At 29.8% G+C, this 144,179-nt stretch overlaps 1 protein-coding gene across 12 annotated transcripts; it reads right to left on the bottom strand.

Moving 5' to 3' along the window:
* Window positions 1-16,671: 16,671 nt before the first annotated feature.
* hyd (E3 ubiquitin-protein ligase hyd) lies at window positions 16,672-116,775 on the bottom strand. Of its 12 annotated transcripts, none has more exons than XM_071178261.2 (48): window positions 116,524-116,775; window positions 111,897-112,023; window positions 109,920-109,996; window positions 107,366-107,543; window positions 105,753-105,812; window positions 104,664-104,760; window positions 99,865-100,002; window positions 97,413-97,633; window positions 94,834-94,953; window positions 92,971-93,239; window positions 89,556-89,661; window positions 87,930-88,078; window positions 87,727-87,854; window positions 85,640-85,767; window positions 82,430-82,673; window positions 81,271-81,425; window positions 77,664-77,858; window positions 77,473-77,554; window positions 74,163-74,288; window positions 72,543-72,630; window positions 72,190-72,320; window positions 71,536-71,668; window positions 68,391-68,637; window positions 66,575-66,813; window positions 65,663-65,787; window positions 62,557-62,804; window positions 60,750-60,916; window positions 58,387-58,564; window positions 55,755-55,904; window positions 55,332-55,446; window positions 51,860-51,976; window positions 49,157-49,228; window positions 46,773-47,012; window positions 44,541-44,794; window positions 42,891-43,110; window positions 39,883-40,109; window positions 37,959-38,744; window positions 35,368-35,537; window positions 33,371-33,590; window positions 31,988-32,176; window positions 30,980-31,049; window positions 30,558-30,793; window positions 28,241-28,371; window positions 26,345-26,783; window positions 23,103-23,228; window positions 22,029-22,173; window positions 20,866-20,951; window positions 16,672-17,010 (listed from the first exon to the last, which is right to left on the bottom strand). In XM_071178261.2, exons 1-48 carry the CDS (start codon window positions 116,583-116,585, stop codon window positions 16,798-16,800), a joined length of 8,424 nt encoding a protein of 2,807 aa, XP_071034362.2. In that variant the 5' UTR covers window positions 116,586-116,775; the 3' UTR covers window positions 16,672-16,797. The 12 variants fall into 12 exon arrangements, with proteins under 12 accessions (XP_071034362.2, XP_071034360.2, XP_071034357.2 ...); XM_071178259.2 differs by having other exon boundaries at window positions 30,558-30,814; XM_071178256.2 differs by having other exon boundaries at window positions 30,558-30,814; window positions 30,959-31,049.
* Between the last annotated feature and the right edge of the window lie 27,404 nt (window positions 116,776-144,179).

The following is a 144,179-nucleotide window of genomic DNA, read 5'->3' on the forward strand; positions in this document are numbered from 1 at the left end:
ACTTGCATTTTAAAATGTAACACTCAATTTTATGATTATTATTATAAAACTGCGTATAATGAACATTTCAATTAAAATAATTAGTAGAAAATAGCTGCTAAAAATTCTCTTAAGCATTTATAAATGTTATAAATTTCAGCTTTTCGCATTATTGCTAAATAATCTCTACGTCGAAAAATATTTAAAGAATTTCATAATAACGGAAAATTAAATAAAATTTTAAACAAATTGTAAATGGTTATCGAGCAGAGTTTTTTTTTAGTTTAATTAATGAATATAGAATTGGAAACTAAGTCTCTGGTAAACAATAAAAAAAAATTTTATCTTTTAAGTAAACAAACTTTATTATAATAATCATTTCATTATTAAGGATTAAAGGCTATTGTGAAATTGTTAATTCTAATTAGTGGATAAGTATGAAAGGAATTTCACTACTCGAAATATATTTAATGAAAGTTATGAAATTATAGAATATGTAATAATGTGTAATTTTTCTATCTTAGTTCTATTACGATCTTTTAAAAAACGCTAATAAACACAATTTAGTCAACAGATACAAACGATTATGTCGGCTCTGTAACAAAAAAAATACACTTTATATTTTATTTGATGCAGAAGAATCAAATGAAGACCCGATTAATTGAAATGTCGCACCCATATTTAACTGGCTGAATGTTATGCGATACCGAAAACAAAACAACATAAGCACACAGCTGTTTAGCGATTTGCGAGAACGCTCCTTTAACGCCAATAGAAATTTTCGCCAACCCTTTGCAATCTACGGTATGTTTTGTCAGTTCGCCTCCCCCCGGAGAGCAAAACAAAAGACTTAAGGGGCCTTTGTAGTCCCCCTAATTGGATTATAAATATCTTTCTTGATAAGGTGGTTCGGCTCATAGAGGCCAACTTTTGGTCCGAATTTAAAAATTATAGCTTAAAAGGAGTTAGATAAACTTGCAATTTGAACCATTTTCCCGCCATATTATTTTATTTTTTATTCCATTATGCGTTCTTTCTCCAAGAAAGACACTTGATTTTGACACTTGAGACATAGAACACTTTTCACCTGCTAAACTAACGTGAAAATATTGGAAAAGGAGGAAAAAAAATAATATAAATAAACTAATTTTTCGAGTTTTTAAGCATGTTTTGAAATTTCCCGAATAAAAAAAATTATTCTTATGTATAGGATTCTTTAATATATCGAAAAACACATTAAATAAATAATATAATGCCAAAAAACAAAAGAAAAAAATTTTCCTCTACCGAGGATCGAACCCGCACCCCATCGCTTCAGGCGTAAGTCACTAGCACGAAGTCTTAGCCGCTGAACCACGTTTATACGGGCATCGGGCTACTGCATAGCTTCAAGGAGAGCTAAACAAAAGACTGGGATCCTATATATAAAAAAAAAAATTTTGTTCGGGAAAATTCAAAAAATGTTTAAAAACTGGAAAAAACCCGGAAAAATAGTTTGATTAAATTATATTATTTTTCTAAACTCGTTTTACGATATTTTCACAACAGTTTGGCATAGCAAAGGTGTTCCATGTATAAAATCAATTGTCTTTCTTTGCAGAAGAACGCATAATGGAAGAAAGAAAAAAAAAATGGCGGGAAAAAGGCTCAAATTTCAAGACAGCCTAACTCCCTTGAATATTAAGCTATAATTTTCAAACTCGGAATGAAAGTAGGCCTCTATGAACCGAACCACCCTACTTAAGTAAATTTTTATAGATAGATTAAGGAGGTCACAGTCACCCATCATGTCTTTTGTTTAACTAAAGGGGAGAGGGTACTTAAAGCTAAGTAGTAGCACGAACATCGTATAAGAGTGGTCCAACGGCTAAGACCAAGTGCTAGTGACTTACGATTGGAGCGAGGGGGGCCGGTTTCGAATCTCGGATGTGGTCAATTTTTAATTTTTTTTCTTTTGTTTATTTTGCATTATATTATTTATTTAACGTGTCTTTCGATGTATTAAGGGATCCTATATATAAAAAATATTTTTTTTTGTTCGGGAAAATTCAAATAATGCTTAAAAACTGGAAAAAACCCGGAAAAATAGTTTGTTTAAATTATATTATTTTTCTAAACTCGTTTTACGATATTTTCACGACAGTTTAGCGTAGCAAAGGTTTTCTATGTATAAAATCAATTGTCTTTCTTTGCAGAAGAACGCATAATGTAATAAAAATTAAAATTAAATAAAATGGCGGGAAAAAGGCTCTCATTTCAAGCCTGCCTAACTCCTTTGAATATTAAGCTATTTGAAAGTTTTACAGCGGCCTAGGCCCATACGCCAAATACAATGGAATACATTAAAAAAAGGTCAACATACCCTTATATATAAAATACAAAAAATATACCTAGAAGAATCGGGATGGCAACAGGCCATTTACATAAATTAACATAGTAATAAAATGTTTAAAAATATCAGGTCAACAGACCCTTATATGGCAGGTCAACAGACCCTTATAGCCTTAAAAATTGTCCTATTTTACATAGCATTTTGACTTTGGCAAGGATAGTGACAGTTAGAGGAAGGTATAAAATAATACATACCCTGAGCACCAGTATAACTGGGGTAAAAGTAACAAAGAGACTTTGCTCGACAGGGTTCTACAAATGCGACAACTATCAAGCAAAGGTGACACCAGAGTGATTAAACATTGAAAAAGTTGACGAGCTGGAGACAAAAGTACAACAAAAAAACTTACAGTAGTACAATGTAAAAAAAACCACCACCAATGTTTAAAATTTGGTATTAAAATCATTCAACTTATCATTTGCCAAAAGGGCAAGGGTAAAACCATTAGTCAGACCAGCTGACATAATATGTAAAACCAATTTTAAAAAATGGTAAAGCATTTAAAATTTGCAACAGGATAAAAGTAAACACGCTCCGATGGCAAAAACACCCAGGCGTGCCGAAGAACAGTATGAAATCTGAGGTACATGACTAAAAAGACATTACAATAAAACAGGAGTAAAAAAAAAAAAAAAAGTAAAAATACAGTTTAAAACTAACAAAACCTGTAAACATGACAAAGCAGACTAAAAACAAGACAGTTATAATAAGATGGTAAAGTAGTAAAATGGAAAAAGGGTAAAATGGTAAAGTTGGTAAAAATGGGCAAGTGGTCCAGATAAAAGGAAGTTTGGCAAGGCGACAATCAATAACAAGATTAAAAGACATTAAAAGTTGTTATTATTATTTTGGACCAACACCTCCTCGAGCGTAGTTTTAATAATTTGTTTAATGATATTAAGGCAAATGATACTGGCAAAAATTTGATGCTCGTTCTTCTCGAGGAAGTGTTGTTGTCGGAGTGCTCGGAACCGAGAACAGTGATATAGAAGATGTTCTACTGTTTGGGGTTGATCGCAATTGTTACATTTATCATCCTTATTGAAAAACTTCCTTTGGTAGGTCCCGAACACTCCGTGCCCCGTCAGGTATTGATTTAAGTAGAAATTTGATTGAATTCTTGTAGTTGACTGGGTCTTAATAAACTTAAAAGTCTGCCGGCCCTTATTAGAATTGTACCAATTGTACTGCCACCTTGCCATTGGAATCCGCTTGATTTCGGTCTTTGCTTGCCTAGGGGTCCTCAGAACTTGGAGATCTATAATCTCGGAGCCAATGGCCTCCTTAGCTGCTTCGTCGGCCTCTTCATTGCCCTGGATCCCCACGTGGGCTTTAACCCAATTCATTGTAATACCTCTGTGCCAATATGTTTTAATATTTTCAATCAGTTTTGAAATTGGTTCTGGGTCAGCCAGGGTCTGGAGGGAGGACAACGAGTCTGAAAAAATGGTAGCGCTATTGATATTATTATCATTGATCCAGATAAAGGCGGATCTCTCTGCGATAAAGATATTAGTATTGTCTGTGACTCTGGTGGAGGATTTAAAAATAGTAATACCATCCTGTTTAACAATCATTGCATGTGACGCATGGAAAATTCCAGGTGTGTCTACCTCCATCCGAGAGCCATCAGTATAGATCTCCACCCCCTGGTTACTAGGGGCACAAAATCCCCAGGGCAAGGAGCGATTAAGAGATGGGTGCTCCCGGGGCGGCGTATCAAAATTCAAGGTGTTGTCGAAATCGGGAGGTAGTACATGCATTAGATCTTGTAATCGCCATCCCCATCTCACCCTCTTGGTATAAACATCCTCTATAACTTTAAGTGTTAATGTTATTGGAACCACCCCCGCCAGTATCTGGATAGCCTCAGTACTGGTAGTAGCGTAGGTTTTAGTCAAGGTTAACAATGGAATCCTCTGAATGCTATTTAGTTTTTCATTAATTTTACTATTGTTTCTGTACCAGACACTGGCGGCATAAAGGATGATTCTCTCGCTTGCCTGGAGATATATTCGTTTCAAGATTTGTGGTCTGAGTCCCCAAGTGACTCTGGCGACTCTTCTGATACCCTGGTTAAAATTTGTGATTCTATCTCTAATATCGTTTAGATTTGGTATCCATGTCAGACCCGGGTCCAAGGTGACGCCAAGGTATTTCATTGTCTTAACATTTTTGACATTACACGAATCTGTAGAATTAAACTTGATACAAGGTAACCGGCCGATTTTTTTATTACTTTTGGGGAATGTTAACAGCTGTGTTTTCTCTTTAGCGAATTTTAATTTATTCCTTTCGACCCAGTCTGACACGCAGGTAAAAATATGAGTCGCCATTTGGTCAAAGCGGTATAAAACTGGACCACTTACCAATAATAAAATGTCGTCTGCAAAGGCGACTATATCGATATCATTATAGCTAAAATCACTAAATTGTATAAAGTCAATGTTTAAAACTATTTTAAAAATGTCGTTAATTAAAATAAGCCAAAGTATAGGACCCAGGGAGGAGCCCTGTGGCACACCAACGTTTAAGTTTCTACTAACGACAATGTTTCCATTGCCATCATAAAAGTTTGCAGATCTCTCGTTTAAGAAGCTAAAAACAATAGAGACTAAGTTGTCCGGTAAAACACAATTATTAAGCGCTGTTTTGATAACTGTCCAGTCGGCGCAATTAAAGGCGTTTTCTATGTCCAGAGCCACCCAAATCGTATGTTTGTTTTCCAGTTTTTTATTGTTGACGAAATCAACCACCCTTTTGAGTGCATCATCGGTCCCCCTCCCAGCCCTGAAGCCAAACTGGTTATCGCTTATTATTTCTCTTTTTTCCAAATGGTAACTCAGTCTTTTAGTAATTAACTTATCTAGGATTTTTCTCCAGACGGCCAGGAGGGAGATCGGGCGGTAAGAACTCGGAAGACTGAGGTCTTTATTTGTTTTAGGGATTAGGGTGACTCTGGCAATCTTCCAAGAGCTGGGAAAGTATCCCAACTCCAGGCATTTATTAAAAACAGTTAATAGCCAGTGTTTATTAATGTAAAAGATCTCTTTAAAAATTTCCCCTGGTATGCCATCAGGACCTGGAGATTTCGCTGATTTAAGGCCCATAATAATATACTCCAGCTCGTCAACAGTAAAATCGACTTCATTAATATGGCACCTATTAACATCAGTATAATTATTGGTCGCCTCCGGGAAGTGATGCTGCATGATTCCCTCTATAGTGTCGTGGTAGCTCTCCGTGGTACTGCCGTTAACCATGACCGGGTTGGTAATCAAGTTACTGCTCAAGCAACCCTTTGCAATTTTATATGGTGTAGAAAATGCCCTATCTATTGTTAAATTATTTATGTAATCCTTCAAGTTAATCGCTTTAGATTTCCTTATTAGTTTTTTATATTTGGCGTACATAGCCTTATACCTAATATTAAATTTGAGCCTTATGTTTGGGTTAGTCTCCCTTTGGTACCGCCTACGGAGAGCTCTAACTTGTTTCCTTAGCAGGCCCAGAGCCGGGGTCCACCAGGAGCAGTGCTTAGTGTATTGGGCTGTATTATGGGACTGTATTAAGGGGCGTATTCTGGACTCCTGACAAATTCTGTATATATCTTCAGTGACATTATCAATATGCTGATCTATACTAACTGTGTTATTTAAATTGTCAGTACTATAGGTTTTCGTGATTTCAAGAAGTTTTGATTTCAAGACAAGCCAGTCCAAGTTTTTATATTTAATACCCTGGGCTTTCTTGTAACATCTATCTCGTTGTCTATAATTTTCGATTGTCGCTGTGATAAACTCATTGAATATTAAGCTATAATTTTCAAAATCGGAATGAAAGTAGGCCTCTATGAACCGAACCACCCTACTTAAGTAAATTTTTATAGATAGATTAGGGAGGTCACAGTCACCCCTCATGTCTTTTGTTTAACTAACGGGGAGAGGGTAATTAAAGCTATATAGTAGCACGATCGTCGTGTAAGCGTGGTCCAACGGCTGAGACCATGTGCTAGTGACTTACGGTTGGAGCGAGGGGGGACGGGTTCGAACCTCGGATGTGGTCAATTTTTAATTTTTTTTCTTCTTTTGTTTATTTTACATTATATTATTTATTTAACGTGTTTTCGATGTATTAAGGGATCCTATGTATAAAAAATGTTTTTTTCTTGTTCGGGAAAATTCAAATATGCTTAAAAACTGGAAAAAACCCGGAAAAATAGTTTGTTTAAATTGTATTATTTTTCTAAACTCGTTTTACGATATTTTCACTATAGTTTAGCATAGCAAAGGTGTTCTATGTATAAAATCAATTGTCTTTCTTTGCAAAAGAACGCATAATGGAATAAAAAGTAAAATAAAATAAAATGGCGAGAAAAAGGCTCAAATTTCAAGACCGCCTAACTCCCTTGAATATTAAGCTATAATTTTCAAACTCGGAATGAAAGTTGGCCTCTATCAACCGAACCACCCTACTTAAGTAAATTTTAATGGATAGATTAGGGAGGTCGCAGTCACCCCTCATGTCTTTTGTTTAACTAACGGGGAGTAGCGCGATCCCCGTATAAGCGTGGTCCAACGGCTAAGACCATGTGCTAGTGACTTAAGCATGGAACGAGGAGTCGAGGGTTCAAACCCCAGTTGTGGTCATTTTTTAAATTTTTTTTGTTTATATTACATTATATTATATACTTAATGCTTTTTTTGATTTATTAAAGGATCCTATATGTAGGAAATAATTTTTTTATTCGGGAAATTTTAAACAATGCTTGAAAACTGGACAAATCCAAGAAAATTAGTTTATTTACGTAATATTATTTTTTTAAACTTGTTTTACAATACTTCCACGATAGTTTATCACACCAAAGGTGTTCTATGTATAAAATCAATTGCCTTTTTTGTGAAAGAACGCATAATGGAATAAAAAATAAAATAAAATAACATGGCGTGGAAAAGGTTGAAATTTCAAGACCGACTATCTTCCTTTACTATTTAGCTACAATTTTGAAACTTGGACCGAATTTAGGCCTCTGTAAACCGAACCACCCTACCAAACGAAATTTTATAGATAGATTAGGGTGGTCGCAGTGGCCCCTTATGTCTTTTGTTTAGCTAACCGGGAGAGTGTAATTAAAGCTATGTAGTAGCACGAACCCCGTATAAGCATGGTCCAACGGCTAAGACCATGTGCCAGTGAATTACGATTGGGGCAAGGGGGGACGGCTTCGAATTTCGGATGTGGTCAATTTTTAATTTTTTTTTCTTCTTTTGTTTATTTTACATTATATTATTCATTTAATGTGTTCTTCGATATATTAAAGAATCCTATATATAGAAAATAATTTTTTTTATTCGTGAAACTTCAAATCATGCTTAAAAACTGGAAAAAAAACCTGAAAATTAGTTTATTTAAATTATATTATTTTTTTTAACTCATTTTACGATGTTTTCACGACAGCTTATTATAGGAATTGTGTTCTATGTATAAAATCCATTGTCTTTCTTTGTGAAAGAACGCATAATGGAATAAAAAATAAAATAAAATAAAATGACGGGGAATAGGTTGAAATTTCAAGACCGACTAACTCCCTTGAATATTAAGCTATAATTTTCAAACTCGGAAAGAAAGTAGGCCTCCATGAGCCGAACCACCCTTCCGCAGGAAATTTTTAAAAATTAGGGGTCCGCAGTGGCCCTTTAAGTCTTTTGTTTAACTCACGGGGAAAGGGTACTTGAAGCTATGTAGTAGCACGATCCCCGTTTAAGCATGGTCCATTGGCTATGACCATGTGCTAGTGACTTAGGCCTAGAGCGAGGGGGCGCGGGTTCGAAACCCTGCAGCATCTAATTCCTAAATATATTTTTCTTTTGTTTATTTTACATTAAATTATTTATTTAATGTGTTTTTCGATATATTAAAGGATCCTATATTAAAAAAAAAAGTTTTATTCGTGAAATAACGAATTCCTACCTCTTTTGCTCAAATGCAATTCTTCGGAGTGGTGTGAAAAATTAATTTGTGTCTTTATGGAAAAAAGATGCAAAAAAATAGTATTTATCACATTACACGCTTTCAAATTTTCCAAAAGAATGTTTAAAAAGTGGTAGGCAAAAAGATGGCGCAAAGGCAAACTTGTCTCAGCAGCTACAACTTCAATTTAAAAAAAAAAATACGACGATTGTAATACTGATTACATGAATATTGAATCACTAAAAATTGAATTGTTTGTGGTACTCACGGAAACGAAGTAGTTTTACTATCGTTTTTCAAACTTTTGAATGGAATTCAGAAATTTTAAAGACTTATTTTTACGTGACCTGCTTTAAATGCGTTAATTATCTTTTTCAGATCCAAGGAATTTATTAGTATACATGGCAGGGCACTCACATTTTGGTAAAATTTGAAAGTGGTGACAAATTTTTCTCAAGAGTAGTAAAAATTTCAGAAAGTTAGCTTCCACTTATTTTTAGCAGATTTATGTACTTCAAAGTATGCATATTTTTTAAAAACTTAGCGACCACTTAAAAATGATTTCCAAGCCGTGCTTACCTTTCCAAAAAAATAAGGTTTTATTAAGGTTGACAGATGAAAAAATACACCTGAGGCAGAGAATGAGGTTATGTTTTGCATCAAATCTAACCTCATTAATAAACCTCAATTTCAACAGCATTTACACCTCACAAAATTAACCAGTTATAACTATAATAACTCAGAAATAACTTTAAGTTTAGATTGAGTGAAATTATTTTTACCTCAAATATAGTATTTGATTGAAGTGTGGAAAAATTAATTTTTTAAATCAACTACGAATAAACATCGAATCAACCTTGATACCTCAAAACAACCTCAAAAAAAACCTAAATTTTTACAAGCTAGGGTGTTTCATATTATATATAAAAAAAAATTTCACTGACAGTTTATAAAGTTAGACACCTATGTTAAAAATATTGCAATCGCATAATTTCAATTCAAGAAACAAACAAAAAAATAATTATTAACAAATTTTGGTTAATGTTCTAAAAACTAAATGAATTTCTTTAGTATAAAATTCAAAAAAGTGAAGAAAATCTCAATTATTTTAACATAAAAATATTCATTGAACTTTTCGTGCCAAATATGTTAAAGTATGCTAGAATTCATACGGTTTAAAAAAAAATAGAATAATAATCAAATGCGCTATGTAGTCAAAAATTCTCCCAGATCTAAATATTTCTATTAACTCTTTATATCTAAGGTTAAAAAGGAAAAATGATCAACCATAAAAAAAAAATTCAAAAAATGAGAGCAAATTGATTTTTTTTCAGTAGATTTTGCAAAATTTCATAATTGTTGCATAATGTATTAAATATTTTACGCATAGGGAATTTCATAGTCATCCATATAAAAAAAGTGCAATATTTTCGAGCAGTTATGATCGACATTAAATATACTTGAAATGCTATGTATATGTTTACTCATAATTTCGAATAGGCATTTAATACATCAAGAAAAAAATATTATTAAAATTAATCTTACATTAATTAGAAGGAAAAAAAAGTTTTGAACTGATTTCTATAAACGAGGCTCGATTTATTATGTATTAGTAATACGTACTTACTACAGGGTAACAAAAAAGTATAGGGATCACTTTTGTAGTCATCTACCACTAAAGTTTTAAAACCTTTTCACATGTATAGCATACTGATCTAAAGCTCTGTTATTAGACTTTCAATTGCAATACTATTTCATAAAATCATAAAAATGCCTTTGAAGAAATTTGACAAAAAGCTGATTGGTCTAGTACAAGCATTTTTAGAACTTCGATGGAGCCACAGGATTATACAAACCCATTTCAAAAGGAAAGGTATTGTGATTTCATTCAGCCATATCAGTCGCATCAAGAATTCAGAACTCGGATCGATGCAAAATAATGCAAAACCAAAAAGAAGTGGACAGCCAAACAAATTGAAGAAATCAGATTTGCAGAAGCTTGATAAGATGACATCAAAACCGGATCCACCAATACAGACAACCATGGCTAAGGCTCTTAACGTGAGTCAGCAAGTTGTAAGCTATCAACTAAAACAAAAGTCGAAGAAAAAATACCCTAAAAAACCTAAATGTCATCATTTAAGTGAGAGATCTGTGCAGATTAGGAGGCAACGTTCATGGCCCCTCTACAAGCCTCTCCATAAGGACAGATGGCGAAAGTTCATTACAACTGATGAATCTTGGATCTATCTATCTGATACCAATGCTAAATCTAAAGTTCAATATCTTGCCCGTGAGCAGAATAGGCGAGACTTGACACCCTCAACCACGGTGCCTCATTCCAAAGGCGTAATGGTTTGGATGGGCATATTCGCCCATGGTGTGACCAAAGCTCGGTTAGTGAAACCTGGGGCCAAAATAAATTCTGAGTATTACATACAGAAGACATTAAAGCCCTTTCTTAAGGATGATTACTGCAGATTGTACCCTAATGGTGATGCTGTGTCTTCCATTAGGACTCTGCCCCACCGTATGCATCTAAGGTCACCCAGAAATTCCCTACAGATCAGCAAGTGCAATTCCTGAGACCAGAACAATGGATTCCAAACAGTCCTGAATGCACCATGCGACTACTTCCTATGGAGACATCTGAAAAACAAACCGAATAAGCGAAGAATTTCTACATTGAGAGGCTTTCAAAGAGCTATTAGAGAAGAGATGAAGAAAACCCCCCAGGAAATCATTTTGCGGGCTCTAAATTCATGGTTGAAGCGTGGTAGACAAATCTATTATGCCGGAGGTCGACATATTGAGAAGCATCGCTAAATTTATGTAATAAATCTTGGAAATAAAAACATTCGAAAATGATCCCTATAATTTTTTGTTACCCTGTATTTAAATATTCAAGCAAGCGATAATCCGTACGAAAATTTTATTTTCAATAGGGATTTTTTTTAGAAAACTTAATTTTAGAGAATTTTCTAAAATGTACAAAAACCAGGAGAATTTCAATTAAACCAGAAGAAACTGGCAAAATCCTGTAGTCTATTGGAAATTTCAGTAGAGTTGGCAGCTATGTTCAATGTAGTTTTCAGTTCCACACAGTTTTCTAACTTCAAAGTTCTTAATCTATTTGAAAATCAAGGCAGAAACTACCGTATTTCCTTTTCCTATAACTCTCCACACGTTAATGGTGTAAACATGCGAAGTGTTGGCATTGGTTGAGAGTAGGACTGGGCGATATTAGAAATTATATATCGTGATGCATCGTCAGTTTTGTATCGCGATATAGTATTTTTGAATTTCATTTACTTGTAAGGCACAGAAAGTCAGATTTCTATTGATTTAAATTAATTTATAAGTTTGAAGATATATATGTTTTGCTTAAGAAAGATATTAAATAAATTGACTACTATGCACAAAACTTACTTAAAATATTTATTGAAAAAATGTGTAGATACAGAATGAAATATTTGCACCTCTTTATCGTTTATAAGGTATTAGCAGTCTAATTAAGTACCTAATTATCTAAATTATTAATTAATTAAGGTAATTATTAGATAACTTTACTAAGCTTTTAACTAGAAATAAAAGAAAGTTTAAAACGATAGGTTTATGAATTATTTGAAAATCAATTAGTTTAAGCGAATGAAATTTTGAAGAAAAAAAAGTTTAAAGCCATAAAAAATTATTTTACTAAATGAGTCATATAAAAATAACTTTGATAATTACATAATTATTAAGTTCGATTGTAATGTTCAAATTCTAAATGAAAAAGTAAACGCAAGTTTTGTTATATTTTCTAAAAATGATCACGCAAATAACGAAAGATTTCTTAATTTAAAAATAAATAATAAAAAAATTAATAAAACAGAAATTTATCAATATATTTACCTAACAATATAGAAAGAAAATTTAAAAAATAAGTTCGTTAAAAATTATTTGTATGTTCAAAACAAAGTGCTAAATAAATTTTAAAAAAAATAATAAAACGCTTTTAAATCATTATTTTTTTATTATTATTATTTCACATAAATAATAACATTAAATTGAATAATGACCGAAAAACAAAGTAAGGTTTAATTTCTTAAAAATAAAATCAAAAGAATTGTGATATTCGATAATATATTTAGCTAATTAACTAATAATATTAAAAGAAAATTTAAAAAAACTGATTGTTGAAAAACTGAAATTCGCGAACCTTTCAAATTTTTTTTGAATAAACGAAATTGATTGACTTATGTCCAAATCCAAATGACAAAAAATAAGTTTTGTTTTAACTTTATTTCTAAAAATAAAAGCAACTCAAGATTTATAAATTTAAAATTAGTAATAAAAACTCATTAAATTATTAGAAATTTTATCCAAAAAGTTTTTAATAAATTAAAAGAAAAGAAAAAAACCTAACAAATTTAATTACTTTGTAACTTAATTCTTTATGGGCGCCTTAAATTAGATTTCCGATAATTTTCACATTAAAAAAAAAAATTGTTGAAAAAAAATTACCTAATTAATGACGAAACTCTTTATAAATTCTTTTCAATAATAGATTGCGTTCAGAACAAGGCAACGGTAGCGATCACGAAGTTAGTCCCACTGAAAATAATCTACAAGAAATGATATCAAGTCGCGACAACGAAAAAAAAAAATCCTAAGAGGTGCGAAAACGAACATGCGAGATCACGATATAGTATTCTCAAAACTCTGGTTCTGATTCTACCGCTAATCAATCAAGGCCATTTCAACATAACGAAACGAACACCCCGAGTCGGCATCGGAACGTAAGGGAAGATCCTTGCGTGTTTTATATCGTCTTTCCTCTAAGACTTAAATCAGATTTCTGATGCATCACCTGGAACGAAAGTCGCTGTATCGACTTGCCGATATAGGCGTTAAATCAATATGTCGCGATACATCGATTTATAGCTCAGTCCTAGTTGAGAGTTCTGCTTTACGCCACCTGTAGCCCATTTCGATCAATTAGATACTTAAGTTTCTGTTTTGTTTAGTTTCGGTTTCCAGAACTTGGGTTAGTTGCAGCGAATCGGATTCCGGTCCGAGGTTTGATCCTAGACTCCGCTACGAACCACTGAGTACATGTGATAGACGTGTTCGTAAAATTTGTGGAATCGAAAATCCTGTGGTCAGTTGCTGAACAGTACCATGGGTACAGGGATCTGGAGAAAATTTGAATCCTCTTCAGATATATCTCTAAATTGAGGAAGTGGCTTCACAAAATGTGACAGCATGTCTTCAGGTCATCCTCATGGATGTTTCTCAGACTGTCGCCACAAGTCCGTTGTGTAGCTCAGGTGCGACATAAATAAAATAACTACCAACAACAAAAGAAAGATTACCACTCTAGATAAATGTCTTTAGATTTCTTCCTTACAGAGTTTAAGCCATGTTAAATTAATTTGCTATGTACAACAATTGCTTGAACAACAGAAATTTTTTTTTTTTCGAAATCTGACAAATTGTTTCTTTTTATCCACGAAAAACCATCTTTCCTGCATGAATTGCAATTATCAAATGCTCTTTCTTGTAGTTTTAAAATAGCAGAAAGACAGAATAACTCAGAAATATGTAGATATTTGAGCAATGTTGTTGTTTAAAGAAAATTATTATATTTTGTGTTATGCATAAAGGAAAACCACAAAAATGTTCTTAAGATTGTTTGACTTAACTGCACTGCTAACATGCTAGAACCTTTCTGTAGCCGGTGATTCAAACAAATACTGACTATAGTTCGTTCACCTGGAGTTGGCACTTGGCTCCGCCTTCATCACGTGGTATCGGATGATACTATTTCGCTATTTTGGGGAGAAGGATGAGAACAAGGCTGCTATTTGGCGATCTTCATGTACATATTTTGAACATGCGCATTTTATTTCATATACTTTTGATAATTCTCTCTTTTTATTGAATAGTTTCTTCTTTTTGAGATATTTTGCTGGGAAAAAGTTTTTAAATATGACGAAAGGTATAATAGCTGATGATAATGTAAGTAAGTGACTGAAAAAGAATTCACTGTTTGTGTTTGGCCATCACCTTCTACATCAGAAAGCTTCCACACGGTTTCTTATAAGTAGCCTGCGCAGACTATTTTAAAAGTGAACAGTTTGAGGGCATGAAACCAAATTCTATTTTAAAAGTGACTGAGAGGAATTTGTCACTGTTGAGAGGAATATTTGAGAATTGAATCTGTAGTGGTAGACAAGTAAATAAGACAAACTAATCATATTCAAAAATTTAAAAAAAATTCTAGACATATATTTGCTACCACTTTTTTATTTTTACTAGATTTTCTATTAAATGGTTCTTTCGTGAACTGGTTTGCCATCATAGTGGTCTGATTGAACTACCTATAAAAAACCGTGTGGAAGCTTTGCACGCATTAGAGGTTATCTCGATTTCATGCGGGGATTTGTTTTTCCTCTTACTCCCCCGCGATGAAATGAACTCTGCGTCGGAGGAGGTGGAGCCAAGTGCCAACTCCTGGTGAACGAACTATACATCATCCCAGTACTGTCATCTATCAAAAAACATTTCAATACTGCCCTCTGTTGAATAAAAATATAAATAAATGAAGCATAACTTCTGAATGATGAAAAAATATATATAGTGCTGTCATTATATTCATCAGGAACAAAAAAATTTTCCTCGCCGCATAGGTCTACTTATGCAGACTTCAATATCCACCGAATTAAGTAAACTCCTTTAACGGCCAGGATAGCCTGGTTGGCTGGGAACTGCTCAAGCCCAAGACTTCGTGGGTTCCCATAACAAATCCTCTGGAGGATCCATGTCTTCTGGATTGGTTCAAAATTACAAGGATACGAAGGATACAGAGTTGAGCATTAGTAGTCGTAAACCCGAAATTGGGTCGTCAGTTCAACAACGGATATAAAACTCCTTTAAAAACATTTTGAATAAAAATATTTTCTCTCATGATATAATCCAATTAAAATGTTATCTTATTATTTTTCTTTAATTTTAAAGTTATTATCTCAACACATTTCAATTTATACCTTAAAAATATTTTGATTAATTAAATTTCAAGGTTTAAATATATTTGTAATAATAAAACAGATTTTCTTGCAGCTATTAATTATTTCAGATTTATATTGGATAATAAAAATCTTCCTTTTAATTTTTATAACTATAATCTTTTAATTCAAAATGTTTGACATAATTTATCTTATATTAAATCCTCACACATAAATTTATTCATTTTCCTCCTACTGTGCTCAACCTGGTTGACAAAACAGAGGGTACCTTATATCAGTTAATTAAAACTAAATTCCTAAAATTAAAGCATATAAAATTTTCAACATTCTAATGAAACATTTGCCACTTTTTTCTAAAGATCGCAACCATATTGGTAAAAAGGGAAATTTTTTGTTCGTTTTATTTTACTTAACAACTTATTCATAAAAATACTTAAAAAAAAAAAAAAATATTGAATAATGCTTTGCCTAAAATGTTTTTCTAAATTGTACTAGGGCAATGTCAAAGAGATATTACATCAAAGCAAAGAACATTTTTAATATTTTCTTAAAGTTACAATTTATGCAATATTAATTAATAAAGGTTATTTTTATGATCACTTTATTCCATCTGACTATACATGTTAAATAAATCCTTTTATTAGGTAGAAAAATATACTTAAAAAAAAAAGATATTGAATAATGCTTTGCCTAAAATGTTTTTCTAAATTGTACTAGGGCAATGTCAAAGAGATATTACATCAAAGCAAAGAACATTTTTAATATTTTCTTAAAGTTACAATTTATGCAATATTAATTAATAAAGGTTATTTTTATGATCACTTTATTCCATCTGACTATACATGTTAAATAAATCCTTTTATTAGGTAGAAAAATATATAACCTTTATTTTTAGAGTTAATCTGTACACAAGCTGTACAGAAGCACAACTCGAAGGATTTTAATTTTCTTTGCCAATAGAAATAAAAATTTTTTTTGAATAATAAAGTGAGGTAGGTAGAGTACTTCATTTATGTCACACTAGAGCTGAACAATGGGCTATTGGCGATGGTCAGAGAAACAACCCTGAGGATGATCCATCGACCATTTTGATCCCCTCTGCCCTGCTTTGGCAAAACGACGATCTGCACTCGAAGTCGTGCACTTTACAGTAGAACAGTCTAACGAGGACTGATATCCTGCACCCTCGGTCTCAGCGCAAGCTGATCTAAGTGATCACCCACCCGCTTACTGGCCTCAGTCAGTGATGCTCGACTTTTGTGTTCGACGCGGAACTGTGTCTTTATGGAATAATAAAGTGACAATGAAAAATCAACAGCATCACATCATAAAACATTTTTATTTCACATTTGTCGAGTCTCACACACAAAACAACTATGCCAATTCAAAATATATTTTAAACATCACAGGGTGGTACAATAAATAAGATTCTACTAAATCCCATTATTAAACAAAACCAAAATTCTTAGTCTTAATCGCGAGTAAGAGTTTGGAACGCAGGATTGCTTTTGAAGAATAAAGAGGAATGTACAGTCTTGATATACAAGTGTTAGCAGTAGGCAGGTGTTGGTCATCAGCAGGTCGGATAGTTATACTTGGCATTGGCTGGAAACCTTCCTCGCTGGCAGGTAGGGCAGCACTGCCAGTCCAGAAATACACCTACAAATGAATGTTTCACTCAACATTATAACACTCTACAATAATAATCATAACCCTATAATAACACTCTTGATTAAGAAGGATAATAAAATAATTTCTTGTAAAGACCTGCACCAACAAAATTTTTTTTTTTGGACAATCATTTTGTCCTGTGACTTCTGACGCTGCTGGAAATAAAGCCCCGTGTGTGGATCTTACCGTTTCTTTGATTCTCAGTGTATTTCTGTGCCAACTATAGACTTATGAGTGGATATTAACCCCTTCAGGACTGGTGGAAGGAGCGCCTCCCCTGGGCCTTTATCATTGCTAAAGAGCATGTATAGGCAATGAGACGGAAAATGAAATACCGAATCAAGATCATTAAACCATGTAATGCCCATTTGTTTGATTTAATTTCAGTATCGTCTTTACATATAGGCACACTAGGGCAGGGCCCAAGAGTATCTTACTTTTTAACAAATTGTATTTAAAAAAGCTAAGAATAAACATTACCTTATATTTTTTTTAAATAAATATATTCTATTTTATAAAGTGTGAATTTTTTATAAACAATATACAACAAGTATTGATTTATTACCATGCAAACACCAATAATTTAAATAGTTTATCACCAAGAAAACTTAAAAAAGTCAACAGAAATCTATTTTTCTACGTTACGATGAAAATTTTACGTACTTCGGCATTGCAATATGTTTTAATTGTTTAGTTTAACAAAATAATTCATACCTTTTGAATTTTTTCTTGATTTGTTATACCTTTATGTTTATTTAATTTAATTATTTTAATTAACTTACAGGGTTTTAAAAATTATTATATCATCTCAATTTTTCTTTAAGTTACACATAGTTTAAAAATGCTTTTTTTGGGGGGGGGTAATCAAAATGTATTAAAAATATTGCATCATATCTTAGAAATGGTTTATTTTATGCAGATGAAGTTTTTTAGTTTGTTTTTAACCATTATGGCATGTTATAGGGATCTAAAACATTTTCGTGCCCGGGGGCCTTCATACTATTAAGATGGCCTCGTTTAATTTGACTAATTCACTTGAATATGGGATTCTAGAAGAGCCAGGATTACTATACATTTTGCATTACAAGACATAAATGTATTTTTAAGAAAAATTGAATAACTGATTGCCTAATGATTATGTCCTGTCTGTTAATCAATAAACTAACTAAAATAAATTTGAATTTCTAGAGCTATATTTTTTACAACATAGTTACCAATTTCTATACTTTCTAATCAGGATTTTTTGAGATGTGAATTAACAGTTATTTTGCTATTCTTTTTCTTGAGTAATTATCAGGATTTAAATTTAAGCTATTTATTTGTAGGTGTCAAAACAGTTTCAAATGCACATATTAAAAAATATTTATATGCACATATTTTGTTTCCACTCTAAATATAAAAAGCAACTCTCACAAAAAATTCAAGAGTGTTGGTAGTCATATTTAACTCTGTTAGTCTGAGAGCATCAGAAGGCTTTAGTGAATTAAAAAATGTAAGATCTTTGCAACACCATTACAGTAGTAAATATCAAGTTCAACCACTATTTATCTCAAACAATATAATCAAGAATAAGAATAAACGATCTGAAGTCCTATCTGTTATGAAGTCCAACAACTCTTTTCCAGTCGAAAGACGTAAGAGTGCAGAAAATTCTCAGAGCCTAATATTCCCAATGAACAAAATTTCCTCAAAAATTTTAGCTTTTTTTCTTAGTACAATAACATTTTGAAAAATAAAGTTTGCACAAAAAAAAAGATTCATTTGATTTTTACAAAATTTTTGGATAAGTGAGTATATGTGTTATAAATTAATAGAAATCAAAATATACTGAAAGAGTAATAATTTAATAAATTAAAATTGAATAAAAATACAAGTTGCCAATGACTAGTAAGAACACTTTAAATTACCACTGTATATATTTTACACTCTCATTTATACTTAAAACATACCAGGAACCATTAATTTGTTTTTTTTTTTTTTTGATGATGAAACTGTGGAGTTTAGTAAAATATACTGCATTGTAAGTTAGATGTATTTTTGATAGCAATGAACATTAGCTCTTTAATATTATAATTTTTTTTCTCAATTTGTTTTTCAAAATACAGTCAAACCCCACTATAGTGAACCTTCAAGGGGCCGAAATTTTGGTTCACTATAACCGGGAGTTCACTATATCCGTTATGCAGGCAATTTCACTAATGGTTCCCAAATTCCTCCCTTTTATTACACGTTATTCAAATAAATGACTGAAAAATATTATGTAGTAGCAAAAAATTTGTTATTTTTTATTACTCTTCGTCCTGCATACAAAAAAAAAAAAAATAATAATAATTAGTAATCTTTAGCTGTTGAGCAGTTCTCAACATCAGATATGGAAACAATTCCCGACTCTCAGATAATTTTTCCTGAATTTCTGTTAGTCCACTTTTTAAACTTGTCTAACCTGCCATTCGAGCACATAAAAGTAATCTCATAAAATCGCTTAGCAAATTCATCGACACTTGTCCAGATACTGGAAGATTGCGGCTTCTTTGAATAAATTTGTTAAATTTAAGATAGTTAAATTTGAGACAATTGTTTGCAGGCCTTTTTTAACTACACTGAGAGAAAAAAGGAGTTGAAACGAGGTCCTTATCATCACATATTAGTGTCCAACTCCTTGACCAATAATGAATAATTACTCATTCCCTCTGACAGAAAATGCATATTGCCTGGGTTGGAAACATCTACTTGATTTGTTTAGGGAAGGGAAAGTAAGATAAAAGAAGCAAACAAGAAAAAAATGCTTATCGCAACCTTCTCCACTATAGATGGTTTTAAAAATCGGCATATGTATTTATTTTGAAGTAGAAATTTCAAAATTATTACAAAAAAATGAAGAAAAAAATCAGTCGAAGACAGAAAAAAGTTCATTATATCCAACTTCATCACTTTTTTGGTTCACTATATCCACAAAAAATAACATTATACGGGTATAGCAAGGCACGGGACCGAACATTTCGTTCACTATATCCGGGAGTTCACTATAAACCGTGTTCACTATAGCGGGGTTTGACTGTACAATCAAAATACATTTATTTAAGAGCATTTATATTTCTAAAACAATATTTACATGCTTTTTAATGAAATCTACACGAATTTTAGAGATATTCTCACTTTACTCTATTCTAGGATACATATTTTGATGGTTTTTTTTTTTTTTTTTTTTTGTAAATCAAAACATGTTCTTTTGAACGCATTGCTGTAAGAAAACAAACGAAATAAAAAAAGTTATGTTTCATATTTAATCAATATGGATTCAATGTATATAAAACGCATCAAAATAATTTTTTGTAAAATAAATTTAATAGTTTGATTTTAGAGTCTTCAAAAAACACCCGATTTTGTATCCATCAGACTCTAAATTTTTCGCATCATCACCATAGTTGGCCAGACAGCCCAATGTGTTCTTCTGAAGATTATTCCAAAAAGACTTTTATGTATTTAATAATATTGGGCTGTTCATATATCTTGTACAGTTGAAAGTTAAATCTCCTTCTCTAGTTATTGTTTTCATTTACACCACCAAGTACACTCCACAAAATCTTTCACTCAAATATTGTGATACAATTTTCTTCCAGATTCGTCATTGTACAAGACAATGTCATTTTCTTTTCATCTAATAAACAGATAAATGTTCTTTTTCATTTAATGTTTAATAATTCACGTTGGAAAAAAAACGTTTCACTAATAATTCACATTGGAAAAAAAGCTGTAAATCGAAAATGCATCAAACCAAAAAACACAGTAGACCTTAGATTCTGAGAAGCAGGATTTTAAATAGTTGGAATAAAAAATGCTTACCAAGTCCTGTTTTTCAAAATTAGACATTCTTTCTACAATTGACCAAAACCATCTTTTGAATCTTAAGAGTCTATCTGCACCTTCAGCTGTAAAAATTAATAATTCAATTTAGCAATAATGCCAATGAGTTAAGAAGGAAAATAACACATCTATGTAATTATTACAATACATAAGAAAAAGATTCTTCTCTGCTATGGAACACACATTTATTTTGGTCAAGAAAATTTAAACAATTTGGGTAAAAACAAAGGGTTTAAGGTTATTTTGATAATTTTGCAAAAGCATTTTAAGTATGAGGTGTTTTTTAATGATGAGCCTGCATTTATTAGTTTTAAATTATCAGACATAATAATTATATCGGGAAAAGCTGCTGAAATTAATAGAAATGAAGGTAAAAGAATTTCATTTAGTTTGTTGCTGTTTACAAAAGTCTGAATTCAAGCATTTCATTTTGCAGAGTTGCCCATGAAATGGATATAATGCAATGAAAACATTATCTTTATAATAACAAAATTATTGCCTTCTCAATATTTTAAATTACAAAAGCGTTTCTACATATAAATTAAAATAAACTTTTGGAAATACAGTACGGAAATTTAGAAATCCTAAAACCATAAAAAAAAGTTTGCATTTATATGAATTACAGTAACTAATAATTAAAGAAAAGCAGAAAAGTTTTTTTTCTTTCAGTATCTTGAGAACAGAATCTTTACAGGAGAAATAAAATAACGGAGATTTTACAAGCGACATTTTTCGGGCTCTGAGTAAAGTTTTGATGCACCATGGCATGGGTCAAAAACAGAAATACAAAATTGGAAATAATATAAGATTCAGCAAAGTAAAAAATATGTATATAAATCTTAATCTAAAAAAGATTTTTTAAAACCATTATTTATAATTACTTAAATTATTAACACTCAATATACTCCAGTGCTGGCAACAGCACCATCTGTTGAGGAAGAAGGGAAATATTTTTTCCATCAGCAGGTTTTTTATCGTCGTTTTTTTTTTTTTTTTTTTTAAATTTCTTCAACGAATACAGAGAATATATGGGTAAACAGGCGATAGTTGTAAAATACAGTAGTCATAGTTAAAAAACAGGAGACTTAGCAGGTATTCATTAGTATAAAAAAGCTTCCCCTTGGAAGTAGAAAAAAACTTACCACTTTCATCATTAAAAGAGGTGTAGCTAATTAAGGTTTGCACATTGATTTCACCAACACCATTTAGTAGCAAGCGAAAATCTTCGGCCGTAAGTCCATCGAAAGCACTTGAAGGCAGAACATCATAGACCCCTGAACGCAAAGACTGCAAAAGAAGAAAACAAATATATTTATCAACAAAAGTAGCATAGTCTTTCAAAGCACAATAACCTTCTTAACACATGACATTAAAAGATCAATTTTTCAATGCAGGTGGTAGTTAGAATTTCTATTTAGGAAAGGAGGGGGCACCCTCTTTGGGTCTATTTGGTTATTCATATAACATTTATACTTACTTTTTTAATAATTATTATTTTACAAAGAATTACTCATAAAACATTAACAGAAGTGAAATAGAAGAATTAAAGAATAAGTTTGAAAAAAGATAAAATTTATCAACTGATAACATTGGGCCAAAAAGCATAAAACTGAATACCCCAGCGGCAGAGTTTTTTCGGGCTTTCTGCGACGTACCTCTTTAATACTAATAGCTTTCTGAAAGATACTTTTAAAAATAACAAATATACGTGTTACTAAATTAAAGTAATAGAAACGTCAGCTTAAAAAAAATAATAATTTTTTTCAGATTAAATAAAATAATTTTTGTAATTAAATTGAAATATCTTCAAGTGGTAGACGGATCACGGGTTAGAGTCCTCTTTCTGTCAGACTAACTGTGGGAGGTTTTCCTCTTCATGTCACGCAAATGCAGATTAGTTCAATCAAAAAGTCCTCCTAAAAACAAATTTCTCCCAACACTTGATCCAAGAGCTCTCTTGTCTTCTGGTATGGATTCAAAATTACAAGGATACTGAGTTGAATATTAGTAGTCATAAACCCAAAAAATTGGGTCAGTTGTACAATAAAATAAAATAAAGAATTTTAAAAATAAGCTCGCACTGAATTTATTCAAACTAATAGTTTCTCGTGCCTCAACAAATATACAAGGAGTTAGATTTACATATGATGGAAATCAATATTTTCTAAAAATCAAAACATTTATTACACAGAGAGTTGTCAGTAACCTATACTTACATCCAAAGCTTTCTCTTGTGAACGAATCATCCTGTATTCTGCATATCTTCTGATATAGTCATAAACATTTTGAGCAGTAACTTCAATTTGGCTTCCTCCAGGTATCAATTCTATGCTCCCTCCTCCCTACGAACAAAACATCACTACAATTAGCAAATTACAACAGGGGTTTGCCACACAAATCTCTAAACGAAATTCCCATGTGTTTTCCCCATACATATTATACACAATATATTAAGAGGAAAAACATTATCACTGTGCTTTTGTATGACCTATATTGGGATAACTACAGTAGTTATAACTGCTGAAAAAACTTAAAAGAAAAAAGGAACAGCTGAACATACTTATAACAAATAATGCTTTAGTAAATGAACTAGTTTAATATAGCTGAAATATCATCCTTAAATATCCCACAGACTGCACTTTGAATGGTTAACATTTTTTAAAAGATGAAAATAAGAAACAAAATTCCCTGTATTTTCCCAGTTTCCAAAGGAAAACTCAAAATTTCATGTTATTTCAGGTGTTTTTTAAATTCCATGTATTTTCCAGGTTTTCCCTGTGGCATGGTAATCCTGTACAACCATTTAAAAGATATCTAGCACCAATGAGAATACAAAAATTTTTTTTTAAAGAATTCTTTGGAAAATAATTAAGATAACTATCGCGGGCACAGCAAATTTACTACTGATATATTTCTTTCTTAAATGTTGCTACCTGGAGTAAAAAATTTAAATTTTATCAAAACTAATAATACAGTAGGGAACCGATTATCCGGAACAATCGGGACCATCGCCATTCCGGATAACTGATTTTTCCGGTTTACTGAATCGCTACAAAAAGCCGTTTTTTTAATTGTTAAACCCAACTAAAAAAAAAGAAATTATTTGGAAATAATCTTAAAAAGAAGAAAAAACGATGAAGTAATACTCTAATGATTATTTCCAAAATGATAGATGGTAAGGTAAACATCTTTCAAAAAAGAAAGAAAAATCCTAAAATCTTATGAGGAAAAAAACATTTTTTTAAAAAAAATGGCGGGAAAATTTATTGAATTTTTTTATTGAATATCCGGTTTTATGGTTTTCTGATTTCCGGATAACGGGTTCTGTACTGTAATATAATTTTAGTAAACATGTTTTAGTAGTATACTATGCATAAAATACTATGCATGTTTAGTTAAAATACTATGCATAAAAATAAAACAAATATTAAAAAATCTGAAAGACTAAACATATAAACTTTAGCTTAGTTAAAAAAAACTTATATATTAGAAAAAATTAGTGAATAACCCATTAATAAGCATCAATGAAATATTTAAAGACAGACATTTGTATCAATAAAGGAATTTTAAATTGATTAATTTTAATACATTTTGAAATGGGCTAAGTAACATTTTAGACGATGGGGTTATTTTTAAAAAAGAAAAGAAAAACAAAGAGAAAAGGAAAGCAATTGAGAGAAAGAAAAAGTAAATTAAGAAAATTGCAGTCTGAGAAAGAAAAGTATAATCAATCATCATTAAAATCAGTTGAAAGGCACAAATCAATAATTACGAAACTACAAAATCCCCCTCTACAAGATTTGTCATTTCATTTCCTGTAAATAAATCATGATCACTGAATTTATCAGCATAGGAATTTGATATAAGATAATAAAATGAGTTTCTATTTCATATGCTAAAAAATTACTGTATTCTCAAAGTTTGAACAATAAATCTTGAGGATAAATCATGTAAATGATTAGTGGACAGGCCCTAAATTTAAACTAGTATTAAATTTTACGATTTTAATTAGAGTATTATTGAAAAATAGAGGTTGGATCAAAAATTCAAAACTTTTGATTTTTCAACTCAATTATTTTAAAAATTGTATTTGTATTCATAGGAAGATGTATGCATTCTTATTTCTACTATTTTTATTATTTAATGTCAATTCTGTTAATTTTCTATCTATAAAATCTTTGATGATTAACAGCAAGTACTATTATAATTTATTTGTACAGTACCCAATTATCTGAATATTACATTTTTTATTTAATTAAATCTATATGAAAAGTACCACACAGGAAAACATAAATAGGATGTAATTATATTTCACTGACTTGTAGGGCATATAGTGAATATTCCACACAATAGTATAGTAACAACTTCAATTGAAAAACACAAATGCCCAGTGCCAGAATTTTTTCGGACTTTCTGCGACAAAACTCTCTAGCACTAATATCTTTTTGCAATGCACTTTCAATAATAGAGCACATGACCAAAGTTTTGGAGAGAGCCACCTCGAGACTTTCTCTAATGAAAAGAATAGTCCGGTCAAAATGGGGCTGCTGTAGAAATACCCTCGACATGACATGTAAATCTCATATGTTCTCCCTCATGACTTACTGCTGCGAGCCACTGGCGGTGACCAGCAAAAAAGTTCTTGACTCAATGGAAAGATTCCACAATCAGGCCCTTCGACTTATCACTAATCTTAAAACAACTCCGATTGATGCACTTTTATTATCTACCCACCATATGAACAAAACAAGTGTAGAAGAGTTCTCAGCTACAGATTTGTCTTTCATGTCTGCCATTGGGAAAAAAAAATTTAAAAAACTTTCAATAATAACAAAAATGTATGTTACTAAAACATCTTACAAAAACACTGTGTTTAGAAAAACATAAGAACAATAAATTTTTTTAATTGAATATGTAATATTTTTTTTATTCCAATATTATGGGCGATATTCTTGCATTTTGTTGGGGGAGGGGTGGGGGTTACTCAAATGCAGTTTTACATTTCAAGATTTGATTGTTGCAATAAATAATATTGTATAAAAAATATTGGGTTTTAAAAGTATGTGGGAATCAAAAGCAATAACTGCAACAAAAAAAAATCGATAAAATGATTGCCCTAAAAAGTAAATGATCAAATGTGCAATTCCAATTTCCCATATCTCCTGAAATACATCCGGATATCTAAAAGCCATGTGAAAATCAATGTCAATAACTGTCGAAAATACAATCAAAATAGACTTACGATATCGACATAAATTGAGCGCTTCAGAAAGTGATTATTTAAATGTGAAATTCAAATTTGGAGTGGAAATTTCTGCTGAAAAGCAAACCAAAATTTTTTACATCACGAAACAAAAATCTTTCTGCAAGAACTCAGTAAGGTAAGGTTCCATATGTGATATAGACACATATCATAAACTTAAACCAATGCAAATAAATTTTAAAAAAATATACTTACTTCTTCAATGCAAAGGTCAATGCAGAATGTAAGATCAAGGGAAGAAAAGATATTATTTTCCTTTCCTTCTGCATCCACTACAACTTGTCTCAAGGACTCGTAAAGCACTGGATCGAAAAAAGCCAAATCGTGCCAGCCGATGCGCCGACCTATAATGTACTTGATCACGTGGCGATTCAGGTAAATTGGACACAGTTCATTCTGAAGCAAACACAATCCAATGACGCGACCGACGTTCCGGAATGCATTCATTCTTTCTGCGGAACACTTTCCCTGACGTGGTGAGTAGAACCCTCTCTTTCCGGGCTGGTAGAATATGGGGCAGTTTTCGTCTATGTCCTCTTCTTCGTCGACGTCTTCAATCTTCCTGGTGATCGGAGTTCTTCGAGAACCCAAATTAAATACATCCAAATCTAGTAAGGCATCGTCGGATGAATCCCTACAATTGCAAAGATTTTAGGTTACTAAATCTATTTACTAAGGAATTTAAAAAAAAAAAAAAAATTTATATGTAAATAAATTTTTAAAAAAAAGATTACTAGCTATGCCATATTTAATAATATAGAATAAACTGGTCAGTTATTATAAAAACTTCATTAACAAACTTAATTTTCTTTTTTTAAGGGATCAGCGCCATTCAAATTAAAGAAGTATTTTTTAGTACATTAAAAGCACAACTAACCGGAATCTGAGGGATGTAGGTAAATTTCAGACATTTGAGGACAGAAAATCTCAATTAATCTCAGAAAATCTCAAAGTAACTTATTTTCTAGAAATAAATTCCACAAAAAAAATAGCACAATCCACACTCATGCAAAAATTAATAATGAAATAATGATAAGAGAGAAAAGGGCAAATATGATAGTTTTCCATAAAAATTATCACAGCTATCTAATATATATATATGTATGTATGCATATAATATCTGAAATCGCAATTATATGATATATAAATATAAACTGCTAAATGGGAACAACTGGTAAGAGAGGAACATAAAAAAATTATTCCACCTGTCTCGATTGTTTAGTGCCAAATTTCTTGTTTTCTTACAATGTTTTAAATTTATTCAAATTTCTGCTGTAAATAAAAGTTACCTCATATTTACAATTTTTCTTTTGTGTGAAATTTGATTGCACTTTTTAGCATTTGATTTAATGGCAGTCTTTTGCATTTTTTACATTTATAAACTTTCATCTCTTTCATTGTCTAATTTATTAATTGCTTTGCATATAACCCATATTTAAGATGAAGGAACAAACTTTAAAACTTTAATTAAAATACATGCAATTTCTCATTTTGTTTCCACAGCACACACACACACACATATATATATATACATATATACATATATATATATATATATATACATACATACATATATATATATATATATATATATACATACATACATATATATATATATATATATATATATATATATATATATATATATATATATATATATATATATATATATATATATATATATACACACACACAGTTAAAGATACAAATACAGGAAAAATGACAATTGAAGAAAAATATAAAATTCCCAAGTTGTGACAGCGTTAAGCTGCTAATAACACAACTGGAAGAATATTTTAATGAATGAATGCTCCTTGTATTTTCCAGGTTTTCCCAGTGGAGTGGCAACCCTGAGCAATTAATGATATTATTTTTTAACATCGTTTATATCAACCATTAACAAAAGTATGAAATATCACATTTTCTGCAAGATTTAATAGGATTAAAAAATCCCTGACAATTCAATAAAATTAATTCTTCCCCTGACTTTTATTTCTGATCACATTTTCCCAATATTCTCGGTGTGTATAAACCCTGTTTACAGGTGTAAACGCATATAGCTTAATTTTAATTAAAAAATTGAAATTATACCTTGTATGAGAGAGAATGATGTCTGTTGCTTCATCAATTTTCTGACGAAGTGCATCATCAGAAGCAAGTAACATCAATAATTGTGCTGCAGAAAGTTCCAAAAGCATGCCAGTAACTCTGCTGGCTAAGTTCTAAAAAGAAATAATATCTATAGGCATCTGAGTAGTTTAAAATAAAAATGTAAAAATAAACAAAAATCAGTACATTTTATGGTGCAATACATACTAACTTGGATGATTTTAAGAAGGGGAAGGAGAAGAAAAAACGCAATCTACTTTTAAATTTTGTTTTGTATGGCATATTTCATAAAAAAAAGGAGGAAAAAAAACATGGGCAATAATCAACATTTTTAAAGGAAAAGTTAAGATAAGAACTAGATTATTAGAAATGACTTTAGAAAACAGAGCAATTTCTCAAATTCTTTAAGCATGACCAAAAGTCTTGGAACTTGACTTTGATTTTCAGAAACAAATTCCTCAAATAAGATAGATTGAAATAAGTTTTTTTAAAAAAACCCTATTATTTACTCTGATTTTTATGCAACAATAAATTATTTCAAAACTAAATTATATATACTTTACATAATAAACAAATAAGAAGTAATGCCTTACATCATAATCGAGATACAAATATCATCAAAATAAAAGGGGGGGAAACTAAAAAATTAAACAATTACTTTAAAAGTATTTTCGACCTTGCAATAAATGAACTGAAATTTATATGAAATATATACAATGCTTTCACTGCAATTCAATGGACAAGAGAAAATAAATCACTACTCTTATCTGTTCATAAGTTTACCTTTGACACTATTTAATTAGCAACCAGTCATATTAAGAAAAAAAATTTGACCGCAAAATTTTTGTTTCTTTTTCTTAAGATGACCATAGACAAGACCAGACAACTAGTCTTTCTGTTGAAAATTAAATTGTAATCTACATTCAAAGAATTCTACAATAAACTTTTTTTATAATGTGTGTACACGTAAGGATACATTTAAAGTATGTAGTTGCCATTCAGTTTTGTCAGTTAGCATGAGATAAAAACAACTATAACTTTGATTCTAAAGACAGGAAAACAAAAATTTGAAAGATACCTAAAAAGTTCAAAAGTAGAGAACTAAAAAAGAAAACTTTGAAATATTTGACAAAATGGTCCATTTTTAACCAGTTAAATATCTTAAATGGTTACATAATGACGACAAAAGTAGATAATTTAGTGGTGAAAAAACTATATAAAGTAAAATAAAAAGGTCCACAGATTCTCTTTTATTTTCCACTGCTATAAATTAAACCAAATTCGACCATCAGAATATGTCTCAAGATCAATAATTATGTTTTTAGAAAAAATATTGGACATATAGGCACCTCAAAACAATTTCCTTTTCCTTATTTCTACAGTATCTTAATTTCTTTTTTTAATTTTTTCAGATTGACTAAATTTCGTGACTTCGCAATGATTTTCCTGTTCTGTGGCTAGCCTGATTTCTGCTTTTACTTTTCGTTACAATTATTTTGTTATTGTGCGTACCTTCATTCTTCACCTCAGCACACAGAGCACTTCTGCTAATAAACATCATATACTTTAAGAAGAACCTGCTCTTAATAATGCACAATTAGGAAAGCAGTCAAAGATTAAATTGCATGTAATTGTGAATAGTTCATGATTAATTCTTGTGCCAGGACTGAGGTGACAATTTTCATTGATATTAAAGCAATTCGGAGAAGCAAAACCAGGGTACGTAGCCAAATTTTATAATAAAATAATAATCACTTTTTAAGCCCTTTAAAAATATTTTAATCACTTTCCAAAAAAGAATATCATAAATGAAATCTATGCAGCAATAAAAAATAAAAAAATTCCTATTGCTTAAAGTTCTTAATTTATAAACATTAAGTCAATAAAATTTAGAGACTTTAAGTAATCAAGATAAAATAAGTAGTTTCTGACAAATACTGCAGAGGAAATTTGTGAAAATGATTATTTTTTTTTGTTATTTAGAATGACAATCGATACCGCAAAGAAAAAACTTCTTTTTAAAAGGTAGAAAATCAAACACTTTTTACAAACCTCTAATAAAAAAGCACCTTTAAGGGTTTTTAAAAAACGTCAATCAAAAATAAGCACCTTTAAGCACTTTTTAAAAATGCTACCCAGCCTGAATACTTATAAGGAAGGCGAGGTAAAAGTTAAAATTGAGACCAAAAGTTTAAAACTCTTAAAAAGTATTTAACATGATTTTTCAAGAACACATATTTCATTATTATTAATGAAAATATAATGACTGAATGCTACAAATTTTTCCGACCACACTTACTGGCGTGAGGGCGCGTACTCTAGGATACAGCCGCTGTCCTAGTTGTTGTCGATGAGGACTCAGGTGTTCATTTGTGCCACTACTACCAGCTTCTCCGGGCATGACAAAGGGAGGAGCATCATAACGCAGTGCAAGAGGTGGATCTCTTTCTTTTGTATCCCTCATTCTTGGTGAAGAGTTTTGAGAAGATTTCTTTTCTCGCTCCCTCTCTCTAGTACGCAAGCGTTGTATCAGATCTGTAACAAATGTGGGCGGCTCTAAAAAATTGCAAGAATAAAAAAAAAAAGAACTTGAGTTTTAATTTGATATTGACAAATTTAGGTGTAAAAAAATTTTAAAAGTTTGGCATGTGTTTTAACAGCAATATAATTTCAAAGCTTTTGATATTTATCAATACACACCAAATCCTAAATTTAACTCACTGTACTGTACAGATCTAGTACCGACTTGACAGCTCTCCAAATTCGGCAACCTTTCAGATGAAAGCACAGCCTAATTTGAAAAAAAAGGAAGAAAAAATAGATTAATTGAAACAATTTAAAAGATGGGAAAATTTGCACTAAAAATAACAGGGCCGTGGAATCGGAGAAATTGGCTCAACTCTGTCAAAAATTAGATTCTATATATTATAAGATGAAAAGATATATTTAATCTTTTGAAGATTTTGATAAAAATCTCAAAGATCTAATTTAAAAAACAAAAATTAAATTTAATTAAAAATTTCACTCAATCTGAAAAAAAAATTAAAAAAAACAATAGATTAATTGAAACCATTTAAAAGATGGGGAAATTTGTTTAAATATTAACAGGGCTGTGGAATCGGAGAAATTGGTTTAACTCTGTTAAAAATTAGATCCTGTATATTATACGATGAAAAGATGCATGTGATCTTTTCATCTTGTATAGTAATAGGAGAATTTTGATAAATATTTAAAAGATTGAACAAAAAAAAAAAAATATGAAAATATAATGATCAGGGATAACACATTGATAACTTTAAAGACACAAAAGAAAAACCCTCTAAAAATCTAAAAAAATTACTTTCATATAAAAAAAAATGATGCTCAATTTTTTAAAAACATAAGCTTTTCTTTTTTAAAAATATATAGATAAATTCCACATACATTTAACAAAAACTATGAACAGAATTTTATTATTTTTACTAAGTTCAGAAGTTTATTGATTTTTATTAAATTCAGAAGAAATCTCATACTTGAATTGTAGATAAAAAAAATTTATCACTTTCTCAGTAATGAACTTCAATTAAATACAAGTCAGACTCTTAGAAAAGTTAAGAGTTGGAGCTATCGACTCCACAACCATAAAAAAAAATAATGGAAAAACAAAAATGTTCAAAATTATTTCATTTTATAATCGGGTTGGGTAATTAAATGTTAACATTCCACATTAAATATGGTTTGAAAACAAACCTCAGCTACAGCAGTATAAAAACTCCTTGCAACCCCACTTCCTTCTCCTGGTTCATCTTTGAAGGTGACCTTCACTCTTGAAACAGTTAACGGGGGAGTGCCACCAGAGTTGCGACGTGCATAGTTATTGTACTGTGTATTCAGTTCTTTAAAAGTATGCTGCAAAAGTGATGTTCGATCTCTTTCCACCTAAAATAGTGATGTTATAAATCATTAAGAAAGCAAATTTTAAAATTTATCAAATTATTAGGCCAGATCATAACATATTTTTCATTAAAACAATTAGTCTGGGGATATGGTGCAACATTAATGATTTTAGATTTTGATACAGGGTGCATAACCAAATCTCTTAATAAAAAATAAGCACCTCTTAAGTACTTTTAAAGCACTCAAAAAATATTTCTAAGCACTATATACATTAACAAAATGCAAAATAATTTTTAAAGACTTTACATAATCATGATAAAATAACTAGTTTCTGGCAAAGAACTCTCTTCTTGATTATATTAGCCATTATAAAATGCTCGAGAGATTTTTCAGTTCGATATGAGAGGGTGGAAAATGCACATGTCTGATTACAAGTCTGAAATTGAGAATAACAGAGTTGCACATGTGAGTGCAATAATCTCACCAAACTCAGCTCAGTAGAAGCACATGCGGACTTGTAAGTATTTCATCAAACATCTCAAATGATTGACGCTTTCATATGCTATGCACCGATGGTAAGCCGAAATAGATAGTTGAATGAATTGTGAAAATGTTGAATACAAAAATGTGTAAACCACACTTTTGCATAATATGTGGCAAAAGTCAAAAGTTGCCATGGTAAAGAAAAAAATCTCATTTCTTAAAAGAGAAAATTAAGCAATTTTTAGAAACACTCAATGAAAAAAGCCCCTTTAAAGGCTTTTAAAAATCAAAATTCATTTATCTGGAAAAAAATTTCAGATAAACTTAAATAATTAAAAACAATGGGAAAAAATAATTTTTTTTTTTTTTTACCACATTACAAATACAAAAGTCTATTCAAGCATGCATTTTAATATTAAAAAATTTGATCATAGAATTAAATGTATAAAAAAAATATTCTTGCTATTAAAATAAATGCAAGTTAAATACTTAGATTAAAAGAAAATATACAGGGTTAAAAATAATTAAAATTAAAACAAAACTCTTTCAGCGCAAAATAAGATAAGATTCGAATTCTCAAGACTATGTAATTCCGTATCATCATTATGTATAATTATGCCACTTCATAAGTATTGTGAGCAAGTATAGTTTTGAGATAACATAAAATACAGACACTCCATAATATAGTGCATAGATCTAATATAGACATAGATAAAAGTTGCTGCTTAACAGTGGAATAAATAAAACACTAACCTTGGTTAAAGTAAGATCTCTTTGCTGAGAGCTTCTCAATTTTTCCATTTCTCTACGAAATCTCATTTCTTTTACAGGAAAGCCGCCTAAATCTGTAATGACAGAACCCGGTTCTGCACCAACATCATCAACAAATATGCGGCCAAAGAGCTCCAGGGAAAGGCGCCAACGACCCAAAAGCATATCGTGAGAAAACATCTGGCTGATAGAATTAGAGGACCTAGAAATCATAAGCAATTGTCAGAAATTTAACGAAAGTGAATATTAAAATGTAAAGTGAGCAAAAAAAAAAAAGAGTGAGCAGAATACGATAAAATATTATGCAACCTTAAAGCATCTTTAATAAGCTTTTTTAGACAAATTTAAGTTTCTCTTAAATATTTATAAAATTAAGAAAAATTATATATAATAATTAAATGACAGATAGAAAGGCCATGTTCTAATTTCCCACCATGTCTGGTTGGAAATTACTCCTTGTTCATGCAAATTTTTACTGCGAGAATACAAATACAGGAATATTTTTCTTTAAACCAATATTGAAAAGAAGAAAAAAATTATCCTCATTTTTTACACTATATTTCTGTTTTGCAACCACATCAAAATTTTCCCCAAATAAAATGCATCTTCCAAGACATCTATAATTTGTGTGTTCAAAAGAATTTATACCAAATACTGAAAATAAATTTTTCCCTGACAACTATTTATGAATTAAATAAATAATCCCAAGAAACTGAAGCGATAAGATATTACCTGATTGAAAACTTCATTTCAAGCACTTCAAAAATAAAGAAATAAAAAAACTTCAATTTGCCAATCAAATACGGAAAAATAAGGGTGAGAAACTGGAGGAAAAAATTGAGAGAGAGAGAGAGAAAAAAAGAGGAAAAACATAAAAAGAAAAATCAGAGTGGTCGTGAGGCAAATCAGGGTAAAATGCATTTCCACGTCTTATGAAAAGGAGGGAAAGAGCTAATGTCGTTAATAAAGGAAACAACATTCAAATGAATATTTTAAAGAAGAGAGTCCAGGGCAAAGGATGAGCTGATGAAATCAGGATGGAAATAACTTTAGCATTGTTCAAATTGAATTTATGCCCAAGATTCCAACAATATGAAGCAATTGAAGATTTCCCAAAGTCTTGATAATGGACATTCTTTAAGCCTAAATTTTAAAGTATGTTTAGTTTGCTGGATGTAGCCAAGGTCATATTGACAAGAAATGTGGTAAATGAGCTAGATACATAGACAAGAAATGTGGTAAATGCACTAGATACACAGACAAGAAATGTGGTAAATGCGCTAGTTCCACAGACACGTCTTTGATCAAGAAATCTTCAATTGCTTCACATTGTTGGTATCTGGGGCATAAATTCAGTTTTGAAAAGACTAAAATTATTTCCATCCCAGTTACCTCAGCTCATCTTAATGACCTTGAATCTTGCTTTATTCATTTGAATGTCGATTCCTCTGTGAACAACATTAAATTTTCTTAAACCTGAAAATTTAAATTTTCAGTTAGTGAAAAAAAATTTCAGTTAGTACAAATAACTTGAGCCACTTTTTCCTCAAATCTAATGAATTGGTGACCGATATCTATAATGTCAATTTTTACAATATTATTTTGCTTGGAGATAAATTATATTTTTATAAAAAATCCTATTAAAAATAGTTATGTACGAGCGGTCTACTGGAAAATCCAGTAGAGTTGGCAGCTATGCATTATTACAATTAAAGTATCCAGATAAGAAGATGGAAACAGTAAAAGTGCTCATGTAATATTTGCCTTGAAACTCACGTGTTCATGAATGCTTTTTCTGACATGCACATTAAAAAATACAAAAATCTTCAAGCTCTGCTGATAACACATTATTAATTAACTTTTGAAGTACTTCAAAAATTTTTAATATTTCAATGAAAATTTAAGCAAGGAAAAAAAAAAGTAAGAAAACAAAATAAGTTAAACTCAACCATGGGACAAGAGCATTTAAATGAAGATACCTATTTTGAGAATACTGTCCAACCGCTGGATCAGATGCTGCAGTATCACGTGCTAAGCTTGCAGTAGATGTTATTGTTGAGGTTGCAGTAGTAGAGGTGACCGTAACCTCAGCAGCAGGACTAAGGGTAGATGTATACCCAGTGGATACATTAGATTGTAAATCGGGGCTCTGAAAGAAGAAAGTTTATAAATGAAAATCAAGAATCAAAGAAATGTTGAAGTAGTAAATCACAAAGAAATTAATAACTAGCAAAAGTAAAATTGATTGAAAGTAGGTGATAAAGATTAGACTTTTCTTATCAGGGGTGTTTGCCGCAGAGAGTGAAAAACCCTGAAAATTTTATGAACAAAAAATCAATTTATATATCATACTTAGGGCCCTATAAATTATACGAAATTTTTTTAAAAATAATGAGGTTAGGATGCGGCGATTTTTAAAAATTATGCGGCAAGGACGCGGTGTCTTTTAAAAATTATGCATGCAGAAATTAGTCTAGAAGCTGCGTTTTCTGTCAAACTCTGTCTTTTTTCTGTAAAAATTTGGCCGCAGAAGGATACAGCTCAATCACAATCTACTGAATTAGGAAGCACTGAGAGCACTTGTCCTGCTTTCTTTATAAGTTCTGGAAATCTCTCTGAGACTACCTCTGAATTCCAGAATCTAATTAAGTCCTGGTTTGAACATTCTTTTACATATTCTTTGTAAGCATCATACTCGAGTTTTATATCTTGACCACTCATTCCTGGAATATTCTTGAATACATCGTCGTCTTCAATATTGATGTTGACTATTTGTTCTGGATCGAAAACTCGAGCAGCTTTCATGAAGTTTAATGCAGATTGACTAAACTTGGGCCCGCGTTTTTTGAATACGTCTAGTTCTGGAGAGTAGTAAGTATTCAACTTTGCAATTGTTTTGTGAAACACTTCTTGAAGAAATACGTTGCGTGAATCTTTTCGTGAGTATGATGCCCGAGAATTACATCGAAATTTAGATCGCAGATCAAAAAGCTTATTGTAAGCTTTGTGAATAGATACACCACATGTTTCGAAAAAGAGAAGAGTATCCATTAATATCTGAGCATGTTCTGCAATGAACTGAAAGTCTTTGCAAACGTACTTGCTTTCCACCAAAACTTTGCACTGATTGAGACATGCAGTGTCAGGAATAAGGTTTATTTCATTGCTAAAAAATTCTATCTAAACATTACAATATTCAGCATGATATTGCACTGATTTAAACCAGGAATTCCACCGTGTCTTTATTGGTGCTGGACAAAGTTTAGCTTTCTTATTGTCATCTGTTAAAAACTTTAAATAGCGACGCTTTCTTGCAGGACAATGCTTGAACAATTTCTTAAAGTTTCCTGAGAATTTGTCCACCTCTCTCAGATTCTTGGAAAGATCTGACCACCTGACCAAAAAGATTCTTGGAATTGAAAAAGAAGATATATTTCAATTGAAAAAAAACCCTTAAAGAGAAATTTATCTGGTACTTGAATACATTTTGCTGGAAAATAAAAATTATACAGATATGCTGCGATTACGCGGAAATTGTAAATTATGCGGCATGAGGAACTCATGGGTAATGTAATAATTGCGGTAATGCTTAAATTGTAAATTATGCGGATGATTGTGAATTATGCGGATAATTGTGAATTATGCGGGTTTCCGCATCTTCCGTATCTTCGCATAATTTATAGGGCCCTAATCATACATGTTTAATATTTAACATAACTTTACGAACTAACATTTATAATTAAATTACCTACTAATGCAGACGACACCTTTAGAGTAACTAATTCAAGAAAAAAACTTACTTCTAACAAGAATCGCAAAACCGGATTTCAAAATCGAGTGAATATCAATCGCAATATTGGATTTTAAAAAAGCGAAAATACAAATTGCCATATTGAATTTTTAAATCGCGCAAATATGAATCACCGCATAATTATTAGATCGCATGAATACGAATCGAAATGCATAGTTTCTTAAATCATGTGTAAATGCGAAAATTTATGTTTGATATCACAAATGCATGAATACGAATTTGTATTATGTACACTGTGTTTTAAACTGATTTCTATACGAATAAGGGCATTGGATTTTAAATTCTCATAAACACAAATTGTGATGTTTGGTTTAAAAACACGTAAATTGCAAATCATAATGGATTTTTAAATTGCGTAAATAGGAATTGCAATGTACGACATTTAAATAGCGTGAATAGGAATTGCAATGTACGACATTTAAATAGCGTGAATAGGAATTGCGATGCATATTTAAATCAAGTGAATGCGAATCGCGGAATTTTGCGATATTCCCGAGGTGCCCCTGGAGTTCAATCACCCATCATATTTTGATCATGGATAATTTTGATAAATATTAATTTCCCTCGAATAAACAGTACTAAAAATGAAAATATCCTGCAAAGTAAAAAAGAACATGTTTCATTCATGTTAAGCCAGCTAAGATTTGATAATAGTCTCTTAAGCAGAAAAGTTACATGTTCCCTGAAACAAATTAATAAAAAAAGTAATTTTAGATTTACATTAAAATGTTAGCTTAATTTATTAAAATCTTGAATTACCGTGGATGAAGGTTGGCGTATGCAGCCAGCATGAACAATGACACTTGATTTAACAGGACTTGGTCCATCTGCTTTTTTGCAGGGTCCAGCAACGATAATTGGAGCTCTAGATGGCTCTGATAAAGATCTACCTACAAAACCGTCAGACTCAAACTCTACAGCATCAGTAGAAATTCGATCATTTGCAGTCATTGAAATGGCAAATTCTTGCCCTTCAAAGCCAGATCGACTAGGAGCAGAACTATTGGACAGAGACTCATCTCTGCTGTCCGTATCGTCGATATTCGGCAGGGGAGCTTCACCAGGGCCCCTGGAAGCATCTTTTTCCTCAAATTCACTTGGTGGTAGTGGTGGGGGTGATCCTCTAGGAAGAGGAGGCAAAAGTGGTAGGCGAGATGGCACGGTGAGTTTCTGTGAATCTGCTGTTCTTATTGACAAGCCCAATTTGGTTGGTACGGATTCAAACTCCCCATACAAAGAACAATCGGGAGTTGTAGCAAGGGGGTCGGGAGGAACCGTGTATGACTTAGGAGCTCCGAAAAGATCCTCTTTACGGGAAGTCGGCTGAAGCAGATGAGGTTGGTCAGCCAATAAGAGAGTGTCCGACAGTGGAGAGTTGAAAGGATCTGGGGGTGGGCAACCGAGAAATAAAGTAGAGTCTGAACGCTGGAAGAAAGTATGTTTACGTCCTTTTGCAGAAATGTGTCCGTCATCTTCAGCTCCATCAACATCCATTGGCAACTGAGAACTGTTTTCCTCTTCTTGCTCTTCATTATCATTTTCATCCTGAAAACACATTTTAAGAACAGGCAATTGTTCATTTTGAAAGATGATTCAACAAATTATTTTACAGAAATCGAACGTAAAAAAATATAAATAAATAAATGATTAAATAAAATAAAAAAGACACACAAAAATCTAAAATATATGAAAAAAAATTAATCTTTTTAGATATATTTTACCAAAATTAATATAATTGATATCCTAATACATCAGTCTTAATTATATATATTGCATATTTTCAATAACAAGGGTCTGCCTAGGTTTTTCTCAGAGGTACCTATTTTGTAAATATTAAGATATAATTTGTGAAAAATCAAAAATTATATTTTAAAATCTACACAAAAATATGGTAAAAATATGGATTTATCGTTTCTTAAGGGATACAAAAATAAAATTTTAAGAAAAAGTATTTTGGGAAACTACCATTTTTCCTAAAATTGAATTCGTGAAACTACCATTTTTCCTAAAGTTGAATTTGTGAAGGTACCGCTAAACGGTAGTAAATTCGGCCTGGACAGACCCCTAAATAAGTAATTATTTTATTTAAATAAATTTGTTGATAAGTAAGCTAGTAATGAGAAGAAGAAAAAAATACTTTCTAACTTACTAATGAGGACACAAAGCAATAGATGCTTTAACTTATGAACTATAACTTAAACAGTCCAAATGCAATGATGTCAAGTCAGTTACTTTGATTGTTACAGAAGATTCAGAAAATGGCTGTATTATTTCTTTCTGTTTAGCTATCAGGTGTAGGAAAAAGTTAAACTTTTTCAAGCTTTGGCGAACAATACAACTAGCAAAGTTTATATACATAGAAATTTTTAATAATAAGAAAATTTTTTTTATTAGTGTGCATATTCTAATCATATTATTATTATGGTTGAATAAATTATAAAAACATTGATTAGAATAGTGTGAAAACAACGCTTTTTGCATAATTCGTGGCAAAAACTGAAATTATAAAAAAATGTCTCATTTTAGAAAAGGGAGCACATTAAGGACTTTTTAAAAACATCCGGTGAAAAAAAAGCACCTTTAAGGGCTTTTAAACAACTAAATCGAAAATAAGTACCTTTAAGTACTTTTTAAAAACGCTACACACTTTGTACTATATATATAATGAATATAAGCAACAAACCTGATCATTCCAAGAATCTAAATTTAAACCTTCTCTGACAACTTCTGAATCTGAACTGTCCATTCCAGAACGGATATAATACACCAATCCATCAAACACATAAGCAACATGCTTTAAGGCATTCACATCCAAGCAAGGCAATGAATCAAAATGCTCACTGTTGTGTGCTCGCATTAGGGATACTGCATATGAGAGAAAATCTCGACGAGCAAATGTCCCATCAGTAGCTATAGTAAGCAAGAGATTAAGGCAATACTATTTAATTTTAATTTAAAAGCCTCAGAAAAAAATTATAAATGTAAATAAATATAAATAAATAAATGTAATGTCATTGAAGGGTAAGGATAAAATAACTTACTCTTCAAGGACATTAATAACTTACAGTCATTATAAATGTAAACAACAACAATCTCGATCTTTTGACCTGCTCTACTTCCGGTTAGACAGTATGCAGCTGCTTAGAACAACTTATTTTGCGAGGCGATATTTTCAAACAGATAATTTTGTTTTTAATAAAAGAAATAAATTATATAATTTTTGAGCTCAAATCTCCAGTATTTTTTAAGATATTAATGATTTTAAGTAATTCTGGTGAGTTTCAAGTGAAAATTTGTTTTATTTATAGTTTATTATTATTTTATTTGTTTTATTATTACTATTTTAAAGAAACCTGCGGGTTTCAAACAAATTTTAACAAAATGAGGTTGCGATGAAAGGGTTTTTAATTGAAATTTTGTGTTTGCAGAAAGTTTTTCATTTTATCGAATTCTGCTCTTCAACAGTGAGAGGGTTGCCACTCAAATCTGGAGGGAAAAAATCCCCTGTACATATACACAATATATTAAGAGAAAACACAACAATTACTATGTTCTTATACGCACTATATTGTGCTAACTATATTTATTAGTTTTTTTAATTGCTGGAAAAAAAAGGAACAGCTTAGCATACTTAAATAATGCTATAGTAAATGAAATAGTTTAGTATGGCTGAAATATCATCCTTAAATATTCCATAAATACAGGGAAAATTACTTGTAATTTTCTTAAATTACAGGTAATGTTCGTGAAGAAAACAAAATCAAAATTACTTGCATTTTAACTGTTATATTAGATGATTTTTAAATTCCCTGTATTTTCCAGATTTTTCTTGTGGAGTGGCAATGCTGTTTACAGATTAAAGAATTAATAAAAACTTTCATGTGATTTTTGTCTCAGAAGAAATGTTTTTAAAGTTAATTTAAAACAGTCATAAAACATATATAGTAGCAGCATATATAACATATATAGTAGTAGATAAACATATATTGTAGGGTGACCTGGGGTAATTCCTGATCAAAAAACGCAAACATCTATTTTGTGAAAAAACTATTCAAAATAGAATTTTAATATTTACTGGAAGTTTGAGGCTATATGAGATGAGTCCAATGCCACCTTCTTTTGTTTGAAAATCTAATTAGAATTTAAAAGATTTTAAATTTTTAGTGATCAGGAATTACCCCTGGTCTTGATCATTTCTGGGGTAATTACTGATCACCAGTTTTTATTGTAAAGGGGCTGTTGAAAAATAATTATATAATGGTAATTAACAAATAAGACATCAAGATCAAACAAATAAACCAAAAAGATATGTTTAAGCAGCTAATAAAATGATTTATTTAAAAGCAAGAAGAACGATTAACACTTTAAATTTTCAAAAATCTTTGCATCATGCCATACATTTTAGGCAATCAGCCAACTCATTCTCATGTTCTTCTGAAATATAAGAGAGTTCCCACATGGGTTACTTTTGCTGGATTTTTTAACTTCTTTAAGGGAAAGTGTAAAGCTAAGTAAGGTATGTCAACAGCTCTGGCAGCAGCTCTCACACTGAAATTTTCATTTTCTATCATTAAAAGAAATTCACTAATTTTGTTTTCTAGAAGCTTAGTATCCTTTTTAGGCTTATAATTTCTCACCATATTTATAATAGGCTAATTTATAAACTTAAAAATTATTCTAACAATTATACTAGGCTAATTTATAAACTTAAAAATTATTCTAAGGATGTATACACATAAAATTAAGATAGAAGCAAGGTCAGACAAACCAGAAATGGTGCAAATCAGAATACAGTCTTGTATACGGTTAAAAACAAATTTGTGATGACAATTAAAATATACTTTATAGTTGTTCCACTTAATAAATATGAGCTGTTATTTAAGAAAAGACAATTAGGTATTTATAAGCTATTTTATATACTATTTATAAGAAGAAATGACAATGATCAGGAATTACCCCAATGGTCAATAATTACCCCATGTGTAGAGGGCAACATTTGAAATAGTTTCCTATAATCAATTATAATGTTTACATTAGATGTGAAACAATTAAACAAAAGCTTACACTACTTTTATATTAAAGAAAAAGAAAGTGACTCAAAATATTTATTATTAAGAGAAGAAGGGGGATCTCTGCAGAAATGTGTACATTTTGAAACCCATCTTTGAAATGGAAAATACAGAAAGTAGTTTAAAAGATACTTATTTTGTTAGATTAAACAAAAAATTATTATTAAGTAAATGTAGTTATACTTTAGTAAAGTGTACAAGCATTCTTGTCCATGTCTTAAATTTAAAAAAAAAATTTTTTTTTGAAATAAAACTTAGGTGATCATTATTTACCCCAGAAACAGAGTGATCGTGAATTACCCCGGGTCACCCTAGTAGATAAACATATATCGCAGTAGCTCATAGAAGAATTTCATTATCAATCCTTATAACACAGCTTTTACAGAACATGTGAAAGTACACATCTACAGAAATATTACACAGACAGAAAATTACGCTTTGAATGGTCACCATTTTTTAAAAGATGAAATTAAGAAGCAAAATTCCCAGCAGGTGATTTTTAAATTGCCTGTCTTTCCGAGGTTTTCCCTGTTCACCCTCTGAAGTGGCTATTAGATAGTAGTTATAAATATGTTAGCAGATTCCATATAGATTCAAGTGTAAAGGAAAAAAATGTAATTACCTCTACGACGACTGTCAGTAGTACCACCGGAAGACCTCCCCTCATTTTCATTTCTAGACTTACTGGACCTGGAATGCTGTGATGTGTGCATAGGATGTGATGGATGCGAGGGATGAGAACCAGATGTTAAAGCACAGCCGAAGCGAAGTTGAGCTTCAGTGGAATCCATTACGGTGATAAGCCATTCCCATGTTGGTCTCAAGTGATACTCCAAATAAATCTGCAAATTATTAAAGTTGCTATTCAGAATAAACTGATTAAAAAGAAACATATGCGTACATAACTTGAATCGAAATTTTTGAGCCGGTATTTTAATGACTTTAATTGGGTGTGAGATGAATGAATCAGCTATACAGTGGAAAATTCAAATGATATTTAAAGTATAAGAGTCTTTAAAGCAAAAAAATTTAAAAAAAAAAAACAATCATAAGCAATGATAAGAAACAGTACGAAAATATAGCTTTAAAAAAAAAATCAAATATATATATATATATATTTTTTTTTTTGGAGTTGACTGATTCAAGCAGAGCTTTTGTGAAGAAATATAGAAAACTTGTTACAGAAAATAGATATATTTTTGGTTGAAAAGTGTGCACTACCCATTGCAGATGAAAAAGTGAAGTTTGAATCAGCATTTGTCGATTAGATCACTTGCATTTTTTAAAAAAAAAAAAAAAACACTGACTAATTTAAATTTAAAAAAAGTTTTTTACTTATTATGTGCATAGTCGTCATTTTTGGATAAAATTCAATACACCTTAAACTTACTTACCATTTATATAAAATAAAATAAGTGTCTAGGAGTTAATATATTTTCTTTTAATCTTCTTTACATTTGTTAATATTATCAGAACCTTTCTTAACATAAATAAAAAAATTAAAAAAAATTTAAAAAAAAATAAATAAACTCTTTGTAATCTTTGTTTGTTTGATTGATCCACATTTTTAATATAAAAAATTAAATAAATATGAAAAGAAAGCTTTGACTGAGCAAAAAAGAAATATTTTAATAATTTCATTTGATTTTTTTTTCAAGTATTGTTATTTTTACATGCAATTTGATGTTCTGCATGGGGCAATATTGCAGTAAAAACTCAACCAGCTTTAAATTGTGATCGTGGCAATATAATTTTAAAAAATATTAGCTCAGATAAATTCTTCGAAAAAATCTATCATGGGTGCCACTCTAAAAAAATTTCGAGACTGAACTTATTTTTTTGACCTATTAACAAGGTCTATCATTGTTTATCAGAATTTTCACAAATTTATAACTCACTGCCTTCAAAATGTATCTTGCCAAACTAATGGTCACACATCAAATTAATAATTTACTTATTTTTGTAAAACATTTCTTTTTCTTTTTTGTTTACAGCATATAAAATGAAACAGCAAAGTTTGTACATCTTTTTGCAAGATGAACCAACTGTTGCAAGCCGGATGCGGAATTTGTACCAACCAACCATCGATGGGATTCGAACCCAGTTCACCTAATTGGAAGGTAAACGCTCTACCCCCTGAGGCTCTTATTTAAAAAAACAGCTCTCGTATCAGTTACGTTTCAATAATTGTACACGTTTCAAACAGCAAAACATGAGTATTGAAACATGAAGATGGGTGAAAAACATGGGTATTAAAAAAACGAGCACAAACCTGTAAATTTAATGAATCTTGGTAAGAAATGTCCAAGATTCTTGGCAAACTTGGCATGAGAGCATGGTAATCTTGCAGCATAGTCACAAGGTCAGCAATTTGTCTCATCAAAATAGCAAAAGCCCTGGCTAGGGATACGGATGTCGTGATGGCTGTAGCTGTACATTCTTGAGTCACTGTTGCAGACACAGAAGCAGTTGTTCCAGTGGCTCTTCTCAAGGACGAAGGGTCTATGTAAATGAGTCCACTTGATCCTTTCAAAAATAAAATTTAAAAAATTTAGTAAAAATGACTTTTCACCAATTTTCCAGACACAAGCAAAGCACTCAACAACAATAAAATACTGCAAACATTGACTCTTTAATTTTAAAATAAAGTCGTTAGTTAGCTACAGAATTCAAAAGAGATAATTTAAGTCCACATTGCCATAAAACAGACACTAGATTGCTGGAAGAAGAAATTATCTGAAAACTTTTTTCTCAATTTTTTTAATCCTTAATTTCAAAACTGTGAAATTCACAGCAATAATTGTAAAAAAGATTTATGATAATACCACGTCAGGGTTGCCACTAAGATCTGGAAAAAAGAATTCCATGTGTTTTCCCTGTACATATTATACACAATATATTAAGAGGAAACAATTACTGTGCTCATGTGAGAGCTATATTTTGCTAACTATATTTCTTAGTTATAATTGCTGGAAAAAAAGCTGAACATACTTGAATAATGCTATAGTAAATTAAATAGTTTAGTATAGCAGAAATATCATGGTTTGATATCCCATAGATTAAACTTTGAGTGGTCACCATTTTATAAAAGACAAAAATAAGAAACAAAAATTTCTGTAATTTCCTAGTTTGTAAAGAAAAAATCAAAATTCCATGCAACGATATTGCAAGAGAATGAGAGCTTCAGAAAGAAAAAAAAAAGGGGGCACTGGTAAGGGCAGGACAAATAAACAAGACTTTGCATATAAACAAGATTTTGCATAAGTAAACAAATTGTAAATTTTAGATCAGTGCAACTCCAAGAAAATTTTGTCACAATATAAATTACTGATTCGCAGATTCCGGAGAATCAACTGTCTTGAGGTTCACTGAATTCCACAAATTAGTGGAAGAATTAGATGCCTGATGACAACCACTAAACAAGGTTCATAGAGATAACAAGAAGAAGTTTTCTACGACAAACCTCTCTAGCACTAATATTTTTCTGCAAGATACTTTAAGTAATAACAAATATAGATTACTAATTTTTTTTAAAAAAAGCCTCGTGTTTGCAAAAAAAAATTATATGAGTGATATTCTTGCATTTTGTGGGGGTAAGCACAATAATTATTTCCTTCTTGCATTTTTCAAATCATCATATTAAAAAAAAAAAAACAAATTCTGTGAAATCCACAGCAGTAACTACTAAAAAAAAGATCAATTGCAAAATCATGCGAATCAGATTCTTCAAAAAGGGATTGATTGTTGTAATAAACATCATATTAAAAATACCGCATACTTATAACTAGGTGAAAATCAATAGCAATAACTTCCAAAAAAATAAAATAAATAAATAAATAAAAATAAATATTACTTGCCCTGAAATAATAGCCCGCTTTGTGCTTTTCCCCATTTGTTTTCTGCAAAATATCATTCTTACCAACGTGAGTGATAAACATATTACAAACACAATCAGAACAAAAAGCATATACGCTACCCTTTCTCAGTGTAATAATGGAAAGAAATTCATTTATATATACCATGTATGATTAATTACGAAAAGTTACAAGGGGAAACGTAATTCGCGTGGAAAGAAAAACTTCTACTTTAGCGGGAGAAAAAAAAAAATCGGGTAATTTTGAGTTCATCAGTCAATTGAGGTAAAATTCGTGAGATTTTTGTATCAATTCTAAAGGGAGGGAGAAGAACACAAAATTTGGGAGTCACTCGCAAAATGCGGGAAAGTTGGCACTTCTGGGAATAACTAACCATGTCAAAGCTAGAGTTAAAGACTTTTCCACAATTAATTTTTAATTTTTTCTTGTTCTCGCTCATTGAATTAAAACTTTTCAAAACAAATTAAAATCCATCAAAAGATTGATGCTTTCATCCCTGTACTATGATGTAAAAAAAAACATGAATAAAACTTACTGACATAAATAAAATAAAATTTATTCAAATCATTATAGATCAGGTATATAATACTAAGAAAATAAAATAAAGTGAAAAGACATACCCAACCTACCAGAGGTAGTAATTGGACCACGACCCGACTCTCTTTGGCGTAAAGCCCATTGCATGTGCTGTGGTGCAAGATTCGGCCTCGGACCAGAAGAACCACCGTTGCTACGACGTTCCAACTGCTCATCGAGAAATGCTTCCTCGGTATCGGGTTCTGTTTCACCAGCTTCACTTTCTTCTTCATCCTCAGCATTAGAAGATTCAGCAGATTCATCCTCAGAGAAATAAGGAAGGCTAGTAACACCTGTAAAAGAAGAACACTTAAAATGTTTTTTTTTTTTTTTTTTTTTAAAAACAAAAACATTTTTATGCAGTTGTGAAATAAAAATATCATTAAAATTATAATACTTGTTGCACATTTTTCTTGTCCTGAACATTATGTTTATCAAAGTAATTTTCTCATAATTCTAATTTTCTATTCTTTTTCAATTTCTTAAAAATCATTCCAATTTTTCAGTTAACTCAAATGAAGAAAAAAAATTAAAACTGTCAAAAACTTGATATTTATTGATTAACCTTTCTTGGCTCTAATTTTCCATTCTATTACACTAAAAATAAATTTGCATAGATACCTACCAGATGCAATCATCTACTAAAAAAAAGATAAATTTTGGAAAAAACCAATTGTACTGTTCAAATATTTGGACCAACTTTTTCCTATATTTCTGCTCCATCGCTTTTGCAAGAAACAAGAATTACAAAACCAGAAGGAACAATTGACTCGCACATCAAAAGAGTCATATTAAATCAATTAAAACTAATTTAATGACTAACATTTTTGCACACACATTTCTTCATTCTATTTTACAAGAATGGAATTTAGGTAGATAATAATCGAGTGCAAATGTAGACTTATGTGCTGGGTGAAGCCTTATTAAATTGATCAAAACAAATTTACTAATTTTCAGGTAGCTCTACTTCAATTTTACAAGAAACAAAAGAAAGCAGTTAAATGTTGTATGCAACAATCGGTACAATACATTTGATATAGTCGAAAAACACAATCAGACCGCTCCTAGCCGTAGAGGGCTTACGAACGGAGCTAACGAACCTATAAACGAAGACCTATCAAAAGATAATTTACTGGAAAGATATATTCAGAGCAAACGGGCAAAACAATAATGAATGCCTTATTCGAACATTTTCTCCAAAACACATATTCCAGTAAAGATGTAGATGAAATGGTCAATTATTTAACTGTGATCTTCAACACCGGTTTTAAGGAGATTGACAGCGACAGACGTCATGGGTAATCAAATTGGCAACACAACATTAGACACAAAAGGTCCGACTACAAGGCTATCTCGTCCAGCAAAGAGGCCAGATTTGTGGCCCAGATGGAAAAAGTGCATGGCAATGAAATGTACGAGTTCAAGGAAGATGTGCTGCTAGGTCCAGGCATTGGCGATATAACTTCATAAAATTATATATAGACAATATTAAGACTCTCACTTATACTCTGACAACAAAAAATATATTAAATTATAATTTTTTTTGTTGGGCAGTTGGATTGCCGTAAAACTATTCGATGGATATTGAGGTTGCTTTTGAGAATTTGTAGAAAGTTGATGTGGCCTTAGTTGAAAGCAACAAAAAGTGAACATTTTCCAAAATTACAACTTTTTTTTTTATGGATGGTTAATTGCAAAATATATATACATATATATTTTATCTTTTTATTCTTGACAATTTTAGGATAAAAAAAGAGATACTTTTTCAGATTTTTTTTATACTAACCATAGCTACATTTATACACAATCATTAATATTTGGTCTTTTCTGTTTCAGATTATACAATTTAAAAATCGAGCAAGCACACCATCAATGCTTGGTGTACACTGACAAATCCGTCACCATTTTTATATGTTAATTTATAATTATTTCGGGCTAGAAAAAATTGAAAATGTAGCTGAAAGGTGCCAAAATGAAACCTTCTTATAACTTATCCTTTCATTTCCCTGAAGGAAAAAAAAATTTAAAATGAGGCTTAAACTGAACCCCTAAATCAGAAAACCTCCTTCAGACACTGAGCTGAGATAGTAGAGGACTGAGTTCGATGGTTACCATCTTGTCTGGGAAGTAAAGGCAGTTATGCCGAATGCTAACCACATCACCACCATCATACCGTTGGTCACAAAATCATGAAGTCATAATCACTGTGACCCCCCAACGTTCTAACAAGTTGATAAGTCTGTAGCAAAAGCATTTATTAACCCTTCCATGGTTTCAAAGGTTAGGAGGTTCGCGAAAATATTCTTTATTTCTGCATCTATATTCCCCAATGACGAATCAAGTATAAAGTCACCAGAACTCATGTTATTAGTTAAAGAGGAGAAACATTCTTGCAGATTTATCCAAGACCACATCCAAAAGCAATTCATATACTTACTATCAAATGTTTGATCTTCTGCTCTAAACAATTTCCATTTTCTAGCTTTTTTTAAAACTCCGTCACTGGTTCCTAAACACAAGAGACAACTCAATTAGACTTTCAGTTGTCATCTTATGAATATTTAACTTCATCTTTTCAATAAATGTTTTATTACTCATATCAAACGGAAATACACTTGCACTACTCTATTTACAACTTCTTTTTTTAACAGAAACATTCCGCACATTTTTAAATAGAAAAGATTAGCTTAATATCTGTTTTCATGGAGTGCATAGATAGACAGTTATTGAAGGAAAAGAAAGATTCCATATGGAGAAAAAACAAAGTTTTTCACTAACAGCTGAGATGATTTGCAAATAAGATAAATAAAATAAAACAAAAAATAAAAAACTGTTAAAGACACCAGGAAAGTTTACTGGATGTGACTGAATAATTCAACAAAGCAAGAAGAATTGTGATTATATTAGTCACACAAATTGATACACACTTTTCTCAATTTGCAACAAAATAAATTAGAAACAACCAAATCAAAAATAAATATAACCTTATACTTTTAATGAACATTAATAAACCAGCTGTAGTCCATAATCTATCGCAAGATCTACTATTAATTCAAAAAGAAAAAAATAATAAGCACATTATTTTCTTTAAAACAGATAATTTAGAGTGAAACTAAATTTAAAAATAAATAACACCATTCTGTTTCCAGAGGATTTGACAAAATTACTGTAGTAAGATCTCAAAATAAATCAGAAAAGAAATAAATTTTAAGAGCAGCAATTTTTCAGATACTTGCCACAATGCCAACAGATCAAATAAGAAAACATAAATGTAACATTGGTAGACTCCAACCATTTAAACAATATAAGCAGCAAGTAAAAAATTTTAAATATGAGAAAACTGTCTAAATTTTTTAGTTTTGTTAATGTTAGTAACAAACTTTAAGACTCTTAACAAATATTTTTATTTTTCCTGAAATCTTTACGCCGACTGTAATCTCTCCATGGTTTTCGGGTCTATTTACGCGTCACAAACAAAGATCAGAACATGAAATAAATAAATAACAAAAAAAAAATTTATTGCGCAAAAATTTTAATATTTTGAATCTATAAACAATTTAAAATTTCCAGGGAAGTATTCTTCACTTAAAAATTAATATAACAGTTCTAAGGAGTAATATGGAAAAAGAAACATAATAAACACAATTCAAATAATAAAAAACAGGATTTTGTAAACAAATCAAATGAATATTGCAGTTTTATGTATATTTTGCATAGTTTTTTATCAATAATTACTTTGTTCAATACTCTATTTTAACTGTGTTTATAAAAATGATACTTTTCTTCAGAACTTTCGGAAATTAAACAGCTCATTTGTTAAATAAATGTAATGCCTTAGAAGATGTTTTAATTAAACAAAAACGATGGTTTGCTTATTTCACACTTCCCATCATTGCTTTAAATCAAACGCAACTCATAAAAAAATCATTAAAATTTAAAAGTATTCATGTCATCCATGTTGTTTTATATACTAAAATGATGTTTAAAAGATAATGTTTATCCATACTTATACAGAACATATACAGTGTATTTAACACAAAACATAAGATGTTCGGCCAACGTTTACATTAGATCCAGTAACTTAAGTATAAAAAAAATAAGAAATAACTCAACAACACCAGTAAAGGAATAATAATAATCAACAAGATGAAAATTATTTCGCAATTAAAAAAGTTTTTAATTTCGTACATAACATAAGTAATGAGATTTGATTTTAACTCTTTGTTTGATCCTTTAAAATGTCTTGTTTTCACTTAATAGTGTTTATGAATCAATGCTATCTTTTCAATCCCCACAATTAAAAAATTTTAAATTTGCTATGAAAGTTACGTGTCCATGTCTCTTCATGCTACATCTAATCATCCCACTAAACAAAAAATTGGCTGTCATTAAAAATTATATTTATCTTGCTCTTTTCCTACATTAAATTTGCAACGCTAAAAGGTTATGTTGCTCATGAATTGACATAGCTGTATCCAAATTTATCAAACATGCTACACCTTCAACATCTTTAGAAAAAGAAATTTAACAATCTTACTGTTGTGATGTCAGCCGACGTCACCTTCTGTCATCACTACGAGTCAATGACAACATATTGTAGTTTCTGAACAGCACCACTGCATTACCTTTCCAGAGAGTATATAAACACGTTACTAATAGATGTCCATTCGGTAATCTTTGTTACCTGCTGCTATGTTTTGTTGGTTTATTAAATATATATTTTAAGTTATTATGTTTCTTACTTAGAATACAACACCAAGGATACCCATAATTCAACACTTACGTTTCAAAATTCAATTTTACAAACCATTTCATTTTATTTTATAACCATCGTTGAACAGCCAATCCAATTTCGGGTTTACAACTACTAATGTTCAACTCTGTAGCCTTGTAGTTTTGAATCAATCCAGAAGACAAGGAAATCCTGGATCAGTACCCCCAGAGGTATGATTTGTTATGGGGAATGGAGGACTTAGTGACTCAACGGATTTAACGTGCACCAGTCACCTTTCACTCTTCAGCCGGTGGGATCGAACCCAAGACCTCTTGGATACTGGCCCAATGCCCTACCAACCTGGCTACATTGACATTTCATACTTAATACTTATTAACATAAATAGCGTAAAGAGAAATAAAATACCAGTATCAGATCCAGCTGTAGCTCCCCCAGTTGTGGTACTTCTTTGGGCACTAGCATTATCTTGATTGCTTTGATAAGATGCACTATCAGGATTGCTGTCACTATCACTATCACTTTCTGAAAGTAAACACTTTAATTAAAAACCTAATTATTTATAATCATGCTTTCAAAAAATTACTACTTATTAGAAAAAGTTAACAATCACAATATAAAGATTAGAAAACAAAATATTTCCGCCTCAGTGAAGTTCATTACAACGAAAAGAATTCATACAGTAGACTCCCGATTATGCGAAATTGGGGGGCCCACAAAGCGCGGATAAGCAAATTCGCAGATAATCTGCAAAACGCTTAAAAAAGATGCACATAAATTTTTTTTAATACAAAAGATAAATTTTAAGCAGTTTTCTTAACATTAAGAAAAGGCAGGAGGCTAAAATAAAACAGGCGCCAGCAGAGTTTTAATTCACTATTAAAAAAAGAACGCATAAAGCTATGTTTGATACACGTAAATTAATTTTCAGGAAGATTTTCTGCGCGATTTTTAGAAACTTTTATCATCCATCATTTGTAGTTCAACAACTGTAAACCATGACTCATATTGTCTTGCTCTTTATGAATGCCCATTTTCACATTTTCAATACTCGTTTTTACTCAGGTATTGCACTCGAAGCTGCAATGTTTAAATGTAGACCCATAATTTCATTAATTGTGAATACCTCGGCTACAAACATGACTGTTTACTAGAAGGGATTATTCTAGACTTTTTAGAAAGGTCTGCTTTTGTTGAATTGTGACAAATTTACTCATAATTTAATGAACATTTTAAAATAAGGTGCCGTTTTGGTGATAAAAACCAGGTACTTTTGAGTCGATGAGTTAAAAATAATAACAATTCCATTAAAAAAAGTATTTGAGAAGATCTATTTTTAAAGATACACTATTTTGAGAAAGATCTGTTTTTTATGATCAAATATTTTGTGAAGAGTCTGTTTCCACGATAAAATGTTTCGTGAAAGATCTGTTTTCAGGATAAAAAAATAATTTTGAAAGTCCTTCAACAGCCTCAAATTTACCCTAAAATAACCACCTCTGGCTAGTATGCTGCTCTCAAAATAGTTCCCTCTTGATGAATTTCTTAATTTTCAATTCTAAATGCTATGTTCTTTATTGCAAAAAAAAAAGTGAAGCGTGGATGATTCGCAAAGCGAATTATCTGCCTGCAGTTAATCGAGAGTTGACCAGTTACAAATCAGTTAGGTACTAGGTACTATGAACTACCAAAATTTGATACAATTAGTATAAGACACACATCAATTTAAATCAAGATCTTAATAGACAGGATGAAAAACTGTAAAATAAAAAGTAAATATTTAATTCACAAGTTTCTTAATAAGTTTCTAAATATTTTATGTTATTTTTGGATTACAATGCAGATTTTTTTTTCTTCTTTAAATGCAAAAAACAATCTTCCATAACTGAATAAGAGTTTGGCAAATGAAACAGTATATTCTCTTCGGAAAAAATGTTTCTCACATAAGGGGCTTTTTAACTAGGAAACTGCAGGATTGAAATAATCCAGAGACACAAACGTTTGTTACAGAGAAAGGAAAATAATTCTCAAGAATTAAAAACTAAATATTTTAAGTCTCTGAAATTTTATTTTTAAATTAAAAACATTCTTCCCTGTAACTAACTTAGAAGAAAAAAAATTTAAATGCACAATAACAAGGCTATTTGCACCCTGGAAAAAAGAAGAAAAAAAACTGGTACTAAAACCAGTTCATACCTACATTACTTTTGGGAAGAGAAAAATATTCCTGACTTCCAAGCCTATTCATTAGTTTTAATATATACATAGCTGCCAATATGAATATGAAAAAACAAAATAGATTTTACGAAATAACATAAATTTCATGTTAAATGTTGCATAATGTACATATAGGGAATTTTTGAGATTTTAATAGTCATCAAAATAGAAAAACTGCAATGTTTTCCAGTTATGATTGACATTAAACATACTTGACATGTTATGTATTATGTTTACTCATAATTTTGAATATTCATAGGCATTCATTAAAGATAGTTATGTGTCAGTACAGTTAATAAATTTAAAACGAGATTTCTGAATAAAAATAAACTGAACAGTTTAGAACGAAAAAAGTCTTCAACTGATTTTCATAAATGAGGTTAGCTTCATTATGCATTAATAATATTTATTTAAATATTTAAGTAATAATTTGTACAAAAATTCTATTTAAAATGGATTTTTTAGGAAACTTACTTTCTAAAATGCAGAAAAACCAGGAGAATTTAAATTAAACCAGTAGATCAAGAAAAACTGGCAAAATCCTGTAGTCTACTGGAAAATCCAGTAGAGTTGGCAGCTATGTATGTATACAATTTTCTCAGAGAAAAAAATTAAGTGGTGGATGGTGTTTATAATTCAAAATAGTAAAAATCTCAATTTCATAAGAAATTTGAAAAGAAATTGAAAAGATTTTGAAAGAAATTGAAATTTGATTCTTCACTAACAATCATTCTCATTTTTGGGCTACAAACAGGCCTGTAATAAATATTTTAAATTTGGTTATTTTTACATTTACACTTTAACTTACAGTCTTACTTAGGTGTTAGACTACCATATCATATTGTTTATAAATAAAGCAATACCAAACACAGCTTGTTATTTTTTGGAAACCTCATATATTTTATTTTGCCAAATAAAAATAACTTTTTATCCTAAGACACAAGCATAAAAGTCTAAATTTTTCACACAAAAAGAAAAAAAGAATTTTTTTTACTCTAGATTTAGAAACATGCATGGGATATACACTATTCACCTAAAAAGGTATTTAAAAATGAAGCGCTTTAAAACTCAAAAGAGTTTACCAGGGTGCATAACCAGATTTTTCGAGAAAAATAAGCACCTTTTAAGCACTCAAAAATATTTTTTATCACTTTCCAAAAAATATATATATCATAATTAGGACATGTGCAGCAATAAAAATAATTTTGTTCTATCGTTTAAAAGTTCTTAATTTACAAACATAAAATCAACAAAATGCAAAATCATTTTCAAAAATTTTAAATAATCAGGATAAAATAACTAGTTTTAGATAAATATTGTACAGAAAATTATCATGCATTTTTTTTCCTGTTATTCATGAAGACAATGAAATGGTGAAGAAAAAAATATCTTTTTAAAAGATAGAAAATTAAGCACTTTTTAGAAACCCTGAATTAAAAAAAAAAAGCACAATTAACGGTTTTCAAAAAAAGCAAAACAAAAGCAGCTTTAAGCACTTTTTATAAATGCTACCCTGGTTTATGTATTTTGCAACCTATTTCAATGAATCTAAAATAAAAGTAGATGTTGAAAAATAGTTTAAAGAAATATAAATATAGAAAAGAAAAATTATGGTTGATGTGCAATATGAATGAATTTGATGAGAAAAAGAGGTAAATTATACCATCATCATTTTGCTCTTGAGGTACAGCATCATTTTCAGACTGTTCTATGTGGTCATCACGCTCACTCTCTTCCGGATCTTGGTCCTCACTCACTTCTCGTTCCATAACATCAACCTGCAGGTTAAAATAAAAATAAAAGACCTGTAGTCAAACAAAAATAGCTTCTTAAAAAAATAAAAAATCATTAAGCATGATTCTCATAACTTCTAAAGTCAATCGTGTGTATTTGTAATAAAACACAAGTCATTTTAATGTTAAGAGTAAATCATGAAAAAAATTTTTTTTAAAAATGCTTAATTTGATAATTTTATTGGGATTCAAAACACCCAATTAAAAAAGCACCTTTAAGGCCTTTTTAAAAAAATGCTAAGCACCCTGTTAAATGCTTAAGACAAGTGTTTAAAATGCCCTATGAGAAATACCTCAGGATCCTCATCCTCTCTCTCACGTGAAGAACCATCTACACCCAGAGATGATTGCGATTCCACAACTAAACCACTGGCAGCACGCACAGAAAGCTCACTGCTACTTCTTGTCATCATTGGATCAACAGCAAACAGCTCTTCACTCCCCTATAATCAGTTACAGTCAGTAAATCACTAAAAAAGCTGCATTAAGAGTTATGACAAATTTGTTAAACCTTAGCTGCCAACATAGAAAGGAAAAGTAGATTTTACGAAATAATATATGATAATTATAGCATAATGTACTAAATATTTCACACATAGGGAATTTCAGCGATTTTTATGGTTAGCAAAATAGAAATACTGCAATATTTTCCAGTTACGATTTAAATTAAATGAGCTTGAAATGCTATGTATTATGTTTACTCTTTTGAAAAGTAATAGGCATTTAATTCATCAAAGATAGTTAAAAGACTTTTAAACTAATTTGAAAAAGTATTTCTGGGAGAAAAAAAGTTTTAAACTGATTTCGATAAATGAGGCTCCTTTATTATGTATCAGTAACACACATTTAAATATTCAAGCAAGTAATAATCTGTCCAAAAATTCTATTTCAATAGAGATTGTTTTTAGGAAACTTAAGGGAATTTTCTAAAAATGTACAAAAATTAGGAGATTTTTTATTAAACCAGTAGACCTGGCAAAAAAGTAGTAGAAACTGGCAAAATGAAGTAGTCCACTGGAAAATTCAGCAGACTTGGCAGCTATGGTATCCTATAAACTTGGCAGCTAAATCCACATAACGTTGCAGAACTTCTAAATAAGCTAAATTTTTTAGTCCTAGCAGCAAAGGTATATAAAAGTATACGTTTTTTTTAATAAAAAAAATATAAGACAAACTTTTAAATGACTGGTTACTAATCTAGTTACCTGAATTTAAGAAATATGAACATACAATTTTATGCAATTATCTCAATTAGCTCCATTTAAGTTATAAACAAAGAAAAGTATTTTTAACTTACTATATTTTGAAAAACTCCTAAATCGGAAGGAAAATGAATTTTATTTTGGCATTTATTAAGTTTAAAAAAGGCACGCGTTTACTGAAAAAAATCGTCATCTTCTTATCTTAAGTTTCAAATACAAACAAGACAAGCTATTGGAACAAGAAAAAAGAAGAAAAAAAAATCACATGTGAATAATTTATTTTGAATGGCATATTTTTTTAATATCCTGAATATTTGTTTAAGGAATATTGAAAATAAAATATGGTTTCATAAAAATAAGTAAGTAGGACGAACTTATAAATTCAGTTATTTTATCCTAGACTTTCACTGAAAAGAAGTAACCAATTCAAACTCTTAGGATTAGAACACAAAAAAAATACCAAAAAGAAAAAGAAAAAATTGTGTTAGAGAATTACATGGAACAAGTAATTCTCCAACACGAAAAATTCACTCAACAAAGCTAGTTTTTTGTGTTCTCTCCATTTCTTGCCTATTTGAAGTGTTTTAACACATAAGCAGAATCACTGGACAAGTTAATTGCATTATTTTAGTAATAACTTCTTGACCTGCTCTATTTGATGGGAGGGAAAACTCAGTTAACTAAACATATTAATCGACATTTAGGTGAAAAACCAAAATTGCTTGCGGTTATGGTGCAATTAAACTTTTGCACAAAATTGTCCCAAATATGCACTCTTTGCTCAATGAATATTGTTAAGAGTTTTGGAGCAACTTGGGGCAATATCGGGGGAAAGAACGACATTTTGAAGCAGGCTAAAACAAAAATTATATTTGAAAGCAGTTTGGAGTAATTTGAGCAACTGTTCCAACCCTGAAAGTGCACGAGTAGCAATGGGTCTAGCGTTGTACTTTCACACTCTGAATCCTTCAAGTTTGCCCCGTGGCAGAATTGAGGCGACGCAGCGACATTGTCACAGAAGATTAGTTTTTGCAGAAAGATTTTTCATTTGGGAAGGGAAAAATTTTGGTTTTCCTCTCTGCATAATTTTTCAAAAAATGTTTTTTTTTTCTCTCTGCAGAATTTCGTTTCGAATATTTATTTCTTGCGCATCAGAAAGGAGGAAAGAAATAATCACTGTTTCTCTATTCTCATTTCGGATTGAAAAAAAAGTCCATAATGACTGACTTCAGCTAGAATTTCAAATTAAAAATAGAAAATTCAGAAATCGCAAAAGTTTAAAAAATAGTTCAGTCTAGAAATGATGTTTTTTCTTTCTTTTTTTTCCTCTTTAAAGAGTTATTTTTTTTTTTATTTAAGTATCTCTTTATCTCTTTTTTAAAGAATCTTATTTGCGTGATTTGTTGTCGATCTTTATTTTAAAGTTACAGCACGGATTTTGCAATTTTTAATAAATATACTAATTTCAATTTATTATCACTTAATTTACTTATGAATTTTAATTTTTGTAATGATTTACAAAATTCGAAAGAGGAAATAATTAGTTCATTTTTCTGTAGACAAAATACGCGGAAGCGCCTATAATATTAGAATTAAAAAAATATTACTCTTACAATTCAAATTCTTTATACATTTTCTTCTTTACTTTCTTCTATAAACACTACGTTACTTTAAATTAGTAATCAATTAGTAATTAAAAATACTGCAGAAAAGATACACTTACATGAATTGCCTCATTACTAGAAGAAACTAAGGAGAATGGGGCAGTTGGTCTAGCAACACCATGTCTTACAGGAGCTATGAGGGCATCTGCTGTTTCACACAATTCTTCAACTGCTATGATGATGAGAGCTTGAAAAACCCTTTTGCATTTTGCTAGAGGCTGAGTAGCTGCACTCAAGCTGTATAACAAAACAAACAGTTATGAAATAATAAATAAAACAGAAATTTTTGTAAAAAAAAAATTTGGCTATTAATAACTGCAATTCTAGTATGCGTAAAAAAGAAAAAATTATATATTTAAAAGCCGTCAAAAATATTCCTTATGTGTCAAACTTTGTCGTCAATGCATGTAAGATGTAAATATATTCGACAGTTTTCTCATATTTTGGACACACTGAATAACTATAATACACTAAAATTATTTGATAAGAATCAAAGATTTTTTTTTTTCAAAGTAAGTGATTTAAATCACGCTCGAATGTTTAGGAAGTCATAAAAAAAATCACTGATAGATAGAGAAGAAAGGAATGAAATATATTTTCTAAATATCAAGAACATCAAGTATTTTTTCTGAGATAAAGCTGAGAAGAAGTATGTTGAAATTAATTCATGAAAACAATATATTTTTAACAAACATTAAATAAATGGTTATGGGCTTATATTGAAAATTTAATACATTTATCAGTGTCCAAAATGGTGAAAAATATTTGTCACTCTATTGTTTTGCAAAAAATTAGGTTTCAATTAATATTTAGGAGATACAGTAGCGTGCCGATTATCCGAACCCTTATTATCCAAACGTCCAATTATCCGAACTATGTCCGAATTCGCTTTTTTTCTCCTTCTCTTTTTTAAGTTTAGAATTTTTTTAACTTATCGACAATTTTTCTAAATTTAGAGGAATATATAATATCCACTACATCTGAAGACCATATTTAATTTACAACTTTCTTCAGCAGTTTTCTTCTAGTAACCATACATACATGCATTGTTATGCAGTTAAACCTACATACCCCTTTAGCCCACTTCAACTGAAAATTATCATCAAAGAATGCGAGCTTCATTTTGACAATCTACAATTGTTGTAAAGCGGAATGTGTTTATGAATAGATAAGTGCCGAAATTCTACAATTGGGGGATGGGTAGTTGTCACTCATGGTTAATGATTAGTGATTACAGTGCTTGGAATCTTAAATCTTGGAATAAAATTCTTATCAGAAAAACAAACAAAACTGCAGTTTGTGAATCGGTAGATCTTTCGGGTGAAAATATGCCATGTTATACAGCAGAAGAAATAGAAGACTGGTGTCGAGACACTGAAAACGACTCAGGATTTCAAATTTTAAATGATCATGAAATTGCTTCTGAAATTTTGAATGAAAATCGGAACTCCTCAGATTAAGAGGAAGAAGTATGTGATCAAATTCAAGATCGTGGACCTTCTCATAAGAAACATGAAATTCATTAGATATTGCAATGAATTGCCTAGAACATCAAAATGATGTTGATCCAATTCAGTTGATTTATTTAAAAAGGCTGCACAAAAAAGAGCATATTCTTTGAAACAAAAGTCTTTGCTGGATATCTTTTGCAATGGAAAATAAAGAAAACTGTGGTAAAATCAGTAATTGACAAAAAAAATTACAAAAAAGCCAAAATATGATAAAAATGATTCAAATTGAAAAGAAAAGTTTAAAAAAATATATTTAAAAATTGAAAAAAAAAAGTCTTAAACTCGCCAGAGCTATTTTAGATAGTACTGCCAGTCCTAAGCCTAGAAAAAGTGTGAAGGGAAGTTGGTGCATAAATAATAATCATTTAAACTAGGTTTTAAACAACTTTCCAATTATCCGAACCACGTTCGGTCCCGAGCAGTTCGGATAATCGGCGCTCTACTGTAGTTTACATCAGAACATTTGTCAAATGGCTAGTTACTGTAAAAGATTTTAATATAGGCTATAAATAATAAAGCACTAACACTTTAAAAAAAAAAATTGTTAGCAGCATTTGGCAGGTTTTTAAAGTTTTTACCATGTCCAGATAAAAGCTTGTTTTTTCCAACCCTACAGATAACATGAATTCAGAGAATGAACCAAAATGTAATGGGATCCATGCACACACCCAACCACCAGACATCACAAATTTGAATTCAGCCCATGGATCATGCTACATTGCTTTAAAAAAGAAACATTGCTACAGATTGCTAAAAGTCGTAGAAGAAATATATAAAAACCATTGGAGATGCTTTGTAAAGATCATTGCAAAGAACAGAGATCTGCAAATTCTGGTCACCATGTGGTTTGGTCTTTAAAGTTATAGCAAAGTTTTTGAAAAATTGAAAAATTTTTTGGAATTGATACTTACTTTTTTTTCTTTGAAGTATTAGGAGCCATCTCAACATTTAACACTACAAATATGCGTGCTACACTGCGCACAAACCGTCTTGAAACCATAGTAGCTTCTGCACTTCGGCCCTCTTTGCTTTCATTTTGAATTTCTCGTATAAGGGTAGTTAAGAGAGTATCAAGCATCTGTAGGAAGAGAGAAGCAGGATTCATCATTCTTATTTGTTTGATTTAAAATTTCAAACAGGATTTTTATAATTTCCAAACTTGAGTTTATGTATTTGTTACATTTTAAAAATCATATCATTAAAAATAAATCATAACAGTACATTTCAAACAATGTGACTCTATTAAAAATTGGTTTATAGTACATAATACATGTAAATGCATAATTGAAATTAATTGAAAATGAAATAGAAAAAGTTTCATAATTAACTATTGAAAAGAAGACAAAACAAGTAAAAAATTAATTTTACATTTATTTATTTATTAAAATTTTCAAATGACACAGCAAACAGTGTTGCTTCATATCTTTTACATTTAATGTAGGTTGACTTATTTATGGAATAATAAAACTAAAACAAACCACTTATTAAAAAAAAAATCATACTAAGAAATGTATGATTAAGATGGAACAAAAAAAGGTAATTAAAAAAATATTTAAGATACAGAAATGCATGTGCAATATTAAAAAAATTCCAGTTTTGAAAATTGTTTTAAAACTAGAGTTTGGTAAGTACTAATATAATGAACACTAATAAACAAATATTAATATGCATATATATTTCATTAATTGTAACCGATTACTACAACAATATATTTACAAAAACATTTAAAATACCTCATACAGTGTAACCTCTCGGGAGCGATCACTCTCCATTCGACAGTAAATGGCCGTTGATGGAGGTTGCTCGTTCTTAAAAGTTACCTCCATTAATTTCAAAATTGTCATCAAAGGTACAAAATTTTTCTCAAATGATTTTAATTTCAGTCAGTGTCATTTTCTTGGGGCAGTAATGCCACTTCTATTGGCATCATAAAAAGATGGATCGAAAATGAATAAAATTTAGCGTCTACAAAAATGTGTAAAAATAAATTTACCAATTACGTTTTTTTTGTTTAAGTTGACATTTAATTTTTAATCACAAAAATTAGGGTGCATAGCCAGATTATTCAACAAAAAATAAGCACCTTTTAAGTACTTTTTAAGCACTCTAAAAATATTTTTAATCACTTTCCAAAAAAAAAAATAATAATAAAAATCATACTTTATTACTTCGGATTTGTGCAGTAATAAAAATTTTTTCCCTACCGTTAAAAGTTTTTTATTTATAAACATAAAATTAATAAAATTTAGAAACATTTTAAAAAACTACATAATCATGATAAAACAACTTCTGATAAATATTGCTCAGAAAATTGTAAAAATCATGCACTTTTTGTAATTTACAACAACAATCGATATGGCAAAGAAGAAGAAAAATGCTTTAAAAATGCTACGCACCCTGTTTAAAATATTTTGAGATAATTTTTTATCCCTAAAATATTTTTTTTTCTAATTGAACTATTAACTCTAGAAGTAAATCATAGATAGTAAATCTAGAAGTAAATCTAGAAGTAATCATAGTAAATCATGGATTTCACTGCATTCCATCATCTTTAGAGCAATCTGACTGCAACATGAGGTTGTATTGTCAAAAAAAGCTCTCTAAGGAGTTCTGGACCTCCCAAAAGTGGTCTTAAATGGAGGTGGTCTTTCTTGGAGATTTCCCTGTTTTATAATATTAAAATCACTCTGTTTTAAAGGATTAAAAAGGGCTTCTTACTTCTGGACTACATTTTGTGAGAAGGCAATGAGTGAATTTATCGAGTAAGGCTGTTCCATTCTGAAGACCGAGATAAGCTTGTTCATCGTACATGTATCCGTAAGAGGGTTTCAATGATGAATTATCTTCCCCTTTCCATCCCGTAAGAATCATGGATTTCACTGCATTCCAATCATTCAACAGACGCTCTAAAGCACGCCGGGAAAACCTAGGGGGTTCCATGTCATGGTCTGGCATGTCAGTTTCAGCTAAACAAATAAGTATTTCAATTGATAAAATAAATTCTAGACCATTAAAGAGTGCATAAAAAGAAGAAAAAAGTGTTACAATATGAAAAAAAAGGAAAATTCCTGGTAGAACTTTGTGCTAAATAAAATTATGGCACATAAAGAATCCATTTGTAAAGCTAAGTTAAGGAAAATTTTGAAATTGCTATATTTTAATCTAATTTATTACAGTTTAGGGGTGATTGTGACACAAAGTAAAAAACCCTAAAAGCGTTATGTGCAAAAAATCAATATCAAGTTATCAATTTATGTACCAATCATGTTTCATATTTAACATAATTTCTTGAACTAGCATTTATAATTAAATAACCTACTAATGGTGAATATCAGACCTTTATAGTAAACATTTCAAGAAAAAACTTACTTCTTAAAAGAATCACCATATTGGATTTTAAACATCGCATGATTAAGAATCGTGATATTGGATATTAAAATCACACAAATATGAATCGCGATATAGTATTTCAAAAATACGGAAATACAAATTGCGACCATGAATTTTTAAATTGCATAAATACGAATCACAATGCATAATTCTCAGGTCACATAAATTCGAATTGCGACATTTGGGTTTTAAAAATGCTTAAAAATGAATTGCAATATGCGATTTTTAAACCCCGTGAATAAGACTAGTGATGTATGATTTTTGAATCCTGTAAATATGAATCGCAACGCGTAACTTTTAAAGCAGGTAAATACAAAAATCAATAATATTAAAATCACATAAATAAGAATCATGATGTTAGCCAGGGTTCGCCAAGTGAGCCCACTTTGAAAAAACCCGCCCGGGTTTTATTGGGTGGGCCCACCTTGAAAAAACCCACTTGGAGCGATAAGTGGGTTTTTTTAAAAAAAATTTCCATTGAAACTTATTTCTGCACATTTAATTTTATATAATTTATTGTACAGCATCAGTTTGTCAAATAGAGTTGCAGGATTTATATAATTAAGTTTCTAATATTTGTAAAGTAAAAGGAACTCAAATCTAATTTTATAATAGATACTATTGAAAACTTTAAATGGGTTTTTTCAAAAAGTAATATTTTAATGAAATTAAATCAAATAGAAATTTAATAATATAGTCTGAAAAGATCAATTTTTCAAATATAGTTGCATGCTTTATATATTAATAAACAGGTTATTATTAATTCATATGTTTAAAGAAATTGAAAAGAAACTTTTTTTTTTTACTAAGTGATACATTAACAAATTTAAACAGTTTTATTTTCCGACTTTAAAAAAATAAGCTAAAACTTTTTATACAAGAACATTTTAAAATTATTTATCTAAAAATGAAATCATTTTCCTAGGGTAAATTATTTGACAAAAAAAAAATGGAGTAAGTAACTGATACTCTTTATAATTATATGGAATTTTAATTTCACTTTCTATTAATAATACTATAAAAACAGGGAAGACCATTAAATATTTATTTCAGTTTTTACTTAAAGTCAAAAGTCAGATAAAATTTTAGTTTTAACTAATTATAATTTTATATTGGGTACTATATATATATATATATATATATATATATATATATATATATAATATGCGGTGCATCCACACCGATATTTTTTAGTATTTAAGTTAAAAAGCAGAATTAAAGAGTCCAGTTGTGCATTATCTGTTTATTTATAAGCTATGGTGAAAGCATACACATTTTTACCTCCTCCCGCTGGCGATGGGTGGAGACCCATGTCCCGTCTAAGCAGACGGATTTTAGTTAAAGCATGATAAACAACAAAAAAGCCACGCAAAAACTTGTGCTCTGCGTTATATAGGATGATTAAAAAGAGTAAAAAGTCCAGCCATATGCTTTTTCTGTATTCTTACGCCTCATCAAATTTATTTATTACTCAAAGCAAATCGTTTAATCTTTCCTTATATGGAAGTGAAAGATCTTAAAATAACTTCTCTTTTGAAGTATTAATCTAATTATTATTCATTGGCATGTTTTTAGCCTTGAAGTCCCAAAATAGAATTTCTACCCTTATCCTTTACTAAAGATATTTAATGAAAAGGAATGAAGTTTTAATGCTTTTATTAATACAAAAGTATTTAATTTTTGTATTACACACATATATATATATATATATTAATAAATGTAGTAAATAAACATGAGTGAAATCAAAAAGATTAATAAACTTGTTCCTTTTATATTACTGCATTTATATTTTATAATGCTTGGGTTAAAAATTGTGAAACGTTATGTATTTAACAATAAAGAAGATTCAAATATGTATTAGTGATAATGTGTTATTTAAACTTAATATAAAACACATATAACAAAATTGAAATAATTTTTTGGATTTATATTATTCCAATTTCCCCCGGGTTTTTTCAAATAAAACCCAATTTTCCCCAGATTTATTCAATAAAACCCAGGCGGGTAGGGTTTTTTCAAACCCTGATGTTAGCAGATTCCAACGTAACCAAAAAATCCACCAAACCAAAAGAATCAAATTGGCGAATCATCTTGAGATAAGCTGAATTTTACAAATATCTGCAGAAAAAACCACAGGGTCTGCCACCACAAAACCACAAACTAAATATTTTATACATAGGGAATTTTAGGGATTTTTATACTCATAAAAATAGAAAGACTGCAATATTTTCCTGTTATGACTGACAATAAATTAACTTGAAATGTTATGTATTATGTTTACTCATAATTTTGAATAGTTATAAGACATTTAATTCATCAAAGATTATTAAAAGATTTCATAATTAATTTTAAAAAATATGCTACCGATGAGAAAATAAGATTAAAAATATGAAAATAAATTTGAATGATAGTGAAGCAAAAATTTATTACTCACAGATATCTGATGACGAAGTTGTCTTGCGTTGTGCAGATGAACGAGGTCTCGAAGGTCTGTACTGTTTGTGCTCAATGGCTTGACGACCAACAGTTTGAACGAGGAAAAGAAGGATATTTTCACCCCTAGATAAAATTACAAATAAAATTAAATCGTCTTCACTTAAAGATACATCAATCTTCAAAAAAATATATATATATTGAGATTATGAAATTAATTCTGCAATCAATATAATATCAATAATATAAAATCATGATTACCCTTTCGTAAAATCAAATTTTTGTAGTGCTTTTGCTTAAAATAATTATACTTTTCTTTTTTTTTAACAAAAAAATTTTTTTAAAGGTTTTAATAACAGATTTTACTGTTACCCCAATGAATTAAGTTACAGGTGTGGATTACACTTCTTAAGAGAATTTAAAGGGAGAGAACTCAAAAATTATGAAACTATGAGAATAAAGAGATCCAAATATCGAAATTATAGAATGACTATCATCGTTCAATGTTAATGGTTATCTCTCATTACATAAAATAAATCTATCTTTATTTTAAATGAACTTAAGAGCTAAGAAAAGGAAAGATTGAAAGCTAGAAAAGCTTTTATAAACTTTCCAATCATGTTGAATCTTTAATTTTAAATTTTTGTTCAAACAAATATGCTTAGTATTGTAAAACTCTTCTGCATAATATTAAATATATGTAGCTCATTTTAAATTAAAATTTCAAATAGTATACGAAGATTCAGTAGAAATAAATTATAAATGTAGTAATAAATTAAGCTTTTAATGTATTTAGAAAGTTTAACTTTAGCAGACTTTTCCTTAAGTATAGATATTCTGATTTGTAAAATCATCCACTTTATAAAATCAAATGTTTTTTGATGGAACGTACTTAAATATAATTCTGGCTTACCTGCTGTTAGGATAAGTAACGAGATCTGTTTCTTGGATAAGTTTATTTAAGAGTTGATATCTTGATGGTTGATGGCCAGAGACCAAAGCTCTGCATTTACATTTCTCCCAACAATCACAGTAGGCCGTGGGTGATGTTCTCTTTAATTTACAATCATGACCTTTATGGCAGACACGAGCACATTCAGTGCAGCAACACAAAGAGCCAGTCAAGCCGCACGTTCGACATTCAAAGATGTCCTAAAAAATAAGCAATTAAAAAATTTATAAATTAAGAAAAACAAGCATGATACTGCAGTTTAGAAAAAAGATTGAACTTCGCATTGCAAAAAAATTTCAAAAATACTTTTATTAACATTTTGAGTTAATGCACTTTAAATTTTTAAGATTCTTCTGTTGCCTGGTGCAAAATGCCATTCTTTATTAATATCTTAATTAGAAGAATCTCTTACTAAGAGCCAATAAAAAAAAAATTTCAATATCTTGAGAGCTAATGGAAATAGAAATTCAATTGACTTGTTTAAAATTGGAATTTAGTTTAATATTTTTCACAAAAGGGTTTTAATAGCTTTGAATTTGAAATTCTCCAGTTAGGTTTGACATTAAATGAACTTGAAATGTTTTATGTTTGCTCATAATATTGAATAGAAATATACATTTAATTAATCAAGGATAGTTAACAGATTTTTGTAAGTAATTTAAAAAGGAAGTTCTGAAAAAAAAAATAAAAAACAGAACATTTTAGAGCAAAACAGTTTTAAACTGATTTCCATAAATGAGGATCTTTTCATTATGTATTAGTAATACTCATTTAAAGCAAACAATAATTTGTGCAAAAATTCTATTTCAATAATGGGGATATATATATATTTATTTAAGAAAACTACCTTACTTTTAGGAAACCAGGGTTGCCACTCAAATCTGGAGAAAAAGTTCCCTGTGTTTTCCCTGGACATATTATACACAATATGTTAAGAGGAAACAACAATTACTGCACTCTTGTGTGAGCTATATTGGGCTAACTATATTTATTAGTTTTAATTGCTGGAAAAACAGCTGAACATACTTAAATAATGCTATAGTAAATGAAATAGTTTATTATAGCTGAAATATCATGGTTAAATATCCCATAGATTAGGCTTTGAGAGGTCACCATTTTTTAAAAGACAAAAGTAAAAACAATATTCCCTGTATTTTCTCAGTTTGTAAAGAAAAAATCAAAATTCCCTGCATTTTTTTTTTTAAATATATATAACTTTATTGGGAACAAAAACACATAAATACAAGGAATATATATTCGTCGTCAAGAGGAAAATCCTGTCCAGGCGACAAAGAAAAGTAATTACAATAAATTTAAAATAGAAATTTAAAAAAAAAAAGGGGGGTATTACAATCATAAATTATTTTGCTCATCATAAGACGTCATATATTGTTGAACACTGTAATAATAGAAAACAAAAAAAAGATGCATGAAACTATATAAAAAAATAACAAAATAACATAACAAAGGCAACATAAGAAATTCATTTGGATTGGCACAAGACTGGTGTAAAAAATCAAATGCTTCCTTTAAAGTGAAAAATAGAGATCTAAATCGTCAATGTTCATCACGAAAAAGAAGATGTTTCTCATCACGATTTTCCCTGTTATTTTAGGTGATTTTTAAATTCCCTGTATTTTCCAGGTTTTCCCTGTTCTCCCCCTGAGGAGTGGCAACCCTGGAAACTTTTTAAAATGTATAAAAATAGGAGAAATTTTATTAAACCAGGAGAAATAGGCAAAATCGGGTAAAGTTGGCAGCTAAAGAAAGAAAATACCTGATTAATGTGCTCTGCTCCAGTCCATGTAAAACTACAGGTGTCGTTATAACACAAGACGTGAAGGGGAGAGTCATCAGGAGAAGCCCCGGAAGGAAATATCATGGGCTGCATAAATTTCTGCTTTGCTTCAGAATCTCTACAAGTCTCTTGGGAAAGACGCAAGAAAGTATCCATTAAAATAAGAGCAGCAGAATAAGCTCTGCCAGTCACAGCAGACATAAATGGAGTTAAACCTTGGGCATCCCTAGAAATAGAACCATCAAGATATTTTAACAATATAACAGAAACAAACAAATAACAGAACATTTTTTAAAGCTATGAAAAATGGCTCAGGGGATAGAGCTCTCGCCCTCAAATGAGGTGAACCGGGTTCGAATCCCAGCGATGGCTGGTCGATATGAGTTCCGCATTAGGCTTGCACCGACCACAATGCTGACGTGAAAAGATCTTCAGTGGTCACTGAACCATGGATTAGAGTCCCCTAGCTGATAAGCTAACTGTGACGGATTCTTGTGGTCTTCCTCTCCATGTAACGCAAATGTGGGTTAGTTCCATCAAAAAGTCCTCCATGAAGGCAAATTTCTCTCAATACTGACTTCCACCAGTGAATGTTGACAATCACATAATTGCTTTGAGAAATGTCCGAAATACAAAGTAGGTCTAGTTAAGTGTCACTGCACAGTATACATTTGCAGGGTTCCCACTCAATCTTTCAAAAAAAAAAATTCAAGGACTTTTCAATGACTTTCAAGGACCTAAAATCAAATTTTTCAAGGACCTATTCGATATTATTGTTATACGCTAGAGTACATGTCAACCAGATTTTACAATAACGCAGAAGCAGAAATTGTATATTTTTAAATCATAATGCTTATTTGACAACAACAAAAAATTATTTATTAAATTTATCAGCTAATAATATGAATGGTTGATAGTTACATTGCTGTTTCAAATTACTTTAAAAAAATCCTATTGACCAAAAAAAAAAACTCCAATTGACACAGGATACTAGTCAACATTTAAAACTAGCATCAGTGAAACTTTTCATGACAAATGAATTAGAATTAATGAAACTGAATGAATGAGTAATGCATATTACATTAAACAAGCATAGTAAATAATTGATAAAGTTTGTGTAATTGCACGGTTTTTAAAATATAAATACTTTTCTTAATATGTTAAATCAAATTTTAGGTTACAGGAAAAGTATATAATTAGATAAATCATCAAAAATTTAACATATTTATCAAAAATTTAACATAATTATCAAAAATTTAACATATCTGTTTCAATTTTTAATATCAAATTTTCTATGTTCTTACTTAAGAATATCAGTAATGTATTTTGAACATAATAAAATCTATTGTAGAACAATATTTTACAGATAATTAAGACTTACCAAGCTTTATTTTCTTTTAAAATACATCCATAAAATGTAAATTTTGTGAATATGCCTAATTTTCACAAATTGCAATTTGTGTTTCGAAAGGTGCTTAATATAGGACAGATATGTGTGATTCTAAAATCATTTTGATGAAAATTGTGGGTGGTAATTCTTAAATCTATCTTTTGTGAATCGTAATGCGTGATTTGTAAACTACTAGAATAAGAATCGTGAGCCATGATTGATAAATAACTTTAATGTGAATCATGATGTGACTTATAAAATACCTTAATACAAATCCTGATGAGTAATTTGCAAATCACTTTAAAGTAATATTCGATATGTGATTCATTGATCACTTTCAGTTAAACCACAATTCGTAGCACATTTTATGTGAATTTCTGATCCATAAATCAAGAATCAGTTTAATGTGAATCATGATGTTTATTCATAATCAATGAAACCTGTAGGAGTAAACTTTATTTATCAGCAGTAAAAACTGAATGTAAAAATTTGATTGTAAATGATACAAAATTAATTATCCTTCTTACATAAATTAAAAAAACAAATAGGACAACAATATTAACCTGTCGTAATAATGAAGTCAACACATTAAACATGTTTCTAAATCAATTAAACCCTATATATCATTCGCAAAACTATGACTAAAAAACCTAAAATTTGCTAGAAATTACAGCTTTCAAAATATCAGAGATATGAACAACAATCTGGTCTGAAAAATCTAGGAGAGAAAAGTTTTGCATCTTCTTTAACCCCTTTTCACTTCAAGCATTAAAAATTGCATAATTAGAATTTCTATAATTTTCCTTTGAATTTATATATTTTTTTTCATTACTTTTTTGCAAGAAAAATTAGTAGTATTTTAATTTCTAAAAAAATCAAGTACTTTTCTAGTACCCTATGCCAGAATTCAAGGACTTTCTGGGGCCCTGATTTTTTTCAACCAAATTCAAGGACTTTCAAGGTTTTTCAAGTACCGTGGGAACCCTGATTTGCCCGGTTTGCATTAACTCCAAATACAGTAGGGAACCAATTATCCGGAACGATCGGGACCATCGCTATTCCGGATAACTGATTTTTTCGGTTTTCGGAATAGCTACAGAAAGCCGTTTTTTTATTGTTAAACCCAACTAAAAAAAAAAATGGAAATAATCTTAAAAAGAAAAAACGATGAAGTAATACACTAATGATTATTTCCAAAATGATGGTAAGATGAACATCTTTCAAAAAAGAAAGAAAAATCCTAAAATCTTATGAGGAAAAAAAAAAAAAATTTTTTTTAAAAATGGTGGGAAAATTTATTGGATTTCGTTCCGGTTTTTTGGTTTTCCGGTTTTCTGATTTCCGGATAACGGGTTCTGTACTGTACTAATGCTTCTCCTAATCTATCCTCAACAGTTATTAAAATATCGAGTAAAGATAATATTATCAAAGAATAAACTAATATCAAATCGAATATAACAAATATTTTGAACATTCACCAAAGCGACTATTTGATTGTTGACATTTGGTGAAAGTCAGCATTCTCTTGATTTTGGTCATTCATGGTAACATTCATAAAATAAATATCATCATATTTTTCAGTAAAATAAATTTAATGGATTGATTTTAAAAGCCTTCTTTAAAAAAAAAGCTTGATTTAATACCCACCTAACACTAAATATAAACTACTCAAGTTGATCGCATAGAATAATTAGGTAAGTATCTTAACTTAAATCATTTATTTAGATTTCATACCTTGCAGTCAAAAGGTCTTTCATATAAGGTTTCAACACAGGAGATTCACAGAGACTCCATAAAATACTCAATGCTGCATTCTTCCTTTCAGTTGGTTCTACAGAACTAGCATTATTTAAAGGAGATATAGAACCTAAAAAAAATATTAAAATATCAAATTTATTATTATTTTTTAAAAAAAAAAAGATAAACTTAATTAATACATAATTGCATTTTTTGTCTATTAGCAAATAAGTGATAATTCAATTATAGTTATGAATCAATAATCTTAACATTTATTTAAGATTGTTAACATTTATGACAGTATACAATATGAATTATTATTACATTAATATTTATAATACGAAATTGCAAATTCCTTAAATAATTAAACTTAAATCAATGATATTTGTAAATAATATTTCTGTCAAAAATAAAGTCTAGAATCCCAACAAACAAATTTTCCATAGTTGTTACACTACTTTTTCATATTAATATTGAGTGTAAAATATGCTCACATTACTTACGATAGATCTATATTTAATTTACACTATTTCAAAAAACCATTATGACAGTTTTAACAGCCATAGGTTACCCCCGAGATTTATATGCATATCATCATATTATTCAACTTTCATTACACAGTGTCTCAATAAAATATTTGGTTACAATTACCACTAGTAGAATCCATTGGTTCAGGTGGCCAGTTAAGAGTAGGAATTCCTATGTCTTGATCCCTGTTTTCTAGACCAGCCAAGTTGCGTGCAGCTGAAGTTGCACGTCTCATTATTTCCCTCAAAGAAACACTAAAAAAAAAAAATTTTTTTTTAATTATTTAATAAGCATATAAGAGCAAAAAAAGAAACTAAGTATATTTATTCTTCTTCAAGATTAAAAACTCAAACAAAAGCACATTTTAATGGCTTATTTTTAACGATTTTTGTTATATTCAATTTTAAAATTTAAATATAATAAAATAATATTAGTTACACGAAAAAATACTTTTAAGTGAGTGAGTAATAACCAACCTTCGAGAGGAGTGACTATTGCCATTAGATGCAACTGTTCCACTTAGTAAATCCAATGATTCTAGGCTAGCACTTCCACTTGTATCACCTAAATAAATATAACAAAAAGATTAAGAGTTAATACATGCTTTAACCACTAATTAAGACCCTCCCCTCTTCCAACAAACATCATTCATAGCATTCAGATTAGTAATTCTCAAACTTTTTTCATCGCGGCACACTTTTAACGATTTCGAAATTTGACGGCAAACAAAGAAAACAATAAGTTTAAAAGTTGCTTACGTATATATAATACACTGAGCAAAATAATTTATGATAATAATTTTGAATGTAAAATAAAATAACATGAACTACAAAAACAACAGTACGTTTATTAAGGGATTAATTAGCTCTTCCGATTGATGCAGTTCTTATTTTGCCTTCTTTCCCTCACATCGCTTAATAGTTCTTTTGTTTTAATATTTATTAATTGTTATTTTTTTGTTAATTATTAATTGTTAGTTTTTTTTAACATTAATTGTTATATTTTGTGATTCATTGTTAACTTGCTTTTTGCTAAATATTAATCATTAGCTTTTTCAGGGTGCGTTAGCCAGTTTTTCAATAAAAAAATAAGCACCTTTTAAGTACTTTTCAAGCACTCAAAAATTTTTTTTAATTACCTTCCAAAAACAAAAAAAAATTGTAATTAGAGTCTGTGCAGTAATAAAAATTATTTTTTCGATCGTTTAAAGTACTTTGTTTATAAACATAAAATCAATAAATTCAATAACATTTTCAAAATTTTAATTTTAATCGTTAGCCTTTTTTCCTTTTGTAAGTTAATATTTAGTTTGCTTTCTTTTGTTAATTAATTACTTAAATAGTCATTTAATTTCCTACTTACTAAACTACTAAAACTTTGATTCTTTTATTTGTAAAGTGAAATATTAGATTTTCTGTGTAAAAAATATCATTAAATGAGGAAAGAAACATTTCAGTTTGACTAAATCCTGAAGAAATGTTTAAAACAAATAATTGTAATAGATGTTAGAATTATTTAACTTGAATCTTGATGACTGATTACTGTTACTGACAACTTTAAGACTGGTTATTTTCCAGGTATGATATAGGAATATTCCAGGTTTTTGTTAAAAACTGCAACTTTCCCTGATTTTTGGAGTTAAAATAAAATTCCCTAACAATTCCAGGTTTTCCCTGTTCTCCCTAACCACTTGGAACCCTGTTTATATAAGTAACTTTTTACTCCAAAAAGAAAAATAAATCTTTTTTTTTAAAAAAAAAAAACTGAGTGAGTAACTGATTTAACATTTAAAAAAAATTTTATTTAAAAAATTTTCTATTTTGCTTTTCCATTCAAAGATTGCTAAAATGGTCAGCTAAGAGTTTTTAATCATTTTAGCTATAAATGTTTAAATTCTTGTAGGTTCATATTTTTTTTTCCATTTATCATTTATATTAACATCTGTAACTTGCAGTTTTAATTACATGAGGAAGTGAGTAGAAAAATGAACTTCGTTGGAACTGGCTGTTTGGTCATATGGCCCATCCTTCTGCTACATTGGACCAGATAATCGGCTTGCTATATTAGCATATGCATTGATGAATTATTAACTCTACCTGAAAAGTCAGTGTCCTTGTTTGAAGTTGGAAAGCATGTTGTAACAGCAGCATGGAATATATTTCTGTTTCCATCACAGCGCTCATTCAAAACACATTGCAGAGTATTCTGTCCAAAAGGTGTCCCTACAAACATGATAAAACAATAAGCAAAGATTTCACGGCAACATTCATTATGTATAATAAATACAGGGTTTCCACTCAAATCTAGAAAAAACAATTCCCCACACACATTATACACAATATATTAAGAAGAAAAACATAATCCCTGTGCTCTTGTATGAGCTGCATTGGGCTAACTACATTGGAAAATTGCGTATCCGGATAGTAGATTTTTCCGTATAATAGATCCCAAGGTAAACAAAGCTTAAAACGATGTAATAAACGATCTGAATCTAAGAAGCAAAAAATAAATGAACCTCATTTTTCGGGCAATAATGTTTTAGTATTAGAATGATATCTGATCAATCAAAAACAAAATATTAGAAAATAAATAATTATTGCTTAAAACATAGAAAACGAAAAAAAATTGACAGTTATGAAAAGATTAATTGCTCTCTCCTCAATTTTGAACTCGAACGATTCAAGCAAGAAGGGGAAATTCCCGTCATTCATTAAGGTGGGTAGGTGAAGAAGAAAATTTATTTCCTCCTTATTGGTCATTCAAGTTGTGGGCGGGGAAGTGACAAATTCTTATTTTCTCTCCCATCATTGGCTATCAATCAAGCATAAAGGCACGGCATGCTGATTGGGTTCTCTTTATTTTTTCTTGTGTGACTGAAAGTGACTCCCCCTCTACGTTAACATTTGCTGCACTTACCCTTTTTCACCCCCTGACACACTAATAAAACGGTTCCAGGAAATCCCTCTTTTACTAGCCAGCTGCATAGGAAAGAAGGGAGGGAGAGGCTCATTTGTGGTCGTTTGAAAATGAATCTCCTTTCCTGCATTCTTGAGGAGGAGCGTCACTTAGATCACTCAACGGTCTTCTCTTCCCCTTTCTGTTGATTTATGGGTTCAATGCATGAATCACTAGAAGCTGGGAAAAGAAAAACTGTGTCCAAAGACTTCTTTTTTTTTTTAAGAGAGGGGAAGATGAAGAGATGTTTGTTCATTTTGATTGTTAAAAAGTGTCCGGGAAAGGGACGTCCGGATATGGGACGTTACACAGTATACTAGTTATAACTAATGAAAAAAATTTACAGAAAAAAGAAACAGCTGAACATACTTAAACAGGGTGCGTAGCCAAATCTTTCAACAAAATATAAGCACCTTTAAAGTACTTTTTAAGCAGTCAAAAAAAATTTTAAGCACTATATTAAACTACAAAAAATATTAGCAATAGGGTGACCTGGGGTAATTCCTGATCAAAAAATGCAAACATCTATTTTGTGAAAAAACTATTCAAGATAGAATTTTAATATTTACTGGAAATTTGAGGCTATATGGGATGAGTCCGTCCTATGCTACCTTCTTTTGTTTGAAAAACTAATTAGAATTTAAAAGATTTTAAATTTTTAGTGATCAGGAATTACCCCTTCTCTTGATCACTTCTAGGGTAATTCCTGATCATTTCTGATCACCAGTTTTTATAGTAAATGGGCTGTTTAAAAATAATTATACAATGGTAATTAACAAATAAGACATTAAGATCAAGCAAATAAACCAAAAAGATATTTTTAAGCAGCTATTAAAACATTTTATTTAAAAGCCGGAATAAAGATTAACACTTCAGCTCTGGCAGCAGCTCTCCCACTGAAATTTTCATTTTCAATCATTAAAAGAAATTTGCTATTTTTGCTTTCTAGAAGCTTAGTATTCTTTTTAGACTTATAATTTCTCACCATATTTATATTAGGTTAATTTATCAACTTAAAAACTATTCTAACAATGTACACACATAAAAATAAGATAGAAGAAAGGTAAGAAAAGCTAGAAATGGTGCAGATCAGAACACATTTGTCTTGTATACAGTTAAAAAGAAATTTTGTGATTATAGTTAAAATATATTTTATAGTTGTTCCACTTAATAAATATGAACTGTTACATAAGAAAAAACAATTAACTACTTATTAGCTATTTTTTATACTATAAGAAGAAATGAAAATGATCAGGAATTACCCCATCTGTAGGGGGCAACATTTGATATAGTTTCCTATAATCACTTATAATGTTTACAGTAGATGTGGAACAATTAAACAAAAGCTTACACTATTTTTATATCAAAAAAAAGAAAGTAACTCAAAATATTTATTATTAAGAGAAGGATTTGCAGAAATGTGGTGCACAATTTGAAACCCATCTTTGAAATGGAAAATGCAGAAAGCATTTTAAAAGATACTTATTTTGTTAAATTAAACAAAAAAAACTATTATTAAGTAAATGTAGTTATACTTTAGTAAAGTGTACAAGCTTTCTTTTCCATGTCTCAAACTTAAAAAAAATATTTTTTTAAAAAATAAAACTTAGGTGATCATTATTTACCCCAGAAAAAGAGTGATCGTGAATTAACCCGGGTCACCCTACTAAAAATATTTTGAAATTGAGAATGCCTTGCAAAATGCAGCAGAGTTGCACATGAGAGTGCAACAATCTCACCGAGCCCAGCTCACAATATTCACATTCAGACTCGCAAGTATTTCATCAAATCTGTAAAATGATTGGCGCTTTCATGCGCTCTGGACAGACGGTACGCTGAAATAGATTGTGGTTGAATGAATTGTGAAAATGTTGAATAAACATTGAAAAGCATGCTTTTGCATAATGCGTGGCAAAAATTGACATGGCTAAGAAAAAATATCTCTTTTTCAAAAAGGGAAAATTAAGCACTTTTTAAAAACACCATGAAAAAAAAACACCTTTTAGGGCTTTTAAAAAACGAAAATATGCAGCTTTCAGCACTTTTTAAAATGGCTACGCACCATGTTAAAACAGATAAAGCTATATTAAATGAAAGTTTATTATAGTTGAAATATGATCCTTAAATGTCCCACATATCACACTTTAAGAGGTCACCATTTCTTAAAAGAAGAAACGAAATTTCCTGTAATTTTCCCAGTTCGTAAAAGATAAAAATTCCCTGCATTTTCCTTGCTATTTTAGGCGATTTTTAAATTCCCTGTTTGACTTGCAGGGTGGCAACCCTGATAATAAACAGTTAGTAAATAATAAACAGCGTTCGTTCATAAATACATAATAAACAGCGTTTCATTAATTGAATGCAAATTTGAATAATAACTGATTTTGAATAATAACTGCAAATTTGAATAATAAGTGATTAAGCAAATTTGAATAATAAATCATTACTTACCAGAATCTCGTTCTAAAGATGAAAGAGTTTGTCGCACAGTTTCTTGTTCACATTTAAATATTGGTGGAAGCAAAGTTTGATGCTGCAGAGGAAATCAATAGGGTTAACAATAAGAACAATAATCAACAGTAAATAGCAACAAAACAAATTTCAATAACCAGTGTGACTTTTTTATAAAAGAGAAATCTTACTTCTAGTGCTAAAACCACAATGGCAACTTGGTTTTTTTGTCCGGCCGTAACATCTTTTAATGAGTGAACACCAAGTCCAATAGCTCTTGCTGGGGGTAGATCTAACCACACAGGATCTCTTATACTGTCTGTACAATCTTTTGACAAAGGATATATTGCACTATTGCCATCAAGTAACACAGCAACTGTCTCATTCTATAGAATAAAATGCACCAAAAATATTATTCAGGGTTCATACAGAGATCAGAAGAAGAAATCCAAGGAGTATCCAAGGAGTCCAAAATTTAAAAACTTTGCGTAAAAGATAACTAGACAGTTTTTTTCCTTTTCTTTAAATCAAAAAGCCGTTACTATAAAGAATTTGCAAAAATGAATATTTTGCAAATGATATTTTTTTCTAGCCATTTTGAAATAAATTTTGACTTAGTCAAACTTAATAAAGTTATCACTTTCCCACAAAAATACATTTTCCAGCTTCAAATATTTTAATAAATCTTGTTAAAGTACATAGTACAGATGTTAAAGATTAACATAAAAACCTATCAATCTTATATTTTTAAATTTGAATACATAAAATCTAAGGCATTTCATACAAAAAAAAAAAAAACAGTAAATCATTGTAACATGTAAAATTAAAATTATTTTTTTCTAACTCTTGCAATTCAATTTTTTTTCCTTTAAAGTTTTATTAGATTTTGAGAGCTAAGTAATATCATTTCGTTTCCCTGCTTAGACAGCAAATTCATCAGCGGACTTAGTAAGTTCATCTAAGCAACACAATAATATAAGGAGTTTCTAAGGACTAATTTGGAAATCTAAGTAGTTCCAAGAAATCCTTGGAGACCTTTTTACTTCCAAGAAGTTTCTAAGGAGTATAAGGAGCCTGTACAAACCCTGATTATAATACAAAATCATTTCAAACAAGTGTTTTAAAAACTAATTCAAAAATTTTTTATACTGTATTTTGGAGAGAAAAAATACACATACACTTGAAACATCTATTACGTCAATACCAAGACTACTATATGGATAGCCCAAGGCACTATATTTGGACAACATTCTCTTACTCAAAAGTGGAGGAGGGGGAGGGAAACTACAACTTGTTGACAGACCTATATCGCTTACATTGATTTAAATCCCAGGCATGATTTAAATCATGATTTTAATTGTGATTTAATTCAATTGATTTTTTAAAAAATATTCAGTGATTTAAATTAACTGATTATTTTTTTTTTTTAAATCCTTGACTTAAGAGGAAAATATATTTTACTTAATAAATATATTCTTAGAGTTAAGAAAATAATTAAAAGTCTTATTTCATTGACATTCAAGCTATTATCCAGAATAAAAATGAGGATCATGGATGTAACTTATTATTTTATGTTTAAAACAGATAAAAAAAAATTAAAAAAAAAGACTAAGTGAATTCAAGTGACATGAAACTACTAAATTATAGCTTTCCATTAGCTATATATATAATAATTTGCAATTTCCTTATATTAAAAAATCCTAATAGCAGACACTGCTCAACTTAACATAATCATTTGCTTTGAACTGCAAAAATTATAGGGCTTGAAACCCCAAATTACGATGTATTGTAGAAAAATGTACAGGGAATGAAATTTAAAAAATAATAATCTTTCATGAATTATTAACTGTTAAACTTGATGTAAGAAATACTATGCTGGCTGCTCTGCAGACCACAAGAAGGCAAATAGAGTTTTTGTTCAAAAGTTATGGCAATTTCAAGTGCTTTTGCGGAATTTGTTTCTCTTTTTTTTGCTGAAAACTATAATATTTTAAAATTTGAAATTACAATGGGCGGCAGAAAGAACTGCAGGAGTACAATGGAATAAAAAATTTAAGAATCCACAATTAGAGAATTATTTGCTGCTAATAGGGATGTAACTATTATTTGACCACTATTTGGGATTCGGCCCTTTTGCTGCATGCTCTTCCAAATATTCGGCAAAGTATTTTTTGGAAAAGAATTTTTTGACAATTTTTTTTTCTTGGAATTTGAATAGATTTAATAAGGAATAATCTGAAAACATATTTTTTACTATACATTATTAGAAATAGTTTTTACATATTATTTATTAAGTTCTAAAACATGCATAGGGCTTGCAAAATTATGTTCTAAAAGATGAATGGGAAAAGGAAATTTAAAAAATTGAAACTAGTCTACGTTATAACAATAAACAGAGTTTTGTACTGCAGATATTTTTTAATTAGATTCAGGCCAGTTAAGTTCGGAGTTTTTTCTACACTTTCTGTTTAAAGAATTGAGAAGAAGAAAAATTTCCATCTTTTTTTTTTCTGATGGTTTATAATAGTGCATCATATTTAAAGGAGTTAGTAATGATTTCTATCTAGCCCTTTCTTTAAAAAAAAAAAAAAATTATTACGTTTTTATTATGATTTATTTCTGTTATACTTTTCTTTTTCTTCACTTTTCCTTGAAAATATAGTTATTAGAAAACTGAAATGTTTAGCTTTAAAATTTTCATTCAAGAATTAAGAGGACGCAAAACCATGGGTGAAACTTTCTATCTCAATTTTTTTTTCACCTCCATAGTTTATTTAAAATAAGGTATATAAAAAGTGAGTTCAGAAAAATCTAGAGAATTCCTCGAAGTTTCAAATACTGAAAAGAAATTTTCAAAATATCAAAATTAAAACAAATTATGAGAGAATAATTAAGGATTATGCAATTGAAGTTCTCTACCAATATATTGCTAGCTTTTATGATATTTTGAAATTTTTTTCTTCAGCGATTGAAACTAAACTGCCTGAACTCATATCTTTTATATATTAAATTACGATAATCTTTTGCTTTTATGGGTGTTTTTATAATAGTGCAGCATTTTCAAAAGCGTTTCTGATAGACTATTTCTTTCAACGTTTTATGGATACTTTTTTTTTTTGGAAAATATTTTTAGAATTAAATTTCTGTTTTAAATTAAGAGGATTTTGCTATTTCCCAATCCTAATAAATAATTATTGTAGTTTTTTTCAACTTTAACGTTAGTCTTAACGATTAACTATTGTAATTTTTCCCCCTTTACTCAATACCAATAATATAGCTAAGTTTTGATTAGCAAAAATAAAATTTTGCTATCCAGCCAATTTGTTTGGTCGAATATTTGGTATTCGGCTAAATCATTATTCATTACATCACTAGTTGTTATGTTTGTAAGAAAAAATACTATGCTTGATCCATTTGTAGCCTGCAGAAATGTAACTACAGAAATAAAATAAAAAAGTTATTCATATTTGTGAACTTTACACAAATTTTGTCATGTAGATCCGAATATTTTGTAGTTCGTAGATGGTTTTAGTCTGAAACAAAGAACTCTGGTCTAATTTGTGGATTTTAAATACCTTCTTGATCGCATATGGAACAAAACACTTGTTACTCAAAAAGTGTCTAACTTTGTGCATTGATGCTGCCTTTACAATTGATTACATGGTCCCTCCCTTACCAATATGGTACTGCCGGTGAAATTTACCAAATCCAACACGTTAACTATATTAAGTAATGAAAAAAGAAGAAAAAAAAATAGAAAGAGGAAAAAAATAAATGTTAATAAAGAAATGTTCAAACCTCTCCACTAATTCCAAAAGAAATCAATCGGGTGTCTTGTCCTAAGAAGGATTGTGTATCGATTGGAAATGGACTGTCTTGTATGGCTTTCCCAGAAGATATATTATACAGAACATAACTCAGGCGGTCACCATTCTTAACAACTGCATGAATACCTACAATTAAAATATTTTTTAATTACAAACTAGAAAAAGAAAAGTCCATATTCAAAAACAATATAAAGGGTACAATTTAAAAATAAGTGAATGCACTTGCAGGGTTGCTACAGAAAAAAAAATGAACGAAATAGTTGCTTTTAGTAGCCTAAAGCATGAAAATAGTTGCTAAAAACTATGAAAATAGTTGCCTAAATAAGAATTAAAAATTTTCAATAATATGACTAAAATTTTATTAAATGACTTAACCGTGATGCATTTAGTAAAGTTGGTGGCCAATATGATAATTTTTATATAAACATTAGTGTTCCAGCACTAAATTGCTGAATCAAAAAAATTTGTATATTTTTAGAAAATTAAATATTTTTAATAACTAGAATTAATTCAGAAAAATAATTTTTTATTAAAAAACATAATTTTTTAAAAAGATTTTTCCTTTTAGCAATTATATATTATATATATGCATACATACATTGTGAAAAGTGATTAAGCAAATTCGAAATTCATGCATCGTTATATCGTATTAAAAATTAAATTTTTTAAAATCATGCAGAATTTAGTAGCAACAACCATTGAAAAGGCAATCGAGAAACTAAATAAACTTACAATGGGATCAACGCGAATTGAGTGCAATTAAAAGTGATGACTCAAATTTGCAATTCAAAATTTTTTATTTTTGTAAAAAAAAAAAAAAAAAATCATTGTGTTTAGTAGCTCTGGGGAGCCGCAGGTTGTCAACCCAATTTATGCTTTTAAAAAAACATAGCTAGAAGCACAGAAAAATCTCCCAATAGTTTTCGTTTCTTGAAAAAAAATTTTCAGGCAAAAAAAATTGCCATAGTCGCGCCTCAGACCGAAAATAGTTGCAAATGGTCGCATTTTAGTCGCTTGTGGCAATCCTGACTTAGAGCTAGTATTTGTATTTTTAAGCAATTTCCCTTTAACAAAGTAAGAGACATATCAGATATCGAGAAAGTTAAATAAGGCTAGGTATAAATGAATACCTTGTCCATCCACAGCCATACTCAGAATGGAACTTGTATCTGCAATATTAACTTTACGGGGTGTCCTCTGGAAACAATCTGGAACTCTTGGAGTATTCCCACTTTTCACGACCAACAGCTCATCCTTACGCATTAGCCTACAATCTTGGAGAAATATACTTAAATCTTCATTAGCAGAGCCGAATTGGGTTTGGAAACCAGCACTACTGTTCGAAAAGCTGACAGCCGCGTAAGATCCATCCACCTTTAATATAACAAAAATTAATATTAGGATTGTTCATGAGATATATTAATGAGAACTAATTTAAAATTTACTAGAACACAAACATTAGTCTCATTTTTCAAACAAACCCCTGGCACATACAAGTTTTGATTATTATTTTGAAAATATTTAATTTTTACACAAATGTCAACTTTTTAATCAAAATACTTCACTTTTGGCACAAAAGGCATCAAAATCATGAACTCAAAACTTATCAATTAACGTGACAATAGAAACTAAGTTAAACTGAGAGTTGATTTACATTACAGTGCAATGTCCCATATCTGGACGTCCCTTTCCCGGACACTTTTTAACAATCAAAATAAACAAACATCTCTCCATCTTCCCCTTCCTAAAAAAAAAATAAAAATCTTTTGACACATTTCCTCTTTTTCTAGCTTGCACTGAACCTCTGATTTATGCATCGAACCCATAAATCACCAGAAAGGGGAAGTGAAGATCTACCAAGACCATTGAGTGACCGTTAGTGACGCTCCTCCCTTGGAATGTAGGAAAAAGAGGGAGATTTGTTTTCAAAAGACCGCCCTCCCCCCCCCTCCTTTCCCATGCAGGTGGCTAGTAAAAGAGGCATTTCCTGGAACCTTTTTATTGAAAGAAGAAATACTGTGGAAAAGGGTAAACAGGGCAAGCGTTAAGGTGGGGGGGGGAGTAAGAATGGAAAATTTGAATAGGTCTAAAAAGGATACAGGTCCTTGAGAAACAAAACATTCGTTCTTCCCCATACCATGTAATATTTAGGAGGCGGGGGGAAAAAAGGGGTAACATTCTTTCTTCAGTCATAAAAGAAAAAATAAAGAGAATCCGATCAGCTGTGTCCCGCCTTTATGCTTGATTGATAGCCAATGATTGGAGAGAAAACAATAATTTGTTACCTCCCCACCCTCAACTTAAATGATCTCCTCTTTACACTTATTTTCCTTCACAAATAAGGAGGAAATGAATTTTTCTCCTCCATCTACCCACCTTAATGAATGACGGGAATTTTCTTTTCTTGCTTGAATCATTCCAGTTCAAAATGTCGGATTATTATTTTCATATGTCAATTTTTTTTAGTTTTCTATATTTTAAGCAATAATATTTTTTTTCTAATATTTCATATTTTATTGATTAGATATTCTAATACTAAACCATTATTCCCCTTAAAAATAATGTTTATTTATTTTTTGCTTCTTAGATTTAGATCATTTTAAGCTTTGTTCCAGAATTTCCCCTTCCTGCTTGAATCGTTCTAGTTCAAAATGGCGGATTAATATTTTCGTAACTGTTAAATTTTTTTCGTTTTCCATATTTTCAGCAATATTTTTTTTCTAATATTTTATATTTGATTGATTAGATATTTTAATGCTAAAACATTATTCCCCGTAAAAATAGTGTTTATTTATTTTTTGCTTCTTAGATTCAGATCGTTTATTAAGTCATTTTAAGCTTTGTTTACCTTGGAGGTGTATTATACGGACTTCTGGAAGTCCCACCGATTCCGGATACGCGACTTTACACTGTAGCTTTATTTGGGAAAAACTTAACACTCTTCAAATAGGGTAATTAAAAAAATGTGCAGGTTTAATAAAGTGAGTTCATTTAAAATTGCCATAGCCTGTTTGTCTTGCTAAATCAAAATTTACTAGATACTTTTATAATTTTTGACCACTGGAGATGGTTATTATCAATTATCAACAAAGATTTCCAATAAAAAACCCTAACAACTTTGTTTGCTTTTTCTTTTCAATCATCGACAATTTTTTCAAGATTGACAAAACTTATGACTTTGCAAAAATAATTCAGTGAATGGTCTCTGTAAAGATCCACAACAGTTTGTGCTAGTCGGCAAAAGGATTTGATTCTAGCTGGAAGTACAAGACTGGCTAAGAAACGAGATTGGAATTTTAGAGCAGCGGGTGGAAAGAGAGTCAGGTTGTGCTGAACAGATAAGGGTTGCTAAATGAATTTCGACTACGATCTCATCTAAATTGGATAAGTTTTCGTTGTCATGGTTCTTTTTTTTTTATGAATTTCATCAAGTTTTTTTTGTCTTCAATTATTTATTTACCAACACAATCAAACGTAATCAGACACTCAAAAATGATGTCCGTTACAATTCCCTAGTAAACCGCTTATAAAAATTAAAATTGCAAGAAATAAACCTCAATTTCAAACAGTTCATCAATTTAATTATTTTCTTTGACTAGATTTTATATATTTTTTAAAGTCATTTAGGTCACTTTAATGTGAGATGTTCACTGCCTAACAATTCTTCGCACAATTAAAAATATCATCCCTATCCTTAAGCTTAAATTCAGAGACTGATTTATACTGTCAATTAGAAGTAAATAAATTCTAACAATTAGAAGTAAAAGAAAAAAAATTGAGGGAAGGACAAGTCACACAACAAATCATATACATAAACATTCACAAAAAGAAAAGAAAAACAGTAAGAATCTTGACATCAAACAGATTTTAAAAAAGTTTGTAAGGAAGAAAGAAAAAAAAAACTTTTTTTTTTAATTTCTCAGTTTTGACCCCCCCCCCCTTCGAAAAAAAGAAATCCCTCATAGCAATAATATTTCAATCAAGTTTTCCCAATTTTTCTCAATTGCTAACCCACTGATGGTTTAGGAATTGGGCAAATTCGGGAAAACATTTCGCTCCAATACACTGTTTTTCCCATCTAATAACATGGAAAAAAGGAAGACTGCAGGTTAAAATACGACTTTTGACCTACAGAACCATCAGTGAGTTAAAGATTGGCTATAATGATGCCTTTAAAGATTGAGATTAAACCAAATCATTTTAAGCATACATTTATAACTAATACTGAAAATTAAAAATAACTATGAAGAAGAAAAAAACATTTTTTTATTTAAGATAGAAATCTAATATTTATATTACCTAGAAGAAAGAAAGAAAAAATTTTAATATTAAATGCATACTTTAACTACTTTCCCAACAGGAGCATTTTTAACATCTTCTACAAAAATGACATCTTTTAGTGTCCACTGTTCTTCTTCTTTACGATCTCCATCTTCCCTACTCTGCAAGCTTGATCTATGTTTGCGCTCTAAAAACACATTAATTTGAAAAAAAGTTAATACAAACTGTGATGCAAAAATAAGTTTAAGTAAAGCTTTATTTACATACTCAAGCAGGAAAAATAGCAAAAGGGATACTGTAAATGCAAAGGCATTATGTTTAAGAAATACAAAGCAAGGATAACTGCTGGTGAACGAAGATTAAGCTATAACAGGGTGAGTAGCTAAATCTTTCAACAGAAAATAAGCACCTTTTAAGTACTTTTTAAGCACTAAAAATTATTTTTAAGCATTATATACATTAACGAAATGTAAAATATTTTTCAAAGACATTACATGATCATGATAAAATAACTAGCTTCTGACAAAAAATAACTCTTTCTAAATTACATGAGACACCATAAAAAGTTAAGAGATTTTTCGGTTCAATTTTAGAGGGAGGAATATGAAGCCTGAAAATGAGAATCTCTTGCAAAATGCAGCAGAGTTGCACAAGAGTGCAAGAATAATTCCCACTTAATCCAGCTAAGAATTAAGAGGTTGATATGCACATGCAGTCCTGCAAGTATTTCATAAAGCATGTCAAATGATTGGCACTTTCATAATACGCTACGGCAGTAAGCCGAAATGCACTGTGCTTGAATGAATTGGGAAAACGTTGAAAAGAACAATGTGAAAAGCACGCTTTTGCATAATACGTGGCGAAAACCAGCATGGTATAGAAGAAAAAATCTCATTTTTGAAATTAGCACTTTTCAAAAATTATCACTCAAGGAAAATTAAGCACTATTAAAAACACCTAATGAAAGCACCTTTAAGGGCTTAAAAATGATAAGCACTTTTTAAACACGCTACGCATCCAGAATAAAATTTGGTTTTTTCTGTCGTTGAAGGAAGAGGTTAATTTATAAAACAGTTCATAAACAAAACCTTTTCAGTTAAATGTAGAAATGCAGATAAATGAAGAAATGTAGGTTAAAAAAAAAGTTAAGAAATAATCATGAAATTATGTAAATTAGATTGCTTTAAAACAGGGGTGTCAAACTTAAAGGCTAACTTGGGCCAAATAAACAATGCTTAGGTGGGCCACAAAAAAAAAAAAAAAAATAATAAATCAATGTTCATAGAAACAAATATTTTTATTTTGAATAGTACATTGTAATTAACATATATAAAGTTAAATTATTGTTTGATACTTGACATCTCTTCTCTGCTACTATCTTTCCTATTTCGGGAGAAATTTTATTGGCCGAGACTACTTTCAAAATTGACCCAATGTGAGCGTTATTAGTACGGTTTCGGACAGAAGATTTATTTCCATTCATAACAGAAAATAATTGCTTGCACTTATAAGTACTTCCAAACATGGAAATAATTTCATACGCGAATTTTTGAGTATTTTCAAACCTTGCCAGTAAATATTTGAAAAATTCAGGCATACCCACTTCAATGAATTTTGCCCTAAAATTTGAGGGCAAAATCCATTTGCATACTACTGGATACTAAGTCTATATTTATTGAGAAAAATCGACGAAAACAAACAAAATTTGTTTTACGAAGAATTAAAATCTTTAAACCTTGTTTCAAATTCTGTTCTAAGATTTTAAATTTTTTCTGCGTATTTTTGATACGATGCAATATACCTGGCAATATATGGCAGGTGCCGCAAGCCAATTAGAATTCTACATTTTCGCACGTACAATTTAAAATTATCCGTATAGTTTATAAATAAAGTATATTATAATTTCATATGCTAGTTTCCTTTCTAACTCACATTTCTATTTAATTTTTTACTTTGCGTTGGATATATTGACTGGGCTGTAAAAATGTTCGTCTCGGGCCGCGAGTTTGACACCCCTGCTTTAAAAGATAATGGACAATATATTTAATAAAAGATTGGGATCAGACTGTATTTCAAACAAGACATTTTACTTCATTCAATAATAAAAATTGTCTCACAAACAGTAAAGAAAAAATTAATTGTTTACTGGAAGGCAGTGGACTGGAGGCAGGTTCACTGCATGTTGAGGAGGCAGGAGATGGGGGAGGTGGCATTTCTTGGCGGTCCACTTTACTCTCAATTTTTGAAGTATCCTTGCTCTCACTTCTCCTTTCACTAAAATAACCATAAGTTTAATAAAAAATCCATTTAACACATCAATCAAATAAGTAAATTGTTTTCAAATGTTACCTGAGAGAGCCTGGAGGCAGTATTTTGAAACGGCAAGAATCTGTGAGATTCCATGCCGCAGACATGAGCTGACCAACTTTGGGAACATTTCCAGAATTAGTAAATGCAAGGGCTCCAGTGTGATACATTGGACTATTACGTAGAACCACCTACAGCATATGATACATTAAAAATCTCATTCTATTTGTTTTTATAAATAGTTCTAAAAACAAAACACAGTAGTAGTCCCCCCCCCTTTACTTTTGAGTCCTTTTCACAAAAAACATGTTAAATCTTTGGAAAAAAAATAAGCACTTTTTAAAAACTTTTCAAGCACTTTACAAAAATTTTCAAGCACTCAAAAAATTCATATTCAATCAATGATATTATTGAAAAACAAATACTCTTTATAAACAGTTTTAGCGTTAAAAAAGAAAAACCCAAAAAGAAACGGGCGTAAATCGAAACAATCAGTACTTTCCCACATCACTGAGTGAATTCAACTTGACCCTGAACTCAGAACAAAAGTACCCTTACCCCCTACGTCAAAAAAAGTGTTAGAAGTAAAATAAAATAAACAAGAACAAAATTAAAATAAATTAAAAAGAAAAACATTTCATAAGGATCTGATATTCTCTATCCGAATTGGAGCACTCGGGTTTCGGTTCCAAGTGTGCATGCGCAAGTCACAACGTGGGTACGACATGAAGTCCGTGTGAAGGATTACGTAGCAAACTCCCCTTTTTTCGTGAAATGCATGGGATCCACCAGATATCACTGAAGAGAAAAACAATTACTCGAAAAAAAAGCACTTTTTAAAAACGCCAGCTGAAAAAAGCACCTTTAAAAGCTTTTAAAAACGAAATCCCCAAAAAAGCAGCTTTAAGCACTTTTTACAAACGCTACGCACCCTGATATAATACAGTTCTACTTTCATTTCAAATTTTTTTGGTGTTTCTCACATTATTGTAGTAATATATTTTGCTTTGACTATATTGATACAATATTAGAAAGTAGTCTTTTCTTTTCAGATATATTCACGTGAGCTGATGATGAGATATTATTTCCTTATTCTGTTTTGTCTTAAGTTCTTTGGATATAACATTAAAAATATTCAATGAAATTAAACAATGTTTCATATGTAGAATTAATTACAAAATTATTGCTTTAAAATCTGAGAACAATTTGTTTAAAACTCTGCAAGATATAAGTCATTAAAGTAGGTCTTTTATATTGTGCATGGGCAGAAAAGATTAAAAGAGAATTGTAGTAAATCATATATGGCAATTAATAAAAAAAGTCCACGATCCAAAAGGTGCACCACAGACATGAGCACCAGTGTCAATGAAATCTTACATTAAGATTACTTAAAATTCACTGATAATCAGAAGTTCATTGCCTGAAGTTGCAAGACTACTTAATCCCACAAATAAGCAGAAGATCTGCTACATTTTGTGAAACTATCTTTTTAAAAATTTTCATTTATACTGTAACATTTTTTATGAACATGTAATACCCCTTGCTTGTGACAACATATTGCAGTCATAAATTTGAGCAAAATTTTCAAAATCTTTCTACAAAGAAATGCTAAGGTAACGAAAATTTCAAAAACTTGATTTGAAATTTACAAAAACTTGAAAGTATTACCTGAGCGCCAGTGACAATTTCAGAGGAAAATGAAGCTGATTGTCTTTTTGATTTTGCTCTTGCTTTCTCCCAAAGCCTCTTTCTTTGTGCATAGGGTGCCACACCCCTACAATAAAAAATAAAAAAAGCAATTCAATAAACTCACAAATAAAAACAAATTATAGTCCGTAAACTTCTCTAAAAATCTGATTACCCCATTTGTACTAACAGGCTGGATTACATTACATTACACTCTTATCCTACTCCGGTGCGTTCAGAAAGTATGATAAGTACATTAAATTTACACAGTCAGTCAGTGCTAATAAGTATAATACTATTTAAAACACGGTTAGACATTCGTACAAAAGAAATGCATTTTATCTAAATTGGGGTCACCACTCAAATCTTGAAAAAAAAAAATCCCTGTACATATTATACACGATATATTATGAGGAAAACACAATCACTGTGCTCTTGCATGTGTTGTATTTGGCTAACTATACTAGTTATAATTGCTGAAAAAACTTTAAGGAAAAAGGAACAGCTGAGCATACTTAAAACAAATAATGTTTAGTAAATGAACTAGTTCAGTATGAGCGAAATATCATCCTTAAATATTTCATACACTGCACTTTAAATGGTTACCATTTTTGTAAGGACGAAAATATGAAACAAAATTCCCTGTATTTCCCCAATTTCTCAAGAAAAACTCAAAAGTCTCTGTGATTTTTAAATTCCCTGTATTTTCAAGTAGTTACCTATTCTCCCTTTGGAGCAGCAACCTTGTAAAATGGTGGGGGGCAAAACCAAAGTTCTTAATTTCATCATTAAAAAACAAACCTTTTTTGTAATAAGATAGTTTGACTTAAAAAATAAGCAGTTAAATTAACACAGTTTATAAGCTAGTTTTAAAATGAGATTAATTCTTGTATTTTGACAAAGATTTAGAATAGAATCTTTGCAAACTAAGCTAGTCAAAAAGTAAAAAAAATCAGAATTTGTAATAATAATTGTAATAATAAATATCAGAATTTGTAATAATTATAAATAACAGCATCCAAAGACATGGAGTTATAAAGTACAGTAGGGAACCAATTATCCGGAACGATCTGGACCATCACTATTCCGCATAACTGATTTTTCCAGTTTTCTGAATCGCTACAAAAAGCCGTTTTTTATAGTCAAACTAAAAAAAAAAAAATATTTGGAAATAATCTTAAAAAGAAGAAAAAACAATGAAGTAATACACTAATGATTATTTCCAAAATGATGGTAAGGAAAACATCTTTCAAAAAAGAAAGAAAAATCCTGAAATCTTATGAGGAAGAAAAATTTTTTTTTTTTAAAATTGGCGGAGAAATTCATCGAATTTCGTTCCGGTTTTTTAGTTTCCGGATAACGGGTTCTATACTGTACTAAAAATATCTGAAATTGAAAAACCATGTGAAGGGGGCTGAAAAAAATGGTAAATAACTGCACAAAATCTATCATATAATGAACAATGTGAAATTATTATGGAATCATCAAGACTCGAATGAGTAAAAAAATTATCACTCGAATTCGAAATTTGCGCATCTTAATATCATTGTATAAAGAATATTGGAATTTGAAAAAACATATGAAAAAACTGAAAATGATAAATAATTTCCAAAAAAACTATCATCAAAAAAAAATGAAGGAATTACCTGAATTGATTTTAGTTTTTTTTAAAAAAAATATAGTGATCACCACATATTAAAACGCATATAAAACCACCGTATTCATTTTGAGAAAATTCGATTTTATAAAACGGCTGCTTTTATAAACCGAAATTTAAACACTTAGGCATAAATGTATCAAATTTGACCTTTACAAATAAACTAAGTTAAATTTATTGCAACATTCATACTTTTGCTGAATTTATGTTAAACATTTTAATTAAACTTGAAATATAATTTTAAATTTATAGGAAGGTATTAAAATATTAGCTTTATTGGCAAAATCTGCAGTGAAAGCTTTAAAAAAGTTAAAAGAGTAAAAGAAAATTTTTAAGTTTTGTATATTTTTATTTAATTAATAAGTTATTGTAGCTTTCAATATTTTTTATCTTAGATGTAAAATTCATATTTAAGTATAAAGCACTTTTCATACATTTATTGAAGACAGATTTACCTTATTAAATGTTTGAATGAGCGATAATCATGACATTGAAGGGTGATAGTTATTTTATAACTTTCCTCTATTCATAAAGATTTCATTTGTATTGCTTTTTACTCTATATTTTTAATTATTTTCCTCCAATTTAATTTCTCTTAGATGTGTAATGAATATCTATAACTTTAATTTTTATTTATTTATTTTTTTATAACTTACTTATTTATTTTTTTAAATATGATATTCATTCATATACAACGCATCTATCAAAACTTGAGAAAATGGAAAATCCCAATTTTCAAAACACAAGAAAAATATCAGAGTTTTCCTTCTGTAAACTTTATGTCTTAAGGAAACTTTTATTTTAGAAAAATAATGATGATAATAATTTTATTAACCCCTTAACGATTGGTTAATTTTCAAGAAAAAGGTCACAAAAGTGTCTATTTTGCCAATTACACGTATTTGATTAGTGCTAGTATCTAGTTTAAAATAAACTAACTATTTACAATTACCTTAAAAATATCCGGTACTGCTACATGGTGTGTAAAATGAGAAATAAAATGTTTTCCGGGCAAAAAAAAATGAATTAGTTTTATACTTATTGACGCATTACTAAAGAACACTCCAGCCCGTCAATATCACGGGAGAGAGAAATAGCGAGTGAAAACTAACCCCCGTCATTTTCACGGGAGCAAGAAGGGTTAACGGAAGATTTTTACATTGTTTCCATATTGTTATCTTTTACCTCCTACAGGGTGCATAGCCAGATTTATCAACAATAAATAAGCACATTTTAAGAACTTTTTAAGTACTCACAAAATATTTATAATCACTTTCCAAAAAAAATAATCAGAACTAAGATTTGTACAGTAATAAAAAATAATAGAAAATTCTATGGTTTAAAGTTCTCAATTGATAAACATGAAATCAATAAAATTTAAAATCATTCTCAAAAGCTTTACATAATCATGATTAAAAAAAAGAACTAGTTTCAGATAAATATTGCAGAGAGAAATGTGAAAATCATGCATTTTTTTTTTTTTTTTTTTTTTTTTTGTCATTTAGAACAAACATGGCAAAGGAAAAAAAATCTCTTTTTAAAAGATAGAAAATTAAGCACTTTTTACAAACCACAAATTTTTTTTTAAAAAAAGTACCTTTAAGGGCTTTTAAAAAAGTAAATCCAAAATAAACACCTTTAAGCACTTTTTAGATTTTTTTCAGGAAATAAAGGATAAGTGTAATCAAACATAAATGGTTGACATGATTTAGTGTAATCAAACATAAACATGGAACTTACCACCAATATATTGCACCAGATTCTAGACATACACAGGAATACAAAGAACATACATGCAATGAAACAATTTTCTCCAACTGAAATTCGGGAAACACCTGAGCTGAATGGTCTAACTTAGAAGAAATTAAGGACAGGCTGTCATCCAACCATGTTGCACACTTTCCACTTTCAGTCACCACTGTTGCTCGTACGGAACAGGTGGAAAGTAGCACTATTTGCTCCCCGCTTAAACTTAATCCCACAGTTCTTGGGTGATACACATTAGGAGTCTATAAAGAGAATATTAAAATTAGAACATAAGCAACATGAAAATATAAAAACAACTATGACCTTGTAGTGTATCTACCACTACAAAATTACAACTACAATTCACTAGTATATAAGACATGTTAACTCGACTCTATGTCGGGGTACCTTTTCATAGATGACGGTTGACATGGTCAAAAGCTACTCTCCTCAACCTCTACCCCACTTCCAATGTGCCTTTGTTCTTTTCTAAATAATGCTTTAAGTTTCGAAAATCCTCAAAAAAAAATTATATAATAAAGTAACTATGTAACCTACCCTAATGAACTATGCTCATGTCGATATTATATCATCAATCATTATGCATAACATTATTAACAATATAGTTTAATTATCATAATCAGGGATACCAAATTTCTGCAGTGGAGAAGTTCATTATGGAAGAAATAACTTTCTTCTACATGGAAGAAAAGGAAAGAGCAAAAGGAACTATCAAATATGAAAACAGTTTTTTTTTAACAGATTATAATTGCAAACTAGTTGAAATAATAGTAATCATTTCCAAGTTATTTAATATGTTATTTTTAAATACAAGGAAACTAAAATGCAACATATGGAAAGAGAAGTAAGTGTAATGACATTCTTAGAAATTAAAATAGCTTCTTGTAGTTCTTAAATATTTTACTTAAATAAGTATGGCAAAATCTAATTTTACAATTGTGTGAAAAACTGCTAAAATATAACCTAATTTTATTATAAATATTAAATTTTAAAAAAAAATCACATGCTAAACATGTAACAGATCTTAAAAACATGTTGAACCTTATTGAGTATCAGACTTTTTACATAAAACAGATCATATTTCTTTTGAGAGATATCAAAAATAAGAACCTGGAAGCCTAAGAATGGGGTAAAGTATTAAAATATACAACTTTTTAAAAGAACATCTTAAGGGTTTAAAACAGTTATAAGAAATTTGAACTTTTAAAAACTTGTACCAAACCCTCCTATTGCAATATTTTTATTTTATTTTATAAACATCGTTGAACAGCCGACCCAATTTTAGTTTCACGGTTACTAATGTTTAACTCAGTAGCCTTGTAATTTTGAGCCCAATCCAATAGGCAAAGGGGTGTTGTGATGTCAATCGACGTCACCTTCCGTCATCACTACGAGTCAACGACGACAGCCTGTAGTTTCTGAATAGCGGCGCTGCCTTACCTTTCCAGAGAGTATATAAACACATTCCTAATAGATGTTCATCGCTAACCTTGTTATGTGCTGCAAGCATGTTATTGTTATGTTATGTTTGCTGTTTTATTAAAATCATACTTAAGTTATTATGTGTCTTACTTGGATACCACCAAGGATACTTCACAATACAATACGAACCTTGTTCACCTTATTGAAAAGTGAATGCTCTATCCCATGAGCCACCACGACTTCCCTCTAACAATGTTTGAAATGTTCTCAAGAATAATAATTTGAATTAATAAAAACATTTCACTTTTATCATGAAAATGACAAAAGAAGGACACTTCTGCAAAGCTCAAAATTTCCTGTATAGAACTTATTCGGATAACCGAAACCTGAAAACTAAAAAAAAAAAAAACTTACCTCAACACGATAGGGTTCTGGTTCATTCCATTTCCATTGACAAAGCTGACCTGATGCAGTTACAGCCACAAGTTCAGAATAGAGAGCACCCATCTGAATAAATCTTTTACACTGCCCCATCTAAAAAAAATGAAGAATGGTTCTAATAAATATTGCAAGGAAGACAATTTTCTCTTCAATTCAATTTTAACTTAGACAGAAAAAAAGTTATTTGCACTCGTAAATATTTTCGAGGATATAAAATATTTGGAAATAAATGAATTTCATACAAGAAATTTTTTAGTATTAGTCAAGAAATTTTTCAATGTTAGAATTGTAATTCACAATGCAATGGCAAACACTCAACTAAAAGTCTACAGGTTAGAATTCAACTATATATTTAAAACTGGAACAATTTTTTTTTCAAATTCTATTTATTTATTTATTATAACTTTTAAGTCTAGCAACAGCATAACATACAAATTGTAACACTGAATTATTTTAATTACAGGATTCTTAAAAGAAAATAGTTAAAACAAAAATACATTGTAATAATTAGTAATAGTTGCTGAGCAATGAGGGCAATATTATTACAAATTGTAGATATAGCACAAAATTGTTACCATTTTTAAAGTTAGAATAGGTAAGTATTTTAAGAAATCTGACTGATTACACAACTCTAAGTTATGTTTAAATTTATAATGCCTTCTTTAAAGCAATTTAATCACTTTATGCGCATTAGTTACATATATTAGTTCAGTTACAATAAAAAATGTTTTTTTAAAGACAATTTCTTACATAAATACCTTTAAGTGTATGAGAAAATTAATGCAGTAAAGTGTAAGTTGAACTGTAGTGATATATTGCTTTAAAGGTCAACTTAGGCAGGAGGAGTAATTTTTTCCCCCTTCGTCATAGTGTTATTTTTATATATATAATTTTATTATCTTATTAATATTGTTATGTAATTATCTTTTCCATGTTATACGTATATTTATTACATGTTACCAATCAAAATGCAATAAAATTTTTTAAGCATAACTTTAAAATTATATCTATAAAATTACTCATACATCTTAAGAAATGAGATAAATTACTAAAATGAATTTAATAAACAAATTTTACAGTTAACTAATTAAATATTTTAAAAAATATATATTTAAATTTTTTTTGCATATTTTGCTAGTCATGCATGTCAGATATTTATTATAAAAAAATTTTTTAAATATCAGAGCAGTATAACATTTTATAAGTGCACTCAAACATTTAAGTAATTAGAAAAATTATCATTACACCCACTCAATTTCAGAAAAAAATTTCCTTGACTTTTCCAGGTAAATTTCAATGAAAATTGTGATCATAGATTTTTTTTCATTGTAATGTGAAATGTTAATTTTCTGTATAAAAAGATATTATTAAATGAGAAAGGTAACATTTCAGTTAGACTAAAATGTAAAATTTTTATAATAAATAATTGTAATAGATGTTAGAAATATTTAACAAGAATCTCAATAACTGATTACTGTTACTGACAATTTTAAGACTGGTTATATACAGGTATGATATTGGGGAATATTCAAGGTTTTTGTATAAAAAAAAAAAAATTTAAAAAAAAACTTACTTTCCCTGACTATACCCTGATTTTTGGAATTAAAATAAAATTCCTTGACAATTCCAAGTTTTCCCTGTTCTTCCTAACCTGTGGGAACTCTTACTATCATTCTGACATTTTTAAAAGTTATTTTGTTATTGTAAAAACCTATTTGTTCCAAAAGCACTTAATAGTTTTCTGATACGGTCACACCACAAAGGGATTTAGGTTTACTCTTAATATTATTTTATCAATTCAATGAAATTGTAAGAAATAAGAGTAGAGAAAATTTCCTAGACAGTTTATTTTCCCTTGGGATTTTGAAGTGTTAAATAACACTCCTTTCAATTTATTTAGTATTTAAATTTGAATAATACAATATGATATTTCAAAGAAGAAGAATAAACCACAAAACCCTCCCAAGATTAGCCTGACAACAAGGGGGCTCTAACCCGTGATCCGTCTACCACTGATGATATGTCATGTTAGCACTGTGGTTGGTGCAAGTCAGATGGAGAATTTATATCGACCAGTCGTTGCTGGAATTCGAACCGTGGTTTCACCTTATTGGAAGGCGAACGCTCTAACCCCTGTGCCATCGCAGCTCAACATAAACTATTAACACTTAACATACTGCAGTACTGGCAATAGCATCATCTGTTAAGGAATAAGGCAAATATTTTTGCCATCAATAGATATTTTATCATAAAAAAAAAAAGATTTTAATTTCTTCAACAAATATGTAAAAATATATAGGTAACAGAATATAGTCATAAAATACAGGAGTCTTCGTTAAAAAACAGAAGACTTGACAGGTATGAAACTACATCAAGATTAAAAACAAGACAATGGCCCTTTATCTGAAAAAAATATTTCTGTTTTGAAGACCAGGCAATATGAATAATGAGTAATTTTTTATTACAGTCATCATTTTACTGCATTTATTTTTATTGTCTGATCAACACACACCAAGAATGCAGGCATTCACCGTATTAAGAAAGTTACCTACCCTTTCTGGCCAGAACTCCAACTCATCTGAAAGCCAAAGGGGATTGCAGTCACCTATTTCTCTTTTCTTGCTGTCTGATGTACCTACGCTCTCACCAGGCTTGTCATTGGAGCTATTGTCTCGCAGTGTGGTTTCAATCCATCGGCGTGATCCTGAATATTGCCTCTCTCTCAATCGAAACATTGAATCTCGCTCTCTCTCACCTTCCCTCTCCCGGTCACCTAAAAAATTTTTAAAAGTACTGCTTAAAGGACTAACTAAATTAATAAACAGAAGGCCACATTCACATTGTTAAATGGCAAAAAGTGATACTACAGTATTATAAAAAAAAAATGCACTGGAGTGTTCTGTTTTGCAATTTTTTTTTTCATTTATATTTTGCACAATAGGATGCATATATAATAGTTTTCTATAATTAACAGGGTTGCCACTCAAATCTGGAAAAAAATTGCCGTATTGTCCCTGTACATATTATACACAATATATTAAGAGGAAACAACAATTACTGTGCTCTTGTGTGAGCTATATTGGGTTAATTATATTTATTAGTTTTAATTGCTAGAAAAACAGCTGAACATACTTAAATAATGCTATAGCAAATGAAATAGTGTAGTATAGCCGAAATATCATCCCTAAATATTACATAGATTACACTTTGAGTAGTTACCATTTTTTAAAAAATAAAAAGAAACAAAATTCCCTGTTTTTTCCCAGTTTGTGAAGAAAAAATCAAAATTCTTTGCATTTTCCTTGTTATTTTAGGCGATTTTTCAATTTCCTGTATTTTCCTGTGCTCCCTCTGGAGTGGCAATCCTGATTAAGGAAAATATCCCCCCTTTTTTTTTTATCCTCACAACCAAAGAAATTTCCTCACAGAAAATTATAAAACTCTAAAATTTTTCACTAAAACATAATGTGACAGCTTTGATGGAAAAACAAATTGAAAAAATCTATTTTCAATGAAAAAAAAAATCTTGACATTTAACTACTTTAGAAAAATCAAGATTCTTGTCAATCTGCACTTAAGTATTACAATTAATTACAATTCTTTAATACCCAGTGGCTAATACAAAATTAACTTATACCCATTTTTAAGAAAAATTTTAGAGCCATTTTATTTTTGTGAAAAAATGTAAGGCTTCATAATTTTCACTGAGAAAATTAGTTCAAAAGTAAAGATTTAAAAAAAAAAAAAAAAAAACATTAATTTAATTTTTTTTCCTTATTTATAGAAAATTATTAAAATACTTGTTTAAAACTTTTTATGACAAATACTTATTTAATATAACACTTACTAGTTAAAATTAATACACATTAATTCAAATTTGCATTACTTTACAATACTTATCTTGATTACACTTTCTTACACTTAAAAGGATATAAAATGGTTCATGTGATTATTTAATCTACAAGATCTGACAGCTTTTCAAGGCCACTAAATGAAAATCTAACGAATTTCTAAATTCATTCTGGAAAAGTTTTTCTACAGAAACTGTTGATGTCAGTAGTATTAAGCTTGGGTGTAATAACTTCACCAGTTTTGGAATTTCATCCTAGTGTTCCATGAGGGATTTTCCTTCATCACTTTTAAAATTGTGTGAATAAAGATAGATATCGGATTTTTAAGTCTTGTGAATACGATTTGCGATGTGTGATTTTAAAATCATGTGAATACAAATAGCGATGTGTAATTTTTAAATTGTGAGAAGAGTTGTGACATATGATTTTTAATACAAGTGAATACGAATCGCAAAGTTTGATTTTTGAATTGCAAGAGCAATCACAATGTATGATTTTCAAAACTGGTGAATATGAATTGAAATGCATAATTTTTAAGTCACCTGAATATGAATCGTGATATGTAAATTTTAAATAAATACGAGTAAGAATAGGGTGAGGTATGTGCCATTAAACAGATTCATAATTCTTACAAAATATGTACGTGTCTTGAATTATTTTCTGAAAAAGGGAAAAGCGCTCAATCATCATTCTTTCTGAGAAGGTGTCAATTTTGCTAGGATAGTAATCATTTTTGTCAAAATACCGATTTTACTGTGCTTATATTTGTGAAAAAGCTGTTTTTACAGGGTCCATTTTTGTGAAAGTACTGGTGAAAGGTACTTTACAGTACATAAAAATAAATAGAATGAATTGGATGGATCATGTGATTCGAATGAGTGATGGAACACAATAAAAAAGTTAGAGCTTTTTAGACACACTGGAACAAGAAAGCGGTTGAGAAGTGCTATTTCGGTGAAGTCTGATTTAATTGCAATTAATGAAAATACTTGGATATCAAAAATAAATCAGAAGTAGTTATGGAGAAATCTTCAGAGGAAAACATTGGGCTGTCTTGCCAACTATGATGATGACTGATGAACGGCAGTAAAATTCCCCTGTTTCCCATTATTTCAGAAAATATAGAACATGCATAATGATTTCAGTTTCATACCAGAGCGACCGCGGCTTCCGGATCTATTACGTAGTGTAGAGTAGCCAAACATATCTTCAGAAAACATAGCATCTGCATCAATAATAACACTTGGATGATCACTGTGAATACCTGCATCCAGCAGAGATATCAAATCATCTGGAAAATATACAATTTAAAAATAATAACTACATTACTGAATATTATATACAAATTAAGTAAACAATGCACAAAATTCAACAGAAAAGTGATTTGCTCATTCTAAGATTGCTTAAATACTTTTTTACTTAAAGAAACTTTTATCCACAGTCCATTAACAGGTCAAACTTTTGTATATGCATACCTGCCAACATTGGAGAAATTAAATAACAGAGATTTTACAGTGTTTTCACTACAGCGCGAGAACGCGAGAATCTCGCATATTTTTTTCTTTTCTCGCATTAAAAAATTATTAACGCGAGAAGTTCGCGCACTGAATTTATCAATTTTAAAATGCACGAATCTCTCGAATTTTGGAAAAAATTTAGTCTTCCGCCATTTTGAATAAGACATGAAAACAGCTATGACAAGTGTTGAGAAAAAAAGTGAGTTCTTTATAATAAGTTGTTTAAAGTTATCTCTAGTTTTCGCTGTTAATGAATTACCAAACTCCCTCATCGACAATTTAGAGCAATTTGTAAAAGCTTAAGTCTGTGAAAACTAATCTGGAAGACCTGACAAAGAGTATGAACATGGAAATAACTTCAACGAACTTCACTATTCCATAATAGAAATAAGTGAAGAACCTATGCTGGCAGATGTAGATGATAGGAAAGTGTGTGCACAATGCTACAAATTTAATGAGTGATTCCGAATAGTTCAGCATCTATTGCAAGGTTATTTAGCCCCCCTAAGCCGAATTAAAACAAAATATCGTAACAGATCGATTGGTAAGCATTTGAGCAAACCTAATGAGAATAGCTAATGAAAAAGTAGATACAGAACATTTTCCATATGATAATGCAGCAAAAATATTCAATGTTCAATGGTTTAGAAATCAGAAGATGTTAAAAATTTATTATAATTAAAGAAATATTTTTTTTAAAAGTCTATTCGGGTTTTTTTTAATTTTTAGAAATCTCACTTAACTTTTTGAAATCTCACCCTGTTTTCGAGAAAGGGTGAGAAATTCTCTCCCATTTTTTTTTCTGTAATGAAAACACTGTTTTACTATCCGATTCAATTTTGGGTTTACGACTACTGATGTTCAACTCTGTAGCCTTGTAATTTTAAACACAATCCAGAAGATAAGGGAACTCCTGGATCAAGTAATAGGAGAAATTTGCTTTGTAGAGGACTTTTTTTGATAGAACTAACCCATATTTGAGTTACATGGAGAGGAAAACCTCCCACGGTTGGCCTGACGACAAGGGGACTCTAAACCGTGATTCATCTACCACTGAAGATATTTCACATTAGCACTGTGGTCGGTCCAAACCAGATTCGGAATTCGTTTAGAGCAGTCACTGCTGGGATTCGAACCTGGTTCCAAATCATTGGGAAGCAAACGCTCTATCCCCTGAGCCATAACGGCTCGACCTAAACTATTAACACTCAACATACTGCAGTACTGACAATATTACCATCTGTTGAGGAATAAGAGAAGGATTTTTGTCATCAATGGATATTTTATCACCAATTTATTTATATATTTTTTTTAATTTCTTCAACAACTACAGAGAAAGTTGAGAATATACAGGTAAAGAGATAGCTGTAAAATACGGGTGTCTTCGTTAAAAAAACAGGAGACTTGGCAGGTATGCATATATAAATGTTACTTCAAACATTTCATTCAAAATCTTAAGACAAACATTCAGTGGAATAGTAGATCAGGGTGCATAGCCAGATTTCTCAACAAAAAATAGGCACCCTTTAAGCACTGTGGTAAAAACCATGGACAAACTGCTACAGAAGAAAAGATTTTTTCCTACTTAAATGGAAGAAATTAAAATAACTATACTGCCATGCACTAGAAAAATCCATGTAAGTGACAAAAAATGCAAAATTAAGGTTTTTATATATTTGGCATTTTTGTATGGTAAACTACTTATGTCCAGAAAGTTTATTTCAAAGACAAGATTTGTTTTATCAGTTTCTTGAAATTCTATTTTAGCATTAGAAATTCTATTTTAGTATTCTATTTAGCGCTAGCAATAGAAGGAAAACTGTTGTTGTTGAGAACAATTTTCTCGAAATTTATCATGAAGCACTTATGTTGTGCTTTTTAATAGCACGGCAGCAGAGTTTTTTAATATTTTATGTAATGATGTATAGTATTTGGACTAATATAATACTTTATACTTTATATAATTATAAAAATAAATAAAGAACTTTGAAATATGTAGCCAAATTTTACTAACACTCTAAATTAACAAATCACATCCTATTTGTAAGTGTAAATTCATTACATGTAATGAATTTACAATTACAAATAGAATACTATATTTGTTTTCTTAAAATATCAAAAAGACTTAACTTTCTAGTACTACACTAAATTGTTTTTAAATATAAGCTATTCTTATAAAACTTATTGCCAAACAATAATTTTGGTCATTTTTAGTTATGTCAATCTCGTCTAGTTTCTATTAGCATACAGGTTACCGGCTATATAACTTGGTTCCCACTTAATGTCAGATGAAGAAAAAAAAATTCTGACAATTCCAGGTAAAGTTCAATGAAAATCCAGTCCATATTTTATCTATACCATGCAATTTTTCATCAGAAATCTTATTTATTTTTAATGCCAAATATTAGATATTGTGAGCAAAAAAAAAAAATCCTTGAATGGGAGATGGGAACATATCAGTTTGACTAAACTATGAAATTTTTATAACAAATAATTGTAGTTAAAATGTAACTCTAATCTCAATAACTGATTACTATTATTGACAATTCAAAGACTGGCTATTTTCCAGGCATGATATAGAAATTTTTCAGGTTTTTCTAAAAAAATTAAAATTTTTCCTGACAATTCCAGGTTTTCCCTGTCCAACTCAGGGAGTCATGTACAGGATTCCCACTCAATTTTTTAAAAAAATTCAAAGACTTTTCAATGACTTTCAAGGACCTAAAGTCATATTTTCCAAGGACCTATTCAGTATTACAGTTATATGCTTAAGTACATGCCAACCAAATTTTGCAATTACGTAGAAGCAGTATTTTTAAAGCTAAATGTGTATTTGACAACATAAAAAAATTATTTATTAAATTTATCAGCTAATAATACAAATGGTTGATAGTTATATTGCTGTTTCAAATCACTTTAAAAAATTCCAATTGGCAAAAAAAAAAAAAAAAAAAAAAACTCTAATTGACATAGGGTACTAACAAACATTTAAAAACTAGCATCAGTGAAACTATTTTCAAGAAAAATTTAATGAAGCGAATTAGAATTAATGAAACTAAATGAATGAATAATGCATATTACATAAAACAAGCATAGTAAATAATTGATAAAATTTTTTAATTGCATGGTTATTAAAATATAAATACTTTTTTTTTAATATCTTAGATCAAATTTTAGGTTACAGGAAATGTATATAATTACATAAAATATCAAAATATATCCATTTAACACATTTGTTTCAATTTTAATAACAAATTATCTATTTTGTTGCTTCAGAATGTCAGTAATGTATTTTGAACATAATAAAATCTATTGTAGAACAATATTATACAGATAACTAACTAAAACTTGACTAACTAAATGTAAACGTTTTGATTATAAATGATAAAAAATTAATTATCCTTCATGCATAAATTAAAAGAACAAATAGGATAACAATATTAACCTGTCGTAATAATGAAGCTAACACATTGAAAATATTTCTAAATCGATTAAACACTATATATATTATTCGAAAACTATGACTACAAAACCTAAAATTTGCTAGAAATTTCAGTTTTCAAAACATCAGAGAGATGGACAATAATCTGGTGTGAAAAATCTAGGAGAGAAAAGTTTTGCATCTTCTTTAAACCCTTTTCACTTTAAACATAAAAAATTGCATTTACAGAATTTGTATAATTTTTCTTTGAATTTATTTATTACTTTTTTACTGCATTTTTGTAAGAAAGATTAGCATCATTTTAATTCCTAAAAAATCAAGTACTTTTCAAGTACCCTATGGCAGAATTCAAGGACTTTTCAGGGCCCTGATTTTTTTCAACAAAATTCAAGGACTTTCAAGGTTTTTCAAGTACCGTGGGAACCCTGATGTATAATTTGTTTCATCAAAGTTACAAAAAAAATTTTCAAGCATATCCAATAAGTCCTATGTTTATTTAAATACAAGTGTAGCTAATGTAATTAAATAATAAAGAAAACATTTTTCTGTGAAGATTAATTGGTTTTTGTATATTTTTTAATTTAAAACTAATAAATTTCTTTTATTTGATATCTAATTGGTTTCACAATTAATGAAGGTAGAATTTGATCGGAAATAACCATGATTTAAATTTTTCAGTAATTAATTTGCGCCATTCTGTAATTTATATTTTAGGCTTTTTAGATTAAGTAAAATAAAAATATATATAATTTAAACCTAGATTCATAGACATGCATAGATGAACTATTCAATATTTGATTAACAATCTAGGAAAATACTTATGCTCATGATTTCACTTTAAAAGTTATAAGTGTCTACCTTTTTTTAACCACACATGAGACAAATGTTTATGAATCTAGAGTTATATAAAAAGAAAGATAACATTTTAATATACACTCTTGTTAAAAAGGTTTTACAGCATGATCTGTAAAATCAAACATTTTAAAAGGGTACCTCCGGGCATGTAAGAATCTTGATTGTCGTCTGCATCTTCTCCTTCTTCATCGTCTCGGCTCAACAAATTGTTTACGGCTAAATTTACATCTAAATTCTACAGAAGAAAAATATACCAGTATATTTAAAAAATATTATGAAATTCCTACAGCAAATTAACTGCACAGTAAATTTCAAATCTTTTACTTCAATAGTATTCAATGTAAAAAGAACAATTAAAAAAAAAACTATGATATATTAATATAAATTATAATAAATGGATATTAAAATTTTCATACCTGTCACCCCATTTTTAAAATTGCAGAAGAAATTAATAAATGTAGAAGACGGTATGCAGTTAAGAATTAATAAAAATTAGGAACTGAAATATTAAATCAAAAAATATTTATTCTTTTTCCCAGTCTGTAATTTTATTTTAATACAAAAAAAACTACTCTTGATTATTTCAAACAAAAATTTTGACTAATATGAAATAAATCACTTGCTCTAAAAATAGAGGGTACTTTGTGATTATCCCGTCGACTTGTCAATACTCGCAGAAATGCACAAATCCTTGGAAACCCTGTTTTATTACTTTTTAAATTCTCAAGCACACAATCAGTTGAATGGTAGTTGACCAGCAATTTCACACAGAAACTATGTCATGTTATCAGCCGTTATTTTGTAATTGAATGTGGAAGTAAAAAGTAAAGCATTTCAAATAAACTCTCAATACATTTTATTTACTCTGACTGAGATGAAATTATACTTGGGACCATTCTATATCACTCTGGGTTTTATAAATTGAAATAGATAATGCAAGTGCATGGACCAATCAAAGATGACTTAATTAAGGTAACAATAGACACTTTTAATTTGATTTTAGGAATTTTTTACCTTTAAAATAAAAGAGTTTTGACTAAACTTGGAGTAACTTTGCGAAATTTAGTTAAGTTTCAAACTGTGGAAATATAATTACTTTTGAAAATTTATAGAAGCAGGAAAAACATTGGCAGATATAAATATAATTAGATAACATCTGAAAATTTGGTAAGAGATAGCAATATTAAAAAAGTATTTTTTGAAAGAAAATAATAAAAAATATTTTACCGTCCTTTGAAGTTCTCTGAGAATAAGATTGCGTGATTTGCCTTGAAGAACAACCTGTGCCTAAAAAGGAATAACACATTAGTAGCCATAGAAAATGTGGAGTAACTTTATAAATAAAATTATGTAAAATTTAATTAACACATTAACTCTCTCTCTAAAACAGTGTTTCTTAACCTTTTTGGTATAATAGACCCCTTTTAAAATTTTGTAAGAAGTCACGGACCACCCCCCTGTGAAAAAAATAATTGCAAAAACCATCCGTTATTAGAAAAAATGTAATTTTATTATTTTAATAGTATACAAAATTTTTATAATTAAAATTTTTAATGTGAAGGTTGCTGCTGCTTTTCCTTAATTAAGAAATTGAATTGGGGGATAGTTTTCGACAAAGCAACGCGCATATCATGTTCAACATTCAATCGATTTCGATGTTTTGTTTTTATTGTCACGAGCGTGGAAAATCCCGCTTCGCAAAGATACACTGTAGCAAACGGAATTATAGCTGCCATAGATCGCTTTACAAGCAATGGGTAGGCTTCCAAACGTTTTAAAAATTAGGAGTAGTTAGCGGACCCCCAAAATATGACTCATGGACCCCTTAGGGGTTCATGAACCACAGGTTAAGAAACCCTGCTCTAAAAGATCAGCCTTGGGGAAAATGCAGACCAACAAATATAAGAAATTTGAAAATCCCAAGACTTTTTGTCCATAAATCAAATAAATAAGTCTAGTAAATAAAATAATAAAGATATAAATTCTCACTTTCAAACTTATTTAAGCAGGGTTGCCACTCAAATGTGGAAAAAAAATCTCAGTGTTTTCCCTGTACATATTATACAAAATATATTAAGAAAAAACAACAATTACTGCGTTCTTGTGTGAGCTATATTGGGCAAACTATGTTTATCAGTTTTAATTGCTGGAAAAACAGCTGAACATACTTAAATAATGCTATAGTAAATAAAATAGTTTAGTATAGTTGAGTTATGGTTAAATATCCCACAGATTACACTTTGAGTGGTCAGCATTATTTAAAAAACAAAAATAAGATACAAAATTCCCTGTATTTTCCCCGCTTGTAAAAAAAATCAAAATTCCCTGCATTTTCCCTGTTGTTTTAGGCGATTTTTGAATTACCTGTATTTTCCGGGTTTTTCCTGTGTAGTGGCAAGCCTGTTAAATAATTTTTACCACTAAAACTGGCTGAGTGACCCTATTAGAATTTTTTTAAAATGTCCTTTGAGCAGTAAAACTTTAGAAACACATTATCCAAAATATAAATTTAAGAACATTAATTACAAGAATGAAGAATATTAATTACAAGAATTATTAGAATAAAAATATTTTTTTATTTAGGTACCAAAAGATTAAAAAAAAATTTTCATTCTATTTTTAATATCAGCCTCCAAGTGAAAAAAATTCTTAATTATACACGTGTAAAGCATCCATATCAAATCAAATAAAATATAACGAGTATTTTTACTACAGCTTTCTGTTCATGTTAGCATTATCTTGCTTTTTTGGCTCACTATTCAAAGATGGATGTGCATTTCAATTAAAAAATTATTAAATAATGTTTTTTCCCTAGTTATAATAGAATCATAAATAGTTACTTGTGAAATAAGTTCTTCTGGGACATATGGTGCAGGAACCACAGATCTGGATGAACCCATGATAACACTACCGCCTCTACTTCCTCTTCCAGCTGTAGTGCGTAAAATACGACCTCTATTTCGAGGGACAGCAGTACGAGTGGTTGAACTAGAGCTACTAGATCCTTTCAAATTTAAACTATGAAAAATAAATCAAACATTTTTACATTATAAAAGATATGGAATACACATGTTTATAATAATGAACTTTTAGGGTAAGAGTGCACAACCTATTTGAGTGCACAGCAGGTTGAACAACAATGGGTCACACAAAAATTTAGACATGTTAACGATAAATAACAAAATTTTTATAAAAATATGAGCACTAAATTTTTTTTTTGTCAGTAAACCTGGAATTTGTCACAAATATTTTCAGAAAATTAAATACTTTTAATTTTTTAAAAATAATTTATTGTTTTTATTGTTAATTATTAATATTCATTCAGAAATGAAAAAACTCATACTTTTTTTTCAAAAAACATTTCCCTTTTTATCAAAAACTAATATAGTTAAAAAATATATAAAAACTGGATAAAAGATTGTGTTTTTTTGGAGTTCTTCTGTCATAACACTTAGTACAAAAAATTATTTTAAAATAAATTCAAAGGTTTTAAAAAAAATCACAAAATGATCACATAAGTATAAAAAATAAATCCATATTTTAATGAGTAATATAAATTGAAATTAAAAATTTTAATGGAAAAAAAATGATAGGATTTAAACAAAAACCAAAGTTTAAAATAAAACCATTATATAGTAGGGAACCGATTATCCGGAACGATCGGGACCATCGCTATTCCGGATAACAGATTTTTCCGGTTTTCTGAATCGCTACAAAAAGCCGTTTTTATTGTTAAACCCAACTAAAAAAAATAATATTTGGAAATAATCTTAAAAAGAAAAAACAAAGTAATACACTAATGATTATTTCCAAAATGATAGTAAGGTAAACATCTTTCCAAAAAGAAAAAAAAATTCTAAAATCTTATGAGGAAAAAAAAGTTTTTTTTTTAAAATGGCGGGAAAATTTACGAATTTCGTTCAGATTTTTTGGTTTTCCGGTTTTCTGATTTCCGGATCACGGGTTCTGTAGTGTAGTACAAAATAAAATTCAATATATATTTGATATTATACTTCAGATTTTTTATTTTTTATTTTTAATTGTTAGAGGTTTCATGAATTTAAAGAACAAAACGTTTACTTTTTAGTTTTTTCCAAAAAAAATCAGCTAAGTAGAAAAAAAAATTTTTTTTTTAATTACAAACAGTGACCAACTTTCACACACTTCTCGAATTCATGTTGCAATTACGTCGTATTAAAATATTGGGATTTAACATTACGTTGTATTAAAATATCGGCTCTAACTGCCGAAAAAAAAGGAGGAATAATTTAGGTTAACGATCAAATAAGACACAAAATTGTATCCAAAAGTGATTATTTAATTGCCAATTAAAAACTCGCATGTTATAATAACAGCGTAGTTGGAGAAAAAAACAAGATCGTCAAAATCATGTGGAGATACATTTCAGTGGTTGCGAAACAAAATTACGACAAAATCAGCACAAATAAAGCGTGTCAATAATTAATTATTCAAATGTTTTATTTAAAATTAGCATGTCATTTTAAAATTCAGAACTTTTCAAACCATGTGAAAAAGAGTAGCATAAAATGCCTTAAGAAAAAAACGTTTTGTTAAAAAAAAAAATCATTATGCTTTTCAATAAAATGGGCATAAAGAGTCAAAAAGTGCACAATTAAAATAGATAAAATATTAAATGCACAATTCAAAACTCACAACTTGCAAAATCGTGTTAAATGCATCGAAATTAAAACCACATAGAAATTTGTATGGCAAAAAAAAAAATCCCTTAGATTTAAGATGAAATGGGCAAGAATAGAGCAAAACAAAAAGTGATTATTGAAATTTGAAATTCTTGTATCTTAATACTGTATGAAAAGTATTGTTTTTTTTAAAAAGCATTCAAAATTCTGCAGCAATTACGTTGGAAAAAGAGATTGAGAAACATTTTACAATAGAATCTATGTAAATTGAGCTCATTGATGACTCATATCTGTGGCTCAAAACTTTCAGCAATTTTTTTATTGTGTTTGGAAGTTTTGCGGGCCATAGGTTGCAGGTTTAAAACTGTATGAAAAGTATTAGGTTTTTTAAAAAACCATTCAAAATTCCACAGCAATTACATTGTAAAAAGCGATTGAGAAGCAATATACAATAAAATCTATGTAAATTAAGCTTGTCGATGACTCATATATGTGGATTAAAAGTGTTAAAATTTTTTGATTGTGGGCCATAGGTTGTGCACCCCTGATTTAGGGGTTTTAAAAAGTTGACTCAGACCCTGATATATATATAGTAATTATCTAAAAAGATGCCTGATATTAATTATTGTGCACCTTAAAATTATTAAGTGCAATGAAAAGGAAATTTTTTGCGAGAATAGATATAAAAATTTATTAATAAAATATTTGAGAAGCTTATATTTTTTAAACTTACGCTTTGGAGGCATCATTCTTGCTCAAGTCAAGGCGATCTGACACAACAGAGAATGCAAGGCGGCATATTCTGCCATCCTAAAATATTTTTTATAAAAAAATATAAGATTTGAATAATGAAGTGTCTTTCATAATTAAACTCATATGTCTCTAAGTTACGATATCCCCTCTCTCCACACTTTTCTTTTCTCATGCCATGCACAGTGCAAAAAAATAAATAAATAAATAAATAAACAGGACACTCGGAATAACTTTTGATCTAAAGATCTAATCTTGACATTCTAAGACTCAATTTTAATGGTTTAATCTTTGAAGGGTGTGATCTCACAAATGCTAACTAAGTTGTGCAGAGGATATTTTAAGTTACAAAATCTGACACAAAAACGCACTTTAGCATTGAAATTTCGTTTTAAGAACTAAGTAGATATTTTTTTTTTCTATTTCCCTTTTTCCTTTTTTCAACTTTACCATTTTAGTTTTTTTATTAACGAACACTCAGTTTTTTATTTTTCTTAAATGTTTAGCTTTATGTCTAATTTTCTTCGTTATCTATAATACTTTTATTCCAACTTTTTTTTTTTTTACCTCATACCAAATAACATAACTAAGTTCTGATTTCCTTTTCAATAATAACTAAACTTATTTACATATAAAACTATTTATACCTATTTATGCCTCAAATTATTAATAATATTTATTTATAATTTTTTTAAACAAAAATTTTGTTTTTCGGCTGCCGATTATTTGGCATTCAGACGATTTTTTTTTTGGCTCAATTTGTCACATATAAATGCATTAATTAGTATCCATTACATCCCTACTTAAAATATAATCTGTTCTATTTAATTAACGTATCTGAGGTTACCCCCAAGGAACCATTAAGATTGAGTCATAGAACATAAAGAAGATCCAATCAAAAGTTATGTTTAATGTGTTTTTTTTTTGTGCACTGTATATTTAATGTAAGCAAACCTTGCTTCCTGAATGGGAAATCATTCAGTTTCATCAAAAAATTCCCTGACTTTTCCAGATATATCAAATGAATTGAAACAAAAATCCATGCCATATTAAATCAATACCATGCAATTATTGATCAGAAAACTTTTCTTATCTGTAATGTCAAATAATGAAGAGAGCAAAAGCATATGATAGAACAAGAATAAACATATAATAGAAACATATAATTCACTAAAAAGTGGGATTTTGTAAAATAATTGCAATAGACGTTAGAATTATTTAACTCATATCTCAATAACTGATTACTGTTACTGACAATTCCATATCTGCCAACATTGGAGAAATAAAATAACGGAGATTTTACTAGCGACATTTTTCAGGCTACAAGTAAAGTTTTGATACATCATGCATAATCCATATAAGTCAAAAAGAGAAATTCAAAATTGGAAATAATATAAGCACTTACATTTAGGGAAGTAAAAAATAGGTTTATAAATCGTAATGTGAATAAGATTTTTTTTAAAGCATTATTTATAATTACTTGAATTATATATACACAACATACTGCAGTACTGGTAATAGCACCATCTGTTGAGGAATAAGAGAAGTATTTTTGCCATTAGCTGATGTTTTATGATGATTTATTTATTTCTTCAACAAATACGGAGAGATTTGAGAATATAGAGGTTACCAGGAGATAGGCACAAAATACAGGAGTCTTTGTTAAAGTACAGGAGATTTGGCAGATATGCAATTTCTAATTATTTTCAAAGTATGATAAAAGAATTTTCCAGACTTTTTGTAAAAAATTTTAACTTTTCCTGACTATTCCCTGCTTTTTAAGAGTTAAAATAAAATTTCCTGACAATATCAGGTTTTCTCTGTTCTCCTTGACCCGTGGGAACCCTACTAGGTTTGAAAATAAGCAAAATTTGCCATAACCATGGTAAAGAAGAGAGTAAAAATATGGAGAGTGGGAAAATCATGTAACACCTATTTTACTAAAAACAATAAGCCATACTTCCAACAGAAATGCTACATGAGTCGGTCCCACCACACATTGTATAACAGCAGCACTTTTAAGCTGAGCAAGAACACTAGGAACATTATAACCACATCTATTTGAGCGTTCTGCAACTTCCTTTAACCTAGAAATGATAAAATCAGTAAACATAGTGTAGTGATACCATAATGTATGGCAACATTAAAACTGCAATTAGAGCTTAAAAATTAAAAGAATTACATGATTTAAAATCAAAACTAATGCTGTTTTGTCACATTCTCATTGAATGCTTTGGTTGAATTTATTAAGATGGTTCACAGCAAAAACTATGTTTAAAGCATGTTTTTTTGTTAAAGGAATTGATCAAAATCAAGCCTTAAATTATAAAAAAAAAAATTTCTTTTCCGAAAAGTGAATTTTTCTATTATTTTTCCTTTTATAATGCCTGTATGCATATTAAGGATCTATGCATATTAATGTTTCCATCTTAATATGAATTATTTAATAATGCATATTAAAGGTGGAAACATAATCAAGAGGTAAATGTAGCTTACTAATATGGTACCTTGAAAGGAACTGTATGAAATCACAAATATTTTCTATAAAAGTAAAAAAAATAATATGTTGTAATAAGTAAGAAAAGCAACTTATTATTTCTATCAAAGTGAAAAAAATGATTTAACAAATTAGAAATTAGGTTTTGAAAAACTAAAATTATATAATTATATACAAGATCAAAATATAGTTTATCCCCATTATTTCATAATATTTGGTAAAAACTTAGACTTTCTTACTAAAGCAGCGTCTCCCAAAGTGTGGTACGCGTACCCCCATGGGTAAGGGAACAGTTCCACGGGGGTACGCGTTCTTATGCGTAATATATTGCAACTAATGAAAATTTCAAAAATTTTTATTTAGAAACAAAGCTAGCCATGAAAATTTACGATTACGTATTTTTATATTGGCTACTTTTTGCAGAGTTAACAGTTAATAATTAGCTTTGCCAACAGTCAGTTGTGATTTTTAACTTTAGTGCAATTTTTTATAGTAAAAAATACATTCATTTTTTTATCACTGGTACACAATGTTACAAAAAATTTAGAAAGGGTACACAAAAGTCATAAGTTTGGGAAACACGGTACTAGACTTAGAGGTTGGGCAGCTCTGACGAGCAGGGCACATCGACCAGAGGTCTATTGTCCCAAACCCTAAAATCATGATTAGCATGAAAGCCCTATGGCTGAAATAAAATTCAGCAAGCACCTTACAGGAACATCTTGCAGTTCCCAGGCATTGACAATATGCTGTCCTAAATGCTCAAATCTTTGAGCAGAATAGACCTCACAATCACAGAGTATGTGTCGTGATGTCTCTTCTTCTAGATGACATCCCCGACAAAGAGAATTTGATTCTATTCCCATAATGTTTAGGTGTCTTCTGAGGATACAGTGACCAGTAAGAAGATCTATTATCTTCCTTATACTGTTTCTGTTAAGCTTTAAGAGCTCCTTTTGACGTACACTAGGACAGTCTCGATTCAGCTCCTTAGCTTGTATTTTTTTACCGTCAGCAACGCGCCACGGTACTAAGGTAATGAGCTTAATAAAAACTAAACTGAAATAGTTGAACTGATTAGTTATTATTGAACTGAAATAGCTGAACTGATTAGTTGAAGTAAAATATCTTCCTGAAATTTTAAATATTCAGAAAATATTTAGATATGCAAGCAAAGAAACTTATATTCTCTCAAATCATGATTATTCCATTTTAAATTCAATCATGATAAAATAAACCATGATTATTCCATGTAAATTCAATTATGATAAAATAAATTATAATTATTCCATCGTAAATTCAAAATATTTTCTGATTGTTTGTTCGACCATTACTTTTTAATTTCAAATTTTAATATATTTGATTTTCAAATTAAGGGTAATAAATTCTAGCACGCTTGATTCGCAATTTTTCCTTCATAAACATATTTGCAACTTGCAAATCTTGCAATAGTTTCTTTGGCCATTATCACATAGCTTATCCAATTGCAATAATTTTACATGAATTCAATAACTAAATTCTTTTCAGATTTGCTAGTTATACAAGAATATATATGTATTTTTAAATACTCATGTTTTATTAAAATTAATCACATCTTTTTAAAGTAGTTTAGAGCAGGGTTGGGGTTTTGGACAGGACACGTGGGTTTTACTGTCTTAAACTGTCCTAAACTGATTAAAACTGCCCTAAACTGTCTTAAAGTGTCCAAAACCTTGAACTTTGGTGAAAGGTAAAAATTCTTTGTGTAACTATTGTACACATAATAATTACATATATCAATAAATATTTGATATTTTTTATACAATTTACTTTATATTAAATGAAAATAATATCATATAATAGGAAAAGGTTAATAATTTTTGAAGCTCCACAATTCACTGAACAACAAAAGTGAATACCTTATCTTTTAAATATAAATATACTTTTAATGCTGATAAATTATGTTTTTGAATAAGGATAAATAATGCAATATTAAAAAATAATAATTTTCTTTAAAAAATAATAAATTTGTTTAAAAATTAACTTTATTTTTTACAATACTTTTTTTAAAAAATTTTATAATTTCTGCATCACAAGATGATAAAAAAGACATCTATTTAAAAAATATTTAAATGTAAATATTTTTTTTTTCCTAATCTAGTTTTATAAAAATAAATGACAAAAGATTTGTACAATAAATCCTTATTTTAATGTACCCTAATCACTACTGTTTACTTTTAATAATCTATTATTCTTTTGAAAAATAAGAAAGAAAGAAAAAATATTATTAAAATTATTTCATTATTTTTATAAAATTCCATAGGTAATTCTGCTAATTTGAGCTTTCTGCTTTTTCAGTTATTTTCTGTATTATTCATTATATTTACAATGATATAATACAACTATGTAATTTGTAAATATAATTTTAACTTCTAATTAATGGATATTGGCTCATATTTAAAATCTAATAGTTTTTTAAATTTTTAATATTGAGAAAATTTGCCTCACCTGGATATATGAATAAACAGTTTTACAATTACAATTTGGGTGATAGCTTACATCATATATCACTTGTTCAATGGTTTGCTACTTGCTGATATGCATATATATCTACATGCATATTATAATTGTTAATATCTGCTATAATATAGAAATATATATTTCAATCAGTTATAAATAATAAACCATTATATCTGTGAGTAAATAAACATGGGTAAATTGTATTTACGGCAATTTTTCCATGGTATTCACGGTAAAACTCAGTTTTCTGATTACTGCTCATATAGTAAAACCTAGTTTTTACCATGTCGTGAAAAAACCCAACCCTCCAAGATATCACAAACCTTACAATTATATCGCTCAAACCACAATTTACAACAAGACTGCATTTATTAAATAATCATGTAAGTAAACATTTCGTCATATTTTGCTAATTATTTCAAAATCAAATTGTCAGAATCTGAAAAATATATGATTTTTTTCTTTGTTAATGCATTTTTTTTTTTTTTTCTTGCACATTAAAAACTCTTCTTCTTACACATCTTCACTTCGTAGAATGCTCAGGGCCTTTTTCTTGATTCTCCATCTCTCTCTGTTGGTGGCCAAGCATTCTATTTCTCTCCAGGTTTTGTTTTTGTCTTTAATTCTATCATAATATCTCCACACCTTCATTTTAGGTCTGCTCCTCTTTCGTTTACCTTGAGATGCGCAGTCCAGCACCTGTTTAACTTTGAATTTTTTCAGCTTCCTGATAGTATATCTAATCCCTGGGGAAATTTCTGTAGCGTGATCTGCCCCGCCAAATCGATTTTAACGGGGGAAATTTTAAAATAAAAGAAGCATGTAGATGTTTGTCCGGGGGTGTCTGCTAGTTATACTCTTCAAGTTGGTCCCTTTATGTGTTGTTGTTTTTGTTTAGTTTATTGCAGGCCGCTGCCCTGAAGTTGCCCAAAACTTGGTGATTATTCTGCCACAGAACAGGACACGGAAATCTACCCCAATTCATTGCCATTTGTGTTCTTTGATTTCTATTGGATTTTGCTTGCTGATTTTAAATTATACCTTCTTCGATATTTTGTGAAGCATTTTTATATTAAGAATTCTTCTGAAAACTCCACTTAAACCGATATTATTTAATGAACTTTTATAATTGGAAATATTTTACCATTACAATGACCGACTCTAGACAGAATAATCGAAAAATTGTCGATAGATATATTTTATATTCCTAAAAGGCTAATATATCAGTAGTCCTAGAAATTCTCGGAGACAATTTATGCAGTTGTAGAGTTTTCCGTTACCATTAACTATATCGCCTGATTAATTAGTAAGTCTGTTTTACATATATATCAACTGAAAGGAATACTACAGGGATAGCGTAACGGTGTGAGGTGAGACAGTTGATTTTAAAAAAAAACCACAGTGAGGAAGACTGAAAGGCAATTTCAGTATAGTTTGAAAGGTATCAAAACCACTTCAAATTGAAATCTTGCTAACAGATATAACCAATATTTCTCGAAAACGTATTATAAACTCAGAAATTTATTAAAAACTACATAAAAGCACAATTAAGACCATATGCGTGTATGCTTAAAAGAATAAGTTTCTATACCTTTCATTCAGCTGATCTTCGCTGCCAGGTAAAGGGTGAACAACAAAATGAATGGATGTCATTTTTAAATTTAGGTTCTCATTGTTAAAATAAGATAAAAATTGCCTTCTTTAACGTCAAAATTAAATCACAAAATAAACACCGCAATTGTTGTCGTCTTGGAGCACATTTGAGTCTCAACAGACACGTTTCTAGAGACTGCCCCAACCCTGACTCTGATTCGTCACAATTCCTAAGAGCTATTCTGTTTTTAATAGATTGCTCGCTGAGAGTGTGCGCAGTTGCGCAGACTTCACACAGTTAAAAGTAACTGCTATATAAGAGAAACATTTTCACTGAACACAGTCCCACAGTGGAGTGATCATTAAACGGTTCCCAGCAGATCACCGAAGTCAACCATCACTACTGACTGTGGTCAGTGTGCGGGTGGGTGACCACTTGGATCAGTCTGCGTAGAGACCGAGGCTGTGCGGTATTGGTCCTCGTTAAACTGTTCTACCTTAAAGTGCTCGATTTCGCGTGCAGATCGTCGGGCTACCGAACGAGGGTGCCATCCCCTCTGCAGAGGATCAAAATTGTGATGCCATGTCTTCGGATCATCCTCAGGGATGTTTCCCAGACCGCCGCCAATAGCCCATTGTGCAGCTCTAGTGCGACGTAAATAAAGTACCTACGTACCTACTTGATAAAGACTTAAAATCCGTGCTTGTGTAATTGAATGCATGTAATGTAATTGAGTACAGTCCGCAAAAAAAAAAAAATATCACCCAGAATAATTTTCGTTCTAATGATCGGATTTTTACGAACTAAGTGTCAATCTTAATGGTTCCTGGGGGTGACCTCAAATATGCTAATTAATTAGTGCTAACTATTAGTTAAGTTACGAAATCAGACACAAAAACGTACTTTCTCTGAATAAACATATATTTTTTTTTACATATTTGGATTCTTAATCTTCAAAATATAGGGGGTAGCCGCAATCTGGGAAATGTGGTCCCCATAGTTTGGGCAGGAGAGCGATTCAAAGTTTGGACCCCTTAATGTTAAATTCACTTTTTGCGTTTTTAGTCATATTTTAAAAGATAATTAAGCAATTCAAAAAAAAATTACACCCACTCATAAAACTCATTTACCCAAAGATAATTTCATGAAAAAAATAATTTTTAATAATTAATTATTATTTTTTATTAATTAATTAAATTGAGGATGAAAAATTTTTGAATTATAAGGTATGAATATTTTTATACCATATTAATCTACATATTTTTCAATTGAAAAATCTAAAGTTTCAACTGTTTTTATTTATTAGGAGCTGAGAAAAATTAAAATTAATTATTTTTAAAAAAATAATTTGGCGACAATGAAAAAATACTTAAATGGGGCGATTAATATTGAAATGTGATAAACTTGCGAGAAACTTGACTTCGCGTGAGTAGCGTAAAATTTCATTCATATTTTTTTTTGCTAATAATCGTTTGCTAATCTTTTTATTTTTATATCTTTCAAACTATAAAATACAATGTTTTTTAATAATTTTTTTGCAATTCAGGGAAGAAATTTGAATAAAACATTTTGAATTAAAAACACTTTATTCAAGGAATGTGTAGTTTCATAAAAGCATGCTTCTGATAGAATATGATTATACACCAGATTGTGTTTATTTAATGTGATTATTTTTTTATTTTATTTTTCAATAACTGATACGATTTCAATAATATACACGCGAATGCATAGATTTGGAATAATATATATATCAATTTCTTGAATATATATTTTATGAATATTAATAAAAATACGTTGTCAGCATTTTTAATTATCTTAAAACTTCTTTACATCTTATATATCGACTTAATCTTAAAATAAATTTATAAATTACCTATCTGCGCGTGTTTCGCAGAATTATTTTTCTAACTTCTTAATTGAATTTGAATGCAAAATCTTATTTTTTATTCTACCATATACACCGAAGAGCCATTATATTATGACCACCCTCAATCTATAACAATGGGCTTTCCCAGGCTTTCATGGTTTCTCTCCCAGAAACAACGTTTACATGGGGCACATTAGGACCCATAATCCTCACAGAACAATCCTTGACGTCTGTAAGCTACTTGGACATAGTTGCAGACCAGGTTCACCCATTCATGGCAACAGTTTTTCCTGCGGGGGATGGTGTTTACCAACACGATAATGCACCTTGTCATAAGGGTGGAATCGTCATGGATTGGTTCGAGGAACATTCCAGTGACTTTCAAGTCATGTCTTGGCCCCCAAAGTCACCCGACCTTAATCCAATAGAGCATTTGTGGTCCTACTTGGAAAACCAAATTCGTGCTGCCACGCTACCCCCTCGCAATGTGAGGGAATTGCAGGACCAGTTGGTGAGCGCTTGGAACCAGATACCTCAAACTACCTATCAGCACATTGTGCAATCAATGCCACGGAGGGTGCTAGCAGTTTTGAGTGCTGAAGGTGGTCCTACATGTTATTAGCAGGGTGGTCATAAGGTAATGGCTCTTCGGTGTATATTATTTTCCAATATTTTCCAATAATATACTAATCAATAGTTTTAGTTCATTAGTTTATGTTTTCCTTTTAAATAAAATTACTTTTTAAAGTATTGCTAAGTTCTTATTGAAAGAAAACTTAGAATTGTTGCCAGCTATCTGAGAATTAAATCTTGTTAAGAAATTAAAAATATTCTACTGATCACACACAATAGCATTCGATGCAGAACAGCTGACTATTTACTAAGAATACTATTGTTTACGAAAAATGAAGATAAATTATTAATTTTTTTTTATTTTTTTATTGTTTCTTATTTATTCGAGTAATGAAAAGTAAATGCGTACGTGTGCACAACAGATTGTTTTTTTTTTTTTTTAAATTAACGAAAAACTATTGACATACAATTTTATTTCGACAGTGAAAGTTATTCTTGTGCGCTTACTTGCTAAGAAAGTTACCCTTTTGTTTTAAAATGTTGAAAATATTTGCTTAAAAAGTTGTTTATATAATTTCTCAACTTTTGCACAGTTCAAAGAAATATTGCTATATCAGGAAAATGTTCGATATGCCTTGTTTTGTTAAACAATCAGTAAAATAAAAAATTGTCAAAAGATTCGAAAAACGTGCTATTTTTAAAATCATCATCTCAAAAATAGTTCTTTTCCTCCATTTGACTTTTTTCTTCTTAAATAACTTATAATCATAGTTTTAACACACGTTTTTAAGAAATTATGAATACAATTTTCCCCTAATATTTTGTAATAAAAAAACAAGAATAATTGTTTCATTGAACCAGAGTAGTTAATTGTTTTCGTAATATTCGGCCTTAACTATTTAACTTAGATTGTTTGGACTAGGGGTCACTTCATGCATGTCTTTCGAGATTGAAATTTCAGTGATAGAATTTGAAAATTACAAGAATGCGTAAGGTGGTTTCAACTAACAAAAAAAAAGGATAAAATCGTTGGCAAAAGAAGTTATCTCACGAAAAGAGTGTCAGAGTTAAAAAAATATTGTAAAAACTGTAACAATCGTTACTCTTGTTTAATTAAGGGTATTATAAACCTAATTTTCTTTTAATCATATTTTTTAAGGAACTAACGAAAGGAGTGTGTAAATAACATCAACTCTTTTTACTGCAAACTAAGTTTACTTAATATCATTTGCAAATCACATACATAGTGTAAATTAGATAGAAGTGTAAATTATTGTATTGATATATTTTGCTTTGGTTATATTGATGATAGATACTATAGATACTTTGGCTTTCTAGTACAGGTTTTGCAGTATATATATACTTTGGTTATATATATACTAGAAAGCACTCTTTTTTGCGGATATAATCGTGTGAGCTGATGAAAAGACTAAAACATTTATTTTCCGGATATTTGTAGAATTTTGTTTTCCTTTTTTCGGAATTTTTTTCCCGGTTTCTTGTTATTTTATTATTATTTTTATTTTTCCATTCTTTATTGTTCTGTAATTTTCACCATGTTTTCTCTACATTTTGAACTTATTTTATGAGTTCTATTTTCTTGCAGCTTATGCGCAATAAATAAAACTTTTTGTTTTTCTTAATTTTCATCGTGTTTTTTATGTATTTATTTATTATGATATATATATATATATTATTGATGTAGATGTGTTAATAAGAAAGAAAAAACATTGGTATTTACATATTTAGAAAATCTGGGAGCACATCAGCACTACTAATTTAACTTTCACCTATGAAGCCCGTGCTCTTTATTATTTTTATATATATTACGATCATCGTTCCATTTTGTTTCTTTTTTGTAGTATACTCAATAAACCATTAGTTTAACTTTGAGATGTTATGTTCAGTTATTACTTGCATAACTCAATAATTTCTACAGGTTATGGGCCCAGCAAGCTATTAATGCGAAGTTAAAATAATGAAATAATTGAGTTTGGCGATAGTTAAGCGGAAGTGTTAGTGCTAAGTTAATTCATATTCCGAAAGTCAGCAATTGCAGCTAGTTTAAGTAATGGATCAAGGAAAAATCCAAGTGAAACCATTAAGTGGTAAAAGTGATTGGGCAATTTGGAAATACAGAATTAAGTTTGTTTTGAATTATCACGCAGATGCTCTGGAAGTTGTTGAAGGAAAGATGTACAAGCCAGAACTGCCTGAGCCAACAGCTTCTGAAACTATCAAAAAGAAATATAAGGATGATCTCAGAGAATTTAATAAGGCAAATAATTGTGCTATGATGGTGTTAACCAACTCTATGACAGAAGACACATTACAAAAGGTAATGAGATTTAATAGCGCAAGAGAAGTTTGGCTGGAACTTCAGAAAATTTTTGAAGATTCTTCTGACAACCAGCTCTATAGCATTTGTCTTCAATTCTTTAAATTTAGTTGGTCAGATGATGATATGTCAGCTCATTTATCAAAGCTCAAAAATTTATGGAATGATTTGAATAGTGGTCTTGAGAGTAAAAGTGAAAACCGGCTACCAGAAATGTTGCTAATTTGCAAAATTTTGGACACTCTTCCTCTCAATTATCGTACCTTTAAATCAAGTTGGCTACTTTTGAATGATGAAAAAAGAACTCTAGATGAACTAACAACACAGTTGTGTACTCATGAAAGAGAGATAAAGAAAGATTCAAGTTTTAGTGAATCATTAAATCAAGAAGCATTAGAAGCAAAAGTAACTAGAGCCAAGCCGATTTTTAAAAGTAGAAGACAAATTGGAAAGTGCAACTACTGTCATCAAAATGGTCACTGGGTGAAAAATTGTCGAAAGTGGATTGCCGATGGTAGGCCAGCTAAGCCAAAGCAAAATGAGAAATTTCAAGATAGAGATAATGTTATAGCAAATAATTCATTATTAGCTCTTCACGAAGAAGTTTTTTCATTTGAAGAAAGCAGCTACGATTGGTTTATAGATAATGGTGCTTCAAAACATGTCACCAATAATAGTAAATTTTTCGCCAGTTTTGAAGTTTTTGAATCCCCGCATGGGATTACTGCTGCAAGTGGTAAGGTACTACCAGCTATAGGCAGAGGCACTTTAAAGATTATGACAAAAGTTAATGGTGAGAGACAATTTAAAGAACTTAAAGAAGTTTGGTTAGTCCCAGATATTAAGAAAAATTTATTTTCAGTACTAGCAGCACAGGATAGAAACGAAAACAGTAAATTCGTATCAACAACGGAAGAATGTTGGTTAAAAATTGGTAACAAAACTGTACTCTATGGTACAAGAAATGTAAGAGGTGGTTTATATAAAGCACATATGCAAGTTCTTATTCCAAACAATCCAGTGGAAGTGAACTTAGTTACCACAAGTGATTCTATTCTGCAATTATATCATGAGCGCTGGGGACACCAAGACAAACGCCATGTAAAGAATGTTCTTGAAAAGCAAATGGAACTTAAAGTTGAATTCAACAATCAACTCTGTGAAGCATGCATCTACGGTAAAGCTCATCGATTAAAATTTGGTAATAGACAGAAGACCAAGAGCCCAGGAGAGCTTATCTCAACAGATGTTTGTGGACCTTTCGATCAATCATTTAAAAGGTATCGTTATTTTGTAGTTTTTAAAGATCATTTTACTAAATTTCGCTATGTATTTTATCTTCATAAGAAATCAGAAGTTACTCAAGCTCTTGAAAATATGTTAGCACATGCCAAAAATCTAGGGCACAATATCAAGGAGATCTTGAGTGATAATGGGGGAGAATTCAATAATGAAAATGTGAGAAGAATCTTGCATAAAGGTGGAATTATTCAAAGACTAACAGCTCCTTATACGCCTCAGCAGAATGGCGGCAGTGAGCGAGAGAATAGGACTTTAGTAGAAATGGCAAGAACTTTGAGGAATTCCAATTCAGAAATAAATTTTCCTTCATCATTATGGGCAGAACTGATAAATACATCTGTGTACATATTAAACAGAACAGGAAAAAGTTCATTACCAAACATAAGTCCTTATGAATTATGGATGGGGCAAAGACCCAGAATAAAACATATGCGAATAGTAGGATCATCATGCTATGTCCATATACCAAGACAGAAGCGTAGAAAAATGGATAAGGAAGCAATAAAAGGTTATCTATTGGGATATGATGGTGATGAAAGATATCGTATCTGGATAAAGGAAAACAATAATGTTATCTGTTCTCGAGATGTAATATTTGATGAGAAACTTCTAACTAATTGCGAAGATTCTGCTGTAATACCTTTAATTGATACAACGAGTAAGTTACCTACAGAAGCTGAAAATGAGGGAAAGCTTGATCAAAATTACTTAAAAGAGAAAATGAGTTCAGAAAATGAAAGTGAAGATAGAGAAAATTTATTTACTATGAAACTGAGAAATCGCAGTGAACTAAAACAGCCAAAAAGTTTTGAAGACTATGTAATGGCAGCTGAAAGCTTCATATCAGATTCAAATGAGCCAGAGTCATACGAAGAAGCTATCAATTGCAAAGAACACAATTGTTGGATAAAAGCAATGGATGCGGAAATCAAATCACTAAAAGAAAACCAAACATGGATATTAACACCTTTACCAGAGAAAGCGAAGGCTTTGCCTTGTAAGTGGGTGTTTCGTATCAAGAAAAATCCTGACGGTACTATAGATAAGTATAAAGCAAGACTTGTGATTAAAGGATTTAATCAAAGAAAGGGTATTGATTACAATCAAACTTTTAGTCCAGTTACTAAGTTAGGAACTGTACGTTCAATAATAAGTATTGCAGCTTGTGAGAACATGCATCTTACGCAATTTGATGTATCAACTGCCTTTTTATATGGTGATTTAGAGGAAACCATTTACATGTATCAACCTGAAGGTTACACTAATGGCACCAACGATGTATGCAAACTCAAGAAAAGTTTGTATGGCCTTAAGCAAGCTCCTCGTTGCTGGCATAAATGTTTTGGTAGATTCCTGTTAAACCTTGGCTTTAAAGTTAATGAAGCGGATCAGTGTTTGTTTATTCGGGAAAAAGAAGATAAAAAACTACTCGTAGCTCTCTATGTAGATGATGGACTAGTTGCTGCTACTCACGAAGAAGAGTCAAGAGACTTCATAAATCAGTTGAAAGCTCAGTTCAAAATTACAAGCAAGCCAGCATCATATTTTTTAGGAGTAGAAATTTATAGACTTGATGATGGAAGCATTAAAATTGGACAAGAAGCTTACGCCACAAAGATACTACAGCGGTTTGGTATGAGTAATTGTAGGCCAGTTCATACACCCATTTTGAAAGAGGAAGAAACATGCACTACTGAAGAAGAAAATAAAACAGTATTTCCTTATCGTGAAGCTGTCGGTGCATTAATGTATCTTATGATGGGCACTAGACCTGACTCGGCATACGCTATTAGCGTTTTGTCACGTAAATTAGAAAATCCTGCCAAAGAAGATTTTATCAAAGTAAAACGTGTATTTCGATACATTGCGAGTTCCAAGCAAAAATGTATTATTTATAAATCAGGCTACAAACCCGGAATTCTAGAATGTTTTAGTGATGCTGACTTTGGAGGCTGCATGAAGACAGGAAGATCGACGAGTGGAGTTTTAGTTTTGCATGCAGGTGGGGCTATATCTTGGTTAAGTCAGCGTCAACCTATGGTTGCAATATCAACCACAGAGGCTGAGATAGTTGCTGCAAATGAAGCCGCAAAAGAATTAATTTGGCTTAAAAGACTCTTCAATGGAATTTCCTCCTTGACAGAAGTGCCAACAATTTTTGTTGATAATAGTGCAGCTGTCAGATTGGCTCAAAATCCCGAGTTTCATCGTAGAACGAAACACATCAGTATTAAACATTTCTTCATTCGCGAAAAGGTTTTAGAAGAAGAAATTAGTGTACAGCAGATCTCAACGGAGGTGCAAACTGCAGATATATTGACGAAGCCCTTGCCTAAGCCAAGACTTTTAAAGCTATGTGAAAAGATGGGACTCTTATGAACTCTTAACATTTAAGTGTTACTTAGAAATTAGTAGTTTAGTTTTTTTTTCTTTTTAACAAGGGAAAGTATTGATGTAGATGTGTTAATAAGAAAGAAAAAACATTGGTATTTACATATTTAGAAAATCTGGGAGCACATCAGCACTACTAATTTAACTTTCACCTATGAAGCCCGTGCTCTTTATTATTTTTATATATATTACGATCATCGTTCCATTTTGTTTCTTTTTTGTAGTATACTCAATAAACCATTAGTTTAACTTTGAGATGTTATGTTCAGTTATTACTTGCATAACTCAATAATTTCTACATATATATATATATATATATATATATATATATATATATATATATATATATATATATCAAAATGCTTTAAAATGCCATGTAACATTTACTAAGTTTTACAATTTTATCGAAAATAAATATCGTTAATTCTATAAAATTTTGTGATTATGCATCAAAATAGCTATCTTTTTTCGGGTCCTCATTTGCTTGATCATTTTTTTTCTTCTTTCCCTTACCTAAGAAATTTCGACGTTAGGTGCTAAAGCAACTAACGACCCTACAACTCTTCATAAATTTATAATAACTTATGAAAATTTGATTTTAATTCAAAACTGTCACACAAATGACGTTAAAACAGCTTTAAAAAAATAAATAATGTCAGATAAAAAGTTCAACGTCAAGATTCTAAAATCTTGGAGAATCAAAAATAATTTATTAATTGATTTAAATTTCCTTTTTTAAAGGAGATTAAAAAAACAAAAAAAATTTGTTTTCGTTGCCCAGAAAGCAACTCGAAAAATTCTTTTGGTTGCTTAGCAACGAAAAGCACTATGTTTTCCCTCTTGTCAATCATTTAGTTTCTTTATGGTTGTTATAAGTTATTTCTCCTTCTATAGCGAGGTAATTTGGCATATTTTTAAATCTTCGCCAGATATATAAATCCTTATTGCGACCCAATTTACAACCCATTTTTTTCAAAATTTTGTCTACCCCCCCTATTTTAAGGGTCAGGATTCCAAATATGTTAAAAAAAAATATGTTTATTCAGAGAAAGTACGTTTTTGTGTCTGATTTCGTAACTTAATTGATAATTAGCACTAATTAATTAGCATATTTGAGGTCACCCCCAGGAACCATTAAGTTTGGCACTTAGTTCGTGAAAATCTGATCATTAGAACGAAAGTTATTCAGGGTGATATCTTTTTTTTTTGGGGGACTGTACCCGTCCTCCTTTTAAACTAACCCGTCGTTTCTAAATAAATAAAAATATAATTTTCTCTTATTTATTAAAAACATTTATATAATTTGCACAATGAATTAGTAGTTACTAGGATTACTAATACTGGAATTACATAATACAGTAATAAAAGAAATACTAGGTTACTAATAGTATCTTAGTGCTTCGTTTATGAAATAATTTAAATGACAAAGGCAAGTTATATGGATTGTCAATTAACAGGAAAATGGCCGTCCGCGCGGACGTCGCATTCGAGAAATTCGTTGTCCTCGGGGAATTTTTGACCGCCGAGGACGGGCGACGATATTCCACTATGACTAACTCTGGGGCACTTCTTTGCCAAACTGCGCGATAACTGCTTAATTGTTATGCGCGCATATCTACGAAAGAGTCTGTGGCAACCCTTCACTGTAAACAAGGAGCATCGTCTCTTTAAACTTGATTATCGTTTTTATTTTTACTATCGTATTTATTTTTATTTAATTTTCCCCTTCTATTTGAGCTTAGTGTTGATAAAAGATGCAAAGAATAATTGTTTGGTTGAATACCTGATACATGCAGAAAAGATGCAGGCAAATATTTGGTAACCAATTGCGACTCGTAAATTCTATTTCGGCCAAAATACTATACATTGATTATAGTTTAAACAGCTTTTTAAATTAAAGCATTCTATTTGCAAGTTTTCCAAAAGATATTAAGTATAATTACCACTTTATTATAAATGTTAAATTTTAATAACGTAAGAGAATATACATCTTAGAAACAACTTTTTACCATGCTATTTCTTTTTCCATTTTTGCACATTTTTTCCCACATTATGTAAATATTTATTCTAACATTCGGAAAAGGAAATCAGATGGTTATCAAATTTATAACTATATTTAAAATTTAATTAATTTAATATGCTTTTGTATTTAAAAATTAATAAACACTAAAAATTTATTATGCATAAATACAACTGTAAGATTACCCACCACTAGATGGCGCTACGAGATATGAACAAAACTTAAGAATTAATTAAAAAAGAATTTCTCTCGTTTTAGCGTGGTGTAGAAAGGATTAGAATGTTTTGGGAAGGAGAGAAGCGTTTTTGACGATGTCATTTACAATTATTGTTATATACTTAATTTTATGTTTGTGATGTAGCATAATTAGGTGTTTAAATAAATTTGTTTTATGCCAAGAAAGGTTTAGCGTGAAAATTATTTCACACTATGAAAATTGGAAAAGAATCTGCAAGTTTTACTACAACCCATGGATTTTGTTGCTCAAAATACATCAATTGATATCGAAATGTATTTATGTTCGACCAAATCGAATATTTGGTTTTTGAGGCAAATAAGCAAAATAATTTTTGCATTATTACTATTAATTCTAATTTACCATATCTTTTTCACTTCATAAATTTTAAAAAAATTGTAGTTTCTCAGAACATAATCAAAGCCAAATGATTTCAAATGTGTTTTATAATTAAAAATTCAAGATAATCTAAATAAATGAAAAAAATTAAAAAAGCACTTTTAAAAATGCATGTGCATGAGAGAAAAGAATTCTCATTTCATTTAAATTTTAGTACATAATCATTAAAATAAAATGTACTCATTGAATTGCAGCATATTTAGTATTTCTCTCAACATTTTGTGGTTGTCTAAATGCTACACCATATAATTAGGCAATATATTTTATTTGTGAATCAAGTTCTGTTTAAAAATTTTTACTCTTTAAACAAAATTAAACGTGATCGCACCCTAATTAGTGTATAATTACAATATTTTATGTTTCACCTAAAGATTTTAAAAATGTGACTGACCCAGTTTGAACATTGTAGGTTAATATATGGGAACCATACTGCCCAAAACAGAAAATATTAGTTATTAAGCAAATTCACTTAGGAAAAAATGCTTAGTGACTGTTTACAGGATATTAACTTTCTACTGGAATGAAATGTTGATAATTTCATATTAAAACGGTGAGACTATACTAAGAATCGTTGGGTTTTCTTTTCGAGGAAAACCATTGTTTCTTGCTGGTAAAAAAAGTTGGTCGAAATTAAAATAAAAACTAGGCAAAATTTAAGACACTGAAAGCAACCATAGCGAAATAATTCGTTATTTTTCTGCATTGAGTTTTAAATTAAATTAAAATAAAAATTATTACTAAATGTATTAGTTTATCCTTATTCACCATTACAGTAAATTGGATTGCATTTAACTCATTTTGAAGACATTTTTTATTCAGATTTTAATTACTTTTTATTATTAATATGACTAGTAACTAATAAGTAAATATTTAAATAATTGGCATAGATAAAATTGTTCGTATTAATTCAGGTCTTATTTTTGATATTGATGAGTTATTTTTTAAATTGCAAAGAAGAAATCAAGAATAATTTTCAACAACAATATGGATATATTAGCCGTAATTTTTTATAAAAGGTATGGTAATTGTTGTTTAGGTTTAGTACTAAACTTCTTGATATTAATTATTTTTGTAGCAAATTTATAAAAAAAAAATTCAGCATTTAGTTCTAAGCGGAAATATGATTCTATAGATGAAATCATAAATGGTAGAAATGTTTATTTATAAATATAATGAAATTGCGTTGCGCCACGTAAATACAAACATATAGTTGTATAATTAATTACTGCTCCATTTTTACGTTACTTGAATTAAAAAAGAAGTTGCGTTATATGAAACAAGTAACGTGAAACTAAAACATACGAAAAATACAATTTATATATCTTAAGTAATTTTATTGTTCATTTAAATTAACAAATTTTTGTACAAACGAGTTCCATCGATCATTCCATAAACAAACACTACTTGCACTCGTATAAAGAAAAAAAATAAAAGCGGTTGAAGTTTAATATCGTACGATTCGAGAAAGCGTGAGATTCATTGATTTGGCGGGTTAAGAATTCGCACGCCAAACAGTGCCAATTGGAGTGCCCCAGAGTTAGTCAAAGTGGAATAACGCGGACGGGCGGACGGGCTGTTTTTCGAGCCCTGTTATACCAGCACCCAGGAGTTAGTACATGGGACAAAAATACCCTAAAACCTTCTTGAAGCAGACGATTATTAAGTCAATAATTAAAAATATCTTTCGCTTTTTATAAGTGACTTTTTAGCTTTGATGAATCTAAACTAAATATTGATGGCAAATTAAGTATAAAAAAAAGAATTTATAAATAATAATAAGCGGGAGAAGATTTAAATAGAAATAATGGGATAGTGGATGTAATAATCTAAAGTTTTGACGAGCTATTAAAAATTACATATATATATGTTTTTAATAATGCAATTAATTCAGGAAAAACTTGTATTTGCACAAAATATTGAGGGGGCATATGCCCCTCCCCACTCGCTACGCCTATGCTAATAATTATGGAACTAATTGTTAAATGCTATTTTTCTTTTATTTCATCGTATTTCTTGTAAATTTTTTGTGCAGTTTCGTAATTTAAAGTTTCTACGTCTTATAGTTTTTGAAACAAAATGTAACTCTAAGTTGAACACCTAAAACAACAGCGGTGACACTTTATGATTTATCCATCTAGAGCAGGGGTTTCCAACTTTCATGAGGCCGGGAGCCGTAATTAAAAATACCAGTCAAATGGCGGGCCGCAACTTTATCAAAAATATAGGACTCTTTTATGTTTGAAGGAACATTAAATATTACTGTCAGATTTTTAACAAGTTGTACGAAACAAAATTATTGAATTACAAATCAAAATACGAAGTAGATTTTTACCTGAGAAATAATTTTTTTTGCACTCTTGGTAGCGACTTTACACATTGTCGACTCCCGGGCACCTCCACTCGCCGCGGTTTTATTTGTCAACTGTTTCACCGCCTTATCTAGTAACCCTCACTCAGAGGCAACCCTACGCTCGCCTCAATACAGCACTCGCAAAAGTCATAAATGAATCTTCGCGCTCATGGATATTTTTAAAAGTTGTTTGTTGAATTAAGTTAAAATTTTATCCTCGTTTAAGACTAGAAAAATTCAAATAACGAGAACAAAATACTTCGTTCTTCTTAAAAGAAAGAGGAAGAAAAATTTACATACACACAATTATTTCAGTTAATTACATACATATTTCGATTAAAAAAAAATTTCAAATAGAAACTATTCTTGTAAATTAAATAAAAATCTGGAATAATAAAATAGTCAATTATTCAGAATAATCAATTTCTTTTGAATATCTTACTTAATAAACAAAGTTTAAAAAAATAATTCCCTATATAAATCATCACATTATTAAGTGTACATATTTTTAAAGATAAAAGTATTAAAAAAATTTTTACTCAGTTTGAAAAATAATTATTTTCATTTCCTTCATTTTTACCAGGTTTTATCAATTATTTCTATTTTGGAAAAAATATGTATTCTTCAAAATGCTTACAATATCTTAAAAAAATTGCATATATTTTATACTGAACAACTTTTGATTGACAGTATTTTCTTCATAAGAGAGTCTTTAAAAAAATTTGAAAATATTTTCATTAAGTTTGTTCAAATATTTTCTGTAAAATGCGTGCTATTAGGAAAACAAGGAGAAAAAATATTTTTAGTGAAGCCATGACATAAAAAAACAAATCTATGACATATTCACTACTATTTTCGTATAGTTAATTTATTTTTTATAACATCAAATCATATTTATTGAAACTTAAAGTTGTGGCTGCTTAACTTTTTTTAATGTTTCTTAAATTCGTCAGGGAAAATTCCGATATTTTCCATTTTTCTTGCTTCTACCACTATTATTTGTATATATCTGAAATTACTCACCTTCGTTTTAATTGTTTCCTAATTAATTTTATCATATATTTTGCTATATATATTTATCCTTTCATTCTATGCTTCATTAATTTCATAACATATCCATCTTGTAACTTTTTATTCATAATTTTATAACAACTTCAGCTTATTAGATTCTATAACTCAACAATTGGTATATATATTTTATAATTTTTTTTTATTCAATTTTTGGGCTTCTAAATAAGATGGAAAAAATACTATGAAAATTATTACATTTATTATCAATCTAAAATTCGGCCTTTTTTTCCTCCTAAGTGCGAAAACACATTTACTAACTTAAGGTAACGTAATTTAACACGATTCATCTATTTTAATAAGAAAGATTCAGAGAAAAGCAGGATCAGAAAAAGTGAGATGTGTATTTTAATTTATATTCTTCTTCAAAAATGAGACAAAAGAGACACAGAAAACTTTTCTGTTATTATTTAATAGTCTTCATTAGTCTTTAAAATTCCGAAAGAATTTTTCAGTTGCTGGAATCATATAATAGTCTCATTTGTAACAAATTGTTTTTAAATTTTTTTTTACACAGTAGCTTTTATTGTATGCAATTTGCCTTAAAAGTTCAAATATTTATTCTTGGATTGTCATGCAGTCTGTGTGTCTGAAAACTGTATGACCTACTTTATTTTATTTGTTCCTTGCAGAATGGTAATAATTGTTTCTTATTTGATAATAAAAATCTTACTTTTGCTGAGATAACTGATCGCAGGAGTTTTGTTTTATTATCATAACATCGATTAATTTTTTTGAGAAAAGTGTAAGTCCTCAGCCTTTCAACCCAATTGCTTTAAAACTACTTTCTTTATTTAAAGAAAATTATTAAATTTAAAAATTGTTACGATTCTCTTATTTAACTCAATATCTTGTCTTTAGTGAATCAGAAATAAATAAACAGATTGTTCTTATATTGTTATACAGTTATGATATGAGAATGTCAAAGTTGATGCTTACTGTTTACATTATATTTTTATTTTACAAATCATAAAAAGTTTTCTTTAATCAAAATTGTGTTCACCTCATAAATATACTTTAACTGCTACAAATTTTTCAGTCTTTGCTACCAAAGCTGTGGAGTTGGCTAATACGTATGAAGGAATTTATCGTTTGGGACATAACATTTACAAAAGAGTGTCAAATCTAAGTACAATTGTTTGGACGCAAATATTGTTGGCACTGCAAATGGGAATCATTACATCAAATTTAATCATAGATATCAATGTCAGAAAAGTGAAAAAGAATAAATTCATGTATAAAGCTGACAGCAACAATCTCCTCATTACACGTATATAGAGAGAAAATGCTTAAAACTCATAAATTGTGTAGTTACTTAAATTAAAGGTTCTAAAAACTAAACAATAAGGTACAAAACCCTGTTGCATTATAGAATATTGTGTCCACATACTTGGTAAAGACACCATAAATTATTTGCTATAATTTTATAAAAATAATTAAAAAGCTATACCCTACTCATATATCCTACACCCACAACAAAACTTTATCCTAAAAAGGAAATAAAAAAGTAAGAAATAAATATGTGTTTCAGGAAGTCCCAATAAAAAGAGAATGATAATACACAAAATTTTTTAAAGCAGCTAAATTTATTCACACCTCATGTTCACTCATGCGTTTTTTAAATCGTATGTCGCAAGTGAAACATGCGCGAATTAATATTCGAAGATTTTCGCGAGAAAATTTGAAACCCGACTTGGCGAATATAAGATTGGCGAATTTCAAAATACGGTGCCAAAGAAGTGCCCGGGAGTCGACAATGTGTAAAGTCGCCTCTTGGTATGTTAAATTTCACCGAAACGAAGAAATTAGGCTTTTTTTAACGAAGGAAAAGTATTTTAAACCCATAAAGATTTTTACAAAAATTGTCCGCAAAAAAAATAACAACTACTATATTTTAGCTCGCGAGCCACAAAATAAGGCTTCTCGGGCCGGACGTGGGCCGCGGGCCCCCAGTTGGTAACCACTAATCTAGAGAGTTTAAAATAAAGCTTAAAACTGGAAATGAGGAAAACATTCCAAACAAGGAAAGAACTTTCGCTCTGAAATCACTGCCGCATATATTTGTGGAATAGAACTAATCAAATCACTTCTATTATCTAATTGCATTCATAGCAATGTTTAGTAAGTTATATAGATTGCAAGCTAGGTTTATATCTATAATTAAGAAGTACCATTTTTTTTAAATTCAAAAAGTCAATTAAATTAATCCTCTCGCTTAACAATCCAAATTGCTGATGAGGGGGAATAGAAAATTGTAACCTTTAAAGTAGACGAATTCAATAAATAAAAAAAAAATATTATTTTTCAAATCGGGAGCCAATCATGCCGCCAATTGGCGAGCTCATACGGTTCATATATTTTTTTGAATTTGACATAAGCGTTTCCATGACGTGTTTCCATTTCTATTTTGTATTTCAACTTTTCTTCAGGTTTAAGTCAAGAAAACAATTAAATCGGTTGTCTATTAAAGATAAGATTCGTTAACTTTTGAATATTCCCTTTTCTTTAAATGTTTTGTTTAAGTGACTTAGATTTTAAATACTTTCGAATTCGTCACTTTATAAATCTAGGCACAACTACGCAGTGTTAAAGGCTTAGCATTCTTCATAAGACGAGGTAAATTAACTGATTTTAAATATTGTTTGATTTGTTTTTAAAGCTAAAAATCAATTTATTCAGATTGGGTTTTTATATCGTTAACATTTACCGCATATATTTAACTTTAAATTAAATTGAATTTGTTTACAAATTTTGAATTTCACAATTCAGCATTCAGTCGTTGTATCTTGTCTTAAGGTTCGAATTTCGGAAAGTCATTTTTATTTGTCATTTCACAAATGCCATTGCTTGAAAGTTCCGGTAGTGTTTGTATAATTTACTTTTTAGGTAAATTGAAGTTTTTCAAAAATATTTTTTTCGCATTTTAGAGTTTACTTTGAAATATGTAGCTTAGACAGGGACTGATTTACAGGAGGGCATTCGGGGCACGTGCCCGGGGCCCCCAACATTTGAGGGGCCCCCTTTCCCAATATATGATCTTTTACATTACATGGCCAATACAAAACCTTGTGTAGAAGAAGAAGATCCCTTTGAAAGAATGTTTAGAACAGGGACACCTATCAAATTTCATGAATGGGGTACTTGCATTATTTCATTATTCCATTATATCATTACTATTTATTCCGCACTCACACTAGAGCAAAATAATTTGCTATTGACATTATTTATTACAGTATTATAACAACTTTTAATGCTCTAGTGCAAGGCCATTCTTTTTACAAGACTCAGCTATAAACTTCTGTTAGTAATTTCTCTGAAGCTTGTTGCATTAGTTAATCATTGTTGTTTATGGTATCTTAAAAATTTTCGAATGTTGATGATTACTTTTATCAGACTTCAATTACTTTTATCAGATTTCGGTACAAATATCTTGTTTCCTTCATAATTTTTAACATTCTAGCCAAAACCTCTAGATATATTTATTAAATTTTTGTATATCTGAATATGTGAATATCTGGGGGACGTACTTCTAAATAAGGTTTCATGTTACTTGCAATTTTTATGGTCTGAAAAATACTTTTTCAATATTAAGTTTAAGACCTTGCGTGTTAACTAAAATTTATCGGCTCTTTAACTGGGGCCCCCAAATTCATCTGTGCCCGGGGCCCCCAAATGTGTAAGTCGGTCCCTGAGCTTAGAAAAAAGTAAAAATCGCATTTTCTGCTATTCTTGAAATTCTATTTCTTTTTGGTCATTTTTCTGCAAATACAATATATTTTTTGTCGTATTAAACCACATTTTGTTAACAAAAGTAAATATTCGAAATTTTCATATAAAATGTGTTAATTCAATTTTTGCATTGATTTTAATCAAAATGAAAAAAAAAAAACTTTAAATGTAGTTTTTAAAAATAGTTGCCGTCAGATAGCTAATTTGTTTCCTTAACAGTATTTTTGTTTCTTTCTCATTTCTTATTTTAGTATCGATTAAAAAAATTTTTTCTTCATATTTGGGAGAAAACATCTTTAAATTAATTATTTTACTGTACTTGGATAAAAACTTCTGACTTAATGACAGACATGTAAAACTCAATGTGTCAAATTGAAAGTTTTAAATGTTACCACAGGCTGAATTTCCAAAATAAATAAAATGGAATAAAGCCAAAAATATAATTTGTTTCTTTCTTTCTAAATGTTTGGGCTGTTGGTAAAGTAGTATGGAATAGAGTTTGGGAAAATGAAGCATCTAGGTGATTCGAATCAGTAGAATTAGTTCACTTTGGTGATTCAAATTACTGATTCGAATCAGTGAATAATTCGAATAATCGAATCAGTACCCAACACCAGTGTGGTGATTACTACTACAATCTGCCTTTGGATATAAATTGTGGTAGTCAAGCTGAATGTCCTCAGATCATTAAATATGAATCCTAGTCCGTCTCCAATAACCCATTGGTATAGCTCTTTTGAGGCATTTATTTTCAAGCCAAATGATGTCCAATTTGTGCTTAAAATATAAGAGCTCTGAATTTATGTTGCAATTTTAGGACTGTAAATATAATTTTGGAACCTGTTCAAAATGAGTTTTGTATTAAAATAATAATTGTAATACCTATAAAGCAAAATATTTAATTAGTTTATTAGTGAAATTATATGTTTCAGATGAAGTTTGAGTTCCCTAGTCTATCGAAAAGTGGTTTAAATTTCAAATAACGATATTTGGGAATAAAATGGCGACACAATTTGTGTGTAGCCATCATGAAACGATTGGAAATTGCATTGTCATCATGCACAAAAGTTTGGGAACTCTAGCTAGTATAAAAGTGATGGAAATTTCGATCTCAAGATTCCAACATTACATGCTGGAAAGCGAGTTAATAAATACGTAGAAAAAAGTGATCAAGGCAAGAAACAAATCGTAAAATAAACAAATAAATAAAAAGTTACAATAAATGTCGAGTTTAGTGCTACGAGAACCGTAAAATACTACATTCATTCAAAGAAAAATCAAACTACAATATTAGTAATAATTTTTTTTAAAAATGATACGCGGACTGGACCGATTTTATATCTATGTTCTTGAAATTTTAATTTTAGACCTTCAAAATACTGTTATAAACTATGTGCCAAATTTGTTGAAATCATCTTCATGCAATCCCTTTGCTGTAAAAAATTTTTAATCAAAATATGTAGGTAACAGGTTCGACTTTCTTAAAAAAAAGATCTAATAAAAGTTAGGCTAACGATTAGGTACGTCGCATATAAATCTTTAATTTTAAATTTATATTCTTAAATGTAGTATAATAGATTTACATTGGGTTATAAATTGCAGAGATTTATTGTTTGAAATTGGAAAGTTAATTTTAGTCCCCGTGGCGGATTTATCATTTTACGGTCTAACATAATTATAAGGCCCGGATTTTGATGACATTTGAATTTTTTTGTATTTTTGGACATTTTTTGTCTTTTAAAGCATTTTTTTTTAGATTTATAGGGCATTTTTCTTTAAATTTTTGGGCGTATTTTGCATTTTAATGCATTTTTTAAAGTTTTTTGTTAATTTTTCCAATTTTTACTATTTTTTATCAATTTTCATTATTACACTGGCTTCCAAACAATGAAGAAAATCTATAGGATATTAACAGGTGAAGCAAAATCTTTTCAAATTGAAGAAGAATTGTCAGTAAGGGAGACCGTCTTTTTCAAGTACACGCCTATAACATCAGTAGACGTTGAAAGAAGCTTCTGTAGGAATGAAAATTTACTTTCAGACAAGAGACGCTCGTTTACATTTCAAATTATCGAAAAACATTTAATAATCCAATGTAATTCTGATATTTAGTAATATTATGAGATGGAAGTTGTTATATCCATTAAAGTTTCTATACAAAATAAAAATATTTTGGTGTCAATATATTTTCCTTTTTTTGTTATTTTAGGATATAAAACATATTTTTCAAACTTTAATGAGCGTAGAACAAGTATTGCATTGTTTTATATTTTTTAAATGACTCATAATAATTTTAAAGAGCAAAAAATTTTTTTAATTCAATATTTTTACTTTATTTATGGCATTTTTTGCGCAATTTTTGCATTTTTAAGGGCATTTTTTGCACTTTTTAAGGGCATTTTTTGCACTTTTTAAAGGCATTTTCTGCACTTTTTAAGGGCATTAGTTGAGATTTTTTAGGTCATCAAAATCCGGGCTCTAATAATTAAGATTTTGCCGAGTACCTAAGTTCCAGTTACTTTAAATTTGTCAAATGCAAGTTTCTAAGACCACGTGGTTTAAATAATAAAAATAAAAAAAAATCTCGATCAACTGAATTATGCTCATTCGGAAAAAGAAAACAAAAATTTTTTTAATGCTAGTTAATCATTCGTTGTGACGTCAATGCTATTTTAACCAATGACAACAAAAATCTTATACATATACATTAATTTTCTGGCGTATTTTCTCTCTCATCGCGTTGATTTTTCATTTTAGAAAATCGAAGTTTCGAAATTTAAGATTTTACAGTTTAACGCTCTTTAATAAAGAAATTTGGTGAGTTCTTTGTTTCTTTAATTATTTGATAGATTTAACGATGTTAAATTTAAAATAAAAAAAAATCTGGTAACAAATCTTACGCGTGTTTCGATGAAATTGAAGTTCTGTAAACGTGAACATTTTATTTTCTAAGTTTAAAAAGAAATAAGATTTTTATTTATGACGATTAAGTTAAATTTAAGATTTATTCAATTGAATTAGTTTTTGCACTGTTTCGCTCTAAAAAATATTTATAGATATAATGATTTTAAATAAATGTTGAACTCATTTTTATCAAAATCAAAAATGTAACATTACACCTTTGTTTTAGTGCTCTGTTTTAAGTTTTAACGTTGAAGTCTATTAAATGCAGTTGTTTAAGCATGCAATTAATGAATATAGCAGTTTCTCATTGAAGAAATGAAATTTAATTTGAAATTGTTAGGTTTTAAGACAATGCGATAATTGTTTTAAAAATTTCAATCTTAGGTTTCAGCAATTATAAGTTGACTCCGTTTGGTATATGCAAGTCATACTCGAATTCTGTTTTCTCAAAACGGAGTTTTAGAAATCGGAGACTGAAATAAGTTAAGAACTAATCAGTCAATTTAGTTACTTCTCTCTCCATATTAATGTATTCACATTTTTAGGTTTCAAGAATAAAAAGCAATACTGTTTTTTTTAATAAGTTATTAAAGGTTTTGATTCTCTGAAATTGTAATTGCATTTGTTACATTAAAGGGTTTTTTTGCTGATCGAAGGCCGTTTTCTAAATCCAGTAGTTTCCAATTTTTTCGACTGTGGAACCCTAAATAATCGACCTTCATTTGGCGGAACCTCGAGACTAAATGAATAAATTTATGTGGCATTTTTAAAAACATATAAATTAACGAAAGACTTTTAAATATTTAAAAAATATTTAGTGAATAAAATCTTTTCTCTATATCGTTTTATCAGAATTAGTCTTAAAATGGAGTTTTTAACGTCTGATAGTTGAATTCACCGTTCTAGAGTTGCATCTAGTATAAGTTCTTAATTTGATTTTAATGCATGCATAAACTGAAAATGAAAAAGTTGGAATATGGTTTCCATTAAAATGAAAACGGAAAAATAAAAAGAAATAAACGTTGAGGTACTAGCTTACAATAAACGTTGAGGTACTAGCTTACCCCGTCTTAGACTTGGGTTCAATTCCTCGTGTTAAAAGCCAGTTGTCTGGTCGTACTGCCCCATCTCTGATCTTGTCTTAGTTCTTTGGAATATACTTCCCATATGTTTTGTCCCCGGGGGTTTAAAAAATTTAAAAGAAGTCAACACAAGTTTGGGCGGTTTGTAAGTAGTATGGAGTAGAGTTTAGTAAAACGAAACATCTAAGTGATTCGAATCAACGGTATTAGTTCACCTTGGTGATTCAAATTACTGATTCGAATCACTTATTGACTCTAATCAATTGCATGTTGGTGATTCGAATCACCGAATCAATACAGTGAATCAGTACCCAACTCGAGTATGGTGATTACTACTACCATCTGTCTTTGGATATAAATTGTGGTAGTTAAGCTGAATTGTCCTCAGATCATTCTTAAATATGACCGCCGCCAATAACCCATTAGTGTAACTGTTTTGAGGCATCAATTTCCAAGCCAAATGATGCCCAATTTGTGTTTAAAATATAAGAGCTGTGACTTTACGATGCAATTTTAGGACCGTAAATAAAATAAGTGCAGTCAAACCCCGCTATAGTGAATCTTCAAGGGACCGAAATTTTGGTTCACTATAACCGGGGGTTCACTATATCCGTTACGCAGGCAAATTAACTAATGGTTCCCAAACTCCTTCCTTTTTTATTATTCAAATATTCAAATATTATTAAAATAAATGACTGAAAAATATTATGTAGTATTAAAAAATTTGTTATTTTTCATTACTCTTCGTCTTGTGTGTGAAAAAAAATAATTTTTAGCTAGTGAGCAATCCTCAACATTTGATAAGGAAACACTTCCTGACTCTCAGATAATTTTTCCTGAATTTCTGTTATTCCGCTTTTTAAACCTGACTAATTTGCCATTCGATCAAGCACATAAAAGTAGTCTCATAAAATCACTTAGCAAATTCATCGACATTTGTCCAGATACTGGAAGATTGCGGCTTCTTCGAATATTGAACCACTTCAGTAAAGCTTCTTCAACATCCTTGTGATCTGCTTTTTTCAACTTTTTTCTGACATTTAAATTTTTTTCATCAGCATAAATTATTAATTGCCTATTTTTCCATATGTTACAAACTGCAGATTTGGATAGTTTATATTGTCTGCAAATATCAACTTGAATACATCCATTTTCAATTTTTCTGATAATGCCCATTTTATCATTATTTTCTGGTCGCCATAGTTAAATTTGAGACTCTTGTTTGCAGACTTTTTTTAACTGAATTGAGAGCAAAAAGGAGTTGAAATGAGGGCCTTATCAACACATATTAGTGTGTTCAACCCTTTGACCATAATGAATAATTACTCATTCCCTCTGACAGAAAATGCATATTGATCCCACTGACACCTTACAGGTGGATCATCTGCCTGGGTTAGAAACATCTGCTTGGTTTGTTTAGGGAATGGAAAGTGAGATAAAAGAAGCAAACAAGAAAAAAATGCCTCTATAGAATGCCTATTCCCCTCTATAGATGATTTTAAACATTGGCATAGCTGCCAACCCTTCAGCATTTTTACTTATTTTAGCTATTTTTTCCTCTTTTATGCGCAGAAGAGAAGATCTTCTGCATTTTACCCATCCGCCTGATAGCTAGTATTTCCTTTAAGTCAGACGTCGCTGTTCCTCTTGTAACAGCCTTTGGAAGGCCGTAACTACATTTTTAATCAAGAATTAATAAATGAATATTGTACCATCAAGTAGCAGGTCAAAAGTTTTTTTTAAAAGATATTTCCTTTTTTGTTTCAAAAAAAGATGAGTATTGCTTTTTTATGCTCATATTAAGTGGATTTATAAATAAATAATTAATTAAAATAATTAATTAAAATCCGCTTCTTTTATAAATTTATTGGTAATTAGTATGCGCTTGCGAATTTTCTGCATTTTTTTTTTTGTCTATCTTCTGCATTTTTATAACTAGAGGTTGGCAGCTATGCATTGGTATATGTATTTATTTTGAAGTAGAAATTTCAAAATTGTTACAAAAAAAATGGAGAAAACAATCAGTCGAAGACAGAAAAAAGTTCATTATATCCAACTTCCTCACTTTTTTGGTTCACTATATCCACAAAGAATAACATTATACGTGTATAACAAGGCACGGGACCGAACATCTCGTTCACTATATGCGGGAGTTCATTATGAACAGTGTTCACTATAGCGGGGTTTGACTGTATAAATTATGGAACTTGTGTAAAATGAGTTTTGCATTAAAAAATAACTGCAATACCTAAAAAGCAAATATTAGTTTAGTAATGAAATTGTATGTTCCAGATGAGGTTTGAGCTCTCAAGTCTATCGAAAAGTGGTCTGAATATCAAATAACGATCGATATTTTGGAGTAAAATGGTGATACATTTTGTCTGTAGTCATGCACAAAGTTTCGAGAACTCTATCTAGTATAAAAGTGATGGAAATTTCGATTGCAAGATTCCAACATTACATGCAGGTAAGCGAGTTAATAAATACGTAGGAAAAAGTGATCAAGGCAACAAACAAATCGAAAAATAAACAAATAAATAAAAAATTACGATTAATATTGTGTTTAGTGCTACGAGAACCGAAAAATACTACTTCAATTCAAACAAAAATCAAACTACATACTCTATATAAGTAATAATTTTTTTATAAAATGATACGAGGACTGGACCGATTTTATATCTATGTTCTTGAAATTTTAATTTTAGACCTTCAAAATACTCTTATAACTATGGGCCAAATTTGTTGAAATCATCTTTACCTAATCCCTTTGCTGTAAAAAATGTTTAATCAAAATATATATGTAACAGGTTCGACTTTCTTTAAAAAAAAAAGATCTAATAAAAGTTGAGCTAACGATTAGGTACGTCGCATATTTTCTAAAATCTTTAATTTTAAATTTATATATTTGAGTGTAGTATAATAGATTTACATTGGGTTATAAATTTCAGAGATTTATTGGTTGAAATTTGCAAGTTAATTTCAGTCCCAATGGCGGATTCATCATTTTACAGTCTAACATAGTTAAAATTCTGCGGAGTATCAAATTTCCAGTTTCTTTAAATTTGTCAAACGCGAGTTTCTGAGACCACGTGGTTTAAATAAAGAAAAATCTTAATCACTTGAATTGTTATGCTCATTCGAAAAAAAAAAAAAACCTTTTAATGCCAGTTAACCATTTGTTGTGACGTCAATGCTATTTTAACCAATGACAGCAAAAATCTATACACATACATGCATTTTCTGACGTATTTTTCTCTCATTGCATTGTTTCTTCATGTCAGAAAATTGAAGCTTTGAAAATTAAGATTTTAGCGCTCCTTAATTAGGAAATTTTGTGAGTCATATATTTAATTATTTGATAAATTTAACGATGTTAAATTTAAATTGTTGGATTTATTCAATTAAGTTGCCGAGTTATCAATTGCGACTGTTAATTTTGTTTCTCTAAGGCATAAGTTATTTTAAGTGGGTTATTACTAGGACTGGGATATAAATCGATGTATCCAGATATATCGATTTAACGCATATATCGGCAAGACGATACAGCGACTTTCATTCAAGGCGATGCATCAGAAATCTGATTTAAGCCGTCGAGTAAAGACAACGAGCGCAAAACGATATAGCGATATAAGACACGCAAGGATATAAGATAACGATATAGCGATATAAGACTCTTCTCTTACGCTCCGATGTCGACTCGCGCTGTGGAAGACGATGTTCGTTTCGTTATGTTGAAATGGCCTTGATTGGTGAGCTGTAGAATCAGAATCAGAGTTTTGAGAACACATATCGTTATATCGCATGTTCCTTTTCGCACCTCTTAGCTTTTTTTTTTCTTTGTCGCGACTTTTCTTGTAGATTATTTTCAGTGGACTAACTTCGTGATCGCCGATGTTACCTTGTTCTGAAGGCAATCTATTATTGAAAAGAATATATAAAGAAGAGTTTCTTCATTAATTAGATAAGTTTTTTTTTTTTTAAACAACTTCTTTTTATTTTTAAATGTGAAAATTATCGGCAATCTAATTAAGGCGCCCATAAAGAATTGAATTTGTTAGGTTATTTTTTTACTTTTAATTTATTAAAAACTTTTTGGATGAAACTTCTAATAATTTAATGAGTTTTTATTGCTGATTTTAAAAGTCAATCAACTTAGTTTATACGAAAATTGTGAAAGGTTTGCGTATTTTATTCATTTTTTTAAATCCTTTAGCACTTCGTTTTATTAGAGAGTATAATAATTTTTTTAAAAAATATTCTTTTCATATTATTTGTTAATTAGCTAAATATATTATCGAATATCAAAATTTTTTCATTTTTAAGAAATTAAATCTTTGTTTTTCGTTCATAATTCGGTCATTATTTAATTTGATTTAATTATTTATCTGAAATGATAAGATCCCACAGTGGACTGATCGTTAAGACACGGTTCCCTGCACATCACCGAAGTCAAGCATCACTGGCTGCGGTCAGTGTGCGGATGATTGATCACTTGGATCAGTCTGCGTAGGGGCCGAGGGTGTGCGGTATTGGTCCTCGTTAAGCTGTTCTACCGTAAAGTGTTCGAATTCGCGTGCAGGTTGTCGAGCTACATCCCTTCTGCAGAGCATCAAAATTGTGATGGCATGACTTCTGATCATCCTCAGGGATGTTTCCCAGACCGTCGCCAAAAGCCCATTATGCAGCTCTAGTGTGACGTAAATGAACTATAATAGTACTATAATAACTGAAATGATAATAATAAAAAATAGTGTTTTAAAAGCGTTTTTTTTTTCTAAAATTTATTTAGCACTTTGTTTTAAACATACAAATAAGTTTTAACGCTTCATTTAGAAACTGAACATTACGATCGAACTTAATAATTATGTAATTATTTATGCATAATAGTACAAGAAAATATTAATTTGTAAAAAACGCTTTAAAAAAGTTTTTAACACTTTGTTTTACGCATACTATGAATTTCTAAACAAACATTACAATAAATATTTTAAGTAAGATTTGTACATTGTAGTCAATTTATTATATATCTTTCTTAAGCAAAACATATATATCTACAAATTTATAAATTGATTTAAATCAATCTGAGTATGAAGTTTTGATAGAAATCTGACTTTCTGTGCCTTACAAGTAAATGATATTCAAAAATACTATATCGCGATACATCGCTATATCGCGATGTAAAACTGACGATGTATCACGATATATAATTTCTAATATCGCCCAGTCCTAGTTACTACAATATTTTTGTTGGTGTAGTAAGATATTTCTAATTGAAAATTATATATGCCTTGTCCTTAATGAGTTTTGTTATAAAGTTCTAATTACAAACAAATTAAAAAATTGAATGTTTTTCCTTATATTTTTTTTTGGCATATTTTAGATTCGTATGGATGGA

This window comes from Parasteatoda tepidariorum, chromosome 6 (genome assembly GCF_982258835.1).
Source record: "Parasteatoda tepidariorum strain Cologne lab strain chromosome 6, Ptep-v5.0, whole genome shotgun sequence".
Classification (NCBI taxonomy): domain Eukaryota; kingdom Metazoa; phylum Arthropoda; class Arachnida; order Araneae; family Theridiidae; genus Parasteatoda; species Parasteatoda tepidariorum.

Coding starts and splice junctions, on each gene's coding strand:
- hyd (XM_071178255.2), bottom strand. CDS start 116,585: ATGACATCCATTCATTTTGTTGTTCACCCTTTACCTGGCAGCGAAGAT. Junction 77,555..77,663: donor TTGTGGTTTTAGCACTAGAA/GTAAGATTTCTC, acceptor TTTCCTCTGCAG/CATCAAACTTTGCTTCCACC. Junction 35,538..37,958: donor TACGCCAACCTTCATCCACG/GTAATTCAAGAT, acceptor TTCTTCTTTCAG/AGCCCCGATTTACAATCTAA.